Source organism: Mobula hypostoma, chromosome 6, assembly GCF_963921235.1.
Source record: "Mobula hypostoma chromosome 6, sMobHyp1.1, whole genome shotgun sequence".
Classification (NCBI taxonomy): domain Eukaryota; kingdom Metazoa; phylum Chordata; class Chondrichthyes; order Myliobatiformes; family Myliobatidae; genus Mobula; species Mobula hypostoma.
The window spans coordinates 86,450,233-86,557,074 of NC_086102.1; the positions used below are offsets into that span (position 1 = coordinate 86,450,233).

The window sequence follows — 106,842 nt, forward strand, 5'->3', positions numbered from 1 at the left end:
CACAACTTTAACACAATTCTAACAATCATCCTTAATTCATTAACCGGATAACTCCCAATAGAGCGCATCTCCAAGGCACATTAGTTTCACCCCATTAGAGGTCACAGCCATCCATTGCTTCCCAATCTAAAACTAACCAACGTAAATAAACAATTTGTTCACTGTTTCTGTTTCAAATTCCAGCGAAAGGTCTTCGAACTGAAACGTTAATTCCGTTGTTTTCTCTGCACGGCCTTTCTGAGCGTTTCTAGTATTTTCCGGTTTATTTGGTCGAGATGTGGCTGCCCTTCCCAATGAAGGAAGCTCAGATGGAGTTCAACTTCGGAAATGCAAACAAAGAAATAACTCCCCCCAGACCCACTCGATCCTCAAGAGTCACAGCGAAATTCAAGTGGCGGCGTCGGACGGCATAATACTGCCAGAATGCTATTTTGTTTTTAACAGCGCACCCGAAAATATTTTCTCACCCACACTTCCTACTCGGATCTGATAATAACCATCTACTGCGGACTCGCAACTCCCGCTGGAAATCTAATTGCCACCAGTGCGTCAGGGAGGCGCTGTTCCGCGCCTGCGCACACCGGAGGCGCGTCTCGGCGTAATGGCGGCCTCGGAGAGGAGTACGAGGGATAAGCTGTTGGGAGTGTTAGATGATCTGGAAGTGTTATGTAGGTAAGGTATGACTTGTCGTCCCGAAGAAGCGGATGTAGTTCGGGGTAAACTAGTTTTTGGGCCTGATGTTTGTATGTGTTAAAGGGATTTTCGAACACTTCCTGGAGTTGATGGCTAATGATGGAGGGGCGAAGGTCGGGGAGAAGGCACGGTGGGAAAGCTTAAGGTTTACTGGAAGTGTTTGAGGTAAAAGTACCGAAGAGGGCACAGCGATTTGGAAATTAATTGCTATTAATACTACACTTGGTTGTGAGGTTGACATCCCATAAACTCAAGGGGGTTGGGGGTGGGGATGGGGATAGCGCTTACCTAAAAAGCTAAAAGCAGAAACCTTCATTTTAAATTTTAAGTTTGATGTCCCATAATCTAGAAGTCTCTAGACTGACAGCTGGTAAGTAGAACTGAGCTGACGGCTTCTCTTTATCTTGTGTGGACAAAATGTCTGGCAGTTCAAATTGGGCATCTGTAGGGCCCCAAGACTGGAGAAGTACATAGCACAAGAGTGCAATTTGTAAACCATGTAGCCCAGCATGTCCCGAACTTTATTGTTTCTACGAAGCCAGGGGATGAACACTGCTTCAGTAGCACCAGAGCTAACCGGTTGAAATTGTGTTGTAAGACTATGTGTGCTAAGCAGCATGTAATAAACAGTTAAACATTGTCACAACTGACAGATTAGATTGAGGCTCTATGCCCTACAACTGGTGGTTTCTAGTTGAACAGTTAAAGAGAGGAAGCAGTTTCAAAGATGAATTGAAAGTGGTTGATCTTGACATTAAGGTAGCATTCAATCGTTTGTGGTATCCAGGCAGAGTCCTCCCACCCATTCAGTACATCTACATGAAACACTGTCGTAGGAAAACAGCATCCATCATCAAAGATCTTCACGGCCATGCTCTTTTCTTGCTGCTGCAATCAGGTAGAAGGTACAACTGCTTCAGAACTTGCATCACCTGGTTCAAGAATAGTTACTACCCCTCAACCATCAGGCTCTTGAACAAATTAGGATAGCTACACTCATCTATTGAGATGATCTCAATTTAAGGGTTCTTTATCTTGTTATTTCATGCTCTCATTATTTATTGCTATTATTTATATTTGTATTTGCAGAGTTTGTTGTGTTCTGTGCTCTACCTGCTCTTTCATTGATCCTGTTATAGTTACTATTATAGAGATGTGCTAAGTGTGCCCACTGGAAGAAGAATCTCAGTCTTGTCTGTGGTAATGTGTATGTACTCTGATAATAAATTTTACTTTCAACTTTCTTGAATTTTGAAATACTGGTAAAACATAAGACAGCAGGCATCAAAGAGAAAACACTCCAATGATCGGAGTCATAACTTACAGAAAGGTATGTGATTATGATGTTTGAAGGTCAGTTGATCAGTTAAAAGGATTATCACATAATTGCTCAGGGCCATGGCCTGAGGATCGGGCAACTTCAGCTGATTTATCTATAGCTTCTCTTCCATCATTGAGAAAACAAGAGACTACAGATTCAGAAATAGGGCAACAAAATTTGTTGGAGAAACCCAGTGAATTGAGCATGGAGGAGGGGGAGCAATTGTTGAGGTTTCAAGTCTCATCATTTCTGCCTTTCTCTTTCTACTGGCTATTTTCCCTTCTCCACTTCCAGTCCTGATGTAGGGTTTTGATTCAAAACATTGACAATTCCTAGAAATATAATTCCCATATTCAGGTCATTAATATAAATGAAAAGAAAGAACATTTGTTGGAAATATTACCCAACCAGAAGCCCTGGATGAACCAGAAGATGCTGTACTCTTTATAGACTTGTTGGATGAGTCTCATTGGAGTGAGATGAGTCAGCTTGTTGAATGGTGCTGCAAAAAGCAAACTTGTTCAATACCAACAAAACTAAAGAGTTGATTGTTGAATTAAGGAAGGGGAAGGAGGGTGGAATGTACACCTGTCTACTTTGGCTTGTTAGTATTCTGAGTGGTTTCATCATGGTCTGATACTGCAGTTCAAATGTGAAGGAACATAAGACACTGCAGAGAGTAGTGGACTCTGCCCAATACATCGCAGGCACATCCCTCCTCACCATTGGTAGTATCTACAGGAGGCGCTCTCTCAGTAAGGTGATATCTATCATCAAAGGTCCCCAGTACGTCTTTCTTTCTAAGGTCTTGGGTCTGGACCTGGAACATTAACTTGTTTCTCTTCCAACAGATACTGCCTGAGCTGTTTCAGCATTTTCTGTTTTGATTTGAGGGCAGAAGAATGAAGGCATACTCTCCGTTTGTTTGGATGAGTGCAGGTCCCAGCAACAGCAACTGCAGTATTTACTAGGTACAACGTACAGACTCTCCCCAGGTTATGGCACGGTTCTGTTCTTATGAACTGTATGCAACCTGAACAGTTCATATTTCAGAAATGCAGCCATGAATTCCCAGATAGCAGAAAATACCTGCTGCAGCCAACAAATCCATCCTGCTCATCTTCCAGATGCTTGTTTGTATGTATGGACTGTACATAAGTTGTGTAAGCTCAGAACATCTGTAGAATGAAGTTACACACATCAAAGTTGCTGGTGAACGCAGCAGGCCAAGCAGCATCTGTAGGAAGAGGTGCAGTCGACGTTTCAGGCCGAGACCTTTCGTCAGGACTAACTGAAGGAAGAGTGAGTAAGGGATTTGAAAGCTGGAGGGGGAGGGGGAGATCCAAAATGATAGGAGAAGACAGGAGGGGGAGGGATAGAGCCGAGAGCTGGACATCCCCTTTTGCCTATCACCTGTCCAGCTCTCGGCTCTATCCCTCCCCCTCCTGTCTTCTCCTATCATTTTGCATCTCCCCCTCCCCCTCCAGCTTTCAAATCCCTTACTCACTCTTCCTTCAGTTAGTCCTGACGAAGGGTCTCGGCCTGAAACGTCGACTGCACCTCTTCCTACAGATGCTGCTTGGCCTGCTGCGTTCACCAGCAACTTTGATGTGTGTTGCTTGAATTTCCAGCATCTGCAGAATTCCTGTTGTTTGTAGAATGAAGTTAACTGCTTTGGCAACTTTTCACAATGCCTCTCAAATCCACGATCCCACAACAGCAGCAAAATGTTTGGGAAACCCATCTGCTAAACTGCACAGCACCGTGACTTGGAAATGTGTTACTGTTCTTTCATTGGTGTGCCTAAATCCTGGAACTCAGTTCTGGTGGCCCTTCACAGGAAAGTACCACAGCAGCTCGAGCAAATATTGTTGTTCCTTTCTGTGTCTTGTGGTGCATCGGGCAGCAACCTTGTCGTGTCTTTAACATTTTTGTCTGTTTTTTATGAGGCAAAGTTGATATCTTGATGCTCAACCCTGCACAAAGCAAGTATGTTTGTGGATTAAATGATTCCTAGGTCTTGCTTTTAATTTAAAAAAAAGTCCAAAAGCCTGCTGAGCAGTATACAGTGGCATGCAAAAGTTTGGGCACCCCGGTCAAAATTTCTGTTACTGAATAGCTAAGCGAGTGAAAGATGACCTGATTTCCAAAAGGCATAAAGTTAAAGATGACACATTTCTTTAATATTTTAAGCAAGAAAACTTCTTTATTTCCATCTTTTACAGTTTCAAAATAACAAAAAAGGAAAAGGGCCCGAAGCTAAAGTTTGAGCACCCTGCATGGTCAGTACTTAGTGACACCCCTTTTGGCAAGTATCACAGCTTGTAAATGCTTTTTGTAGCTAGCTAAGAGTCTTTCAATTCTTGATTGGATGATTTTTGCCCATTCTTCCTTGTAAAAGGCTTCTCGTTCTGTGAGATTCTTGGGCTGTCTTGCATGCACTGCTCTTTTGAGGTCTATCCACAGATTCTCGATGATGTTTAGGCCAGGGGACTGTGAGGGCCATGGCAAAACCTTCAGCTTGCATCTCTTGAGGTAGTCCATTGTGGATTTTGAGGTGTGTTTAGGATCATTATCCTGTTGTAGAAGCCATCCTTTTTTCATCTTCGGCTTTTTTACAGACGGTGTGATGTTTGCTTCCAGAATTTGCTGGTATTTAATTGAATTCATTCTTCCCTCTACCAATAAATGTTCCCTGTGCCACTGGCTGCAACACAAGCCCAAAGCATGATCGATCCACCCGCGTGCTTAACAGTTGGAGAGGGGTTCTTTTCATGAAATTCTGCACCCTTTTTTCTCCAAACATACCTTTGCTCATTGCGGCCAAAAAGTTCTATTTTAACTTCATCAGTCCACAGGACTTGTTTCCAAAATGCTTAGATGTTTCTTTGAACCTTTTGAATGGAACTTTTTGGCTGCAATGAGGAAAGGTATGTTTGGAGAAAAAAGGGTACAGAATTTCATGAAAAGAACCCCTCTCCAACTGTTAAACACGGGGGTGAATCGATCATGCTTTGGGCTTGTGTTGCAGCCAGTGGCACGGGGAACATGCACTGGTAGAGGGAAGAATGAATTCAGTTAAATGCCAGCAAATTCTGAAAGCAAACATCACACCGTCTGTGGGAAAAAAAAGCCGAAGATGAAAAGTGGATGGCTTCTACAACAGGATAATGATCCTAAACACACCTCAAAATCCACAATGGACTACCTCAAGAGGCGCAAGCTGAAGGTTTTGCCATGGCCTTCACGGTCCCCTGACCCAAACAATTTCACAGAACTAGAAGCCTTTTGCAAGGAAGAATGGGCGAAAATCCCCCAAACAAGAATTGAAAGACTCTTAGCTAGCTACGAAAAGCGTTTACAAGCTGTGATACTTGCCAAAGGGGGGTGTCACTAAGTACTGACCATGCAGGGTGCCCAAACTTTTGCTTCGGGCCCTTTTCCTTTTTTGTTATTTTGAAACTGTAAAAGATGGAAATAAAATAGTTTTCTTGCTTAAAATATTAAAGGAATGTGTCATCTTTATCTTTATTCCTTTTGGAAATCAGTTCATCTTTTACTTGCTTAGCTATTCACAGTAACAAAAATTTTGACCGGGGGTGCCCAAACTTTTGCATGCCACTGTTTGTTCATTTTCTAAAGAGGACAATTAAGTAAGTTGGACACATGATATTGCTGTGTCTTTCCCAGTTCTTTGGTTTTGAATTTTTAAGGAGCATGATTCTTGGGTCTGCAAATGTATATTGTCCTCTGTCTTCTGATAGCCTGTCACCATGCATGTGGACTGTGTGGCCTGCTTATCATGGTGTCATTTGAATCTCAGTGCCGGGGTTGTTCTCAATAAGTTGTAAATGCTAATTTCCTTTTTACTCTGACAGTGCATACGAAAGGTTTTGCGGTGAAAGTATTCATGCTATCTCTAGTACTTCGAGGTGTGCTGGCAGCATTATAGGAGGCCAGGGATTGCTACTGTCCGCTGTGAATTTTGTGCTAGGTTTTAGGTCTTGACCTTCAAAGTAATTTTTTCCGTAAAATAGTTAAGAGGCATTGGGACACTCTGAGCAAGCATGAAGTAAGGGGCAGGTAGACAGAAGAACAAATGTGTAAGGGTTGGAGTGACAGGGCTGAGGGATGATGTGAAGTGGGTTTGGAAGGGTGGTTGTCTCTGAAGTAAAGATCATTCAAAGACTGGGAGGATGTGGGTTGAGCGGGAGGATATACAAACCAACAGAGCTCAAGTGAAGTTGGGTGAGTATGGTGATAGATACTGGTGTGTACATTAATGTTCATGCAGCAGAGCCTGGTCTTCAGTCATCTGGTTACCCCTTGCCATTGTGATCAAATGGTAGTTTGTATGAAATATCCACCCCATGTTAAATCTTCATGTAGCAGAAAATCTCTCATTTGGAAGCTTGTGTTTGATACTTTGCAATAATAATTTACAATGCTGCAGTGTCTCCAAAACAGAAACAGTAACAATTCTCTGTACTTTACAAAAGCATAGACTGCAAAAAAAGGACAGGAATATATCTCATTCTACGTATTGGCATTTTCACCCACCCTAACTCACTGTTCATTCTTTCAGTCCTGTATGTTGTTCAACTTTTGGGATTGCATGGGGAAATTGAATTTTAAAGTCCTGAGTGACCAGATCGCACTCTTACTTGTTTTTGTTGTTTTAATTTCTCCCCTTCAGTCCTTTATTTTTAAGGGGCTAATTTGATTTGATGTTTTTGGTGCGAATGTGAGCTGCTGCTTTTAGGCTGAAGTTGTCTGTGCTTGTTGCCAGATACCACAAAGTATCATTGTTGAGATAACACTGACAAAAGGATAATTTGTAATATTTTAGAATCATACAATTCAGAAACAAGTCCTCAAGTCTATGGAGTCCATGGCAACCATGAAGCAAGCATGCACCCGCCCACAGTGATCCTACACTACTCCCTTGTTATAATCTCTATATGTCCATGAGCTCCCTTCCACATCCCACTCTCAACTCTACCATTCATCTCTACACCTAAGGTGCAAGGTACTGTTGTGACGAGAATACGCATAGATAAGATGTTAGCTGTCCTGTGTGATCAGCAGTTGGTCTGCCACCTGTCTTCAAGAGAGAGATAAGGAACACAATGAAACAGCATCTGGAGATGTGTAATGAAGGGACGGGAGAGAGAGAGCTGTCTGGAGCGGCTCCCCCTTTGAACCCTGAACTGTTGAAGTGATGGACAGGCGATACCCCAGCAGGGGGATAAAAAGGGACAGGTTCGCTAAGACAGGACACACACGACACCCGAGGTAACGAGACCCTGGAAGCGGTGCGCCTCTCATGAGTGGGTGAGAAGTACCGGACAACACACAGGGTGGAAAGGTACGATCAGCGGGAACCCGGTGTGTGTCCGCCCTTGCTTGGGTGCCGGGTTCACTGCAGAGGATCGACTGCATCTGGAGGAGGGGTCACAGTCGGTGACCTCAGGTGACATCACCAAGGACCCGCCCAAAAGCTGCTTCTGAGCAATTATCGCCGGTCTGTGAGTGGAAGCCGTTTCTGAATGATCAGTCGTTCCTGTTCTCTCTCTCTCTCCCCCCACGTCCATCGCCATGGCAACGATTACTACGAACTGAACTAAATTGGACTGAACTTTTGTGTCACTTTGAAATTTGGTAATTTACCCCTAGACAACGATAGAGCTTGATTGATGCTGTTATCTTAATTCTGTGCACATGTGTGTTTATCATTGCTGAACTGTTGCATTTATTATCCTTTTGATTACTGTGTTGCTTGTTTCTTTAATAAAACTTTCTTAGTTCTAGTAATCCAGACTCCAACTGAGTGATCCATTTCTGCTGGTTTGGCAACCCAGTTACGGGGTACGTAACACTGTCAATACATACTCCTGAGGAAGTGGCGGTGGGTGAAGCTGAAGTACCCAAAGGAAAGCCACACGCTAACGGGGAGAACATGCAAACTCCTTAGAAATAATGCCAGGAGTCAGGATTGAATGCAAGTCACAAGAGCTGTGAAGCCTCAGCTGTATTAGTTGTGCCATTGTGCTCAGCGTTTGGTCGAATGGTATCCTCCTGTGCTGCACCAGTCTCCCCACAGAGTCAGACTGAGATTTGAAATGGGTGGCATACTGCTCAAGTCAATGTTTCCATCTTTGCACTAAGACCTTGGAAGAAACCGGTAAAATATGGTACCTTAATTTATGGATCATTCTCTATTCAAACATTATTTTCTAATCCAGTGAAAGAACAGTTGTATTCAGGAATCCTGAATGTTTGAAAAAGAGCGGGGGTGTGACTAATTGTAGAGTCCTATGGTATAATTAAGTTTTATCCATGAAAAGCATTATTTTAAACTAACACATCTAGTTATAATTTTTGGACATTACCGCTGTTTTCTAAGCAGTTTTGACCCCAAGTTCAGCACGTTAAATTGATTCTGAGATATATGTCCACTATTTGTCTTTGATGTATTGTGATAATAAATTGCCTTTATATTGTCTTTAATTAATAGGAAATGGCTGATTGCTTCACAGGACTATGGTTGGGCAAAAATGGACAGAGCCAAGAGAAATTTATTAGGATCTGTGATTAATGGATTTTGTCAATGAGATGAATTTCAGAGTCAGAATCAGATTATCACTGACTTTAATGATGTGAAATTTGTTTTGCTGCACAGTACAGTTAAAAAGACCCGAAGTTACCATAAATTATAAAAATAATTAAATAGTGGAAAAGAAGAAATAATGTGTGTGGCATTCTGCTATCTGATAAGTACACTTTCAGTACTAGTTATCATTCATTGAAAATGCATGCTTTTTATATATACTGAGAATCACTAATCAAGACAGATTTATCAAATAAAGCCAGTCGTTTACTTACTGCTTTCAATTTCAGTGGATAGAATGACAGAGATAATGAAAGTATAACAATAAAAGCCCTTATGATTTTCAATCTGTTCAAAATTGTGAAGAATAGTATATTTTGGAAATGGAGAAATAAAGAAATGACATAGGACCCATGAGCACTACCTTGCTACTTTTTTATTTGTATTTTTGCACTACTTATTTAATTTAACTATTTAGTACTGTAATTCGTGTTTTTTTTCTGCTTTGTACTGCTGCTGCAAAGACAACAAATTTCAGAACATATGCCGGTGATGTTAAACCCGATTCTGATTCTGAACAACATTCAGAAAGCATTTAGGTAAAACACATGACCAAAAATAGAACAAAGGAATGTATACCATTTGCAGGCAGATGGGCAGTTTAATTGACATCATGGTCAGCATTATGGCCAAAGGTCTTGTTTCTATGTTGTATTTCAGTTTACATCTATGATCTATCTTCTAAAATGTTAGTGTTCATGGACTATTCAGAAATCGGATGGTGGAGGGAACGAAGTGGCCTCTGAATCATTGAGTGTGGGTCTTTAAGCTCCTGTGCTCCTGTACCATTTCCAATGGTAGTGATGAGAAAAGGGCATGTTCCAGATGGTAAGAGTCTATACTGATGGATACTGCCTTACTGAGACACCACCTCTTGAACATACCCTCAGTGGTGGGGAGGGTTGTGTTAATGATAGCGTCTACCATCCTCTGCAACTTCTTGAGATCCTCTGCATTGGAATCTCCATACTAGGCTGTGGTGCAACCAGTCAGAATGCTCTCCATACATCTACAGAAATTTGTAAGAGCCTCCTCAAACTCCTAATAAAGTAGAGACACTGGTATGCCTTATTTGTGATTGCATCAATGTGTTGGGCCTAGGATAGATACTCTGAAACTTCAGACTGCTCACTCTTTCTGTTGCTGGTTTAAGGACTGGCTTGCGTTCTCCCGACTTCCCATTCCTGAAGTCCCAGATCACTTCCTTGATCTTGCTGGTGTTGAAAGCATGGTTGTTGTTTTAAGGAAATCTGAAGGGGTAGATTGAAAGGGATGTGGTATAGTAAGAGAAATCCAGAGCTTGTGGCCTGGACTGCTAATTTCACAAATAATGGGGTTAAAAAAAGTTATAATTGCACTGGAGGTAAGAGATGGAGGAAAATTGAATTCTTGCACTGTTGTGTAGCTAGAAAAGATGAGATGAGAAAGGGGCAAGACCATCAAAGAATGTAATCAAGGAAAAGCAAATTTTCATTTTAAGGTGCCTTTAAAAAGAAACATGTAATAGTCATAGCTGAGCAACACACACATAATGCTGGAGGAACTCAGCAGGCCAGGCAGTATCAATGTAAATAATATAGTCGACATTTCGGGCCGGGACCCTTCGGTAGGATGATGATGATGATGACATCGACTCTGACATGAGAGGCCAGCGTCAGGCATTTTCATGCCTTACAAGGTGCAGTTCGTAAGGCTGTGTGGGGCACCACTCCTCACACAGACATTTCGCAGTATTATTTTACGAGGCCGAGTTGCGAGCTCGACATCAACCCCGCGCAGATGGAGAACGCGCACAGGGGCGGTCCGTCACTGGATCGAACTCAGGAACCTCCGTTTCCGAGCCAGGCGCTGATCTCACTGCGCCACCAGCGAACCAAGTGCCGGTAGGACTGGAGGAAAAACCAGTCCCACCGAAGGGTCTTGGCCCGAAATGTCAACTGTATTTTTTCCATAGATGCTGCCTGGCCTGCTGAGTTCCTCCAGCATTTTTTGTGTGTGTGTGTTGTTTGGATTTCCAGCATCTGCAGATTTTCTCTTGTTTGTATTAGTCATACCTCATTTGTTAACTATATTATTCACTACTGAGATCAGAGATATTAAAGCATTTTACTGGAGGGCAAATAATGTGAATACCATCCGGTGAGTACACCTGTAAGCAAGGTAGTTTATAGGCCAATTCCATGAATATTGAATTGTTAAATACTTGTGATCATTATTTTTCGGGTGATCCTGATTTGAAGGGAGAACTTTTGTTAATTCAGTGACTAACTGCTCTTTAAGAGGTGTTGTGGTATTTTTGTCCACTTGCATAAGCTAGCTGTGTTGGTTTCAATAATTTAAGCAAAAACAATGTTCCAGCAACATAAACATTTAGAATATTTCAGTGAGTAGTTGTTCCTGGTTATTTAAATTTGCAAAGGAGTACACTCTCAAGACTCTTGAACAATATTTTCAAATTGTGAACATAGAATAGTACAGAACAAGAATAGGCAACTTGGCCCACAATGTTGTGCCAAACCAGATAAAAAGCAATCAAAAACACCCAAATACTAATCCCTTCCACCTACACAATGTCCATCTCCCACTGTCTTCCTTACAGCCATGTGCCTATCCAAACGTCTCTTAAAAGTCTCTAATGTACAGTGGTATGCAAAAGTTTGGGCACCCCGGTCAAAATTTCTGTTACTGTGAATAGCTAAGCTAGTAAAAGATGACCTGATTTCCAAAAGGCATAAAGTTAAAGATGACATATTTCTTTAATATTTTAAGCAAGATTACTTTTTCATTTCCATCTTTTACAGTTTCAAAATAACAAAAAAGGAAAAGAGCCCGAAGCAAAAGTTTGGGCACCCTGCATGATCAGTACTTAGTAACACCCCCTTGTAAACGCTTTCTGTAGCCAGCTAAGAGTCTTTCAATTCTTGTTTTGGGGATTTTCGCCCATTCTTTCTTGCAAAAGTCTTCTAGTTCTGTAAGATTCTTGGGCAGTCTTGCATGCACTGTTCTTTTGAAGTCTATGCACAGATTTTCGATGATGTTTAGGTTGGGGGACTGTGAGGGCCATGGCAAAACCTTCAGCTAGCGCCTTTTGTGGATTTTGAGGTGTGTTTAGGATCATTGCCCTGTTGTAGAAGCCATCCTCTTTTCATCTTCAACTTTTTTACAGATGGTGTGATGTTTGCTTTCCAGAATTTGTTGGTATTTAATTGAATTCATTCTTCCCTCTACCAGTGAAATGTTCCCCGTGCCACTGGCTGCAATACAAGCCCAAAGCATGATCGATCCACCCCCGTGTTTAACAGTCAGAGAGGGGTTCTTTTCATGAAATTCTGCACCTTTTTTTCTCCAAACATATCTTTGCTCATTGCGGCCAAGAAGTTATAGTTTTAACTTCATCAGTCCACAGGATTTGTTTACAAAATGCATCAAGCTTGTTTAGATGTTCCTTTGCAAATTTCTGATGCTGAATTTTGTAGTGAGGTCGCAGGAAAGGTTTTCTTCTGATGACTCTTCCATGAAGGTCATATTTGTGCAGGTGCCGCTGCACCATAGAACAGTGCACCACCACTCCAAGTCTGCTAAATCTTCCTGAAGGTCTTTTGCAGTCAAAGCGGGGTATTAATTTGCCTTTCTAGCAATTCTACGAGCAGTTCTCTCAGAAAGTTTTCTTTGTCTTCCAGACCTCAACTTGACCTCCCCCATTCCTGATAACTGCCATTTCTTAATTACATTACGAACTGAGGAAACGGGTACCTGAAAATGCTTTGCTATCTTCTTATAGCCTTCTCCTGCTTTGTGAGCATCATTTATTTTAATTTTCAGAGTGCTAGGCAGCTGCTGAGAGGAGCCCATGGCTGCTGATTGTTGGGACAAGATTTGAAGAGTCAGGATATTTATAAAGCTTTGAAATTTGCATCACCTGGCCTTTCCTAATGATGACTGTGAACAAGCCAAATAAGGTCTGAGACCTCGGTAAAGGTTATCTGAGAGCTCACATCTCTTGGTGTGCCCAAACTTTTGCATGGTGCTCCTTTCCTTTTTTTCACTCTAAGATTGTACAAAACAAAAATAATACACTAATCTTGCTTAAAATGTTGAAAAGAATGTTTCATCTTTAACTTTGATTTTTGGAGATCATTTCATCTTCTACTCACTTAACTATTCACAGTAACAGAAATTTTGACCAGGGCTGCCCAAACTTTTGCATGCCACTGTATTTGCCTCTGCCACCATTCTAGACAGTGCACTCTAGGCATCCATAACTCCGAGTAAAAAAAATTACCCCTCATATCCCTCTTGAACCTACCCCCCTCACCTTCAATACATGCCCCCTGGTATTAGACATTTCTTTCCTGCGAAACAGATATCCCTGTCTACTCTACCTATGCCCCTCTTAATCTTGTAAATCTCAATCAGATCTCCCCTCAGCTTCTGACGCTCCAGAGAAAACTAACTAAGTTTATCCAGTCTCTCGTGATAGCACATGCCCTCTAAATCAGGCAGCATCCTGATGAACCTCTTCTGCACCCTCTCCAAAGCCTCAACATTCTTCCTGTAGTGGGATGACCAGAAATGGACGCAATACTCCAGATGTGGCCCAACCAGAATTTTATAAAGTTGCAACATAACCTCTTGACTTTTGAACTCGGTGCCTCGACTAATAAAAGCAAGCTTGCCATTAGCCTTCTTAACCACCTTATTGCCACTTTTAAGGAGCTATGAACTTGGATCCCGAGATCTCTCTGCTCAGCAACACTGTTGAGGATCTTGCCCTTAACAGTGTACTGTCTCCTTGTATTTGCCCTACCAAGGTGCAACATTCACATTTATCTAGATTAAACTCCATCTGCCATTTCTCTGCCCATATCTGCACTATATCCTTTGCCAGTCTTCTACACTATCCACAACTTCATCAATCTTGGTATCATCCACAAATTTACTAGCCCACCAATCTATTTTCATCCAGGTAATTTATATGTATCACAAGCAACAGAGGTCCCAGGACAGATCGCTACAGAACACCACTAATTACAGACCTCTGGCTCAAATTTAAGTCCCTTCAACCACTACCCTCTCTCTTCTATGCACAAGCCCGTTCTGAATCCAAACAACCAATTTGCTACAGGCCCCATGTGTTTTAATATTCTGGATAGCCTCCCATGAGGGACTTTGCCAAATGCCTTACTAAAATCCATGTAGACAACATTCACTGCCCTATCTTCATCACATCTCTCATGTCACCTTTTTAAAATAACTCAATCAAGTTGGTGAGGCACGACCTGCCCCGCACAGAGCCATGTTGGTGCTCCCTAATTAGGCCATGTGCTCACATATCCTATCCCTAAGGATTTTCTTCAGCAATTTCCCTACAACTGATGTGAGTGTCTCCAGTCTATATTTCCCAGGATTATCCCATGTTCCTTTCTTAAGTAGAGGTGCAACATTAGCCATTCACCAGTCCTCTGGAACCTCGCCTGTGGCTAGAGAAGGCACAAAGATACTGGTCAAGGCCCCAGCAATCTCATCTCTGCCTCCTTCAAAAATCTGGGGGAAGTCTCATCAGACCCTGGAGACATCCACCTTAATACTCATTAGGAGGTCCAACACTTCCTCCTTGACCTCTAAGCACCCTAATGTATTTATACGTTACTCTGTTTACCATTTACAGAAACCAGCTGGTAAAGGTTGTACATTCGTGTGGCCTCCTGAATCTTTGTTGCCATTGTTTTAGTGAGTCATACAGACTAGAAAGGCTGTAGGGATACAACAGCCTGCTGATGCTGGAATGTGAAGCAATATGTAATCTGATGGAGGAATTCAACAAGTCAAAGGAAGTGTTAATGTTTGAGTTATAAATTATTCATCAGGATAGATTATATTGGAAGAGGTACAGTTGATGTTTCGGGTGGAGACCCTTCATCAGGACTAACTGAAAGAAGAGCTAGTAAGAGATTTGAGAAGGGGAGGGGGAGATCTGAAATGATAGGAAAAGACAGGAGGGCGAGGGATGGAGCCAAGAGCTGGACGGGTGATAGGCAAAAGGGATATGAGAGGATCATGGGACAGGAGGCCTAGGGAGAAAGAAAAGGGGGGGGGAACCCAGAGGATGGGCAAGGAGTATAGTCAGAGGGACAGAGGGAGAAAAAGGAGAGAGAGAGAAAGAATGTGTGTATATAAATAATGGATGGGGTACGAGAGGGAGGTGGAGCATTAGCGGAAGTTAGAGAAGTCGATGTTCATGCCATCAGGTTGGAGGCTACCCAGACGGAAAATAAGGTGTTGTTCCTCCAACCTGAGTGTGGCTTCATCTTTACAGTAGAGGAGGCCGTGGATAGACATGTCAGAATGGGAATGGGATGTGGAATTAAAATGTGTGGCCACTGGGAGATCCTGCTTTCTCTGGCGGACTGAGCGTAGGTGTTCAGCGAAATGATCTCCCAGTCTGCGTCGGGTCTCGCCAATATATAGAAGGCCATATCGGGAGCACTGGATATAGTATATCACCCCAGCCGACTCACAGGTGAAGTGTCGCCTCACCTGGAAGGACTGTCTGGGGCCTTGAATGGTGGTGAGGGAGGAAGTGTAAGGGCATGTGTAGCACTTATTCTGCTTACAAGGATAAGTGCCTGGAGGGAGATCGGTGGGGAGGGATGGGGGTTACGAATGGACAAGGGAGTCGCGTAGGGAGCGATCCCTGCGGAAAGGGGGGGGCAGGGAAAGATGTGCTTAGTGGTGGGATCCCGTTAGAGGTGGTGGAAGTTAGGGAGAATAATATGTTGGACCCGGAGGCTGGTGGGGTGGTAGGCGAGGACAAGGGGAACCCTATTCCTAGTGGGGTGGCGGGAGGATGGAGTGGGAGCAGATGTGCATGAAATGGGGGATATGCGTTTGAGAGCTGAGTTGATGGTGGAGGAAGGGAAGCCCCTTTCTTTAAAAAAGGAGGACATCTCCCTCGTCCTGGAATGAAAAGCCTCATCCTGAGAGCAGATGCGGCGGAGACGAAGGAATTGCGAGAAGGGGATGGCATTTTTGCAAGAGACAGGGTGAAAAGAGGAATAGTCCAGATAGCTGTGAGAGTCAGTAGGCTTATAATAGACATCAGTAGATAAGCTGTCTCCAGAGATAGAGACAAAAAGATCTAGAAAGGGGAGGGAGGTGTCAGAAATGGACCAGGTAAACTTGAGGGCAGGGTGAAAGTTGGAGACAAAGTTAATAAAGTCAACGAGCTCGGCATGTGTGCAGGAAGCAGTGCCAATGCAGTCGTCGATGTAGTGAAGGAAAATTGGGGGACAGATACTAGAATAGGTTTGGAACATAGATTGTTCCACAAAGCCAACAAAAAGGCAGGCATAGCTAGGACCCATACGGGTGCCCATAGCTACACCTTTAGTTTGGAGGAAGTGGGGGGAGCCAAAGGAGAAATTAGGAAGAGTAAGGACTAATTCCGCTAGACAGAGCAGAGTGGTGGTAGAGGGGAACTGGTTAGGTCTGGAATCCAAAAAGAAGCGTAGAGCTTTGAGACCTTCCTGATGAGGGATGGAAGTATATAGGGACTGGACATCCCCTTGCCCGTCCTCTGGGTTTCTCTCCCCCCCCACCCCCACCTTTTCTTTCTCGGCCTCCTGTCCCATGATCCTCTCATATCCCTTTTGCCAATCAACTGTCCAGCTCTTGGCTCCATCCCTTCCCCTCCTGTCTTCTCCTATCATTTTGGATCTCCCCCTCCCCCTCCCACTTTCAAATCTCTTACTAGCTCTTCTTTCAGTTAGTCCTGACAAAGGGTCTCAGCCCGAAATGTCGACGGTACCTCTTCCAATAGATGCTGCCTGGCCTGCTGCATTCACCAGCAACTTTTATGTGTGTTGCTTGAAATTCCAGCATCTGCAGATTTCCTCGTGTCAGGATAGATTATTTGTCTTTAGTGTTGACAGTTCCTTTCTCCCACCGATACTGCTTGACTTGATGAGTTTCTCCAGCAGATTGTTAGGTTTGATGCTTGGTTAGTTGTCCAAGTGTATAAAAACTAACTAGAGCAAAGGTATGATGTTTTTATTGCCTCATGTTCTCTGTGGAAAGGATATACTTGATTGCATTAGGGGATAATTCTTCCACTTCTTGCACATTGCTCTCTGGAAAGTGTATAACAGATGAGTACAAGATTAATACAGTTCCATGTGATTCAATGGTTATAGATGAAGCTTGAATGAAGATTGATGTCATACATTTAGAGAAATAGAAGTTATATTATTGATGCTATGAATTAAGCCTAACAGGTGAACTGGGCAATGCAGCTAATTAGCACAGACTGACATTTGGGTTCAATCCCAGTAGCATTGGATGTTGCAAGTTTCCTGTCTCTCAATACCTTTAAGTAAATATAAGAATCTCAATTCAGTTGTCCCTCGATGTCAGAATACAGCACCCCTGAGTGCTCATGATTTAGTTAAAAAAAAAAATTGAAGTAACCTTGTCTGGCCTTGGAAATGTTAAATTGCTGAGATGCTGACTGTGCTGTCCTTGATGTGGAAATGTTTTGTGTCAACATAATGATAAAGGGAGATATCTTTCACATTATGAATGGATAAATAACTTCACTTGAATGTTTCAGGTAACTGAAAACTTTGTTCTCAAAGATTAGGAGTCAAAATTAATTTCATTTTAAGTGTTTTGTCTTTTCATCTTCAGGGAATTAATTGAGCTACTTGCGTTATCCAGAAACCAAAAAATTGCACAGCCAGGTGAAGAAAATCAGGTAAGTAATGAAAATAACTTTGTATTTGGAATGACTTCTAGTAGGGTGTTTTTTAAATTGTGCTGTTGTATTTAATCTAACACAATAAAGGAAAACCTAACTCACATCAGCTTAAAATGTGGAAATAATCGGTATTAAGTGGAGAGCTTTGAAGGACTTGTTTATTTATAAAATTTTCATTGATTTTTCTTATTATGGTTGTGAATGTCTGTAGTCTTTTATATTGCTACATGTATTAAAATCTATATATCCAAATTATGTTTTAACAATCTTAGATACAAATATGGTTTCGATTATGAAGACACGTAGTCCCCTTTTATTGTCATTTAGTAATGCATGCAATGAGAAATGATACATTATTTCTTCCGGTGTGATATCACAAAAACACTGGACAAACCAAGACTGAAAAAACTGACAAAACCACATAATTATAACATATAGTTACAACAGTGCACAACACCATAACTTGATGAAGAAGTCCGTGAGCACAGTAAGGTTCAAAGTTTCTCAAATATCCCACATCTCACGCGGACGGGAGAGGGAAGAAAAACTCTCCCTGCCATGCCGACACAATCCAACTCTGAGTCATCCGAAAACTTCGAGCTCTGATCAGCTGTCCGACATCGAGTACTGAGCGCCATCTCTGTCCGAGCGATTCGACCTCTTTCTCGGTCGCCAAAAGTAGGCAAGGCCGGGGATTTTGAGTCCTACCCTCCGAAAGATTCCCGACCACACAGTAACGACAGCAGCGGATGGGCGTTTCAGAAATTTCTCCAGATGTTCCTCTGTGCTTTTACGTCTATCTCCATCAAATCAGAAATTGTCCACGGCCCCTATTTAACAGATACAACATCATTTTTCACCGGAGAGCTGCGCACACGCGGTGCGCTGCCAGCTTCTCCTCCCGCCGTTACCACATAAATAACATTCAAGTTAATGAAAAACACTTGTTTACCCATCAAAAAATTTGTTACCTTTCCAGATCTTGAATCTGTTGATTCAGAAGGATGGAGAATTCCAAGAAATAGTAAAAGTGGCATTGGAGCAAGGTAGAATCCAGGAGGAAATGCACCTTCTGGAGAAAGAGGTGGAAAAAAGAGATGGTGACATCCAGCTGTTACAGAAACAGCTCAAGGAGGCTGAACACATATTGGTGAGTTATAGCTGCACTTTTTTGAAAGCCGTAATTTAGAGATTTTTGTTTTATTAATTGACAGATGATTAAGAATCCTGTATCTTCAGACTAAAGTATTAGATTTTAAAACCTCTTATCATATTATTTAAATTACCTGATATACTTCCTAAAAGATGTAATAAAATTATTTATAAAATTATTAATCTTGATGCTCACACTTTGCCGATTCTATTAATGTTTATTGTAATTTCATATATTGTTCTGCTCTTGCTGTTTTGGGATTCTACCGATAATACTGAGAATTGCACTTTATCTGGGAAACATGCACCAGACTACCCAAATTCATATTTCTTACTCATTTTGTCACAATTATCAAATTAGGTACACTGGCTAATTGTACAATTATAAGACTAGTGTCTATTCTGCTTTGTAAGAAACACAGGCCAGAGACTTGTACAAAATTCTAAGCTGACAATTTGCTGAAGAAACATTGCATGTTCAGTTAAGATAGCAAAATGTTTGGTTTTGCATTTTCAGCTGTTTATAAAAGCTTCCTTAAGGTTCTCAAAGAGGAGCAAGGACATTATTCCAAAATACACTGAATGAACGTCATAAAATAGGTCATCTGTGCTGCCACATTTTCTGCAATGATTTTGTTGAATTTCTAACCATGTTGCATTTTGTATTTTATCTGCAAATGTGTTAAGTTTTAGAGGTCATTGATAAGAAGAACTATGTTAGTTTATCACTCATATTGCATTATCTATGCAGCACCACTGGGATAACTAACTCAGGAGTTACTAGCTTGAGTTGTAGAGCAACTGAGCATGGATACAGGTTCTTCTACCCAATCACTCTATGCTGACCACAGTGTCCAAACAGCTAGTCCCATATCTTGCATTCACCCCATATTTCTCCAAGCCCTCTATTCTTCTTAAATTATATTATTGTATCTGCCTCAACCACTTTCTTTGGCAGCTCATCCCATATACTCATCATGCTCTGTGTGGAAAAGTTGCCCCAAACATCCCTTTTAAATCTTTCCCCTCTCACCTTAAACCTATGCCCCCAGGTTTTGGACTTGCCAGTCCTTGAGTAGACCGTTACCATCCATATAAGTTTAAACATTTCTATAAAGTTGACTCTCATTCTTCCATGTTGCAAGAAATAAAATTTTTCTGCACTCTTTTCAATCACATCTGCAGTATAACAGCGTGGTGGAAACAGTACACAGTAATCTGAATGTGGACTCACCGATGATTGACACAACTGCAACATATTGCTGTAACTTTGAAACTAAATGCCGAGACTAATGAAGGCCCTTTTTCACCACCCTGTGTGATACCACTTTCAATGAACTGTGCACTTGTACTCATAGGTTCCTCTGTTCCACTATGCTTCATAATGTAAGTCCTGAGCTGGTTTGACCTTCCAAAATGCATCATCTCATATTTAGCTATTCTGAAATCCATCACACTTCAGCCTACTTCCCTAACTGATCGCTTCTCCTGTAATCTACGATAACCTTCTTCACTATCAACTACACCTCCTAATTTTGTGTCATAAATAAACTTACCGATCAATCCTGGTGCTTTTACATTGTTGTGTCATGTCATCTGTATGTCTTCTCTATGTAAATTGTAGTCTGTCAGCTATCGTATCAGATATTTTATATTTTCTTGTGAGGTGGTGTACATGGGTTCACTGTCCATTCAGAAATCTGAAGGTAGTGGGGAAGAACTGTGCCTAAAAGATTGAGAATATGTCCTCAGGTTCCTGTACCACCACCTTGGTGGTAGCAGTGAGAAGAGGACATGTCCTGGGTGTTGGGGGTCCTTAATTGCCAGATGCCACCTTTTCGAGGCAACACCTTTTGACGATATTGTCAATGCTGGGGAAGATGGTGCCCATGATGGAGCTGGCTGAGTTTGCAACTTTCTGCAGCTTTTTCTGATCCTGTGCAGTGGCCCAGATGGTGATGCAACCAGTTAGAATGCTCTCCACAGTATATCTGTAGAAACTTATGGGAGTCTTTGCTGACATACCAATCCTCCTCAAACTCCTAATGAAGTATAGCCGCTGCTGTACCTTCTTTGTAATTGCATCGATACGTTGGGCCCAGGACAGATCTTCAGATATGTTGACACTGAGGAACTTGAAACTGCTCACTCTTTCCACTGCTGATCACTCGATGAGGACTTCCTAAAGTCCACATTCACTATTTCTGTAAACTACTCTCACATATACCCATTTGCACCCCTGATTTCACCTGTCATTATTTGGCTGTTCTTATACTTCTCATTTGAAGAGATGTAGGTACAGTTGCAAGAAAAGGTTTGTGAACCGTTTGCATTTACCTAGTTTTCTGCATTAATTACTCATAAAGTGTCTGTTCTTCATCTATGTCACAATAGCAGACAGACATAATCTGCCTAGACTAATAACTCATAAACAATTGTACTTATATCTTTATTGAACACACTGATCATTTACAGTTCAGGCTGGAAAAAGTATGTGAACCCTTGTATTTAATAACTGGTAGAACCTCCTTTTGCAGCAATAACCTCCACCAAACATTTCCTGTAGCAGCTGATCAGACTTGCACAACAGCAAGGAGGAATTTTAGACCATTCCTCCATGCAAAACCGTTTCAGATCATCAATATTTCTGGGATACCTTGCATGAAAAGCCCTCCTCAGGTTATGCCACAGCATCTCAATTGAGTTAATGTTTGGACTCTGACTTGGCCATTCCAAAACACAAATTTTCTTTTTTTTTTAAACCATTCTGGTGTTGATTTACTCTTGTTTTGGATCATTGTCTTGTTGCATTATCCAACTTCTATTAAACTTTAAGTGACAGACTGCTACACTGACATTCTCCTGTAAAATGTCTTGAAACAATTTTGAATTAATTGTTCCCTCAATGACCGTAAGCTGTCGAGGCCCTGAGGTAGCAAAGCAGCCCCAAACCATGATGCTCCTTCCACCATGCTTCACAGTTGGGATGAGGTTTTGGTGTTGGTGTGCAGTACGCTTTTCCTCCAAACATAGCAGTGTGAATTTCTGCCAAACAATTCAACTTTAGTCTCGGTTGTTCACAGAACATTGTCCCAGAAGCATTGTTACCCTTGGGATCTTTATCACTTCCTTCAACATTGCATGCTGTGCTCTTGGTGTGATCTTTGCAAGACACTCACTCCTAGGGAAAGTAGCAACAGTACTGAATTTCCTCCATTTGTAGACAGTTTCTCTTACTATAGACTGATTTAGAAATGCTTTTGTAGCCTTTGGCAGCTTCGTGCACCTCTACAATTCTTCTTCTGAGGACCTCTGAAAGTTGTTTTGATTGAGACGTGGTGCACAGAAACAGATCTTTCTTGCGAAGAGCAGGCCATATCAGTAACGTGACTTTGTGTCTTTTTCATAGCAGGGCACCTCTACAACCCATACCTCTAATCTCATCCCATTGATTTGAACATCTGATTCCAAATAGCATTCACATACTTCTTTGAACTCAGACTGTGATTGTTTAAATGTTGTACTCAGTATTAATGAGAAGTGCAATTGTTTGTGTGTTGTTAGATTAGGCAGATTGTGTTTGTCTATTATTGTGACTTAGATAAAGATCAGACCACATTTTATGAGTAAAGTTAGTTTTTTTGTATGCTACAAGTTTTCCGGTTTTAAGGTGTCATCATCATCACTGTGTGGTGTCGTATGATGTCGGTGATTAGAGTAGATTAGATTAGATTCAACATTATTGTCATTGTGCTGAGTACAGATACAAAGCCAATGAAATGCATTTAGCATCTGACCAGAAATGCAAAGAATAGTGTTATTTACAAAATAACTGCGAATAAAAAAAAGTGCCACAGCACACAAATATGAAAGTACTGAGACAGTACAATATGGATGCAATACTGCTTAGCGCTGTGATGAGAGGTTCAGCAGTGTCACAGCCTCAGGGAAGAAGCTCTTCCTGTGCCTGCTGGTGCGGGAGCAGAGGCTCCTGTAGCGCCTACCGGATGGGAGTTTATGGTTGATGTTCTCAATGGTGGGCAATTGGGTGCCGATAATCCGCTGGGCAGTTTTCACCACACGCTGGAGTGCTTTGCGGTCCGATATGAGACAATTGCCATACCATACTGAGATGCAGTTGGTGAGCATGCTCTCAATGGTACAGCGGTAAAGGTCTGTCAGTATCCTGGGACAGGGGTGAGCTTTCTTCTTGCTCTGCAGGAAATAAAGGCCCCATGATCATTGTTCTTGGCAAATTTTTCTGCAGAAGTGGTTTGCCAATGCTCTCGCCTAGGCAGTGTCTTTACAAGATGGGTGACCCCAGCCATTATCATCAATACTCCCTTCGGAGATTGGCTGCCTCGTGTCAATGGTTGCATGATGAGGACTAGTGATGTCACCAGCTGTTTGTACGACCACCCACCACCTGTTTCCATGGCTTCATGTGATCCTGATTGGGAGGGCTAAGCAGGTGTTATACCTTGCCTAAGTGCAACCTACAGGCTAGTGAAGAGAAGGAGTGCCTTACACCTCCTTTAGGAGAGACGTATCTCCACCCTGCCACCCATTTTAGGTTTGGCCAGTTGAAATAATTTTGGTAACCTTAGGGACATTTAGTTGTTGAGCCTGCAATGGTTATTAGATTGCCAAATAGGTGTTTTCCAATTTGAATCATTGTCTTTTAAGCTGTAAGTATATAGTGTCATGGCTGGCTGATGGGGTAGTGTCATCAGCGCTAGACTTTGGAGTGAAGGCTCCCAAGTTTGAATCCAGCTGGCTCCCTTGCACGCTTTCCATCCATGCTGGGTTGAGTGTTGAGTGTCAAGCTAGCAACTCGGCTCGTGAAAATAAGAAAGTCTGCTTTAAAAAAAAAAGCCGTCATGATGGCATCCCAATGTCTCCACTCGGAGTTAAGGTCCTCCTCCCCTCCCCTCCCCTCCCCCCTCCTCTCCTCCTCTCCTCCCCCCCTCCTCTCCTCTCCCCTCCTCTTCTCCTCCTCACAGTGTAGTGTTTTAAAGGCCACGCAAGTGCACATGACTGACACTACTGTAGTTAGAAACTGTTCAACAACAGTCTTCTGTGCCATTTAAGTGGCATAGTATCCCAAAGAAATTATTCCAAAGAAATTATCCCAAAGAAATCCAAGAAATTATTAAAACTTAATTTCATCATGATTAGATGTCAATCTTTCCTAAGACTTCAAAACTAACTTCATCGTAACTTCTTGTAATTCTAGAAAAGATGCATTTAAATCTATATTTTTTGTCAGTACTTGGAAGACATTTGTGGCTTTTATATGAAATATAAAATTTATCCTTTCTTCCCTGTCTCCCCACCCAAGGCCGCTGCTGTGTATCAAGCCAAAGAGAAATTAAAATCTATAGAGAAAGCAAGAAAAGGTAGGAAAAATAACCAGAAAATTGTTTAAGTCTTGAATATTGCTACTACACTGCAGAGACAATGAAGCATAGTTCTACAATAGACTTGCTTTATAGAGGAAGATTGTGGATGATAATTAAACTATTGTATGCTTTTAACTATTGCATAACGATACTGATTTTTGACATCAATACAATGACATTACATTGGTCTTTTAATAGTTCTCACAGCAAATTCCAGACCTCTTGTGTAGGAGGAATTCTGATGCAAAGTGTTTTGCATGCTTACTGTTGTGCATAACAATTAAAATGCATGACAAAAAGTGTTAAGTAATTATGAAAATTGCTTGATAAAGTACTTGATATTGTATTAACGTAAATAGACATTCACTCCATTTTGTTCTGAAATTTTATGTGAGAAAGCACAAAAGGAAAAACCTAAATATCAGAATTTGTTTGTGCTGAGTATTTTCATATAATGGTTCTATTTTCTTTGCAGGTGCAATCTCATCCGAAGAGCTTATCAAATATGCTCATAGGATAAGTGCTAGCAATGCAGTAGCAGCACCATTAACATGGGTCCCAGGTAAGAATTAAAACATAATTGGCATAATTATGCCAATAAGATACTATGGTTTTAAAATATTAATACTAATTTCATATTAAATATTCTTAATCACATTGGACTATTGCATGCAATTCTTGTTGTAGGAAGGATGTAGAGGCTTTGGAGATGGTTCAGGATGTTGTCTGGATTTAGAGTGTATTAGCTATAAGGAAAAGTTGGAGATACATGAATTGTTCTCTGAGGAGAGATCTGATAGAAGTTTATAAAATTGAGAGACATAGATAGGATAGACTGGCAGAATGTTTTTCCCCCAGGATAGAAATACTGAATACTACAGAGCATTGCTTTAAGGTGAGAGGGGGAAAGTTTATAACAGGAATGTGTGAGGCAAGTTTTTTTTTAACTGTGCCTGGAACATACTGCTAGGGATGGTAGTGGAAACAGGTACAATAGTTCAAAGGTCCTTTGGAAAGGCATGTGAACAAGCAGGTAATGCAGGGGTATAGATCATGTGCACACAGAGAAGATGAATTTAATTTGACATCATGCTTATTTGGGGCTTCTGTGCTGTACTGTTTTATGTTTAATGCAATTATTGTATTTTCCCAAAAGCAGCTTTGAATATATGGGTTTCCTATAAAGTGCAAGACATGGGTATTATATATGTACCCCTTCCCTGAGGTGTTATCTGTTCAATCATATTCTGCTGCTCTTCTCCCCATCCCCACCCTGAAGCATACAGTTTTTTAATGTTCAATTATATATCTACTTATTTTTTAAGCTTTAGTGGATTGATTACCTGACTGGCAGGTCATAGCATAATTTACATATTACTATTTAACTATTTATGTTTCTATAACTATTTATTATTTATGGTGCAACTGTAATGAAAACCAATTTCCCCTGGGATCATAAAGTATGACTATGACTATTCTTTTCATCACTATAATAATATATTTCATTTCATAATCCACCAAGCATTTCCATTAATCCTTTTTGTGATGGCCTTAAATCTTCCTCCTCCTGCCGTGCATTTACTGATTAAATCATTGCTGGAAACAGATTTTGTTATAAAATCTATCATTCAAATGAGATATTTTACGACAAAAAAACTGTTATAAAACCATTTGGCTCTGTTTGGCACCGTTCATTCAAATCTAACATGTTGGGTCATCCTCTATATATTCAGTTAATGTGATCTAGATGCCTCTGAAAGACCAAAAATTAGAGAATTAATGTGTGACGTTGTGCAGCTTACACAATTCTGATATTAGTAAATGGGACTTTTAATCAGCTGTGTTCTGATTTTTTTAATGAACAAGTGTTGGTAATTTCTTTAGTTACATGTTGAATATTATTAAACAATTAAACAAAAGGCTTTGTATTGTGAATTGTGATTATGATATATGCTTTGGTTTAGGTGATCCACGGAGACCATATCCTACTGATCTGGAAATGAGGAGTGGTCTTCTAGGACAACAAAGTAACCTTTCAACCAATGGAATGAATGGGCATTTACCTGGCGACGCATTGGCTGCAGGCAGATTACCAGGTAAAATCTGACAATACATAGATTATGATTTAAGGGTAGCATAGTAACAGAACATAGTGCTGTTGCTTCACGGCTGCGGTGATCTAGGTTTGATCCTGGCCTTAGGTGCTATCTACAGCGCCTATAAAAAGTGTTCACCTTCCAGATACAGGTGATACAATCAATTGAAATACCTTGACTGCACACAGATCTCTCTTTAACTAATTATGTGATTTCCAGAATGAATTGGCCGCACCAGTGATGATTTGGTGTGTCGTTAAAGGTGGTGGTGGGGGGGAATACTTACGCAATTATTTTGTGTTTTATATTTGTAATTAATTCAGATCACTTTGTAGAGATCTGTTTTCACTTTGATATGGAAGAGTCTTTTTCTGTTGATCAGTGTCAAAAAAGTCAAATTAAATCCACTGTGATTCAATGTTGTTCTAAAATAACAAAATATGAAAACTTCCAAGGGGGTTGAATACTTTTTATAATTCTGTATGTGGAACTTGATATTGGTATTGTATTATTATTGTCACAAGTACCGCAATACATAGAATATGAAACAGTACACACTGTTGGTGCCACAATGTTGTGCAACATTTTCACCTACTCTACTATCAATCTAACCTTTCCCTCCCACATAGTCCTCTACTTTCTTTCATCCATGCTAAGCGCCTCTTAAATGTCATTGATGTAGACAGGAGCATATGCAGTACCCCCTTTCTGAAATCAGTGTTTTGTTGACATAGAGGGAAAGTGTATTGTCATGACATCACGTTACTAAGCTCTCCTTCCTGTACTGCGGCTCATCACTATTTGAGATGCGGCCCATTGTAGTGGTATCTGCAAACCTGTGGATGGGGTTAGAGCAGGATCTGGTCGTGGAGTTACGAGAGTACAGGGAGTAGAGAAAAAGGCTGAGGAAACAACTTTGTCGAGCACCAGTGTATGGACTAACTGTGGCAGAGGAATTGCTGCCTATCCTTACGGACTGCAGTCTGTTGACCAGAAAGTCCAGCATCCAGTTGCAGAGGAAGGCATTAACTCCCACAGTCTGGAGTCTGGTGATGAGGTCACTTGGAATTATAATATCGAAGCAGAGCTGTGGTCAATAAACAATAGGCTGACATAGGTGTCTTTACTGTCCAAGTGCTTCAGAGTTGAGTGCTAGGCCAGGGAATGTACCCGCTGTAGATGTGTTTCGGCAATAAGGAAAATGCAGTGTCGAGCTTGTTTGGAAAGCTGGAATTGATATGTACCATGACAGCTTCTCAAAGCACATTATAGTGGTAGATGTTAGAGGAACTGGGTGGTAGTCAATAAGGTGTGTCATTTTTTTCTTGGGAGCTGGGGTGATAATGGCCTTTTTAAGCAGGAATCTGAAGCAGGGAGAGATTAAAAATGTCTGTAAATACCCCTGCCAGCTGATCCATACAGGATCTAAGGTCACTGCCAGGAATACTATCTGAGCCTAATGCTTTCCAAGTTCAAGTTTAAGTTCAATTTACTGTTATTCAACTGTATACATGTATACAGCCAAATGAAACAATGCTCCTCCGGATCAAGGTGCACAACACAGTACGTATAACTCACACACATACACGAAGTACTATTGCTACAAATAAATTAACAAATAATAAGATGCATATACAATATGAGTTTAAGAAGTAAACAGTATAATGCTACTGGCGCTTTATAGAAGATGAGAACAGGGTGGTGGTAGGGAGTTCAGTAATCTTACAGCCTGGTGGAGGGGGGGAAGGTGTTTACCATCCTAACAGTTCTAGTCCTAATGCAATGGAACCTCCAACATGATGGTAGGGGAGTCAAAGAGATTGCTGGATGGGTCGGGGGGGGGGGGTGGATTACTGACAATGCTGAAAGACTTGTAGATGTAGTGTTCCTGGTAAATATCTCTAATGGGTGGAAGAGGGAATCCATCATGATACGATCAAGTTGTCAAATAAATCTGATCTGATCCACTATTATCCCGAGAGTGAAATCTATTGCCCTTACCCAGTTATACACAGTTCCAGGCCCACAGCAATCTGGTTCAGTCTTAACCATTCAATGCAACCATGCAAGCCACTCAGTTCTAGAACAATTAGTGACAGTTGATCCTGTCAATCCTATTTCTCAGTTAGTTCTCTGTAACCTCTCTCACAAGGTCAACCATTCTTCCAATTCTTCTACTGTCTACCTTGGAGTAATTTTCAGTAGTGAATTAATCTACTAATCATAATGTCTTTTCTACATGGATGGAAACCAAAGTATCCAGGTGAAAATAATGCAGACCCAGCTAAACATGCAAATGCAAATACAAATTTGAACAGAAGGGAACAAGTACGTTCAGTACCCACCCTGACAATCTCCAGTGCATCTGAACCTGATCACTGTCATGGGTAAACCTGTGGATCTGTTAAGCCAATCTTATCTGTTATACTAATGCCTGCATACTGGACGGATTAAACGTCTTAAACCAGTTCAAAGGCAGATAAAGATCTGGCCAGAACGAGTAACCTCCACATTACAGAATAGTTTTGAAAACACAGACTGGAACATGTTCAGGGAGGTGGCTACCTAGGACCATCACATTAACATTGATGAATATGTGAGATCTGTGACTGGCTACATAGAAAAATGCATGGAGAATGTCACTGTTATTAAACACATCACGCCTCACTGTACATACACGGCTCCTCTGTAGAGAGAGTTAGGATCACCAAGTTGTTGGGAGTGCACATAATGGATGATCTCACCTGGTCCCTCAACACCACTTCTTTGGTCAACAAAGCACAGCTGTGTCTCCACTTCCTGAGGAGATTGAGGTGTGCGAGGCCCTCTCTTCTCCCACCCCCCACATTTTGAGAAATTTTTACAAGAGTGTCCTGACCAGCTGCATCTCTATCTGGTGTGGGAATTGCAAGGCACCTGAACACGTCTGAACAAAGAATTGTGAGGACTGCTGAGAGGATCATCAGGGTCTCTCTTTCACCCAGCTGGGATATTTATCAGGAGCGCTAGGTATGCAGAGTCCTTTGCATTGTTGGTGATTCCTCCTATCCGTCCAACAATCTTTTTGACCCCCTACCATCAAGCAGGAGGGACCATAGCATTAGGACAAGAACTGTTGGGATGAGAAACAGCTTCCTCTCCCAGGCCCTAAGACAGCTCAACTCCTGCCACCACCCAGGTCTCATCTTATTTGAAGGGTCAATAGTGGTATACTGTTTACTTTTTAACTTGTATCATAAATGCACCTTATTATTTGTTACTTTATTTGTGGTAATATTACTTTGTGTTGTGTGTGTAAGTTATATGTATATATGTACTATGTTGTGCATCTTGGTCCAGAGGAATACTGTCTCGTTTACGTGTGTACTGTTGAATGACAATAAACTTGAACCTCAATCATTTTTAAATTCCAAATTTGTTTAATTCCATGTTTTTAAATCCCATCACCTGAATGCTGTGATGTGATTCAAATTCATGTTTCAATAGTCCAGTAACTAACAACCACTATACTAGCATGTTGCCTGTCTGCTGTATTGGTGGACAAATAAACCGTCCGTTAAGAATTTGTGTTTTGTATTATAACGGTAAGAGTATATCAGAAGCAAGATATATCAACCATCTGAGAGGTGTCGCATCAACAACTTGATCAGCAAGACCAAAGAACTGATTGTGGACTTCAGAAAGTCTGAGATGAGGGATCACACACCAGTCATCATAGAGGGATCAGAAGTGGAACGACTCAGCAATTTCAAGTTCCAGGGTGTCAATATCTCTGAGGATCTAACTTGGACCCAACATATTGATGCAGCTACAAAGACAATAACAGTGGCTGTCTTTCATTTAGAGTCTGAGGAGATTTGGTACGTCACCAAAGACACTCGCAAATTTCTACAGCTGTACAGTGCAGAACATTCTATCTGGTGCATCACCGTCTCGAATGGGGTGGGGGGATGGGGGTGTGATTGTACAGGATCAGTGAGAGTTGTAAACTTAGTCAGCTTCACCATGGACACTAGCCTCCATAGTATCCAGGACATCTTCAAGGAGTGTAGAACAGTACAGCACAGGAAAAAGCTCTTTGGTCCACTATATGTGCTGAACAAGCTAAAAAGCACATCAGAAACACCCAAACACTAACCTCTCCTACCTACACAATGTCCATATCCCTCCATCTTCCTTACATCCGTGTGACTGTCTAAACATCCCTTAATAGCTTCTGATGTATTTGCCTCTACCATCAAACCAGGCAGCACATTCCAGGCATCCACCACTTGGAGTACAAAAAACTTAACCCTCACATTCCCGTTGAACTTGCCCCCTATCGCCTTCAAAGCATGCACTCTGGTATTAGACATTTCAACCCTGAGAAACAGATGCTCCCTGTCTACTCTATCTATGCCTCTCATAATTTTAAACTATCAGATCTCCCCTCAGCTTCCGACGCTCCAGAGAAAACAACCCAAGTTTATCCAGTCTCACATAATAGCACATGCTCTCTACACCGGGCAGCATCCTAGTGAACCTCTTCTGACCTCTCCAAGCCTTAACATCCTTTCTATAGTGAGGCAACCAGAACTGTATGCAATACTCCAGATTTGGACTAACTAGTGTTCTATAAAGTTGCAACATAAACTCGTGACATTTGAACTCAGTGCCTCGACTAATAAAGGCAGGCATTCCGTAAGCCGCCTTAACCACTTTATTGACCTGTGTCGCCACTTTCAAGGAGCTGTGAACTTGGATCCCAAGATCTCTCTGCTCAGCAACACTGTTAAGGATCTTGCCCTTAACGGTGTACTCTGTTTTTGCATTTGCCCTACCAAGGTGTAACACCTCACATTTTTCTGGGTTAAACTCCATCTGCCATTTCTCTGCCCATATTTGCAACCAATCTATATTGTGAATTATTCTTTGGCAGTCTTCTACGCTATCCACAACTCCACTAATCTAGGTATTGTTTGCAAATTTACTAACCTACCCATCTACATTTGCATCCATTTATATATGTCTCAAACAGCAGAGGTCCCAGCATAGGTCCCCGTGGAACACTACTAATTACAGACCTCCAGTTCAAACAAATTCCTTCAACCACTACCCTCTGTCTTCTATGTGCAAGCTAGTTCTGAATCCAAACAGTTAATTTGTCACATACCTCATGCATCTTAATCTTCTTGATTAGCCTCCCATGAGGGACCTTGTCAAACACCATACTAAATTCCATGTAGATAACATCCACTGCCCCACCCTCATCAGTCTCGCTCGTCACCTTGTCAAAAAACTCAATCCAGTTGGTAGGACATAACCTGCCCCGTACAAAGCCATGCTGGCTCTCCCTTATTAGGCTATGGGTTTCCAAATGCTCTTGTATCCTTTCCCTCAGAATTTTCTCCACCAATTCTCCTACAACTGACGTGTGACTCTCCAGTCTAAAGTTCCTTGGATTTCCCCTTGTTTCCTTCTTAAATAGAGGTACAATATTAGCCACTCGCCAGTCCTCTGGGACCTCGCCTATGCCTGGAGAGGACACAAAGGTACTGATTAAAGCCCCAGCAATCTCATCTCTTGCCTCCTTGAATACCCTGGGGTAAATTCTGTCAGGCCCTGGGGACTTGTCCACCTTAATACTCATTAGGAGGCCCAACACTTCTGCCTCCTTCACCTCTAAATGTCCTAATGTATTTATACACTTAGCACTGATGTCCTGGTCCTCTATATCCTTTTCATTGGTAAATACTGAAGCGAAGTACTCATTAAGAACTTCATTTACATTTTCCGCATCGAAGCAAATGTTACCCCCCCCCCAACCAATCCTTGACTGGTCCTACTCCCTCCCTAGTTATCCTCTTACTCTTGATGTATATATTGAACGCCTTGGGATTCACCTTAATCCTACATTTCAAGCACTTTTCATGGCTCCTCTTGGCTTTCCTAATTCTCTTCTTCAGTTCTTTTCTGGCTTCTTTACACTCCTCATGTGCTTCGTTTGATCCTGACTTCCAAAGCTTTACATATTTTCCCTTTTTCTTCTTAACTAAATTCATCACCTTTCTGGACATCCAAGGTTCTCTTGTCTTTCCATCTCCAATCTTCCTTCTAAGAGAAATAAACTTTTCCTGTAATCTGTGCAATTGATCTTTAAGCACCCTGCACGTGTCTGATGTGGACCTGCCAGAAAAAGGGTGTTCCCAATTAACTCTTCTTAGTTCCTGCCTAATGCCCTTGTAATTTGCCCTACTCCAATTTGAAACTCTTCCCCTAAAGACCATACCTATACTCAACTATAGCTATTCTGAAAGTTAAGGAGTTGTGGTCACTGTTCCCCAACAGCTCACCCTCTGGAAGGTTAGTCACCTGCCCAGGCTCATTACCCAACACCAGGTCCACTACAGCCCTTCCTCTTGTTGGGCTGTCTACTGAGTGTCTCCTGAGAGTGCAGTTGTGATATTATCCCTGATTAGTAGTGTAAACATTCCCACACACACACTTTTACCACCACCTCTATCTTTTCTAAAACTTCAAAATCCTGGTACATTAATCATCCATTCCTGTCCTCCTCTCAACCAAGTTTCAGTAATGGCCATAACGTCATTGTTCCATGTACTGATCCATGCTCTAAGTTCATCACCCTTACCCATAATTCAGGCTTCGGCAAGGTAAGTGGGTAGGTGGACTTCATTTTTGGTTTTTCTTTGCATTTTTTTTGAGGAATAGAGAACATGTCGGTAGGGTTAGTGTTCTGCTCTGGGAATCCTGGGAATCTTCCAGTCTCCCAGGTGGCCACATCTGCGCCAGATGACCGAGGTGCAGCTTCTGAGAGACATTGTTAGGGATCTGGAGCTGCGGCTCGATGACCTACATCTTATTGGGGAGAGTGAACAACAGATAGGAGCTACAGGGAGTTAGTCACTCCAAGGCTGCAGGAGGTAGATAAGTGTGTGACGGTCAGGGAAGGGATTCCATGGTGAGGGGAACTCAGACAGGAGGTTCTGTCAGCCTGATAGAGATACCCACATGGTGTGTTGCCTCCCAGGTGCCAGGGTACGGGATGTCTCGGATTGGGTGCAGAGTATTTTGAAGGGACAGGGTGAACACGTTGGTACCAATGACATAGGTAGAAAAAGGGAGGAAGTCCTGAAGAGAGAATTCAGGAAGTTAGGTAGGAAGCTGAAAAGCAGGACCTCTAGGGTAGTAATCTCAGGATTGCTGCCTGTGCTACGTGCTAGCGAGTGCAAGAATAGCATGATCAGGCATATTAATGTGTGGCTGAGAGACTGGTGTAGGGGCAGGGCTTCAGGTTTCTGGATCATTGGGGCCTCTTCTGGGGGAGGTATGACCTGTATAAAAAGGATGGGTTATACCTGAACCCAAAGGGGTCCAATATGCTAGCGGGCATATTTAATAGAGCTGTTAGGGAGGGTTTAACCTAATTTGGCAGGGGGATGGAAACCGGAGTGATAGGGCTGAGGAAGGGGAAAACAGAAATAAATCAAAGATAGCATGCAACAGAGATTATAGAAAGAACAGGCAGAAGATGAGGCTTAATCACAGCCAGTGGCATGAGTTACAGGGCAATAGAGGCATGGTGCAGTTAAAACCGAAAGCAACAAATACTGGACTGAAAGTGTTATATTTGAATGCACGCTGCATGAGAAATAAAATGGACGATCTTGAAATTCAGCTACAGATTGGCAAATATGATGTTGTGGCCATCTCTGAAACTTGGCTAACGGATGGCTGCCATTGGGAGATGAACATCCAAGGATATATGGTGTATCAGAAAGATAGGTTAGGGTTCCGGTGACATCATCGTTCAGAACGGCAGCTTAAATGAACAGCTGCTCCGGAAAAACACATATTTTGCCCCGTTAATCGATCAAATATAAGATCTTTCGTTAAGGGGGGCAAGAATGGGGTGAAACAATGGAGATAAAAAAAAGCACCACCGTGGAGCCTATGGAAGAGAGAGGTACAGCGCGCGGCTCTCCTACACGTGCACATGGTGATGAAGCTGACGCTGGGCCTCGTTCAGGCGAAGCGGCAAATATGATCAGGATTCTGGAAGAGACAAGGGAAGTCCAAAAAGATATAAAGCAGCAACTCAATGATATAAAGTCAGAGCTCGCCAACGTCAATCAGAAAATGGTGGTGGCAGAGACTTGAATTGAGAAGATGGAAGATCACATACAAAATGTGGAACAGATACTAAGTAAGACGATAAAAATATTAAATCAACGGGAAAGTAAACTGCTTGACCAGGAGGGAAGATCGCGATGGAAAAACATCAGGATTTATAATGTTCCCGAAGGAGCTGAGGGATTGTCGATGATGGACTTTGCTGCGGGAAGCGCTGGAGATTCCTCAGACTACGGAGATTGAAATTGAAAGGCCGCACCGTTTGCTTGTCCAGTGGCCTCCCAGAGACAGAGAAGATAAACTGCGCTCCATTGTACTTAGATTCCTTCGATTCAAGAGCAAGGCGGAGATTCTGTGAAGGGCCTGGGTTAAGAAGAGGGTGTTTTGGAACGGGAAGTAAATATACTTCGATCATGATTACCCCCCAGCGGTCCTACAGAAACAGAAGGAATATTCTGAAGCCAAACGAATATTAAAGCAAGAAAAGATTAAATTCCAAACCCCGTACCCTGCTAAACTGAGGGTATTTTACCAAGAAGGGATACGACTATATCAGACAGTGGAAGAGGTGACTACAGACATGAAGAACAGAGGACTGCCCATTAGCGTGGTCAAACCAAGGGAAACTCTGGCTGAGCAGTTATCCCGAGCTGCTTGGGAAATAGTAAGAGAACCTGGAAAGCAGGGGACAGGAACAGGACGAGAGAAGGATTTTAAGAAAAGACTGTCAGTTCTCCAAGGGCAGCCCTCACCTCCTCCAGAAGAGCCATAAGGTTTGGCTAACTTTAAGTGCTGATAAACTAAACTGAAGCAAAAATAGATGGTGATATACCTATCTCGAGAAATACGTGTTATAATGTGGATTTTATATTACTCAATTTTTTAAAAAATCATTTATTCATTTCTTTTTCCCCACCTAAATGAGAATATATACATGGGAGGAATACACAGGGAAATCATTTCTGTGTAATGGACGTAGTTTTTTTAACTTACTTTTATAGGTACTGCAGCGGGGGCCCTCAACCTACAGGTAGGAGGGACTATCCCCCACGGCTTGACTTTTCTTCTAGCCCAACCCAGGGTCATCTAGAGACCCCAGCCTTGGAACCACACCTTCCTTACCTTTCTTTTTATTATTCACTTTTCTTGGTTCTTATTGTTCAGGGAGTAGATTGATTAAGTTATATTCTGCAAATTTCAATGATATACTAACAGATAAATACACCTCGAGAGTAAGAGCATATATTTTGGGTATATACTTCAAGAATGGTTGAAAAGAGATGAATATAAATATTTAATGAATGTATTGCTGGTGGCTGGTAAAAAGACCCTTACCAGGAAATGGTTATCACAGGAGAGCCCAACTTTAAATGTATGGATGGAAATTACAATGGACATTTACAAAATGGAGAAGATAACAACATCTGTTAATCATAAGTTGGAACAATTTTATTCATACTGGAAAAATTGGTTTAACTACATAACATCTCATAGGCCTGATTTTATTCTCACAATCAATGAGTATCTTGTTAAAAAAAATCACTCCCTACTCTGTACATAGTTTTCTTCTTTCGATTTTTCTTTCTTTCCTCTTCTTTCTACAAGAGTATACTTCAGATAAATATTATGTGGAGATTTGTGACAAATATGATTATATGATATGTATGTACAGTGTCTGAAATACATCTTATGGAAATGTTTGTTTGATGATGAAATTCAATAAAAAAATAAATTACCAAAAAAAAAGAAAGATCGGTTAGTAGGCAGAGGGGGTGATGTGGCTCTGTGTATAAGAAATAATATTAAATCATTAGAAAGAGATGACATAGGATTGGAAGGTGTAGAGTCTCTATGGGTTGAGTTAAGAAATGGCAAGGGTAAAAGGACCCTAATGGCAGTTGTACACAGGCCTCCAAACAGCAGCTGGGATGTGGATTATAAATTACAACAGAATATAGAAAAGGCATGTCAGAAAGGCAAGGTCATGATAGTCACTGGAGATTTTAACATGAAAGTGGATTGGGAAAACCAGGTCAGTACTGGACCTCAAGAGGGAATTTGTAGAATGCCTAAGGAATGGCTTTTTAGACAGCTTGTTGTTGAGCCCACTAGGGGATCGGCTGTGCTGGATTAAGTTTTGTGCGGAGGTGATAAGAGTGCTTAAGGTTAAGGAATCCTTAGGGAACAGTGATTATCACAATATGATCAAGTTCACATTGAAATTTGAGAGGGAAAAAATAAAATCCAATGAGTCGGTATTTCAGTGGAATTAAGGAAATTACAATGGAATGAGAGGGGAACTGGCCAAAGTTGACTGGAAAGGGATATTTGTAGGAAGGACAGCAGAGCAGCAATGGCTGAATTTCTGCAAGAAATGAGGGAAGTGCAAGACAGATATATTCCAAATAAGAAGAAATTTTCAAAGGGAAGAAGGACATCACCGTGGCTGACAGGTGAAGTCAGAGCCAAGGTAAAAGCAAAGGAAGCCAAAGCTAGTGGGAAGATAGAGGATTGAGAAGCTTTTAAAAACTTGCAGGAGGAAACTAAGAAGGTTATTAGGAAGGAAAAGATGAATTATGAAAGGAATCTGGCGACTAATATCAAAAAAGATACTCTAAAAGCTTTTTTAAGTATATAGAGGGTAAAAAAGAGTTGAGGGTAGATGTAGGACCAATACAAAATGATGCTGGAGATATTGTAATGAGAGATGCAGAGATGGCAGAAGAACTGAATACGTGTTTTGCATCAGTCTTCACAGTGGAAGACGTCTGCAGTATACCGGACATTGGGTTCTGAAGGAAGTAGTTGGAGAGATTGTGGAGGCATTAACGATTATCTTTCAAGAATTGATAGATTCTGGCATTGTCCCGGATGACTGGAAAATTGCAAATGTTACTCCGCTATTTAAGAAGGATGGGAGGCAGCAGAAAGGAAACTATAGACCTGTTAGCTTGGTACCAGTGGTTGAGAAGTTGTTGGAATCGATTGTTAGAGATGAGATTACGGAGTACCTGGAGGCACATGACAAGATAGGCAAAAACCAGCATGGTTTCCTGAAAGGAAAATCCTGCCTGACAATCCTACTGCAATTCTTTGAGGAAATTACAAGCAGGGTAGACAAAGGAGATGCAGTAGACGTGGTGTACCTGGATTTTCAGAAGGCCTTTGACAAGGTGCCGCACATGAGGCTGCTTAGCAAGATAAGAGTCTGTGGAATTACAGGGAAGTTACTAGCATGGGTGGAACGTTGGCTGGTCGGCAGAAAACAGAGAGTAGGAATAAAGGGATCCTATTCAGGCTGGCTGCTGGTTACCTGTGGAGTTCCATTGGGGTCGGTGTTGGGACCGCTGCTTTTTATGATGTTTGTCAATGATTTGGACTATGGGATTAATGGATTTGTGGCTAAATTTGCCGATGATACAAAGATAGGTGGAGGAGCGGGTAGTGTTGAGGAAACAGAGAGCCTGCAGAGAGACTTAGTTTAGGGGAATGGGCAAAGAAGTGGCAAATGAAATACAATATTGGAAATTGTATGGTCAATCACTTTGGTGAAAGAAATAAACGGGCAGACTATTATCTAGATGGGGAGAGAATTCAAAATGCAGAGATGCAAAGGGACTTGGGAGTCCTTGTGCAAGATACCCTAAAGGTTAACTTCCAAGTTGAGTCGGTTGTGAAGAAGGCGAATGCAATGTTGACATTCATTTCTAGAGGTATAGAATATAAGAGCAGGGATGTGATGTTGTGGCTCTATAATGCATTCGTGAGACCACACTTGGAGCATTGTGTGCAGTTTTGGGCTCCTTATTTTAGAAAGGATATACTGACATTCGAGAGGGTTCAGAGAAGATTCACAAGAATGATTCCAGGAATGAAAGGATTACCATATGAGGAATGTCTAGGAGCTCTTGGGCTGTATTCCCTGGAGTTCAGAAGAATGAGGGGGGATCTCATAGAAACATTCTGAATGTTAAAAGGCCTGAACAGATTAGATATGGCAAAGTTATTTCCCATGGTAGGGGATTCTAGGACAAGAGAGCAGGACTTCAAGATTGAAGGAAGTACATACTGAGATGTGGAGAAATTACTTTAGTCAGAGGATGGTAAATCTGTGGAATTTGTTGCCACAAGTGGCTGTGGAGGCCAAGTCATTGGGTGTATTTAAGGCAGAGGTAAGTTCTTGATTAGCCAGGGCATCAAGGGTATGGAGTGAAGGCAGGGGAGTGGGGATGACTGGAAGAATTGGATGGTCGAACAGACTCGATGGGCCGAATGGCCTACCTCTGCCTCTATATCTTTTGGTCTTGTAATACTCCTAGCATTAAAATATACACATTTCAAACTGTCCTATCCATCTTACCTGTTATTTTGATTTTTCCTTTCACTGTTTTCCCTGACATCTCCCTTCTGGTCTGATCCTTCCCTTACTGATCTGGTGCTCTGGTTCCTAGCCCCCTGCAAAACTAGTTTAAACCCTCGCGAGTAGCATCAGCAAACCTGCCAGTCAGGATATTGGTTTCACTCTAGTTCAGGTGCATCCCATCCCTCTTGAATAGGTCATCCCTTTTCCAGAAACGGTTCTAATGATCTAAGAACTTGAAAACCTGTCCCCTGCACCATCTCCTCAGCCACTCATTCTTCCGTGTTATCACCCACATTCCGACCTGTACTAACCTGTGGCACTGGAAGTAATCCGAAGATTACTATCTTGGAGGTCCTTCTCTTCAGCCTTTTTCCTATCTCTATATACTCACTGCATAGGACCTTTTCCACTTTTCTGCCCATGTTATTGGTGTCAATATGCACCATCACCTCTTGACAATTCACCCTGTCCCTTGAGAATATCCTGCAGCTGTTCCGATGCATCCTGGACCCTAGCAGCCAGGAGACAACGCGCCATTCTGGTGTCTCTTTTGTGGCTATAGTATCTCTTTTTTGTCCCCTTAACTACCACACTGCCTAACTTTATCCTTCCCTATTGAATTTCAGAGCTGGCCACAGTGCCACAGGCCTGCTGGCTGCTGCTGTTGTGTCCCGAAGGGTCATTCCCCCCTCCAGCAGTATCCAAAGAGTTATACTTGTTGCTGAGGGGAATGGCCACAGGAGAACCCTGAAATGGCTTGTCTGTCCTGGTGGTCATCCATTTACTATCTGAAACCTCTACTCTGGTTCTGACCATCTCTTCAAAAGTCCCATCTACAATATCTTCAGCCTCCCAAATGATCCTGAGTACATCCAACTCCAACTCCTTGACCTGGTCAGTCAGGTGCTGAAGTTGGGTGCACATCCCATGGGTTTAGTCTTCAGGGAAACCATCAGGTACCCTGAATTCCCATCTGACAGGAGGAGCATTCCATCCTGACTACTCTGTACTAAAACAAAGGCTTGCCTCTTTTTATCAGTGCCTCTGCCTGTTCACGTCAAAGCCTTCCCACTCTTTCACTGGCACACTCCAACAATGGCCGCTCTGCTTGTCCCCTTCTTCCTTTTATTTGCAGCTGAATTTAGGCTCTAACGGTGGCACTTACCATGCCTGCACAGCCGAAAGGCCTCAAAAGGGCAGTGTCCATCATTAAGGACTTCCGTCCCCCAGGTCATGCCTTGTTCTCACTGCTACCATCAGGAAGGAGGTACAGAAGCCTGAAGGCGCACACTCAACAATTCAGGAACAGCTTCCTCCCCTCAGCAATCTGGTTTCTGAATGGACATTGAATCCATGAACACTACCTCAATACTCTTTATTTCTATTTTTGCACTAATTAAAAAAAAATATATTATATTGTAGTGATAATACAATTTAATATATACTTACTATAATTCAGATTTTTCTATATGTACTATACTGCTATTGCAAACAACAAATTTCACAACATATGCAGGTGATGTTAAATCTGATTCTGAGAATGGGATAATTTATGCAGTAAAAAAACCAATGTAGTAAATGAACCTTTATGCAGCTTTTGTCTTTGTTCCAGATGGAGCAAATGTTTGGTAAACAAAGCTTTTGGTACTTTCATCTGTTCCAAAGTCTGTCTTTGGCACCAATTTTGGATAAAATGTGTTTAAAATATTATGTATTTCAGATGTACTTGCACCTCAATACCCATGGCAATCAAATGACATGCCCCTCAATCTATTGCCTCCAAATCACAGCAATGATTTTATGTTGGAACCTCCTGGTCATAACAAAGAGAACGAAGATGATGTGGAAGTTATGTCAACAGATTCTTCAAGTAGCAGTAGTGACTCTGACTGAAGGCATTATGCCCCGTCGTTCAAAACAACATTTTTGCTGTTCCTTCCTATTTGATATTGTTGATGCAGAATTGATATGAACATATTTATATTTTGATAACCTTTGTTGTGAGATGGATAAAATTCTGTACATGTGTGAAGTGATGCTTAAAGACACGTCTTCTGCAGAATTTAACTTGTTATCCAGTTATTTTTGATTGTAGAAGATAGTAAGAACACTATAAAGTAAAATGTCCTGGATCAATTTATTCTGTAGACTTTCAAACCCTGAAATAAAGAGCTAAATTGCTCTGCTATATGTTAGTTACAGCATTTTCTCTAGAAAAGGTGGAAATAAGTGGTTTATCCTACAATAAAATTCTAAAAATTCAAAACTTCATAAGTTTATAATGTAACATAATGCAGAAAAGAGAATTGAAAAAAGAAAGTGAAAATAGCAACTATTGCAGCTTTTACCTGCTATGTTAGTGAGAATTAAATACATTCTCATAAACCAGTTAAGCTGTGACAAAAAAGGAAGCCACAACCCTAAAGTCTAAAAATTACACTATTACAGGAGTAACTTAGCAACTATGTTAGAACTGGTTTCCCAAAATGTGACAATTTCATTTTCCTTTCTCCCTCTCAAACGTGACATCTCTTGTCTCTTAGTCCAGACTCTTTTTATAGGGACAATTAGACTGATTAGTTCACTGTGATATTACAATACATTTTCCACAATAAAAAAATTGTTTGTACAAAATACTGTTTGAAATGTATATTTTGTGATTAAGTATGTTTTCTATATTGTAAATAAATACTGTCTTTTACACACATAATATTCATGGTTTTACTTATGGGGATATTTTTTTAACTGATCTTCCATACTTAAGAGTCTTCCCAAACTTCTAAGAAGCCTGCAAAATCATAACGCCTCAATGGGAACCAAAGGTTCAAGGAACTAGACCATGGCATGAATAAGGTTGGGAACCCCTGATGGGAACCAAATGATACTCTCCACACTTGAATGATTACCACCACAATCAGATATGTGAGTGCGGTAGTCATATCCCTGCTCCACCGATGACAGTTCACAAACGCCATTGTTGGTTTCAGGAAGAGAGTGACATGTGCTTGAGTGGTATTTTAATGCTCGAACAGGAGAGAAAACTGCTTAAGTATGCCTCCCTATCCATGGGAAACAGCTGGCTGCTCACACAGAGAAGCCCTTCACTCAGAATTGTGAGCTGCTTTCAAATATGTGTGATCTGCTGACAAGTGGCTCCTTGTTACTCAAAGAGGCCGTAGATCTGCGCATGAGAGGAACTTCTCTGCTCAATGGAAACATCAAGCTTTTCCTTAGCATCTCTCTCTATTCTGGGAGCTTTGAGAGCTACATTAGCATAGGCTAGTGCAACACTATTACAGTTTGGGGTGCTGGAGTTCAATTCTGAGGTCATCTTCAAGGAGTCTGTACATCCTCCCCGTCGAATGTGTGTGTTTCCTCCTTGTGCTCTCGTTTCCTCCCATGGTCTACAGAGGTATCAAAAGGGTAACTGATCATTATAAACTGTCCAGTAGGCTAGGGTTAAATTGAGGGTTGCTGGGCTGTGTGGGCTATTCCACTCTTTATCTCTAAATAAAATAATAATATAAAATTACAGAGCATATTTCCAACAGGATCAGGCTGAGACCACATAGAAACAGGGATCGGCGGGAAGATGGCGATGTGACGCAGCTCGCAGCGGCCACTCCGGTGGTGATGTCTGTTATTTGTCAAGTCAGGTGCCATGCACAATTCTGATTTGATGGAGACGGACGTAAGAGCATGGAGGAACATCTAGTGAAACTTCTGAAATGCCTGCTTTGCTGCTACTGTGTGATCCAGAATCTCCGGAGGAGAAGGCCCCGAGTCCTCGGCTTTGCTTGTTGCTTGGCGGCCGAGGTGGGGTCGAAGCGCTCGGAGAGGCTGTGTCAGACGGGCTGGTCGGAGGCTTGAAGTTTTTGGACGGACTCAGAGTCCACTGCGTTTGGGTGCTTCCAATGGTGCTATCGGCAAGTTGGCAGCACATGGAGGTTCATGACAGGGAGAGTTCCTCCCTTCTGCCGCCTGCATGAGATGATGAGTCTATCGGGACTTTGAGACTTTTTTTTTAACCGTGCCCATAGTCTGCTCTTTATCAAATTATGGTATTGGTTTGCACTGTTGTAACTTTGTTATAATTATGTGGTTTTGTCAGTTTTAGTCTTGGTTTGTCCTGTGTTTTCTTGTGATATCATTCTGGAGGAACGTTGTATCATTTTTTAATGCATGCATTTTTAAATGACAATAAACGAAAACTGAACTGAACTTCATATGGTATCATTCTCTACACAGAACCATCACTTGAGAGGTGCTATATTACTGGATTTGTGCTAAGGAGTGGAGGAGTGTCATGGTTGCCTTGAAAATAAAAAATAACAGGGAACCTTATGCCTGCTCTGCCATTCAATCTTATTTTCCTGGAGTCATAAGCTATCTCTTGATCCCTGGTAAATCCTACGATAAAATACACTGCTCCAAGATATGTTGCTCATTCTTCACAATGCCTCTCTACAGTGGTGCTATAGGATGTCAAAACGCAAAGATGCATTTTGGTCATTGCCATCTTCAATCCCTTTCCGCCTCCTGACTCTCTGTAATCCTAGAATTCATAGAGGGAGAAAATTGGCTGCTTCCAAACTCTGCCAAAGATAAAGCAGAAAATAGTTACACTCAAGCTACATATATTATGGCAGTGCAGGCAGCACACCTTTCCTTCTGTAGATCAATTCAAAGGGATTGTCATAATCTTAATGAAATTCAATCAATATCTATCAGATTTCTGGCAGTTTCTGCCATTACAAAGGATGATTGTCTCCTCCAGCCTGTTAAGTGTGTTGGACTTCAGAGGCCACCCTTCAGTTCCCATTATTTTGGCGGATATTATGCTACTTTTGTAAGGTTGACCTATATGTGGGGATTACAGGGGATTGAAAATCCATTGGTGGGGTGAGGATGGGATGTTTGGAAAAGTTAAAAATGTATGTATATACTTTCAGTACTTTACGTTGTATATACAGTACTTTCAAGCCGTATACCTCACCTTGACAAAACATTATGTGAAGCAATCTTTTTCAAATTGTTCTACAGTGTGGGGAGCTCTCACTCTTGGAAAAGACAACTTGGGTCATCTTTCAAGGCTCATCTAAAGCTGGCTCAGGTGTATCTCTTGGCACGTACAGCTGCAAAAAAAATTGTGACCCCTTTGTAATTTTTCTGCTTTGTGGTCTGATCTCTATTTAGAGTCAGAATAATAGCTCCATCCCTTCCCCTCCTGTCTTCTCCTATCATTTTGGATCTCGCCCTCCCCCTCCCACTTTCAAATCTCTTACTAGCTCTTCTTTCAGTTAGTCCTGACGAAGGGTCTAGGCCCGAAACATCAACTGTACCTTTTCCTAGAGATGCTGCCTGGCCTGCTGCGTTCACCAGCAACTTTGACGTGTGTTGCTTGAATTTCCAGCATCTGCAGAGTTCCTCGTGTTTGTGTTTATAAGCACACAAACAATTGTACTTCTCGTCAATGCTGAGTACATAGTCTAGGTTCAAAAAAATGTGAACCTCTGGGGTAATGCCTTCTACAAAAACTATTTAGAGTCAGGTGTTCCAATCAATGAGATTGGAGATATGGGTTGTAGAGGTGCCCCGCTCTATAACAAAGACACACAAAGTCAGGTTTCTGACAGCCTGCTCAAGAAAGATCTGTTTATGTGCACCATGCCTCCATCAAAACAACTTTCAGAGGACCTTGAAGAATTGTAGAGGTGCATGGAGCTGGAAAAGGCTACGAAGGTATTTCTAAAGACCTGAGTGTTCATCAGTCCACAGTAAGAGAAATTGTCTACAAATGGAGTAAACCCAGTTCTGTTGCTACTCTCCCTAAGAGTGAGTGTCCTGCAAAGATCATGCTGAAGGAGGTGAAAAAGAACCCAAAGGTAACAGCAAAAGATCTGTAGAAATCTCTGAAACTTGCTAAAGTCTCTGTTCATGTGTCCTCCATGAGAAAAACACTGAACAAGAATGGTGTTCATGGAAGGACACCACAGAGGAAACCACTGCTCTCCAAAACAAAACATTGCTGCGCATCTCAAGTTTGCAAAAAAACTACCTGGATGTTCCACAACACTTCTGGGACAATATTCTGTGGACAGATGAGACAAAAGTTGAATTCTTTGACAGAAATGCACACCACTATGTTTGGAGGGAAACGGGCACTGCACACCAACACAAAAACCTCATCCCAACTGTAAAGAATGGTTGAAGGAGCATCATGGTTTGGGGTCGCTTTGCTGCCTCAGGGCATTGACAGCTTGCAATCATTGAGGGAACACTATGGCTAAAGAAATACCTCTTCATCTATGTTCTATGGTGGGGGTTCCCACCCTGGGGTCCAAAGACTCCTTAGTTAATGGTTGGGAACCCCTGTTCTAAAGGGCCATGTTTCTATTCTGAGGCTGTGCCTTCTGCTCCTAGACTCCCACACTACAAGAAACATCCTCTCCATGTCCATTCTAATAAGAGCTTTCAATATTCAGTAGGTTTCAATGAGATCTCACCTCACTATTCTAAACTTCAGCGATTACAGGCCCAGAGCCATCAAACACTCATCATATGTTAACCATTCCATTCCTAGGATCAATCTCGTAAACCACCTCTGGACCCTTTCCATTGCCAGTAAATCCTTTCCTGGGTACAGGGCCCAAATCTGCTCACGATACTCCAAAGTAACAGACACAAGATGCTGGAGGAACTCAGCAGGCCAGGCAGCATCAATGGAAAAGAGTAAACAGTCGATGTTTCGGGCCGAGACCCTTCATCAGGACTGGAAAGAAAGATGAGAAGTCAGAGTAAGAAGGTGGGAGGAGGGGAGAAAGAAGTACAAGGTAGCAGGTGATCGGTGAAACTGGGAGAGGGGGGCAGGTGAAGTAAAGAGCTGGGAAGATTGGTGAAAGAGATAAAGGGCTGGAGGAAGGGGAATCTGATAGGAAAGAAGAACATGGAAGAAATGGAAGGATCAGCACAAAAGAGAGATGATGGGCAGGTAAGGAGATAAGGCGAGAGAGGGAAACAGGAATGGGGAATGGCGCAGGAGAGGGCCTCCTCTTCTGCTGTGATGAGGCCACAACCATGTTGGAGGAGCAACACCATATGTTCCACCAGGGCAGCTGCCAACCTGATGGCACAAGTATCGATTTTTCGAACTTCTGGTAAATGCCCCCCGCCCCCCACCCCCCACCATTCCCCATTTCAAGCCAAGACCACCCTTCATTAGGACTGGAAAAGGAGGGGAGAGAAGCCAGAGTAAGAAGTGGGGGGGGGGAAGGAGTACAAACTAGAAGGAGATAGGTGAAGCCATCATTGAGGGGAAAGGAAGGTGGGTGGGGGAGGGGAATTACGTGAGAAGCTGGGAGGTGATAGGTAGAAAAGGTAAAGGACTGAAGAAGGAATCTGATAGGATTGGAGAGAGGACCATGGGAGAAAGGGAAGGAGGAAGGACGTCGGGGGAGGTAATAGACAGCTGAGGAGAAGAGAAGAAGCAAGAGGAGAGCCAGTGTGGAGAATGGAAGAAGAGAGAAGGTGAAGGGGGAAATTACTAGAAGTTAGAGAAATCTATTTTCATGTCATCGGGTTGGAGGCTACCCAGACGGAATATGAGGTGTTGCTCCTCCTTTCCTGAGAGTGGACTCATTGTGACAGCAGAGGAAGCCATGGGCCGACATGTTGGAATGGGAATGGCGACTGGAACTAAAATGGCCGGCCACTGTGAAATTCTGCTTGTTACTCAACAAAGCAGTCCCCCAATCCATGTTGGGTTTCACCAATGTAGAGGGGGCCACACTGGGAGCACTGGATACAGTAGATGACCCCAACAGACTTGCAGGTGTAGTGTTGCCTTACCTGGAAGGACTGTTTGGGGCAGTGGATGGAGTTGAGGGAGGAAGTGAATGGACATTTCTTTCATTTGCAGGGGATACATAAGTGCCAGAAGGAAGATTAGTGGGGAGGGACAAATGGACAAGGAAATCATGCAGAAAGCAGAGAGTTGGGGGTGGTAAAGATGTGCTTGGTGGTAGGATCTCATTGAAGACGGTGAAAGTTCCGGAGAATGATGTGTTGGACGTGGAGGCTCATGAGGTGGTAGGTAAGGACAAGAGATAGTATATCCCTGTTAAGACAGGGGGGCACTGATGTTTGGGAAATGGAGAACATGCAGATGAGGGCAGTATCATGGTGAATTAAGGAAAACTCCATTCTTTGAAGGAGGACTTCTCTGATTTTTATGGAAAAGGTATGATATTGCCCTCACTCAAACTGTGTTAGAGCTGAATGAGCCACTGAAATCGGAACTCCCTTCTTTAGTTTGCTCCCAGTAATTTAGTAATTTGCCTGTTCCATCGTGGAAGTTGTTTTCTTTAAGCCTCATTATCTTGTAAAATTCTCAGAAGGTCACAGAATATCAAAGCAGTACATTTTTAGCAAAAAATTATTTGCATGCCTGAGACTGAGCTTAAATATTCTGAACCAAAATACAACTGGTACAGCTTCACTGTAAAAAGGGATTTAAAAAGTAATTTGCTTTTCCCAAGGCATAAATTTGTTGTGAACCACATAAAAACTATCTTACCATTTTGAAACTTTACTTACTTCTTTAATGCATGTTTTAACATTTAAATGTTTCACAATATTTAATGTGACAGCACGCATCCAAAAATAGCTTCAGTGTTATTGATAACCTAATTTATTGCTTCCAATCTAATTTATCACTTCAGTCAGAATTTCACAGTCCTTGCCAACACTTTGTTCAACAATAAACAAAAAAGATGACTGATTACCATTGCCATATTGTGAACTTCTAGCAAAATATTAAAGTCTTTCTTGAAATGGATGATAAATGGGTCTTGCACAAGCCAAAGGACAGAATAGCCGGTCTTCTGGTGGGAAGTCTTCCCATCTGATCCATTCCCATCCTGCAATTATTACAAGAGATGTGTAACTTAATGTATGATATTTCCTCATGTGTTTAACTGAATGTGAAGTACTCTTATATGACTTCAGAAGTACCAAGCCAATCCAAGGTTCAACGGTTATTGGAATAACTTTTCAATCAAAAACTGAGCATACAAAGTTTAAATAAATCTTGTGTCAGAGTCAAGCTACTGTAAATCATGAATCCACTTGTAGAATCTCTATTTATCCAATGTCAACAGCACATCACAACATGTCCCATCTACCCAAATATATCAGTTTCAGCTCATTTAAACATTGCAGGTTATCAAGAGAACAACGGCTGCCTTCCCGATGGTTGTACAGTTTGGAATACCATGCCTAGTCAGGCTGCAGGCAGTAAGATTAACTGGAAATCCATTGGTTGGAATGTCCAACCAGCTAGTTGTGGCAGGCTGGAGAATGTATATTGTTTCACTTCTATACTATTTCTGAGTGGGGAAATATTGAACCTGGGGTTCATGTTCTTACCTACATTTTCACTGAGCACATGTTAACAGCAAATCTAATTGAGGTCATTTAAATAGTGAAGTGAGCAAAGTCAATTTGGGTAATCCCTCATTCATCCAGGCCATGCTCTTTTCTGGCCACTGCCATCAGGAAGGAGGTAAAGGAACTTTAGGTCCCACACCACCAGGTTCAGTAACAGCTATTATCCCTCAACTATCAGGTTCTTGAACCAGAGTGGATAACTTTCTTCAGCCCAACACTAAACTGATTCCACAACCTATGGACTCACTTTCAAGAACTCTGCAACTCATGTTCCCGATATTTATTACTCATTTATCTTTTTCCCTCTCTTTTTTGTATTCTCACAGTTTGCACATGGGTTGTTTGACCAGTCTTTGCTGTGTGCAGTTTTGATACTACTGTGTTTCCGTATTTGGACTGTGAATGCCCATAAGAAAATGAACCTCATCAGGGTAGTATATGGTGACATATATGTACTTTAATAATAAATTTACTTTGAACATTGAAGTCCTTTTATAAACATTAATGTGTAAAGTTAATGCTCATATTCCCAGATAAACAGGGAGCTGAGTAATCTCAATGTTAATAGAGCCCACTGAAAATGGTTTATAAATTTTAACATTACCCTTCCACTCTAAGCTCTCACATGCAGAAGATTATAGGTGTAAATTTAAAAGCAGCTGCAGAAGTACCATTAACCTTTTCTTCAGCACAGCAATCATTCTAGCAATACAATGATAAGCAGATACATCTACCACAGAGGTTTGTGAGGATCTCAAGGAGGTATATCTTTGCATCTACATGTACAAGAGCAGAAGCACGTCCAGGGCTTGGCCAGTGTTGGTACAACATAGTCAATCTGTGTGACTGACTCAAGATATATTTTTGTGCTTTTATTACTTTCAGTGTTTACAGCGCAAGTTGCTAGGATTGTTAAGATGGTGTATGGTGTGTTGGCCTTCATTAGTCGGGGGATTGAGTTCAAGAGCCGAAAGGTAATATTGCAGCTCTATAAAACTCTGGTTAGACATCTCTTGGAGTATGGTGTTCAGTTCTGGTCACATCATTATAGGAAGGATGAGGAATCTTTAGAGAGGGAGTGGCATAATCTAAACTGTGCCTGGGTCAGGGTGCAAGAGGAGGATACAAGGAACCATGAGTGGAAAGAAGTGCAGGCAGGTAGGAAAAGTGGAAGGTGATAGACGAGGAGTTTAAAGCAAGGTTTAAGCTTAAGCAAGCGAGTGAAGTACATGCATCAAGTCCAATAGCACTGATGAACAATCTAAAAAACGTAGTAAGTTTGGCGAAGATTCTGCATGATGGAGCACTGTTGGTTGTTTGTCAAAATTTGGAGCAGAGGGACAAAGCAATGAAGGTACTAAATATTGGCAAAAGAGATTATAGAAAAGAAGTTAGGGAAAATGGTGTTAATGGGGTGATAACTGGAATACCAATTAGAGAAAACTTAGGAAATAAAAATATTAAAGGAGGATTAGTGACTGAGATGAAAAGATTGAAAGCAGTGAGGTTGATAGCACATCTGTTAAGTTAATATCTTTGGGTCCAATCTTACCAGGAAAAGTAACAATTGGATTCAGGCCCATATTTCACCACCACCCAAGTGTGATAAATGTCAGAAATATGGGCATGTAGTGGTGTGTAAAGGAAGGCAGAGTTGTGCAGATGTGGTGGGGCACATACAATAACCTATGGGGGATGTGAAAATGCAAAATAAAGTCATGGAAATCCAACAAATGAGGGAACAGCATAATGTGTTGTATGTGGAAGTGGTTAGGATAGTAAAGAAAGACAGAAGAGTTAAGCAACACACACAAAATGCTGAAGGAACTCAGCAGGCCAGGCAGCATCTATGGAAATGAATAAAGAGTTGACATTTTGGGCCAAAACCCTTCAACACAACTGAAAAGGAAGGGGAGAAGCCTGCCTGTTCACTCTTTCCTGGCCTGCTGAGTTCCTCTAGCATTTTGTGCGTGTTGCTTGCATTTCCAGCATCTGCAGATTTTCTGGTGTTTGAGAGAAGAGTTAAAGAAGGAATTGACTCAGCTGCAAATGCAAGACAAGGTCAGTCAAATAATTCAACACTTGCGATCAGTACAGATAAACTACTGTAGTTTATTAGTGGCATATGTTAGTAATTGTTTTGAGCAGGCAAAAACCAAAATGGAAAAGATAAAAATGATAGTGAGGGCAGCAGAGAGGTTTTTCAATATGAGAGAAGCAAGTGTAGGTAGAACTGGGTCAAAATGATCCAAGACAAGGTTTATTTACAGGGTAACTTATACTAGTCCTGTTAATTCTTCAGTGGAATGCTAGAAGTTTAATAACTAATGGACAGCAGTTTTTAGATTTTGCTGAGAAACCAGATGTGATAAGAGTAAGAATCACAGCTTAACCCAATAATAGACTGTGTAATTAATGGCTATGATCGTGCAAGAAATGACAGGATTAATGGAAGAGAGGGTGGGTGTGTAACTTTTTATTAGGGGCTTACAATCTAGAGAACTAAAGGAAGGAGAAGAACACAGCAACCAAAGTATGGACAAAGGAGGTACAATTAAAACTATTAATACTGTATCTATAACCCTTGTAAAAAATTAGAAATAGGTTTACTGGAGCAAATTGGTATAGGGAAATACAGTATGGTGTGGGGATCTTAATGCACACAGCACAATGTGGGAGGAACACAATGAGATTAATGGAGCAGTGACAAAAGAGCTTATGGAAAAAGAAAATCTGGTCTGTATAAATGATGGAAGTGGGACAAGAGTAAATTTTGATGCAGGTTCTGAATCAGCAATTGATTTAACATGAGTTACGGCACATTTAGCAGGAAAGTGTTGATGGGAGGTTTGGAAAGAACAACAATTGGTGGAGATCATTACTCTGTATTAAGTAGAACAGGAATAGAAATAGTGATAGATCAGGAAAGTATGCTGGAGTACTGGCTATTTCAAAAAGTTGGTTGGGGAAAATTTCAAGAAATAAGAGATGAGGAATTATAGAATATTGAAATCATTCAGGAAGTGGATCCTTTATGTGGCAAGATTGTAGAAGGGAGAATGATTCCGGTAACATTAAGTATACCAAGGAAATGGTTAGTTGGTTGGGCAGTAAGGACAAAACCAGTGGTGGCAACGCAGGTGGAGTTTGGAGAGACACGTCTGGAACTGAGAAGATCACGGCTTGCATTAACTTATTGGGTAAGCCTACAAGGGCCTGGAGAAAATTATCCAAACTAAACAGCATTTAGATCCATGCTGAGAAAAGGAAAGGAAGAAAATCAGAAGTTTTGCACGGACGATTGAAGGAAAAGCAGGAATTAGCAATAAGGCAGCAAGTGATACAGTGCTTTTTCCTGGGTTGCCTCCATGGCTCTGTGAAGCACCAGAGGTGCAGCTTATTTTATTTGAAAGGAGACAGAAAAATAGAGCTGATTTTAAATCTAGATGTAGTTGAGTCTTATGTAAATAGTAATTACGGATATTTACGAATATACACAGATGCCTCAAACAATGGTAATAGTAGTTTAGGGGCAGGATTGGCAGTGCCTGATTTTAACATGAAAAAGCAGGTGAGGATGCATGATGATTTCTCAGTTTGAACGGGTGAAATGACAGCTGTATTCTTAGCTTTGTAGTGGGCAAGACCAATGAGAGATGTAATATTGTCTGATTCAAGCACAACGATCAGGCGTCTAAAAGATTTACATTCAGAGGCTGGACCAGACACTATGTGTGAGAGAATACGAACCTTATTTAGAATTAAAATGTTTCTTTAAATATTAAAAGAATCTTCAGAGAGGGTGCAGAAGAGATTTACCAGAATGATGTCTGGATTTGAAACTGTGTCTTATGAGGACAAGTTGAGAAGGAAAGGGCTTTTCTCTTTAGAAAGGAGGATGAGAGGTGACTTGATAGAGGTGTATAAGATGATGAGGCATAGATCGAGTGGATAGGTAGAGACTTCATTTCCAGGGCTGAAATGGCTAATAAAAGGAAGCATCATTTTAATGTGTTGGGAAGGAAGTACTGGGGGGCAGGGAGGGAATTTCAAAGGCAGGTTTTTTCACACAGAGAATAGTAGGTGTCAGGAACACACTGGGGTGGTGGTAGAGGCAGATACATTAGGAACTCTTTGATAGGCACATCGATGAAAGAAAGAAAAATGGAGGGAGGAGTTAGATTGATATTGAGGTACATTAAAAAGTCAGCGTAACGGAGGTCGCTTCCAGGTCATCAAGGGAATGGCGGCGTAAGGAAAAGGTCTCTCGACAAAAAAGAAGGTAAACTGCCTCAAAATCGAATTTAGACAAATACTTAATACTGCATAACTATATTAATAAAAGGGGCAAGGATGATGTCTACGAACAAGAATAAAAAGTCCGCTTCGAAGGCTGATAAACATAAAGAGATGCAGCAAGGCGAAGGGCCTAGCTCCCCCACGGCAAGCCAGGACGGAGATAATGAGGGGGAATCGGTGACTCTGTCTTTGATTCTCGGAGAGATTCGCGAGTTCTGACAAGATAACAGCAAACAGCTGGAAGATATTAAAGGAGAAATAGTAAAAACTAACTCGCGGATAGATGAAGCCGAAGCGAGGATTGTTGGAATTGAAGAGAAGCTACAAAACGCCGAGGAAGTGATAGCAGAAATGCTGAAGCTACAAGACCAGCTCCAGTGGAAACTAATAGATCAAGAAGGCCGCTCGAGAAGGGAAAATGTGAGGATCTACGGAGTTCTCGAAGGAACCAAAGGTAAACCCGGATTGATGATTCCCTTCGTGGAGAAGCTGCTTAGAGAGAACCTTGATATACCGGCCACAAAAGACCTACAGATAGAAAGGGCTCACCGCGCGTTGGCACCACAACCTCCGGCAGGCGCCCAGCCCAGATCGATTCTGATCAGATTTCTCAGTTACAGAACGAAGGAAGAGGTGCTTAAAAGAGCATGGCAAAAGAAAGGTTTCATGTGGAACAACTGCAAAATCAGTTTAGACCACGACTACGCACCGGGGATTCTTGCCAAACGGAAGGAATATACGGAAACACGGAGAGTCCTGAAGGAAAACAATATCAGATTCCAGACCCTGTATCCAGCTCAGCTGAGAGTCTTTTACGACGAAGGGACAAAAACTTACGCTATGGTGGAGGAGGCAACGTTGGACCTGGCGGACCGGGGACTACCTATTAAAGTTATCACCCAACTGGAGTCGCTACTGGAGAGGATTCGGCAGAAGTCGTGGCAGTTAGTGGGGCGAGGACGCTCCACTCGAACCAGAGTGTCAAACTACAAGGAAAAGCTGCAAATATTCAGACGCGAATGTACAGAGAATACAGATTAATTAAGAGAAATGACTGAAAAGAGTAAATCGGACTTAAAAGTAAAATGAAAACTGGTAACTGAAAATAAACTAGGCGGAATAACTTGAATGATAGCAATATGGTCGAGACATAAATAGGAGAAAATTCTCTATGATTATTCAAACTGCTGAGGGCCCTCTAACACAGGGTGAAGATAGAGGTTATCCCTCTGAACTGAGGCGGGTCGGTGCTCAGGCCTCACTGTGGGAAGTCGGGAAAAATTTTCAAATGTTATACGTTCAGAAATGTCTAGGGTGTGGTTATATGTCTTGGTTTACTGTTGAGAAGGGATTGCTTACTGTTTGGTTAGAAAAGGAGAGTGCTTTTTTTCTACTAGAGAAAAATGCAAACTGAATTGGTAAAAATAATTTCCTATAATGTTAATGGGGTTTTGAATCCAATTAAAAGAAATAAGATTATGTCTAAATTGAAAAAAGAGAGGGCACAAATAGCTTTCCTCCAGGAAACACATATGAGCCAATCTGAACATGGAAAATTAAAAAGAATGGGCTTTAAGCATGTATTTTATTCATCATATAAATTGAGTCACAAAAGAGGGGTAGCTACTTTAATATCAAGTACTCTTAATTATGAACATATTTCAGAGACTAGAGACAAAGAAGGACGGTTTGTAAAAATCACAGGAAGAATAGAAGGTACAGAAATAACATTGCTGAATGTTATGCTCCTCCAGGTAGTGAATGGTCATTTTATAGACACATTTTTGACCTAATGGTCAGTTCTCGAGGGGTAATAATTTGTGGAGGGGATTTTAATATTAGATTAAATCCTATATTAGATTCTTCAAGAATAGTTACTCAGAATAAACCTCTGACTCGGAAAGTGAATTCATTGATGGAGGAGTTGGGAATTATAGATGTCTGGAGGGAATTACACCCTACTAGTAAAGATTATACATATTACTCTTTCCCTCATTCAGCCTATTCAAGGATAGACTATTTCTTTATCTTTAATACAGATAGACTCAGGATAAAAAACTGTAATATTGCAACAATTGATCTGTCGGATCATAGCCCAGTCTCTATGTCTCTAATCCTGGAAAGGAAAATGAGGAAAACACTATGGAGGCTAAACTCACATATACTCAATAACCCGAAAGTAATGGAGAGATTAAGGGAAGAAATCAAAGAATATCTAGACCTTAATGACATGGGAGAAACATCACCAGTGATTTTATGGGATACATTGAAAGCTGTACTGAGAGGGAAAATTATTTCCATTACTACTCACATGAAAAAAATCAATGCACAAAAATTAGCAGACCTTCAAGGAAAATTAAAACAACTTCAAGTTGTAGATAGCAACAAAAGTAATTCAAATCGAAAACAGGAAATTAGGAAATTGCAAAGTGAAATTGATGATATTTATACGTTGGAAACTCAAAGAAATTTTCTTTACCTGAGACAAAAGAATTATGAAGTAGGAGGTAAATCAGCTAGATTATTAGCATATAAATTACGAAAACAACAAGCAGACAATACAATTCATAAAATAAAGAATCCAAAGACAAAGCTTGTGGAGAGTACAATAGGGAAAATTCAAGAGAGTTTTGAAACATATTATCGAGAGCTGTACTCCCAACCCCGGGCCCCCAATGAGCCCTATATAGACAGTGTATTGAATTTTTTAGATCTACCTAAACTTACAGATTTACAAAATGAAAGTTTATTAGAACCAGTAACTGTCAAAGAACTGAACGTGGCCATCTCTAGGTTAAAAGCTGGAAAGTCCCCGGGTTCTGATGGGTTTACCTCAGAGTGGTACAAGTCCCTGAAGACACAGTTAGCCCCATTACTACTTAACACCTTTAATTGGATCTTGCAGAGAGGAGAAACTCCACCTTCCTGGAGAGAAGCGATTATTTCAGTTATTCCTAAAGAGGGTAAAGATAAACTAGAATGTGGCAATTATCGGCCAATTAGTGTTCTTAATTTAGATTACAAACTATTTACATCTATATTAGCGCGCAGATTGGAAAAGCTTTTACCTGGCCTAATCCATTTAGACCAGACTGGATTTATTCAACAAAGACAAACACAGGACAACATAAGGAGAACTCTGCACATATTAGAACAGGTTAATAAGAACGAGACAGAGACAATGGTAGTAGGATTGGACGCTGAGAAAGCTTTTGATTCGGTTAGTTGGGCATTCCTATACAGAGTGTTAGGAAGATTCGGCTTTCAAGAAAGGTTTATTAAAGTAATTCAGACTCTATATGACAGCCCTACAGCCTGAATTAAGATAAATGGGGACCTCTCTGACTCCTTCATTTTAGAGAGAGGCACTAGACAGGGATGCCCAATTTCTCCTCTCCTTTTTGCGCTATATATTGAACCACTTGCCCAACTAATAAGACAGAGCGAAATCGTAAAAGGTATCAAGGTGGCAGGGATTGAACAGAAAGTGGCGTTATTCGCAGATGATGTTTTGGTCTATCTGAGTGAACCAGAAAAATCATTTATAGGATTGTTTACACTGTTGGATGACTTTGGGAAAATATCAGGTTATAAAATAAATGTAAAGAAAACGCAGGTTATGTCCCGAAATTATACACCATCCAAAAAATTGCAGGATACATACGATCTTAAGTGGAAAGCTAAATCATTAAAATATTTAGGAATAACCCTGCCGAAGGATCTTTCAACACTGTCACAGGTAAATTATGGGCCATTAATCTCAGAGATAAAAGCAGATATGCATAGATGGAATCTTATCCCCTTTTTAAGTTTAAATTCAAGGATAAATACTATAAAAATGAACATTCTTCCTCGGTTATTATATCTTTTCCGTACTTTACCAGTGGAGGTGGATGATAATCAATTCAGGGAATGGGACAAATGGATTTCCCGCTTCATTTGGCAAGGAAGGAAACCTAGAATTCGATATAACACCTTACAGTTAGGGAAGGAAGGAGGAGGTATGGTTCTTCCTTGCCTGAGAAATTATTTTTATGCCTCACAGATAACCCCTCTGTTATATTGGTGTAATAGGGAATATAAGGCTAGATGGAAGGAAATAGAATTTGGATTAGTTGACAGTTTTCCTCTTCAGGCCTCAATAGCTGACAAAGGATTGATGGCCCAGTTGGAAAAATTTAATAATGCTTGGATAAATCTTACATTAAAAGTATGGCAGAAGGTGGTTAATTCATGTGGAATTAATAACATGTTAAAACTCTTTAGATGGTGTGCATATGATACCGAATTCCTTCCCAACAGAGGAGATAAAAGATTTGAGCTATGGATAAAGAAAGGTCTTACAACCTACCTCTCATTTATAGATAAAAGAGTATTACAGAGTTTCCAAATCCTGCAGGACAAACATAGCCTAGAACATAATGACTTTTTTAGGTACCTTCAAATACGAAACTATGTTAACCAGAGTTGTAGATATACAGACCTATCAACAGTAGAATTAGAATTTTTCAAGATTCTGAATTCGGCTTGCAGTTCAATATCTAGTAAATCAGTTTCTCGCCTATATAATGCACTCTCCCATGCTAAAAATGTAAATACACTATATATTAAAGAGAAGTGGGAGAAAGAAGTGGGGTTGGTACTTTCAGAGGAGGCTTGGGGGAAAATCTGCAGCTTTCAATGGTCCTCGACTAATTCTTTGACTTGGAGAGAACATTGTTGGAAAAACATTATAAGATACTTCAAGACCCCATATCAGGAAAAATATAAAGATACAAATGTGATGTGTTGGAGAAGGTGCGGCTCCAAGGAGGCAAATCATTTTCATATTTTCTGGGATTGCCCTAAATTAAGTCTATTTTGGGAAGGTATTCATAGAACATTAGTTAAGGTACTTAGGTCCCAGATACCTCTGAACTTTGAGACGCTCTATTTGGGGCATGTATTGTTCCTTGAACAGAAGGAAGATATAAAGTTGCTGCAGGCCCTCTTAGCGGCAAGTAAGAAATCAATCACTAGAAAATGGCTAAATCCAATACCACCTACATTAGAAGATTGGTACGAAATTATCTTGGAAATATTTAAAATGGAAAAGTTGACTTACTCCCTGAGAACTCAAAAAGAAACATTTTATCAAATCTGGAATAAATGGATTGAATATATAACCCCAATGCGAGCAGACTTTAGATGACTCTCCTAATGATTTATATTGCTCTTCTCATCAACACAGTAATATTGCTAACGTAAGCACCCCTAGTCTAAATGTTTGTTTTTTTTTGGAAAATAGAGAATTAACACAAGTAAAGGGAAAGATTTGGGAAAGGGATAAAAAAAAAATGAAAAAATTAAGTAAATAAGTACATAGGGATTGGATAATTATGTCTGCGGGCAGGAACAAGCACGAACAAATTGGGATATAAACACCTACAATGGTTGGTATATAGGCTTGTATGCAACATTTTGGACCAGTGGAAATGGTCCAGAAGGGTTGTATGGAAACTATTATTACCATTTTTCTTAACAACTAATTTCATTACTTAGCCTAATAGGTTAGATTTACTACAGTACATAATTATCTATTTAAAAGTTTATTTTCCTTTCATATCATCTCAATGTGTACTTAAGAATGTATAAATAATTGTAGTTTTATACATATAAAAAAATGGAAAAGGTTATATGTGTGAAAAAAGTACATGATAATTGTGAATTCCTTATCCAAATAAAAATAAAATTAAAAAAAAAGTCAGTGTAACATCGTGGGCCAAGCAGCCTGTACTTGCCCATGTTCTTTCACACGTTGCTCAACATTATAAGATGGAGTGGTTTCCTTGCCCATGTTGGACCTGATCTATACAATTCTAAATGAAGATTAAACCTATCTCTTAGAATTGATTCTTATAATTCCCCACCACTAGAGTAAATCTGACTAGCTTGTAATTACTGGTCATCACTTTCCAACTGTATATTTAGCAGTCGAACGATGATTAATGGAGCTGGAGAAGACTGAAAGAATCTCTGAGCCTCCCTGCAAATAGTTTTCAAGTTTCTTGTAACAGCATTTCTGTACCTGGAAATTTTGCCACTTTCAATGATGGTACATTGCTTAATAACTCCTTGTTTATTATGCTCATTCTATCACAGAGGATATTCTATCTTTCTTTAACTACTACAATGGTATCACCCCTCCCCTGTTCATGATGACAACTGCAAAGGCTCATTAAGAATCTGAGGTATCACAGACAAACTACCATCTTGATTGCTGACAAAGCATTACTGAGGTGATAGCCAGCAAGTTATGAGGATAGCTAAATGCTCAGAATGTAGTGGATTTTAAACAGGGGAAGTTAGGGAAGTTTAGGAAACATTCCAAATGTGCAGCTTGGGTGACTAAATGTACTGCTACCAGAGGTAATATAAAGGGAAGGGAGAATAAAGGCAGATAACTCGAAAGGTTTTAAGGGCAGACCTGGGAAGACTACAGACTGGAGAGCAACTGAAGAGATCTCCTATCATGTTCTCTATGTTTTATGCAATAATTTACCTTCATTCTTCTGTGGTTCCAAATTCTTTGGTTCTGAGTCATAATCCATGTTTACTTCTCCCTGAATGAAAATTGTGATGTAGTGATAATCTTCTTCCAACTTGATACCATTTACAACCGTGGCAAAGAACACATTCTTTAAGTGAAGCCCAGTCTCTTCAAGAACTTCCCGTTTGGCACAATCTTCCCAACTTTCTCTATTAAAAACAACCAGTTTAAAAATTAGTCACATCAATGGAACTTTATAAGCTGACACTCTGCAAACCTACTTCCAAAAGATGTCTCACATATTTCCACTGATTAGATCTTTCCACTATGTCTTTGCCTCCTTAAAAAATCAGTTGCCGCATCTCATATATACGCCAGTGTCATCTTTGATATTGGACATTATGTAGTACTACAGATTCATACGGGCCATAAAATTCCTCTGGCCCTCTTGCATGTTTAACTGTTCACTTAGGGAAGTCTAACACTGTACTAAAGTTTCAGTGACTGAAAGCCAAGAGTGCCAATCAGAATTGTTCACTCTGACCAGCAAGCTGAAACCTAACATGTTCACTACCGGGCACAACATTTTTTATTAAGAACTCAGGGTCTAGAGATGTAAAATAGAGATTTAATTGAATGTTACCACGGCTAGAGATCTTGAGTTAATACATGGAGCAAATTCAGAAACCAAATTTCTTGGTAGTTGTGAAAGTTAACTGGAAATTGGATTGCTAAGTTGAAAATCGTTAAGGCTGTGATGAATAAGTAAAGAGAATGTATTTCCAAATGGCAGAAGGGTCAACAACTACAGGGCACAAAATTAAGATATAAAAGCAAAATACCATGACTATTGGAAACATAAAGACAGGAATCACTGGAGATACACCAGTGATCATTCAGTATCTCTGGAGGCAGAAACAGTTAGGTCTGTTTCAGGTTGATGAAACTTCAGACTACGAGTTTTGATGAAAAGACAGGGAACTCAGAAAAGAGATCAAAGAGACACACACAAAACGCTGGAGGAACTTAGCAGGTCAGGCAACATCTATGGAAAAGAATACAGCCAACTTTTCGGGCCGAGACCCTTCTTCTGGACTGAGGAGGAAGGGGGAAGATGCCTGGAAAAAAAGGTGGAGGGAGGGGAAAGAGGCTAACTGGAAGGTGATAGGTGAAGCCAGGTGGGTGGGAAAGGTCAAGGGCTGGAGAATATTGTTATTTTATCATTAGCCAAATAATATCATTTGAACCAATTGGCACGTTTTCCCATCTTTTCAGAGCACTTACTTGTGCGGAGTTAATGCACTAACATTTTTTGATCTGTTAGGTAGAGTTCCCAACAACTTTAATTTTACATCTGCTTTCCTATCATCCTTTACAAAGAGGTTATTCTAGAGGTTAACCCTACAGGAAGAAGCTACATCCAAATATTACTCAGTCTTTCCAGCATTTTATATTATTTTCAGGTTTGCAGCAAGAATTATTTTCCCTCTGGATAGCATATATTGCTTCAATCACAAGTTTGTTGCACCCTGGAACACCTCAACAATCGAGGGTTCAAGGAATAGATTGGTACATAATGTGCTTGAATTGATCATTTGTCTGTCATGTTAAAGATGACATAACATTATCCTCATGCTGAGTTTGAAGTAATGTATTGTCTACCGTTAAAATAACAAAGATTGCAACACCTCAACCACTTTCAAAAAGAGGTTGCTCCACAATCTGGAGCAACCCTATGCTATTCTATGGGTCATCTAGGAATTGGATAGTGGACAGTGGATTTGACGATCTCCATGTACACTCCCACAACGCCATGTCCTGAAGGTGGCTTTCCAATCTTTTTCCCTGTTGTTACACAAGTCAAAATGACAATGGATGGCTTCAATTTTGCTTACGTTTGACAAATAGCTGACTTTCCATAATTTTAGCCTTTGCACATTTAACTAATGTTACCTACTTTAGTTTGATAAGGCCATCTATTTTTCAAAGCAACCCTACTTACCTTGAAACCTGATTCTGCATTTGAACTCCAAGAGAAGCAATAAAGGAGGAATGTGAATCAAAAGAAAAGCTGCAGATGCTGAAAATCTGAAATTCCTAAATAAAAGAACTCAACAGCCCAGGAGCATCATTCATGCCCCAAAATGAGGACTGTTTCTTTTTATAAACACAAGAAATTCTGCCAATGCGGAAAATCTTGAGCAACACACACACACAAAGTACTGGAAAAACTCAGCAAGTCAGGCAGCGTCTATGGAGGGGAATGAACAGTCAACATTTTGAGCCGAGACCCTTCATAGGGTGCAATACCTGCCCCCGCACCTTATGCCTCACCACCACTCAGGATCCTAAACAGACCTTCTATGTGAGGTGACCCTTCACCTGCGAGTCGGCTGGGGTCATCTGTCGTATCCGGTGCTCCCGGTGCGGCCTCCTCTACATTAGTGAGACACGATGCGGACCGTTGCCCCTTTGCTTCGTCCACCCCAAAATACAGGACCACCCAGCAGGGATCCACTTGGATTCAACTCCCCACTCCAATCGTGACAGCATCTGTCCACGGCCTCCTCTACTGCCATGTTCAGGCTGAAGGAGCAACACCTCATGTTCTGTCTGGATAGCACATCAATGTCTCCGACTTCTGATAATTTCGGACCTCCCCCCCCATCTCCTTTCTTTCCACATTCTGGCCCCCCCTCACCCTGCTCTGGTTCCCCTCCTTCCCTTTCTTTCATGGTCCACTGTCCTCTCTTATCAGCCTCCTTCTTCTCCCTTCAGCCCCTTCCCTCTTCCATCTAACCCCTCCCAGCTTCTTTCTTCATCTCCCCTCCCCTACCTATGACTGGTACTCCTACCCCTCCCACACCCCCTTATTCTGGCTTCTGCCCACTTCGCTTCCAGTCCTGATGGTCTCTCAGCCTGAAATGTTGACTTTATAGACACTGCCTGATTCGCTATGTGTTGACCATTGCTTATTCCACAGATGCTATTTTTTTTTTACCCAGCATTTTCTAGTTTTGTTTCGGAGAAGGAATGGAGATGATCAGAAGGATAATTATGATTAATAGTTAAAAACTGAAATAAAACTTTTTCTGACGGTGATGTGAACAGCTACCAGCTCATCTGTAAGGGCCCTCAAGCAACCAGGAACCTGTAGCCCTGCTAATGAAATGTGCTTAGGCTACAAGGGGCTGTGACTGGAATTTAAAACTTTATGAACAAAGCTACTCATAAAAGTCTGCTCTATATCTCTAACAGTGATTTTCCCTTCCGGTCCAAAGAAAGTTTATTCCCCTACTTCGCCTCACACTTTTAGTCCGTGAGTAATTAATTACAATATATAAAGGAAGGCAGTTGAGGCGTGAACAATACGAAGCACCGCACTACATCTGCACTGCCCGCTGTGCGCTGAGGCTGACATATTGCGGAGAGACGGTACCCGAACTCCAGGTGGCCCCCGGGGAGTTGGTAAGTGCCTGCACCGAACGAGCTTTTCCTTTTACCGAGCAGTACGCAGCCAGGCCAGCCTGAGCTGGTCACAAAAGCTGCCACTCCTACCCCCGGCCTCCGCATCGGAGGACCATCTCCTTGGGCCATCACAGCGCGAAGGGAACAACCAGCAGTCACTCAAACAGATCCACTACGACGCAGCAGCGGCGGAAACAGCGCGGCCGTCGACCTCCCTCACGACGTCGGTACGCAGGCTCAAACCGGAGCGCCAACAGTTCGTATGCAGGAGGCTGTAATGGCGCCGAGCGAAGCTGAGACCTCCTAAAGCGGCCGCTGAGATTCTCTCATTTCATCACTCCGGAAAACACTAGACTTGGATTTCCTAGTGGTGACTTAAACTCTTCAGTTCCCATTCCGCGTCCATTCGGCTTCTGGCTACGATTCGCACATTTTGACTTTTCACCTGGTCTTTTGGGCCAGCTCTCTCTCACTTCTTTAAGATTTACCTGTTCACTTGACGTTCTCGCCCACACTTTGGCTAAATTAATGAGCAGTATCTTAAAAATGTTCTTCCTCTTTTAAGATATTGACCTTTTGGCCACATTTCTCTGTGCACAAATGTGAGCTGCATCTCATAACAATCTTCTGAATGCCAGGGCCAACCTGCTTTAGATTTCTCTTTTTTTATCCTTGTGCAACCCTCTAACTGGGGCTTGCAAATGAACTCGGCTCTTCAGCTAACAGCCAACTGACTCAGTGGTGAGAAGGTCACCTTTCGTAAACAATATACAGCTAAGGTTGGTATGATCTGGGGTTCAACCAAACAGGAATGTTAGGATGTTCCAATTAAAGACACCTCAGTTGGTGTGAATGCTGTGTAAATATTGCCCATACACTGTAACCCGTAGCCCAGAAATGACAGATCGTACACCAATGTAAAATTATAAAGAAAGTATATTTACCAAATTTTCAACTTGAACAGTTACAGAAAAAGGAAAGAAAAAATAAAAGGGCCCATTACAGTTAAAGTTTGGGCCAGCTGGTGGTGCAGTGGGATCGGCACTGGACGTCGAGGTGGATGGTCCTGAGTTCGAATCTGGCCGGGTACCAATCTGGGCAGCAGTGGTATCTGTGCGGAAGAAAGGCTGGCAATCTACTTCTGTATCTTGTCATGAAATCCCTATGAACAACTACACTATCCATAGGGCCATCATGAGCTGACGATGACTCAATGGCACGCAACAACAACAGTTAAACTAGTCCAATCTGTACATGGAGGGAGGAGAAGATGGCGGCGTGTGGTCGTTCCGAATTAATATCGATATGTGTAACTAGGGGTGCCGTGCACAATCCGGATTTGATGGGGACAGCCATGAGAAGCGCCGAGGAACATCTGGAGTAACTTCTGAAATGCCTGCTTCGCTGCCACTGCTACTGTGCGATCGAGAATCTCCGGAGACGAAGGCCACAAATCCTTGGCTTTGCGTATCACTTGTTGCCGGGGCTGGGGCTGAAATGCTCGGCAGAGATGGTGCTCGGTGCATCGGTGCCGGAGAGCTGGTCGGAGGCTTGGAGTTTTCAGATGGATTCGGAGTCGGACTGTGGTCGGATGCTTCCGGGATGCTGTATCGGCAAGTTGGCGGCGCTGGAGGTTTACCGTCTGCGTGAGATGATGGGACTTCGAGAGACTTTGAGATTTTTACTGTGCCCATGGTCTGTTCTTATCAAATTACGGTATTGCTTTGCACTGTTGTAACTATATGTTATAATTATGTGGTTTTTGTTAGTTTTTAAGTCGGTTTGTCGTGTTTTTGTGATATCATTCTGGAAAAACATTTTTATCATTTCTTAATGCATGCATTACTAAATGACAAAAGGGGACTGCGTGTCCTCATAATCATAATAAACATTGGAGCTCGTTCTGGAGTAGTTGTTGGGGGGAAGTGTATCTCTTTACTCACATACTGGACCCACGGTCTGTGTGAAAACACCCACCACATTCCGAACTTCCCTCAAAGACCATCTTGAATGAACTGGCTCTCTCTCAGGAGTATCGGTCCTTCCTCCTTGGAGCCATTCATCTGCAGAAAACACTTCTAGCAACAGGGACTCTCCTTCCAACGGATTTCTGTGGCATCTTCCCTTGTGACCCCAGCTCCTGCCAAAAGACCCCCAAACCAGACTACTGTCCATCAAAAATCTGATCCCGCCCAGCTCTCCCGCATCTTCCGCTGGGCAGAAAGTTACAACTGGCTTTCAAAACATTCCTAAGTTGGACAACATGGCTCCTTATCTTTAGCTGAAGCCAAAACATTCTTATCACAAGACACACTGCTTTTACAGAAAACTGCAAAAATAAAATACCTCATAGCATATCAGTAGAAATCTTAATCAGAGCATTACATTTGGTTCACATTTTCTCCAGCATCTACTACTTCTTTCTAAACTACATCACTGACCTCTACTTCCTTGTCACGCAATCATACATGAAGACGAAGTGTTGATGAGGAGGCTTGGGGGAGTGATGTAGGTCATCTGGCTGAGTGGAATTGCAACACCTTGTACTCAATGTGAGCAACACCAAAGAACTGATTGTAGAATTCAGGAAGGGAAATCCAGAGAACACACATCAGTCCTCATTGAGGGGTTATCAGTGGAAAGGGTGAGTATCTTCAAGTTCCTGGGCACCAGCATCTCAAAAGCCCAAAACATCAACTCAATCACAAAGAAGGCATGGCAGCATCTCAACTTTGTTAGCAGCTAGGGGGATTAGGTATGTTGCCAAACACTCTTGCAAATTTCTATAAATGTATGTTGAGAGCATTCTGACTTGTTCAATTGCAACCAGGTGTAGAGACTCCAATGCATGGCCTCTTAAGAGGCTACAGAATGTTGTAGACTCCCCCAGCTCTATCACACGCACAACCTTCAAACTCTCGATCACATCTTCAACAGGCAGGCCTGAAGAAAGTGGCATTAAGGACCCTCACCATTTGGCACATGCCTTCTTCTCATTACTGCTATCAGAGAATATGATGATGATGATAGATACGAAAAGTAGAGATCCCAGAACAGATCCTTGTGGGACACCAATAGTCACAATCCTCCAATCTGAATGTACTCCCTCCACCACGACCCTCTGCCTTCTGTAGGCAAGCCAATTCTGAATCCACCTGACCAATCTTCCCTGGGTCCCATGCCTTCTGACTTTCTGAATAAGCCTCAAGCACGAGGAATTCTGCAGATGCTGGAAATTCAAGCAACACACATCAAAGTTGCTGGTGAACGCAGCAGGCCAGGCAGCATCTCTAGGAAGAGGTACAGTCGACGTTTCAGGCCGAGACCCTTTGTCAGGACTAACTGAAGGAAGAGTGAGTAAGAGATTTGAAAGTGGGAGGGGGAGGGGGAGGGGGAGATCCGAAATGATAGGAGAAGACAGGAGGGGGAGAGATGGAGCCAAGAGCTGGGCAGGTGATTGGCAAAAAGGATATGAGAGGATCATGGGATGGGAGGCCTAGGGAGAAAGAAAGGGGGAGGGGTGAAGCCCAGAGGATGGGCAAGGAGTATAGTGAGAGGGACAGAGGGAGAAAAAAGAGAGAGAGAAAAAGAATATATATATAATAAATAAATAATGGATGGGGTACGAGGGGGAGGTGGGGCATTAACGGACCCTGGCTTCTCCTATCATTTTGGATCTCCCCCTCCCCCTCCCACTTTCAAATCTCTTACTAGCTCTTCTTTCAGTTCGCCCTGACGAAGGGTCTCGGCCCGAAACACCAGCTGTACCTCTTCCTAGAGATGCTGCCTGGCCTGCTGCGTTCACCAGCAACTTTGATGTGTGTTGCTTGAAATTCCAGCATCTGCAGATCTCCTTGTGTTTGCAATACTACCACTCTCTGGCTTTTCCAGCGAAACCGATTTACTACCTCATCTTGAATGCTGAGCGTCTGAACATTCTTGACCAGCCATGCAAGATTTGATTTCTGCTGCTGATGTTACATTTTCTTATCTTTGTTTTTGAAGAGAGGTCAAGATTCCACTGAAAATTCCTTAACATTGCTTAAAAATTCTCTGGTGAAGACTTTGTTTTTAATTCAGTCTGAAAGCTTAACACAGAGAGGAAAGCTGAGTTAATCTTAGAACAAAACTGACCAATTCTGAAACCGATTGGGAAAGCAAATTATATCAAATTTTTGAATTTGATATCGAGTTCCTGATTTCTACAAAATGCCCAGATGGAAGATGATGTTCTATTTCTCAAACTTGCATTGGGTTTTATTGGAATAGTACAGGAGACCATAGACAGATAAATCAGAAATGGAGTGAGAGGATTGAGGTAACAAGCAACTGGGAGCTTAGGTTTACTCCTGAACATAGAACAAAGATGTCACCCAGTCTGCAGTTTCTCCAGAAGAGACCAAGAGCAATGGAATAGATTGGAAGAAGTACAAGTGCAAGCTGCTTCATCTGAAAGGACTCTGTGAGTCCCACATTGGTGCAACAGTTAATGTATCCCTGTAATTGCAGTGGAAAATTCATCGAAAAGGAAGCATTTGGTGGATAGAAGACTAGACTAGAGAGCTTGAAAGGGAAGTCCCTTCTGATTGCAAAAAGGAGAGGGGAGTGTATGTCTGCTGGTGGAAGAAATTTGAAGAATGATTTTTGAATATGCAAGTTGGTGGGGTGGAAAGTGAGCTTATTTTTTCTCTAGCTGTGACACCTCCTCTCAATAGGAAGGCATGCTTATGGCAAAAGGAAGACATTTCAAGAGACACTTTTGTTGAAAGTCTATCATTAGACATGCAGGAAGTAGTGTGGTTACTTTATAGGAGACCGGTTGGGAGGAAGCGTCATGGAGATAGCAGTGGGGCTCTGTAGGCTTGTAATGTTGCTAACCTATCTCCTGAGAAGGAGCTGGGCAAACTCTGAAAAGGATGAGCAAAATATAGACTATGCGAAAGTGTGGGTAGGTAGAAAATGGCAGTAAAAGTAATTATATTTTTGAGGCATGTGTGAATGCATGAATCCATTGTAATTGTACTGGTAAAAGAGTGAGGAATGGGTCTGAGAATCACAGAGGTATAAGGATTGCTCTTCTTATCCCACAAAGAGTCAGAGTAGCTTGGGTCCATGTGAGTTTCCACTGCTATGTCTTTGGTCTTGAGAAGGTAAGTTGAGTTGAAGGAGAAAGGAGAAAGTAAATTGCATTGACAGAGAAATTAGGTGAATGAGTGTGTTGGGAAGAAGTGGAGGATTTAGAACATAGAACATAGAATAGTACAGCACAGTACAGGCCCTTCGGCCCACAATGTTGTACCGACCCTCAAACCCTGCCTCCCATATAAGCCCCCACCTTAGATTCCTCCATATAACTGTCTAGTAGTCTCTTAAACTTCACTAGTGTATCTGCCTCCACCACTGACTCAGGCAGTGCATTCCACGCACCAACCACTCTCTGAGTAAAAAACCTTCCTCTAATATCCCCCTTGAACTTCCCACCCCTTACCTTAAAGCCATGTCCTCTTGTATTGAGCAGTGGTGCCCTGGGGAAGAGGCGCTGGCTATTCACTCTATCTATTCCTCTTATTATCTTGTACACCTCTATCATGTCTCCTCTCATCCTCCTTCTCTCCAAAGAGTAAAGCCCTAGCTCCTTTCAGACCTTCCTCATGTGAGCTGCAAATGTACTATAGATACACTGTATATTCATAGTGAAAACCAACTGAATGAGGAACTGCTAAATTGGAGGAACTCCAGTTTGTTGCAAATGTAAGTGGAAGGTGACGAAACCAAAGGTGAAAGGATAGAATCAAGGCAAGAAGAAATAAGTTTGCTGCAGCAGGAGCAGGCTGAAACATAGACAGTCGTGCTCGTAGATCTTGAGGAGGCAAACTATAAGACTGGAAGGTGTGGAGTAAAGATCTCCCAAGAAAATATGCTCAATGACTCTTTGGTGAACAACAGCCTGATCTTCAGTGGTGGGTAGAGACTGGAGAGACATTTGAGGGGTTATCTGAGAGTTAACTCTTGGCCTCTGCAAGGTAGAGGCAGGTTCAGCAAACCATAAAACTCTATTCTTATCAGTAAATTTTATGACAATATTTGGGATGGTCCTTAAGGATTGGAGTGCTGGAAGATCAGAAGTGGAAGGAAAGTAGAAAAGTTGAGAACATTGGCAGTTAATGATGAACGGAGTAACAGGCCCGGGGGAGGAACTCTAATGGATGAGGAATTCTGGAAGTGGGAAATAGGATCCACTGTCTGGGATGAAGAATCTTCATCAAAGAAATGGACAAGGAGGTGGAAAATGAGCTCATCCGCATGCCAGTCAAATCCATTAAGATGGGGGATTGGGAGATGTCTACTGATCATTCAGAGAACATCAGAAGGGGTAGTGAAAACACACTAGGATGGAACTACTGTAGAAAGCGGGAGAGTTGGAAGTACAGGGGGAGAAGGTTCCAGAGGAGTGTTAAGCTTCTAGGGTCATTGAAGTTCGTGAACTTTGATGTCTGGAAAGGGAAAAAATATTCTTGAATCCCAGCACGAAATGTGTCAAAAGATGAGGTGGAACAGTGGACGAGGATAAGTCTGAGACAGAGTTTGTGTTGCAGAGGGAGATGGAAAGCATGCACATGCCAATGCAGAGTCTCAAGTGCAAATCTTGGGATGCAATAAGAATGGTGCCTCAGGAAACGCTGGGTAGTTTGAACATGAAACGTATGTTGGTACACTGGCAGATCTTTATCTAAAGTCTTAAGATTCCTTACTCTGTGTTTGGCAGTTTGTGTGGGTTTCCTCCGGGTGCTCCGGTTTCCTCCCACATTCCAAAGACGTATGGTTCGTGTTAGTGAGTTGTGGGTTTGACATGCTGGCACCGAAGTGCTGTGATACTTGCAGGCTGCCCAACACAGTCCTCACCGATTTTATTTGGCACAAACAATGTGCTTCAATGTACGCGTGACAAATAAAGCTAAACTTTAATCTTTAATTCTGAATGGAACCAGGTGGGGCAGGGGGGTAAGGGACAAGAAAGATGAAAGAACGGAGAAGACCTGAAGGACAGGTGAGTGTTTGGGGGAGGAGAGCACCAGGGGTGTGGGTTCCACCAGGGGAGGAGAAGATGGTGGCGCGATGCAGCGCGTGCGGCCGCTCCGGAATGATATCGTATTTGTTAAGTAGGTACCGTGCACAACCCTGATTTGATGGAGACAGACGTGAGAAGCACGGAGGAACATCTGGAGAAACTTCTGAAATGCCCGCTTCACTGCCACTGCGACTGTGTGATCGAGAATCTCCGGAGGGAAGGCCCCAAATCCTTGGCTTTGCCTATTGCCTGTTGCTGGGGCTGGGGTCAAAACACTCGGCAGAGATGGTGCTCGGTGTCGGAGGGCTGGTCGGAGGCTTGAAGTTTTCGGACGGACTCAGAGTCGGCTGCGGTCGGGTGCTTCCAGGGTGCTGCATCGGCAAGTTTGCGGCGCTGGAGGTTCATGGCAGAAAGAGAGTTTCTCCCTTCTACCGTCTGTGTGAGATGATGGGACTTTCGAGAGACTTTGAGACTTTTTTTTACCGTGCCCGTGGTCTGTTCTTCATCAAATTACGGTATTGCTTTGCACTGTTGTAACTATATGTTATAATTATATGGTTTTTGTCAGTTTTTCAGTCTTGGTCTGTCTTGTGTTTCTGTGATATCATACTGGAGGAACATTGTATCATTTCTCGATGCATACATTACTAAATACAATAAAAGAGGACTGCGTGTCCTCATAATCTAATCTAATCTACCTGAAACTGGAAAATTTGATCTTCATACCATTGGAATATGAGATGTTGTTCTCCAATTACATTTGGTTTGTGTGGTGATGGAGAAGGCTGAGGTCAGACATGTTGGAGTGGATGTGGGAAGGAGAATTAAAATGACAAGCATTCAGAAGCTTAAGATTTCCATTGCAGACAGAAAGTGACTCCTTCACAAAATGGTTTCACCAGTGAAGAGAAGATCAAATCATGAACACTGAATAGAGTAGACCAGATTGGAAGAATTGCAGGTGAACTTCTGCCTCGTCTGAAAGGAACGATGGGTTGCCCGATGATAGTGAGGGAGGGAGGAGGTGAAAGGACAGGTGTTGCATGACCTTCACTTCTGAGGAATTGCAACAAACAGGGCAGAATGGATGGGGTGGGATAAGCCGACTAGGGAGTCCCAAAGAGAGTGATCCCTGTAGTAAGCAGAAAAGGGGGGGGCGGTGGTGAGGAGAAGAAGTAATTGATGGTTGGATTGCATTGGAGCTATCAGAAAAGGTGACAGAGGATTTGTTGGATGCAGAGGCTAGTTGGATGAAAGATGATGACTGCATTTATTCCAGCTGGGGATCTGGAGAAATTGTGGGGATCAGAACAGATGTCCAGGAAATGAAGGAAATATATTTAAGGGCTCCACCAATGGTAGAAGCACCACTGCAGAAGAAGGAGGACATTGCAGAAACTAGAGCAGGTCTCATCTTGAAAACAAATGCAACAGAGATGGAAAAGTCGAGAGAAAGGATAACAACCTTACAGGAGGTAGTGATGGCTGCCCTCCCAACTGCTTCTGAGACCTGAATTACCAACTCCACTCAGAGCAATGGAAGAACACCACCAACACTGCATCCACAATATCCTCTAAATTCACTGGAAGGACAAGTGAACCAATGTCAGCATCCTCAATATTGAGGGACTGGGTATATTCAGTCAGTCACACTGGGCAGCATGCCCAACACCAGTCACTCTATTCCAAACTCTTTCAGTGACGGGAATACTCATCGGACTAAAGAAATGTCTCAGGGATACATTCAAAGTCTTCCTGAAAAAATACTGGGAATACACTGGGAAGTCCAAACCATGGCTGGTGAAAGTGGATGAGGACCAGTTGCAATGGTATTGGCCACGCACTAAGAAGATACATAAGTGTAGACCATCCCACAAACTACCTGCATGGCAATCCCATTACCTGCCCCATCTGTGCAAGAGGTGTTGTTTCCAGATTGGTTTCATCAGCTACCTCAGATCACAGAAAACTGGAATGGACATAAGGTCGTCATTCATAATGGCAGATTCAGTAGAGAAAAGGTTCTTTTTCTGTGAGATAAGAATTCTGTGATTCTACGGAAGTTCATGGATCTGATATATTAAATCTGTTGGGTCTCAACAAAATACGATCTCCAGCGTTTTGTGTTTTTGTTTCAGACTGTCAGCCTCCATATTGTATTCTTGTAAGGTTTTGAAGAACTATTCAGTCATTTTGGTTCTTACGGTCAGAACAGGGAAGTCTTTAGGGGACACCAGCACAGAACTGTTGAATGCACCACATTACCAGATAGGCGATTTTTAATGGTTTTGTAGTGTGCAAAGAGGAACAAAAGATAATCTACAAAATTTTGAAAGTAGACAGGTCCACAGCACTTCCTCATATCCCCTTTTCCTGTTACATAGTGTTGTATGCACTGAAGCTAAGAGAGAGAGAAAGAGAATCAAAGAGACAATGTGCAATTGAATAAATGGAACAGAGGTGAAAGAAAGTAAAATATGTGCGTTCTGGGCACGGGTGTAACCAGTTCTGTTGTTCAGAAATCCAAAGTTAATTGTGATGATGGAGAGGTGAAGACTATAAACCTATCTGGATTTTGTCTACTATCAAACAAAAATATAAGATTTATTCAGATGTCTCACGTGCTTCTCTGTTGAACCATTGGTTAACTGGTTCATCTCCTCTATCAACACGGTCCATTAATGGAGAAGGACTTTGTGGAAGGATGCGGAACTTGGGTGTCACTGTTTAAAAATAATGGGAGATCCATGCAACGCAGATGAGGTGAAATTTTTCTCTCAGAGGAACTCTTAGGCAAAGGGCAGGAGAAGCAGAGTTTTTGAGTATTTTTAAGGCAGAAAAAGGTTGAATCACAAAAAGTAAGAGAGTGAAATATTATCATCAGTAAATGGGAATATAGAACTTATGTCACGGTTTTGCAATGAATGAACCCAGATGTGGAGGAATAGCAGAATGTCACGGTGAGCACTGGCAATGACTCAGCCCTGGTGAGGAGGAACAGCAGACTCCCATGTAGAGATGGAAACAAGAGGTTAATCACAGGAGCACCAACAGCTCTTCGGCGGCATGACAGAGACAAATCATTCCAACACAACGACCCCACATTGAACGCTAACTGAGAGTCCACATTATGTAATCAGAGAAGGTGGAAAACCCGTGCCAGTCACAGTTACCTTGACAAGATTAAACAGTAAGCTCAGGGGCTTAACAGCTCTCATTAAGTCAACAGTTAGTAAACACTGGTGCTCAAGATACCTAGAAGCCCAACACTCCATGGCAAGCCGCAGGGGTCACGATAGCTTAATTTACAATCAGATCGGCCATGATCTCTTCAAATGATGGAGTAGGCTTGAGGGGTTCTCTTGCATTACCTTTGCTGCAAGTATATTTGTTTGTCAGTGCTCAGACAATCATGTTAGAGCTCATCTCATTGACCTAACATCAGGATTCAGTTATATGTAGACACTACCTAAGATGGCAGTTTGAATATGTCCTCCATTTTCAATCAGTAGGAATTATGTAGAAGTCAATGGATATCAGTATAAGTTGCCTTGTGAGTCTTTTTATACAATTCTCTGCAAATGCCCTCAGTTCTGGACAGTGGTAATGGCATGGATTGAGGATAAATGATCTAATGTTAACTCGATTGGTTGTCACACTGTTGTGTGCTATGGTCTCAGCTAAAGATAAGATATTAATGACCTGGATGAGGACACTGAGTGTAACGTAAACTGATTGGCCACTGACACAAAACTAGGTAGATTAGCAAGCTATGACAAGTTTTGGGCCCCATATCTAAGAAAGGATGTGCTGGAATTGGAGAAAGTCCAGAGGAAGTTTATGATCCTGGGAATGAAAAGTTTAATGTATGGAGAACATTTGATAGCACTGGGGCTGTACTCCCTGGAATTTGGAAAAATGAATGTCTGTCTCACTGAAATCTACCACATATTGAAAGGCCTAGATTGAATGGACATGGACAGAACGTTTCCAATAGTGGGGGAGTCTAGGACCAGAGGGCACAGTCTCAGAATAGTAGGATGTCCCTTTAGAACAGAGATGAGGAGGAAATTCTCTAGCCAGCGGGTGGTGAATCTGTGGAATTCATTGCCACAGACAGCTGTGTAGGGCAAGTCATTGGATATATTTAAAGTGAAAGTTAATAGCTCCTTGATTAGTAGGGGCATCAAAGGTGATGGGGAAAACACAGGAAAATGGGGTTGAGAGGGAAAATAAATCAGCATGGATGAATGGTGGAGTAAACTTAATGGGCTGAAAAGCCTAATTCTGCTCTTGTGTCTTATGGTATAATGCAGAGAAGGTTTACAAATGAAGAAAGGTTGATTTGCTTGAATCTATACCCATTGGAATTCAGAGAAATAGGAGATTATTCTTACTGAGCATATTAGATTTTGAAGAGATGTAGGCAGGGTCGATGTGGAGAGGATCAGTTTTTTGGCATGTGAGAGAGAATAACTTTCAGGACTACAGGGAAATGAGATGAGAGAGAATAAGACTGATGAGATTTCTTGCTTGGAGCCAGCATGGACCCAGTGAACCAAGTTAGTTTGTAATATGTTGTGATGAGTATGTTACATGTTTCCCCAGCTGGGGCTATCCAGAATTAGGGGGCATCATTTCAGAATAAGGTGTCACCCACTTAATATGGCAATGAGGAGGGATTTCTGCTCAGAGAGTTGTGACTCTTTGAATTCACTCTCTTGGAGAGAGCTGCGGCCGTAAAGCCATTGAATATATTAAAGACAGAGACTGACAAATATTTGAAAAACAAGGAAGTCAAGGAGCATAGGAAGAGAGAGTGGAATAGTGCTGAAGCCCAACATTGATCAGCCAAGATCTTAGCACATGCTGGAGTAGGGTTAAGGGTCTGATCCACTTACTCCTGATCCTATCTCTGTATGAGAAAAATCATAAGCTGCAATTTCAGACTAGTCATGATTGGGACAGCTTTCAGTTTTATATTGAGAAGTCCCCTAAATCACACCTGTTACAGCGCATGCTCACAGGACTGGACCCAGGTGCAGGGGAATGGTAAACTCTATCACGGTGGGCGCTGGCAATGACACAACCCAGGTATGGAGGAATGGTAAACTCTATCACGGTGAGTGCTGGCAATGACACAACCCAGGTATGGAGGAATGGTAAACTCTATCACGGTGGGCGCTGGCAATGACACAACCCAGGTATGGAGGAATGGTAAACTCTATCACGGTGAGTGCTGGCAATGACACAACCCAGGTACGGGAGAATGGTAAAGTCTATCACGGTGGGCGCTGGCAATGACACAACCCAGGTATGGAGGAATGGTAAAGTCTATCACGGTGGGCGCTGGCAATGACACAATCCAGGTACGGGAGAATGGCAGTCTCCCTGTGAAGAGACAGAAATAAGAGGTTAGGCAGAGGAATACCAGCAGAGCATTGGAGGCTCGACCAGGTGATACATCAAGACAAATCATCCTCTACAAACACAAAGACATCCGGCGCAGTGCTAAACAAGACTCCCCTTTAAATAATCATAGAAGGCAGGAAACCTGTGCAAATCACAATTAACTTAGCACCATTTTTTTCCCTGTATAACCATTTATACTCCTAACTCATGTTGAAAATTCTCACCCCCAACCCATCAGGCTGAGCTGTCTCCTGACTGTTGATCATGGAGCTGAGCTCCCCCAGTTCCACCTTGACACTGGCAAGATGATGACAGAGAACTCACTCGGCAGGCAGAATGGACAACGCTTGACTGCCAGATGTTTGAGGCCAGGGAACAGCACTGAGATGGAACTGCCACATCGGTCCACCATGATGAGTTAATCGTGAAGCCACCTCTGCCTTTACCTGACGCTGCTGTCCAGTCCATTCGGTGGAAGGTGAAGCCCTCAGTTAGAGTGCTGCAGGTACAGTATATACAGTATATATACTCGGTATACAGTGTAATCCAACCACTACAGAGACATCCACAGTATAATGAATGTAAATGGTCCCATTCAGGCCCAAAGATTTAATCATAAACATGAGGAAGTCTGCAGATGCTGGAAATCCATAACAACACACACAAAATGCTGGAGGAACTCAGCAGGTCAGGCAGCATGTATGGAAATGATTAAACAGTCAAAGTTTTATGTTGTGACCCTTCTTCAGGACTGGAAAGGAAGGAAGAAGATGGCAGAATAAGAAGATGAGGGGAGAGGAAGGAGGATAGCTCGGAGGTGAAGTCAGGTGGATGGGTGGATGGGGAAGGTCTAGGGCTAGAGATAAAGGAATCTAATAGGAGAGGAGAGTGGACCATGGGAGAAGGGGAAGGAGGAGGGGACCCAGTGGAAAGTGATAGGCGGGTGAGAAGAGGTAATAGAACTTGAGGGGACAGGAAAAGAAAAATAATTTTGACTAGAAGGAGAAATCGATATTCATGCCATCAGGTTTGAGGCTACCCAGACAGAATATAAGCTGTTTCTCCTCCACCCTGAGGGTGGCCTCATCTTGGGACATGTCAAAATGGGAATGAGAATGGGGACTAAACTGTTTGGCCAGTGGTAAGTTCCACTTTTGGTGGATGGAGCGGAGGTCTTGACGAAAAGGTGCTCCAATTTATGACGGGTCTCACCAATGTTGCATCAGGAGCACTGGATTCAATAGACAACCCCAGCAGATTCACAGGTGATGTGTTGCCTCACCGGGAAGGACAGTTTCCCTTTCTCCTGTGGTCCATTCTCCTCTCCTGTCAGATTTCCTCTTCTCCAGCTCTTTCCCTTTCCCACCCACCTGGCTTCACCTATCGCCTTCCAGCTAGCCTCCTTCCCATCACCCTACCTTTTTATTGTGGAGTCTTCCCCTTCCTTTTCAGTCCTGAAGAAGGGTCTCGGCCCAAAACATCGACTGTTCATTCGTTTCCATGCATGCTGCCTGACCTTCTGAGTTGCTCCAGCATTTTGTGTGTGTTGATAAAGATGTGACTGCTCTGGAGGATTTCTTACTCTTGTGAGATAACATCTTTCCTGACAAGGGGTGGGTGGAGGGGGGGTGGTCACTCTGCTGGGCAGGTTAGACTGGTGGCTGTGGAACAATCTCACGTTCTGTTTCTGGGACCTCCTCCATGATGGTGGTAGAAGTTGACTCTGGGACTGCAGGAAGTGATTCTGACAGCTCTGGACACCTTTCTTCTCCAACAATGGACTCTGATCGATATGTTGTTTCCAGACATCAGATGCAACCTCCACTGTGTGGGAGAGTGGTCCATTTCTGTCCTTAATCTTTCCAAATACCCACTTTTGATTACCTCTGTAGCCCCTCACCAGGACTGCTCATCCAAGAGGGAAATATTGACCCTTCTTGTTTATGGAGCCCTCGATTTGCTTTAGTTGTTTGTCCTGCATACTCCTTCTGGGTTTGGGTTTCAGGAGATCAAAGCACGAATGCAAGGGATGGTCAAGGAACAGCAGAACTGGTGAGCTGCTGGGTGTGGAGAGTGCTGCACTGCGATATGCACAGAGGGAACTGGCGAGCTTCTGATTCGGTGTTTGTACACTGGGTTCTGCTGACATTGCTTGCAGTGCATTCTTCAGATCCTGGACAAGCCTTTCCATGAAGACATTTGTAGCTGGGTGGTACGGTGCCGATGTAATATGTCTTATTCCATTCATTTTCAGGAATGACAGAAACTGTTCTGCAACAAAATGTGGTCCACTGTCACTGACTAAGTTTTCTGGAACACCAGTCCTTGAGAAGAGGCTTCTCAACACATCAATAATGTGTGAGACTGTAGTGGAGGCTATTGGGAACACTTCTGACCCCTTTGTAGCTGCATCCACTACCACCAAGAGCTTGTGCCCTGAAACGGTCCAGCAAAATCTACATGAATCCTCTGCCAGGGCAATGCAGGCTATTTCTAAGGATGGAGAGACACTGCTCTTGGTATCTTCTGGCATCCGGAACAGTGCATGACAGGCTGCTCAATCTGCTGATCTATCCCACGCTTTGAGACAACACTTCCATTTTGGCCACACCTAGGTGACCAGCACATAGCTCCTCCAACGCTTTAGCTCTCAGCTTGGATGGTACAACAAATCTCAATCCCCACACAAGGCAACCCCTGTCAAGGGCAAGTTCATCCCGGTGCTGGTAAGAAAGGGGAAACTGGAATTTCTGCTGCACAATCCAAGCATTTCGGGTTGACCTGAAACAGTGTGGGGTCTTTACTGGTTTCCCTTTGGATCATCTCTACCATTGGAAGGTGTAGAGTGTTGAGTTAAAAAATGGCAAAGGGTAAAAGGACCCCAATGGCAGTTGTATACAGGCCTCTAAACAGCACGTGGATTACAAATTACAGCAGGAGATAGAAAAGATGTGTCAGAAAGTCAATGTCATGACTTTGGGGATTTTAACATGAAAACGGATTGGGAAGACCAGGTCAATACTGGACCTCAAGAGAGAATTTGTAGAATATCTAAGGGATGGCTTTTTAGAACAGCTTGTTGTTGAGCCCACTAGGGGATTGGCTGTGCTGGATTGGGTGTTATGCAATGATCTGGAGGTGATAAGAGAGCTTAAGGTTAAGGAACCCTTAGGGAACAGTGATCACAATATGATCAAGTTTACTTTGAAATTTGAGAGGGAAAAAATAAAATCCAATGTGTCAGTATTTCAGTGGAGTAATGGAAATTACAATGGCATGAGAGGGGAACTGGCCGAGGTTGACTGGAAAGGACATTTGAAGGAAGGACAGCAGAGCAGCAATGGTTGGAGTTTCTGCAAAAAATGAGGGAAATACAAGACAGATCTACTCCAAATAAGAAGAAATTTTCAAAGGGAAGAAGGACACTGCCGTGGCTGACAAGTGAAGTCAGAGCCAAAGTAAAGGAAAATAGAGGGCATACAAGGAAGTCAGAGCTAGTGGGAAGATAGTGGATTGGGAAGCTTTTAAAAACTTGCAGAAGGAAACCAAGTAGGTCATTCTGAAGGAAAAGATGAATTATGAAAGGAATCTGGTGACTAATATCAAGGAAGATACTAAAAGTATTTTTAAGTATATAAAGGGAGTCAAGGGTAGATATAGGACCAATACAAAATGACGTTGGAAATATTGTAATGGGAGTTGCAGAGATGGCAGAGGAACTGATTACATATTTTGCGTCAGTCTTCATGGGGAAGACATCTGCAGTATACTGGACATTCAAGAGTCTCAGGGAAGTGAAGTTTGTGCAGTGAAAATTACGACTGAGAATGTGCTCAGGAAGCTTAATGGTCTGAGGGTGAATAAATCTCCTGGACCTGATGGAATGCACCCTCGGATTCTGAAAGAAATAGCTGGAGAGATTGCGGAGGCATTAACGATGATCTTTCAAGAATCTATAGATCCTGGCATTGTACCAGATGACTGTGTTACATACCTCATGGATATCTTGTGACTGTCTTGTGAGGATGTAATGGTCTTTTGGAGGTCACCTGATGAAATTTGCCCCCAGATGTGAGGTCACGTGATGACATATTCACCATGGGTATAAAAGGAGACCCTTGGGGTGATGCAGGGGGTTTTCCAGTTAGAATGTTAGCCAGAGACTCCGCTCCGCTGCGTATTTGCTTTATGACGCAGTTTCGATTTAAAATGGAGTTTTACGTTCTATTGTAAGGTGCAAAAGTGTTGGACCGGCAGTTTAATCAATCGCTGCCAGGTTTGTTGGTGTATCTTTTCAGTAGTATTGGAGAGTGAAGACGGGAACCTGAAGGAGTTGTTCGACGGTTGAAAGGATCGACCATTATTGAACTCGTTCAAGAAAGTGATCTGCGTGAGATAACCCCTGCTAAAAGCGGCAGAAAAGGCTGTGCAGGATAGTATACAGAGGGAAAGGTCAGTGTCTTTAAACCATTTTATTTCCGTCATCGTGAATCCTGCGGACAAGGCAGAATCTGGCTGGGATTGGCAGCGATGTTGAGTCTTCGAGAAATTCTTTACTTAAGGAGAGTCTCTCCTAATTGACTGTATAAATCTCTTGGACTTTCGAATTTACCATTCTAAGAACTGTGCTTGAATTTACCACTTTAAGAACTGTTTTCGCATTTATCGCTTTAAGAACTAGTACCGAGTGACGGTTTGTTAAATGGCCGCATAGCAGTTTACTTCAGGTTGAGATTTTCGTTCGTTTATTTTTTATATTGAGCAGAGTTTAATAAATGTTTGATTGTTTTTATAAAACCTGACTCAATTCGTTTCTATATTCATTGTTGCCGGTCACGTGACAACTGAAAAATTGCAAATGTTACTCTGCTATTTACGAATGGTGGGAGGCAGCGGAAAGGAAACTATAGACCTGTTAGCCTGACAGCAGCATTTAGGAAGTTGTTGGAATCGATTGTTAGAGATGAGATTACGGAGTACCTGGAGGCACATGACAAGATAGGCCAAAGCCAACATGATTTCCTGAAAGGAAAATCCTGCCTGACTAACCTACTGCAATTCTTTGAGGAAATTACAAGCGGGGTAGAAATAGACATGGTGTACTTGGATTTTCAGAAGGCCTTTGACAAGGTGCTGCACATGAGGCTGCTTAGCAAGATAAGAACCCATGGAATTACAGGGAAGTTACTAGCATGGGTGGAGCATTGGTTGGTTGGCAGAAAACAGAGAGTGGAAATAAAGGGATCCTATTCAGGCTGGCTGCCGGTTACCAGTGGAGTTCCATTGGGGTCAGTGTTGGGACCACTGCTTTTTATGATGTTTGTCAATGATTTGGACTATGGGATTAATGGATTTGTGGCTAAATTTGCCGATGGTACAAAGATAGGTGGAGGAGCGTGTGGTGTTGAGGAAACAGAGAGCCTGAAGAGAGACTTAGATAGTTTAGGGGAATGGGCAAAGAAGTGGCAAATGAAATACAATGTTGGAAAGTGTATGGTTATGCACTTTGATGGAAGAAATAAATGGGCAGACTATTATTTAGAAGGGGAGAGAATTCAAAATACAGAGATGCAAAGGGACTTGGGAGTCCTTGTGCAAGATACCCTAAAGATTAACCTCCAAGTTGAGTTGGTTGTGAAGAAGGTGAATGCAATGTTGGCATAGGGGTATAGAATATAAGAGCAGGGATGTGAGACCACACTTGGAGTATTGTGTGTAGTTTTGGGCTCCTTATTTTAGAAAGGATATACTGACATTGGAGAGGGTTCAGAGAAGATTCACAAGAATGATTCCAGGAATGAAAGGATTACCATATGAGGAATGTCTGGGAGCTCTTGGGCTGTATTTGCTGGAGTTCAGGAGAATGAGGGGGGATCTCATAGAAACATTCCAAATGTTAAAAGGCCTGAACAGATTAGATATGGCAAAGTTATTTCCTGTGGTAGGGGATTCTAGGACAAGAGGGCATGACTTGAAGAACGCCCATTCAGAGGGTGGTAAATCTGTGGAATTTGTTGCCAGAGTGGCTCTGGAGGCCAAGTTATTGGATGTACTTAAGGCAGAAAGAGATAGGTTCTTGATTGCCAAGGCATCAAATGGTATGGGGAGAAGGCAGGGGAGTGGGGATGACTGGAAGAATTGGATCAGCCCATGATTGAATGGCGGAGCAGACTCAATGGGCCAAATGGCCTACTTCTGCTCCTATATCTTATGGTCTTATGGTCTTATCATAGGGAGACTTTCCATTTGCATTTGGGAGAATACATCGAGGAGTGTCTTCTTTTGTAAATTGTTCAGGTATTTCCTCTTCCGGGACAATCCATCAGCATTTCCATGATCAGTCGTCTTGTTATTGTGTCCTCCAAGAAACAGAGCCCATCTCTGCGTTTGTGTTGCTGCTGTTAGTGGAACACCCTTCTGAGAGTTAAAAATAGACACAAGGAGTTGATGATCTGTAATGAGAGTAAACGCTCCCCAGTACAAGTATTGGCTAAAATGTTTTACATCCTAAACCAGACAACCTGTCAATCTGTGTGCAAGTTTTCTCTGCAGTGGTAAGGAAACATGATGCAGAGGCTATGGGGTGTTCACGTCTATCCCTCATGACATGTGACATGACTGCACCCGTATACCATAAGGTGAAGCATAACAGGCAAGCTTTACTGGACATGTGGATCAAAACGTGTGAGTACAGTGTCTGACATCACCATTTCCTTTACCTTTTGGAAAGCCACCTACACACTGCTTTGTCCATTGCCATTTATTCCTGATCTATAATATTCAAAATTTAAAGTAAAACTTATTATCAGGGTACACCCGTGTACTCAGTTATGAGTTTCAAAGAGTGGAGCACAGTTAGTCGGGTTTGACAGGAACCTGTTATAGTAACTGACAAATCCTGAAAAGGACCACAACGGTGACACATCCTTTGGCCTTGGGGCATCCACCAGTGCTTGCATTTTCTCAGCACACTTGTGTAATTCTTGTGTGTCAATTGTGTGACCACAGTAAGTGATGCTTGGTTTAAAGAATTCACACTGTCGCATCAGCTCTGAGCCCATAACCTTCGAATCTTTTTAACGCTGTCTTAAGATTTTGAAGGTATTCTTTGTCATTATCAACAGTAAAAATGATGTTATGCAGGTAACACTGGGTGCCGAGGCAGCTGCAACACCTGGCCATAGCTATCTACCAGAGTGCAGGTGCAGATTCTACTCCAAAAATCCCTATTATCCCAATGAAGTCCTTCCTGACTGTTCATGGTGAGAAACACTTTGGACTCTTCCTCCTTCTCCATCTGTAGGTAAGCCTTAGCTAAATCTACTTCGCTGAAATCTTTCCCTCCAGAAAGGTTTGCAAAGATATCTTCTATCCTGGGCAGAAGGTATTGACCTACTTTCAGTACTATGTCAGGCCACTCTTCTGAGTGCTACTGGTACCATGTAACCCAGTACTACCTGTCTCATAGTCGGGTGGTCGGTGACTAAACCGACTCCCCCACCAGGCTTACCTGATGAGGAGGGAGACTAGACACCCTGCAGGATGAAAAACAAGACCTGTCAAAGGGCGGATGAACCCTCTCGTAGGGTCAACGGCCATCTAGCAAACACATGCCGTGAAGCGCGGAAAGGGCACTGAAGCTTGGTCTGGCCATTCACTGCAACGGAACTTCCTCCAGCTGTCTTGGACTCCACCATGCTGCTGGATCCCGGAGGGGATGTCGAGAGAGTGGGTCTGGAACTGTGCAACCCCCTATTCACCTAAAATCCATTCACACACATGCTGTTCCTTTCTGAGGAGTGGGTTATCCTATATCAAACCCCACTAACTGACTGAAAGGAACCATTATCATCCTATGGGGAGGGGGTGATGGGGGGATGGGGGGAGAGAGAGAAAGTTGGTGGTGACCTTAAGATCACCACAGATCCTGACAAGTTAGTTCCCTCTTTGAAAATACAACTGACTTTTTATCTTTTCCTTTTCCTTGTGCAGTCCCTTTATTTTTGTCTGCCCAACATGCTCTTCGTATTTGTTCTTCTCTGTTGTACTTTCTGCAAGTTTTGACTTTAAATCTGCATTGGTCCGGTGTTTGTGATCCCCTGCCACAATAGTAACACAATTTACACACACAAAAAGTGCTGGTGAACGCAGCAGGCCAGGCAGCATCAATAGGAAGAGGTACAGTCAACGTTTCGGGCCGAGACCCTAAACGTTGACTGTACCTTTTCCTATAGATTCTGCCTGGCCTGCTGCGTTCACCAGCATTTTTTGTGTGTGTTGCTTGAATTTCCAGCATCTGCAGATTTCCTCGTGTTTGCGTTAGTAACACAATTTGTTCGGCCAGATAGGTTTCTATTTAAAAGCTGCAATTTTGTTAACACTCACTTTCGTTCCTGATTGCAACTCATTTGCGTCTCTGGCTACTGTTTTCTTTGATAGAGCAATTGCAACTGCTCTTTTAAATGTGAGCTGTGCTTCAGTTAGAAGCTGTTTTTGAATGCTTTCTTGTAAGATTCCACAAACTATGTGGTTTCTCAGTGCATTTGACATTGCTCAGACAGTTTCTTCAGTTCAGCCATGAAAGCTGAAATGGACACCCCGTCCTTTTGATTCCACTTACGAAACCTACAGCATTCTGCAATCAACAATAGTTTTGGTTCTAAATGTTCCTGCATTACATTCACAATATCAGCAAAGCTCATTTCAGCTGGTTTTGTTGGAGTAGTTAAACTTCGAAGCAAACTGTATGCTTTTCCTCTTATAGCATTCAATAAAACTGGCACTTGTTTCTCATTGGTTATTTTAATCACTTCAAATTACTGCTCAACTCATTCTGTATACATCACCTAGTTATCTGTTGTGCAAGCAAATACATTCGATGTAGCCACCCCGTTTGCTTTTTTTACATATATTATTATCACCTGATATCACTGTTTTGAACCTTTGAATTTTGTTCATTTTCTGCCCTGTTTTTAACCCAACTGTACCTTACGAAGTGACATGTGCTGTGTTTTATTAAAAACTCAATCATCTCTTTCCTCTTGCGAAGAAAAAACGTGCTGTGCTTCTATAGGTAGGTAATTGTTTTGGTTTGTTTTAAAACAGCTTTCTCACCACTGTTATGTTTTGTAATTCCATAAGCTAAGTGAAAGAGGAACACGGGAGCCTGGGGTAGTCATATACTTAGTTTTACTTTAGTGAGGTGTGCACATATGATTGGTGGCTTGATAATGTATTTCTTACATATAACCCATAATGAATTATTTAAACAAACAAAGAATATTGAATCAAACAATTATATTTACAATATTACTCAAGTATTACTGAAAAAGTAAATAAACTACAGTAACAGACTAGCTGCAGGAGATTTAATTATCATTGCCGGACTACAATACGGTGATCATGAGAATGCAATACATCTGTAGGAGGACAGCCGTGGGATCATGAATGTCAGGTGAACACAAGGGTTGGATTCGCAGTGTGATGACAAGTGATGAATGGACAAGCTGGATCCCTGAGGAGTAAAGATGGGCCACTATGGTCCACTTGAGGACTTAAGGTTCCCGGATGAGAAGGGGAGACAGAGAGGGGTTTTTTGCCTTCTAGCGGCCATCATTAAACAATAACATGAGACAATCTCTAGGGACGAGGAGGAAATGAGGAATCTTAAACACGAGGTGGAAGTATTGAATCAGCACTGCATGACCATGGCAGCCAGCCCTACGGGCCCCTTCCTACTGCTTTATCTTGGTGGTGTTAATACTTTTCCACCATCTCCTTGGCATAGATCTATGCTGGGATTTATGAGGCTGTGATGCCCTGTCGGAGGATTGGGAGATTGGGAGTACACCTTGACTATGGATGGGTACAGCAGCCCCCCCCCGCCCCTGCAAATCTGAAGGGAATAATACTTCCCCTTTTAGGGTCAGCTGAAGGGAGGACAGTAGGATTGGCTATCAGGCCCTTGGAGAGGTTGGAACATGTAGATGGGGATTGTAGCTCAGGGAGGAAAATAGAAAAGCAAAGTGGAGGGGCAGATCCCGCCTGACCCGTAAGGAAATGTTCCTGGCTCTGCTCATGAAACACCCTGGTTTCATCGGCTGCATAAGTCTTGGAAAGACAATCTCTGCGCGCCCCCCCCCCAAACGTGTGAGATTGAGGTGCAAGCTCACCCCAAACCCCCTTGTTTGTGTGGATGCTGAGTAATTCGTTACCCTGTCACAAATGAGTGACACAAAATATCAAACAGTACACCACATACAATTAAACGATTCAGCTTTATAACTTGTAATTTGACTAAAGGGTTAGTAAAGAAAAGGGCCCCATTTTAATGAAACAGGTTAATGGGCACAAGTTGGAGTTCACAGTTTCCGCAGGTCACGGACCCTCAATCAACCTCTCTGGGCTTCGTCGAATCACAGTCCAGTTCTGGGTCGAATCCTACGACTTCTTCTCTCCGGCGTCTTCTCTCTTCATCTCTCTCGAACCAAAAAACCCCCAAGCCTAACCTTAATGTCCCTCACCAGAGAAATCTCTGCTACAATTTGACCATCCTAATTGGATGGCACACATTCCTCATCATCTCTTATGTTCAACAGTAACCCAAACTTAAACTAAAAACAAGCAGCTCGCACAGAACATCACAAAGTGAAATACACACAGCACAACAGTAAAAAGACGAACCAGGACACTACACTCACAGCAGGCGTCTCAGAGGACTGGGTGGCTGGGATTCCCACTGCTGCCTTGTGTGTCAATGGAAAGACCGTTCACTGCTTCTTGAGAATTTGGACAAAACAGGTTTTAATTTTGAAAAGAAAAAAATTTAAATGTTAAGAAATCTAAACTTAAATGTTTACAGAACAAGGTCTCAGCAATCAAGCAATATTTCGGTGAAACCTCCTGAATTTATAATTTTTTTCATAAAATAGGTTTTTCCTGTCATTACTTAGTTTTTGTCAACACAGTCAGACACAATAAAAAGCTAATTATTTCTATTTATTTAGTCTTACTTAGAGCTTTTCAATCATTGTGTCTACACCATAGGTACACATATATGCTGTTAAATGTTGAATATTCACTTTTGTTCATTTTTTATACTAGTTGGCAACTGGACCCTGTGAAGGTCTGGGCTTGAGGTGAAGATCCAGATATCAGGTTTGGGGAGATTTGGTTTGATGTTGAGGATCGGTGAGGGAGGATGGAAAATTACCCTCACCCCTATGCCTCTAGCCCCTGAAAGCTAGCTAGGAAAGAGGACTGGGTCGAGACAACAGAGACTTATGGAGAAGAGGAGTTCGGTGGGTAATAAAGTGGACCAGTTCACGGTGCTAGTCAGGCATCAGAGAACATTTCGGGAGTGCAGTGTTATGTGTTTCACTGGAACGGGGCTGCACGAGGACATACCCAATCAAAACTTTTCCACGGACGGCTTCCAGACCGTTCGGGCTGACCGGAAGTGCACTGAGAGTGGTAAGCGTAAAGGAGTGGGTGCTTACTGTTCTGGTTAACAACGGATGGTGCAATCCAGGTCAATTACTGTCGAGGAACGTGTTTGTAGACCGGATATTGAAATTTTTGCTGTTGGACTCCGGCCATATTCCACCGAGATGCAACACTGGGCGTCACGGGAGGTCGTTCCTGCCTGTGGCCATCGAACTTTGCAGCTCCTCCCGTGGAGGGTCAGACACCCTGAGCCAATAGGCTGGTTCTGGACTTATTTCCATCTGGCATAGTTTGCATTTTGTTGTTTGATTTTTTGTGATTTTTGTATTGCTATATCTATGCTCTATTCTTGGTTGGTGCAGCTGTAACGAAACCCAATTTTCCTCGGGATCAATAAAGTATATCTATCTATCTATCTATTTCAAGTGTACTCTTACATCATACAACCTTTATCATTAGCATTAAATATACAAAATAACAAATTTGGACATAAAAACACATTTTTAATTTTAAAGAGACAATTACTTTAGCAAATCAACCATTTTGGAGGAACAGATTGTAAGCATATTAATTTAAAACAAAGTTCCATCTGACGGTGGTGACTGAGACCTGACGGTGGTGGCAGTGGCCTAATTACGGCAAACAATTCCAACCTTTTCACCACACAAGTCAATGCTTCCTTGCTTAACAACTTTATTTAATAAATTGATACAACAAATAACAATTTGTCATGTTCATTTTATCCTTCTGTAAATATTAACAACAATGGTAAATAGCAAAATAAAAACTACAGTACAACTGCAATGTTTAAGCATAAATATCAGAAAACACACCAGGAACTAAAAAAAATTCCATCCATTTCTGGGCTTGAAAATCTTTGAAAACGTTCAGTCAGCAATTAATATGCTCCTCCTCTATGAAGTCCATGACTTCAGCAGACAGGTGGTAGATCTCCCTTGTCCTGCTTGCACGACCCAGTGATGATGGCTCTATCAGTTTGACCAGAATATCTTCAGCTGGTACGAAGCAGATATCCTTTCCACCTGGTTTTGGATAGAAGTGCGTGTTGGGCCCATGAGGGTGGGAAAACTCCACTTGAACATCTTGATGATGAGCATCCACAGTGACAGTCTTTGCTAACCGCCAATTCTAGTCATAAATGACTGCAAGCCAATCTCCACAATTAATGACACTAGCAGATATATCTGTCGTAGTCCTGTCAGGACCACTCTGGGGTTCCTGCTCCATTTCCTCCATCAGTATTGCCAAAGGCCCTCTGTTCTTTCCCATTGTGGTAGGACCATCTCTGAGGACTGGTTCCATGTGAGTCCAAATGGCAGAAGCATCCTGTCACTTGGATTCTGATATTGTACAAAATCCTGCTTTCTCTTCTTTGGTGTAGAACATGCCAGTGTGCAGATTGAGCTGAGGGAAGTTCTGACCAAAATGGCATGACTGTACCTCAGAACTATATTTTCATTTCCATGCCTCAGAAAAGTCCACATGCACGATTACAGTGCTTTCATTGCAGTTCTGTATCATGCTCCTGTATTCCTTGGACTGGTTCTGAACCAAGCTCACATGTGTTGTTGTTTCACTGGTTAGTTTGTCTTCATACAGTTTGTTGAGCTCTGCCAATGTGCCATTGTGCCTCACAAGTCTTGTATTGTAGTGAATTTCATCAGCTGTTTGGTCCTGAACTCATTCCCATTGCTGCCACCCAACATCGGTCAACTCTTGCTGTTGGGTGGGAAGTGTGTGCTTGTGGAGACACCGGGTGCAGGAGCACAGAAGACATGCCTCACTTGTCTGAGAACAACACACAAGTTCAAAACTATCCTCCAATTTGTTAGACTTGACAATACCATATGCTCTTAGGACCTCAAACATCAGCTTTACATTTCGATCTGATGGTTTTGGTGCTGTGACATAGAATGGATGTAAAGCACAGAAGGATGAATAACTGAGTTTTACAGTTGGTTCCTTTTTGATGAACTCCCCGTGGAAGTTGAATATTGTGTCAGTCAGAATCATTCTCTGATGCTTTATTTTCTTCCATGTTATCGTGTCCTGTTTGTCAGACGTCATTCGTGCAGCATTATGGTAGAAATCCTGAACCATCTGGGTTATTGTTTGAATGTAAGTAGGTTTTTTGTCAGTAGTCCTTCTCTTTCGCAGTGTGTTGTATGTCAGCCTGACCTGCTTTGTCCGGTGTATTAGGCGATATTTCTTTAGAACCCTGCCTGACAGAGTCAAGTTCTTTGAGTTTTGAGCAGACTGTAAATTATTTTTGTATTAATTAAGTTCTTGAATGAGACAGTTGTGGAAGAGCAGGGTTTTCTTGATGGAGGGGTTTTTGAGTTTGCTTCCCTGTAGCATCTGCTCTGTTTTTCCTCTTGGTAATTCTTGTTTTTTTTTATTTCTAGTTTTCTCTTGGCGCCAATGCTTTTTCAATTTGTTCTTATCTTTTATTATGTCTTGAAGTTTATTTTTCAAAGCTTTCATCTCTCTCAAGTATCTTGCTCTTGTTTTCTTTCTTTTCCTTTCCCCTGCTATAGACTGCCTACTGCGAGCTAGCTCCTGTATAGTCTGATCCAATGGACTATCCAGGGGAGTTTCTGGGCGTTCTGGGCCCTTTCTCTTACGTTTTCTTAACTCTTCTGTCTACGTTTCCACGCCTTTCTCTTACTCCTCTTTTCCCTTTCATTCAAATCACTGGTAGTTTTTACCTTCCCATCCTCTACTCTCTTCTTCCACCTTTGCTTTTCCGTTCTCAGGTATTCCTCCTTTAACTCTGGCTCACTATGTATTTTCTTTCTCCGCTTTTTCTGGTATTCCCTGTTTCTTTTCCTTCGCTCCTCCACTGCTAGCTACTGCCTAGCCATAACTTCCTAAAATACATAAAAGGAGGGTCAGAATTTAATGGAATTACTATGAAATTGTGCAAAATTACTATGAATTTAATTACGCAAACACGAGGAAATCTGCAGATGCTGGAATTTCAAGCAACACACATCAAAGTTGCTGGTAAACGCAGCAGGCCAGGCAGCATCTCTAGGAAGAGGTACAGTCGACGTTTCAGGCCGAGACCCTTCGTTGGGACTAACTGAAGAAAGAGCTAGTAAGAGATTTGAAAGTGGGAGGGGGAGGGATGGAGCCAAGAGCTGGACAGGTGATTGGCAAAAGGGATATGAGAGGATCATGGGACGGGAGGCCTAGGGAGAAAGAAGGGGGGAGGGGGGAAGCCCAGAGGTTGGGCAAAGAGTATAGTGAGAGGGACAGAGGGAGAAAAAGGAGAGAGAGAGAAAGAATATATATATATAAAAATAAATAATGGATGGGCTATGAGGGGGAGGTGGGGCATTAACGGAAGTTAGAGAAGTCAATGGTCATGCCATCAGGTTGGAGGCTACCCAGACGGAATATAAGGTGTTGTTCCTCCAACCTGAGTGTGGCTTCATCTTGACAGTAGAGGAGGCCGTGGATAGACATGTCAGAATGGGAATGGGAATTTAATTATGTTTAATTTGGTGAAATTTTATAAAATGATTATGAAATGGTGCAACTAAATTCATTTATGGTTTTAGTCATTGGGGATACATATAGTAAGGAAACATTGTAGGCCTGTGTGTGGAAGAAGTAAAGGGGAAATTATGTATATTATAAATAAAGAGGTTAATGAAACATTACAAGCCATATTCCTATTTATTGTGATCATAAATTATATTCAAGCTTCCATTGAGGATGATTTGGACATTTTTGTCAACACCATCAAACTATGTGTCACCACCGTCAAACAGAAAACCTGACGGTGTTGACATCTGACGGTGGTGACAAAAACACACTTTTTTACATGACATGCATTAGATGTACAGGTGTCCCCCACTTTTCGAACGTTCACTTTACGAAACCTCACTGTTATGAAAGACCTACATTAGTTCCCTATTTTCGCTAACAGAAGGTGTTTTCACTGTTACGAAAAAAGGCAGCACGCGAGAAAAGCAGCGCGTGATAAAAGGCAGCGCACGATAAAAAAGCAGCGAGCGCCCCAAGCAGCCGCTCTCCCCCGGATTCGGAATGGCATTCTCGCCGGCATTGCTTAAACGCATGCCTGTGAGCAGCCGTTAGCAAGGTGAGTTCTAAAGTATCGGAAAAGCCTGAAAGAACTCGTAAGGATATTACACTTAGCGTAGAACTAGACATAATCATGCGTTTCGATCATGGTGAACAAAGTAAGGACAAAGTGAGTTTGGTTTGTGGAAGTTGACGAAGATGATGTTGAAGAGGTTTTGGCATCCCATGACCAAGAATTGATAGATGAAGAGCTGATGCAATTGGAAGAGGAATGGATAACAATCGAAACCAAATGAGTAATGATAAAGTACGACTTTAATTTTGAAAGGGTACGTCCGTTTAGGACATATTTGCAAGATGATTTGAGTCCTTACAAAGAACTATATGACAGAAAAATGCGTGAGGCTCAGCAGTCAGGCATACTGTCGTTTTTCAAGCCTTCCAGATCAGCCACAGCAGACAACGGACCTCGACCTTCAACATCGAGGCAGGCAGACATAGAGGAAGATGGCCTGCCTGCCCTAATGGAAACAGATGACAATGAGATGACACCCCAGTGTCCCACCACCCCAACCCTCCCAGGCCGCGGACAGATACCGATTCGCAGAGAATGCAGCAGTAGCCGGGAGACACCCAGCACATTTTTAAGAAAAAAGCCGAAATAAACATGCTAATTAATTAGGTACCGCCTGGCACGTAATTGTCGGCCCAGATCAGAGGTGATGCAATTGTCAATCGGCACTGATCTGGGCCGACAATTACGTGCCGGGCGGCACCTAATTAATTAGTATGTTTATTTCGGCTTTTTTCTTAAAGATGTGCTGGCTGCCTCCCGGCTACCGCTGTACCCCTGCATGCTTCGCAGATTGGTATCGGTTCACTGCCCGGAGGGTGGGGGCCACTGCACCACCCCAACCTCCAACAACTCAGCCTAATGATCACTGTGCTCGCTGTCCTCCCGATTCCCGTAAGTGATACTACACTGTACATACATTATTTCCACTTTATATCGGCTGTGTATTTTTCCGTGTTATTTGGTGTGATTTGGCAGCTTCATAGCTTAAAGTTTACTGGAGAGCGCTTGTGCCGTCTTTTGCCGAGAGTGCTTGCGTGAGATTTTCGCTACGGAGAACAGTTCAGGCAATGATTGTGGAAAAGTATTTCTACTTTATATCGGCTGTGTATTTATCATATCATTCCTGCTTTTACTATATGCTACTGTTATTTTAGGTTTTATGTGCTATTTGGCATGATTTGGTAGGTTATTTTTGGGTCTGCGAACGCTCACAAAATTTTCCCATATAAATAAATGGTAATTGCTTCTTCACTTTACGACATTCCGGCTTACGAACCGTTTCATAGGAATGCTCTACCTTCGGATGGCAGGGGAAACCTGTATACAGGAGCCATCTTGTTTTCCCTCTGTTGCTGGCTGTTTCTTGCCTCTACATAAAATACATAAATTTACGTCATAATTTAAAATAATTCTTTCCATACAAAAGAGACAGTGTTGACACATCATGGTTGTGAATTATTGAAAAAATAGCAAACTTACAGGCGCTTTTTTGACCTTGTTGCACTTAGCAGATGCGGAGGGGGGAAAGGGGGTCCTCAGGAATATAGTTGATCACGTGGTTGTCTGATTTTACTGCTTTTTTTTATAAATATCTGACTATTTATAAATAGTTGACAAAAACTTGGGACACATTTTGAGCAACCACAAAATAAAAGTAAATATTGTTGAAAATTCACTGTTTTTAGTTTTAAAGAAGTTTTTCACTTTACGCTTTCATCTGGCATATATATTATACATTTTAAATGACTCTTTCACACTTTTTTATCAAATTGAAATGATAATCTCTTGCTTGAGGAACGCTGATTTTGTGGGTACTGGGCTATCATATAATCATTTAGTTTATAAAATTAAAAACAAACATATGAAAAAATGTTGCATTTGTGCAAAAGTCCCTCAGATGATCAACCTTGATTATTTTAAATAAGAAAATGTTATTCATTTTCAATGGAATCAGCACTTTTCTTAGTGGGACATGTTTTCACCAAAGTCTCAAGAATCAGTGCATTGTCAAAATAGGAATGGAGAGGTCATGGGGTGGGGGGGGGGGGAGGATAGGGGCTACTAGTGATCCTTTACCCAGTGGAGGAGGCGCACCCTCCCTGTATTCCCCCCGCACCCCACCCTACCCCCAGCTCTCCGAGACCTGCAGTGGCCGGACCCCAGCAGCGGGTGGTGGCCAGGGCTCCTGGCACTGTTTCCCCAGCTGGGAGCTCTGATGCCTTACTATTGTGGTACACTGGGGAAAAGAGAATGTGTAACAAAGAATTGCACTCACTGGTACTGAGGCCGAGCACACTATTACCCCAGGCGACCCCTGACTGTGGAGGGGTGCTCAGGTGATGATAGGGGGACTAGGATGGTCACTCATCCGGGCTCAGGGAGTTACAGTAAGGGCGACTGTCGGCTCAGTACAACCGGGACCTGCGTCAGTGCTGGTCACAGCATCCCCCGAGTCCATTTTGTGTACGAATAGATAGGTCCCTGCAGGGGCCGCTTTACTTTTGGGGTAGTGTTATATTTTTTAGCTTCAAAACATTAAACTAATTCAAAGGAAGACACAGGAGTCTAACTTCGAGTTTACTTTAAGCAAGGTGTAAATATATCACATATTTATACGTACAACCTGTAGTGAATTACTTAAGTGAACAAGAATGCTTAATCGACCACTATCTATACAAGATTACTCAAATATTACTGAAATGTTAAATACACAACAGGGGCTTGGTGACGATACTGGGTTGCATCACTGTCTGGTGTGCAGGGGCTACTGCACAGGATCGGAAAAACATTGCAGGAAGTTGTAAACTCACTCAGCTCCATCATGGGCACTAGACTCCCCAGCATCAAGGACACCTTTAGAAGATGGTGCATAGCCCGACATTTGCCATGGCATTGTACCTCAAGACCTGCGAGGGACCTTACTCGATCCAAACATCTTGGTATTCCACTACTTACTGTAGATGATATCCTATTGCAGGGGCACTTGGAGGAGGCAGTGGGGAAGACACTAAACAAAGTGGTTACCTCCCTGAGGGAGAGAAAATGGTCTATTATTCCCAATGAGATCCAAGGCCCTAGCCAGAATGTGCTGTTCCTGGAAATACAATAAGTTTCTGGACAACAGGAAATACTGGAAAAGTCCAAATGAAAAAATATTGGGAAAAGCATCCCCCACCTCTAAGGAGGAGACCCAGTGTTTTGCGGGGCCACTCGGGTATTGGCAACAACATAGTCCCACCTACCAGCGATACTGAGACCACTGTTTCAGGTACTTCAGAAAAAGACCCTTTTCCAGTTGGGGGCTGACCAGCAAGTCGCCTTTGAGACTGCCAAACAGGCCCACCTTCTCCCCCTGAGACAACATGGCGTACCTTTTGAATGACGGCTCTCTGCCAACTTGAGAGGTTGAATGGAGTCTGTGGCAGCAAATGAAAGGATGTTGTGTTCCCTCGGGGGGTTTTGGACCTGAGGTTACAACCAGATACCCCTTTTGGGAGAGGGCCCTCAGCCTGTTACTGGGCCCTCTGAGCCACCAGGAATCAGACGGACTCAGGGACTGTGATCTTGCGACCCCATTATGCAATGGGTGAAATCTGATCACGTGACCCACAAGGCAGGCGAGCTCGGCGTTCTTCTACAGTCAAATGGAAATGGTGTGCAGAAGCGCCCCAATGGGAGAGTTGTCTGTGTGACCAGGTTATAGCCCCACCTGTCGATGACCACAGCACCTCTGATGAGTTTGCGGGCCATTGACTCCTCACCTATACAATGGGGCAGACCATATGATGACCTAGCCCTGGAGGAGAAACAGCATGCGTGGTTCAGCGACGGCTCCAGCCGTTGGTGGAGTGGCAAAGGCTGCTGCCCTCCATCCTGCAATGGGGGAAGTGGTAACAGCTGAGGGCGGGGGGAGAGCCCAGCCAGACGGCAGAACTGGTGGCTGTAATTCAGCTCCTATACGAGGTCAGTGGAAAATACAATAACCTTTGGGCCATATGGATGTCCCAATGGCATGGGCAAAAGTGGGGCATTCATGGATGGCCCCTTTGGGTTGAACCAATGGGGAAAATGTATAGGACGATGTCCAATGGCGGCAGATCACCGTCTGCCGCGCAGAAGCCCATACTTCTCTCTGCTGTTGATAGAGCTGCTCAGATAATGACAGTCGAGGCCCGTTTGACTAACTCCAATGAGTTTTTTGAAGAGGTAACAAACTATATTGAAAAGGGCAGTGTTGTTGACATCTTCTGTAAGGACTTCAGTAAAGCCCTTGACAAGGTCCCACATGGAAGAAGAGTGGTTCAAAAGGTGAGAGCTCCTGTGATCCAAGGAAAGCTGGCAAATTGGATCCAAAGTTGACTTGGTAATTGAAGCCGGGATGATGGTGGTGAGTTGTTATAGTGATTGGAAACCCATCACTAGTGGTGTATACACAGGAATCCATTGCTGTTACTGTTTGTTACTGTTTATCATATGCATTTACAGATTGGATATGAATGCGGGGGCATGAATACTAATTTTGCAGATTACATGAAAATTGATGATGTCATTGACAGAAGGATTGTCTTAGATTGCAGAATGATATTGATTCAAAGTTCAAAATATAAAGTACATACACCGTATCCTTCCTTGAGGTTCAACTTCTTGCAGGCAGCCAATGGTTGTAGGCCGCAGCCGTGGGCCGGGTTCGGAGCTGGGGTGAGCACAAATGGCTGCAGAGTCAGTGCAGTGCTGAGGCGAATAACGCCTCCCAGAGTAGAGAGCTGAACACGGTTCATCCACTGCCCTCAGCCTCGACACTTTAATCTTTCAAACCTGGCTTGGCACTTCAATCAGCTAAACAACGACTTGTTATCCAGTCTTGGGCCTGGGCCCCGCCGCTTCAGTCCAGCCCCAAGTCCGCTCCAGCAATGGCTGCTATGGCCATATCTGCATTCTCGAGAGTCCAGTTCGCTGAATATTTCAGGATACTGCAAAAAATTCCAGGTAGGACAGATGGTTCAAAAGCACCCATGTTGTATTCCATGTCTCCCAATTGAAACTTGTGTCTGTCAGCCCTTTGTGCCCTCCTGCTGGACCTCCTTCACCTGTCTGGATCATTGACGACCACCCAGCTTACACTGTCCGGTGAATACTGGATGTGCGCCGCCAAGGCAGGGGTCTCCAGTACCTGGTTGATTGGGAGGGATATGGCTCGGAGGAACCCTCCTGGATTCCCCGCTTCTTCACCCTGGACCCTTCCTTCATCTGTGATTTCCATCGAGACAATCCGGACAAGCCTGATGGTTTGCCTGGAGGCCCCTGTTGGGGGGAGGGGTGCATACTGTCACAGTCCCGATCGTTAATTCTCTATCTTTCTTCTAATTTCCTTTGACTGTGCCTCGGTTCTGACCGTTGATTTCCCATTTGCTTCTAATTCTGTTTGATGATGGCACACCTGGTTTCCAGCAGGACCTGCAGCATAAGAACCCTGGTGTTACAACCACTAGTCGCCAGATCGTTGGTTTTGCCTGTGTGGTAATTAACGTTTTCCAGCCACTTAGGACCGTGTGTTCTAAGTTTTGCTCCAGTTTCAAGGTTACCTATGAAACTCCGTCTCTCCGTGTCAAGATCCCTCCTGTTTGCTGTTCAACATTCACGTCAGTGTAAGCATCCTAACTCAATCTCCATGCCTGTGTCCTGCACTTGGGTTCTCTTCATTCACTCACTGGAACATTAGATGGCACTGGGGAGATTGCAGAGTAGATTTACTGGGACGTTACTGGGACGTTACTGGGATGGTAACGGAGAGATTGCAGAGATTTACTGGGATGTTACTGGGATGTTACTGGGATGGCACTGGAGAGATTGCAGAGGAGATTTACCAGGATGTTACTGGGATGGTAACGGAGAGATTGCAGAGGAAATTTACCAGGATGTTACTGGGATGGTAACAGAGAGATTGCAGAGGAGATTTACCAGAATGTTACTGGGATGGCACTAGGGAAATTGCAGAGATTTACTGGGATGTTACTGGGATGGCACTGGGGAGATTGCAGAGGAGATTCACTGGGATGTTACTGGGATGGCACTGGGGAGATTGCAGAGGAGATTTACCAGGATGTTACTGGGATGGTAACGGAGAGATTGCAGAGGAGATTTACCAGGATGTTACTGGGATGGCACTAGGGAAATTGCAGAGATTTACTGGGATGTTACTGGGATGGCACTGGGGAGATTGCAGAGGAGATTCACTGGGATGTTACTGGGATGGCACTGGGGAGATTGCAGAGGAGATTCACTGGGATGTTACCAGGATGGCACTGGAGAGATTGCAGAGGAGATTTACCAGGATGTTACTGGGATGGTAACGGAGAGATTGCAGAGGAGATTTACCAGGATGTTACTGGGATGGTAATGAAGAGATTGCAGAGGAGATTTACCAGGATGTTACTGTGATGGCACTGGGGAAATTGCAGAGATTTACTGGGATGTTACTGGGATGGCACTGGGGAGATTGCAGAGGCGATTCACTGGGATGTTACTGGGATGGCACTGGGGAGATTGCAGAGGAGATTCACTGGGATGTTACTGGGATGGCACTGGGGAGATTGCAGAGATTTACTGGGATGTTACTGGGATGGCACTGGGGAGATTGCAGAGGAGATTCACTGGGATGTTACTGGGATGGCACTGGGGAGATTGCAGAGGAGATTCACTGGGATGGATTGTTTCAGTTACTGCATGAGGAGAGACTGAATAGGCTAGATCTGATTTCCCTGGACTGAAGGAAACTGACTTGTCGGTAGGGTGGATAGTGAGAGACTTTCCGCCAGTATGGTGATGCCCATAACTAGAGGGCACAGGTTTAAGATAAGGTCAATAAGCATTAGAACGGAGCTGAGGGTGCAGTCTGGAGCACTCTGCCTGAGAAGGCAGCAGAGGCAGAAAGTCTCACAACATATAAAGAGTATCTGGAAGATCACTTGAATCCCCATAGGAGGTTTTGGACCAAGAATGTAGTGGTTATCACAAAGCTCTCCAGTACAGGCATCCCAGGTTCAATTCCCGCTACTGCCAGTAAGGAGTTTGTATATTCTCCCCGTGACTGCGTGGGTTTCCTCCAGGTGCTCTGGTTTCCTCCCACAGTCCAAAGGTGTGTCGGTTGACAGGGTAATTAGTCATTGTAAATTAGGCAAAGATTAAATCAGGGGTAGCTGGCTGGCGCGGCTTGTAGGGACAGAAGTGCATATTTCATGCTGTATCTGTCATAAGGAGGTGGCTGGGAACAGACCCAAGTGCAAGACACTGACACTGAAGTACTAGGGACAGGACTAGGATACAGGGCGAGGGCAAGGACATAGACAGGAAAACCGGGAACCAGGAACAGGACTGGACAAGAGAGCTAGGAGCCCGGCCTTGGCCTCCGAGCCAGAGACTGGACAAGGACCCAGTACCTGGGTCTTGCCTCTGGCTCAGACCCCAGAACTAGGCAAGGATGAGGCTTGGCAGGAGGCTGGAGACTTGAGACTTGAGGCGAGGTGAGACTGGGGGCTGGAGGCAGGAGACGAGGCGAGGCTTGGCAGGAGGCTGGCGGCAGGAGACGAGGCGAGGCTTGGCAGGAGGCTGGAGGCAGGAGACGAGGCGAGGCTTGGCAGGAGGCTGGAGGCAGAAGACGAGGCGAGGCTTGGCAGGAGGCTGGAGGCAGGAGACGAGGCGAGGCTTGCAGGAGGCTGGAGATGAGACTTGAGGCAAGGCTTGGCAGGAGGCTGGAGGCAGGAGGTTTGGGGCGAGGCTTGGCAGGAGGCTGGAGGCAGGAGACGAGGCGAGGCTTAGCAGGAGGCTGGAGACTTGAGACTTGAGGCAAGGCTGGAGGCTGGAGGCTGGAGGCTGGAGTCAGGAGACTGGAAGCTCCTCCTGGGCAGGGCGCGGATCACTACCCGACAGAGGCAAGGGACAGGATGGGACAGAACCAACCGCAGGTAACGGCAAGTTGGTCTGGCTTACCCAACGGAGGCAAGGGTTAGGAAGGGACAGAACCAACCGTAGGTAACGGCAATCCTGCCTGGCTTACCCGATGGAGGCAAGGGACAGGAAGGGACAGAACCAACCGTAGGTAACAGCAATATGGCCTGGCTTACCCGACGGAGGCAAGGGACGGGAAGGGACAGAACCAACCGTAGGTAACAACAATACGGCCTGGCTTACCCGACGGAGGCAAGGGACAGGAAGGGAGCTAGGTAGAGGGTGGCTCCAGGACAAGACTGCAGGTGAGATGAGGTGAGAGTTACCAGCAAGACAAGGCAAGGCTTCAGGCAATGCAAGGCGAGACGAGAACTTCAGGTGAGGTGAGAGTTACTGGCAAGACAAGGCAGGGCTTCAGGCGAGGAAACAGAAGGCAGAGGAAGGGATACAAGGAGTAAGGACAAGAACAATCCAGCAGCCACGCCCTGGTCTCTGAAGATATTTATGCAGCCAGCCCCAACGAGCATCAGCTGCCTCAATTAGAGCTCAACAAGAACAGAAACAGGGTAGACAGGAAAACCTGGAGCAAGGGTCGACGGACCGGACTGTGAACCGGAATATGGATTTCACGGACTGGACCATGACAGTATCTCACTGTAGATATTGGAATTAGTATAGGTGGGTACTTGAAGGTTGGAGAAAGAATTCCCGTCCTTTCAGTTCTCTGATAGTTACAGCATCCTGATTGTGGCATTGCCATTACAAGGCTTTTTATTTAATTAATGTTGCCACGTGGTTCTGGAATAGGGAGACCATAACTGTTCACATTATTGCAAACTATCTCCACAGTGGAATTTCTCATGCTGAAAACAGAGTTCAAAACATGTAAATACATAGTTCACAATAATTTGCATGAGAAGTTCCTCGGGGGAGAAGTTAGCCTTTGGTTGCTTCCACTGAACGTTCAGTAAATGGGTGGCCTGGCTGTCACTCGTACACCTCCTGACACTTGGGCCCCTGATCCCAGTCGAACTGAATGTGTAGTGTCGGGTTCAATCCACTGCAGTTTTCTCATTCCTACTTAGAATAATGACTAACAATCATTATTTTTATATATCAACACTGCAAACCCCATGGCTGAAAGTGATTAGAATGATCCCAGCATTCCTCAAATAGATGACTGAGCAATTGCATGGATTCCCATGAAGAACCTGGCTTTCTCTCAGTAATTATACTGTATATGTGCCTCTTATCAATGGATTAAAATCCAGTTGTTGATCAGGAACCTGTTCTGAAGTACAGTGGGGTCTTGTTAATTGGGACACATTGGGACCAATACATTTTGGGCCAATTAGCCGAAGTTTCGTGGAAATAGTTAAAAAGGTATAAAATAAAAGACAAGCCACTGTTTAGCTGAGGAACAAATTATGTATTTAAATGAAATACAGAACAAACTAGAACACTATCAATACTACTACAGTACTATAAAACTGTGTATTAGTTCCTAATAGTTATCAATGGAGGAATTTGTGTTTTTTTGATTGACTGTAACTGAAAATCAGTGCAGACACCTAGTGCAAATAATGGACTGGCTTCAAAAATGCTGTCAATGATTGCATCCTCCAAATCTTCACTTTAATTGTAACATTCAGGATGATTGTGGATACCTTCAAATTCTTCATAGTTCCTAACTTGCAGAAGTAGTGAAATCTTTTCATTTTCATTCCTGGCTATCCCTGTCATCTCCAAGACTGAATGTTTGAAACTACAGTGAGCAAAACAGATCTTAATTGTCTTCCTGCCTATTTCTCACAAACTATCCGGAACAAAAATCACAGCTTTTGAACACAAACACATGCACCTGACGCTTTTTAAAACTTTGCTGTATGCACGGTGTAGTGTCTAATGGCGACTGGTGCTAGTCACAATCTGTTCAGCAACAGCTTCCTTTACCAATTAAGCAGCATAGTGTTCCAAATAAATGAAAGGAATCCCAGCTATTTTCTTGATTAGTTTTTTTTTCTTTAAGAGTTTGTCCGAAATAAGCAGCTGCTTCAATTAACTGATGGTCCCATTCACTGGAATCCACTGTAATTGTTTGTGCATTTATTTTTAACTCCAAGGAGAGGAGCCAGCTCAGAATGAGAATAAAAGAGACGTAGGCTGATTCTGTCTTGTCTACTAAATCTTGCAAATTAACAAGTATTTAAGTTAACATTTCTTTATTCAAAACACATCTTTGCAAAGGGCATAACAAGTATCAAGAGTGTTTTTATTTTCAAGTTTCAAGTACATTTATTATCAAGGAATGTACGAATTATGCAACCTTGAGATTTGCCTGCCCGGTAGCCATAAAGCAAGAAACCTGAAAGAACCCAATTTAAAGAAAAAGGAGAATCAAATTATGAAAATAAAAGACCAACCCTCGATGCACAAGAAAAGAAAAAAAATGCAAGTCATGCAAACAACTGAAGTGAACAACAACAGCATTCTGAATCAAAATTGAGTCCTCAGATCGAAACCCTGGTGCAACCTGGACTAGGCCCAAAGCCCTGCTTATCAGTTCATCATATTAGCAGGCTTGGAGCACAGCAGCCAGGGCAGTCTTCATAGCCTCAGCACCATGAAGATGACCATCACAGAGAACGAGTGAAATCAGGTCTCGTTCCCACCAACACCCTGCTTTTTAGTCTATCTGGGCCGGTGTTCAAATAGACCCAACGACGGAAAGGCTCCGCATCCTGGAGAGAGGAGTGAACATCACAGAGAGTGAGTGAAATCGGCTCTCACCTCTGATCTGAGACAGCGTTTAAAAACAGTACATTTTCTCTTACACTAGGACTCAGGCATCACTGCTGCGAAAGGCCCCGGGCCTAGACTAGGCTGCCCGGCGATTCACTCTGGGCCCAGATTTCGTTGCCCAGCCCGAAGCCGCTTTCAAATCAGCTCAGTGCTCAGAGCAATTCAACCTCGCTTCCTGGCCAGCTGTATGGACATTGGAACTCCACCTGCATAGATTCAGAACCCCGAACTTGCCTTGCCATCGCTCACCTTTTCACTGTTTGTGGCGATAATTTAACACAATTTACCTCAGAAAAGATATTTTTAGTGAAGTTTTTGGTAGGGTTTCTTAGTTTTTTTGACTACCAGGAAGTTGTCGCATATGTTTGGTAGTGCCATTTTACCCAAAAGCTCTCAAAATCGATTTTGTCTCAATCGTGGCGCACCAATCGTGAAGTGGAGAACAGGAAAGGTTCGGGCATAAAAGGGAGACACTGCCTAGCAGAGCGGTCATCAAAGGAGTAGTCTGAGGTAGGGTGCTAGGGCTATGGCTCATTTGGGCTTCGGTGAGGTAAGTGGGTAAGTGGATTTCGTTCTTTTTTCCTTGCATTTTTTTTTGAGGAATAGAGAGCATGTCCGCAGGGTTAGTACTTTGCTCTGGGTGTCAGATGTGGGAATCTTGGGAATCTTCCAGTCTCCCAGATGGCCACATCTGCACCAGGTGCACCGAGATGCAGCTCCTGAGAGACTGTGTTGGGGATCTGGAGCTGTGGCTTGATAACCTACAGCTTATTAGGGAGAGTGAGCAGGAGATAGAGAGGAGCTACAGGGAGTTAGTCACCCCGAGGCTGCAGGAGTTAGACAAGTGGGTGACTGTCAGGGAAGGAATGGGAAGAGCTCAGATAGTAGAGAGCACCCCTGTGGCCATCCCCCTTAGTAATCATTACCTCATTTTGGATGCTGTTGAGAGGGATGACCTGACAGAGGACGACCACGGTGATCGGGTCTCTGGCACTGAGCCTGGTTCCGTGGTGCAGAAGGGAGAGAAAAAGATGAGGAATGCGGTAGTCATAGGGGATTCCATAGTGAGGGGAACAGACAGGAGGTTCTGTACAACTGATAGAGAAACCCACATGGTGTGTTGCCTCCCAGGTGCCAGGGTACAGGATGTCTCGGATCGGGTGCAGAGTATTCTGAAGGGAGAGGGTGAACAGCCAGAAGTCTTGGTACACCTTGGTACCAATGACATAGGTAGAAAAAGGGAGGAGGTCCTGAAGAGAGAATTCAGGAAGTTAGGTAGGAAGCTGAAAAGCAGGATCTCCGGGGTGGTCATCTCAGGATTGCTGCCTGTGCCACGTGCTAACAAGCGTAAGAATAGCATGATGAGCCATATTAATGTGTGGCTGAGAGACTGGTGTAGGGGGCAGGGCTTCGGGTTCCTGGATCACTGGGGCCTCTTCTGGGGGAGGTACGACCTGTACAAAAAGGACGGGTTATATCTGAACCCAAAGGGGTCCAATATCCTAGCAGGCAGGTTTAATGGAGCTTTTAGGGAGGATTTAAACTAATTTGGTAGGGGTATGGGAACTGAAGTGATAGGGCTGAGGAAGGGGAAAAGAGAAATAAATCAGAGATAGCGTTCAACACAGATGATAGAAAGGACGGGCAGGAGATGAGGCATAATCACAGCCAGTGGCATGAGTTACAAGGCAATAGAGGCATGGTGCAGTTAAAACCGAAAGCAACAAATACTGGACTGAAAATGTTATATTTGAGTGCATGCAGCATAAGAAATAAAATGGATGATCTTGAAATTTAGCTACAGATTGGCATGTATGACGTTGTGGCCATCTCTGAAACTTGGCTAAAGGACAGCTGCCATGGGGAGCTGAACGTCCAAAGATATACGGTGTATTGGAAAGATAGGTTAGTAGGCAGAAAGGGTGGTGTGGACCTGTGTGTAAGAAACAATATTAAATCATTAGAAAGGGATGACATAGGATCAGAAGGTGTAGAGTCTCTATGGGTTGAGTTAAGAAATGGCAAGGGTAAAAGGACCCTAATGGCAGTTGTATACAGGCCTCCAAACAACACTCGCGATGTGGATTATAAATTACAGTAGGAGATAGAAAAGGCGTGTCAGACGGATAATGTCACGATAATCCTTGTGATTTAAACATGAAAGTGGATTGGGAAAACCAGGCCAGTAATGGACCTCAAGAGAGAGAATTTGTAGACTGTCTAAGGGATGGCTTTTTAGAACAGCCTTCTGTTGAGCCCACTGGGTGGTCGGCTGTGCTGGATTGGGTGTTGTGCAATGATCCGCAGGTGATAAGAGAGTTTATGGTTAAGGACCTTAAGGGAACAGTGATCACAATATGTTCGAGTTCACTTTGAAATTTGAGAAGGAAAGACTAAATTCCAATGTGTCGGTATTTCAGTGGAATAAAGGAAATTGCAACAGCATGAGAGGGGAACTGGCCAAAGTTGACTGGAAAGGGACACTAGCAGGAAAGACAGCAGAGCAGCAATGGGTGGAGTTTCTGTGAAAAATGAGGGAAGTGCAAGACGATATATCACAAATAAGAAATTTTCAAAGGGAAGAAGGACACTACCGTGGCTGAGAAGTGAAATCCGAGTCAAAGTAAAAGCAAAAGAGGGCATACAAGGAAGCCAAAGCTGGTGGCAAGATAGAGGATTGGGAAGCTTTTAAAAACTTTCAGAAGGAAGGAAGGAAGGAAGAAGGAAGAGAGAAGGAAGTAAAAGATGAATTATGAAAGGAAGCAGGTGATCAATATCAAAGAAGATACTAAAAGCTTTTTTAAGTACATAAAAGGGTAAAGAGAGTTGAGGGTAGATACAGGACCAATAGAAAATGACGCTGGAGATATCGTAATGACACAGAGATGGCAGAGGAACTGAATGCGCATTTTACATCAGTCTTCACAGTGGAAGACATCTACAGTATACCAGACATTCAAGAGTCTCAGGGAAGTGATGTTTGTGAAGTGAAAGTTACGACTGAGAAGGTGCTCAGGAAGCTTAATGGTCTGAGGGTGAATAAATCTCCTGGACTTGATGGAATGCACCCTCGGGTTCTGAATGAAGTAGCTGGAGAGACTGTGGAGGCATTAACAATGATCTTTCAAGAATTGATAGATTCTGGCATTGTACTGGATGACAAGAAAATTGCAAATGTTACTCTGTTATTTAAGAAGAGTGGGAGGCAGCGGAAAGGAAACTATAGATCTGTTAGCCTGACATCAATGGTTGGGAAGCTGTTGGAATCGATTGTTAGGCATGAGATTATGGAGCACCTTGAGGTACATGACAAGATAAACCAAAGCCAGCATGGTTTCCTGAAAGGAAAATCCTGCCTGACAAACCTACTGCAATCTTTTGAGGGAATTACAAGCAGGGCAGACAAAGGCGATGTAGTAGATGTGGTGGACTTGGATTTTCAGAAGGCCTTTGACAAGGTGCCGCACATGAGGCTGCTTAGCAAGATAAGAGCCCATGGAATTACAGGGAAGTTACTAGCATGGGTGGAGCATTGGCTGGTTGGCAGAAAACAGAAAGTGGGAATAAAAGGATTCTATTCTGGCCGGCTGCCGGTTAGCAGTGGAGTTCCACAGGGGTCGGTGTTGGGACTGCTGCTCTTTACAATATATGTCAATGATTTGGACTATGGGATTAACGGATTTGTGGCTAAATTTGCCGATGATACAAAGATAGGTGGAGGAGCGGGTAGTGTTGAGGAAACAGAGCTGTGGAGGCCAAGTCATTGGGTGTATTTAAGGCAGAGATAAATAAGTTCTTGATTAGCCAGAGCATCAATGGATAGGGAGAAGGCAGGGGAGTGAGGATAACTGGAAGAATAGGATCAGCCCATGATTGAATGGTGGAACAGACTCGATGGGCTGAATGGCCTACTTCTGCTTCTCTATCTTATGGTCTTATGGTCTCGATTTATCTTTGATTACTAACTCTCCTAACAGTGGAACCATTTTTCATGATTTATCAAAACCTTTCAGAATTTGTTTCTGATTTTCCGTAAAGGATCACATTAAGTTCGCATTGATAGAAATTGGGAAAAAATGACACAAGAACAGCCCAACTTTAAAAAAAATAGCCCAGAATTTACAGTTGTAATGACAGCAGAGTTATCAGCATCTTAGTTTCAACATGGGCTACCAAATCATAATACCAACATGAAGGATAAATATTGTCTGGGACACCAAGGATATCATTCTTCCCTCCCCCTCCATCTGCCTCCCCTACATTCTTTGAGGGAGTACCATGGGATACACTGGAAAAAACAGAAAGAGGTCAGGTTTAATCCCTGAGAAGAATGTGGACTATTGCCCAGTAGCACTTAGATCCACTGTGAAGAAGTGTTTTGAGAGGTTGGTGATGAAACATATCAACTCCTGCCTGAGAAGTGACTTAGATTCATTCCAATTTGCCTATTGGAGCAACAGGTCCACAGCAGATGCCATCTCATTAGCTCTTCACTCAACCCTGGAACATCTGGACAGCAAAGATTACAGTACTACTTTACTGACTGCAATTCAGCACTCAATACCATCATCCCCTCAAAACTAATGAATAAACTCCAAGACCTTGGCATCAGTACCTCCTTGTGCAACTGGATCCTTAATTTCCTCACTTGCAGTCTCCAGTCAGGTCGGATTGACATTATCTCCTCCACGATCTCCATCAGCACAGGTGCACCACAAGGCCGTGTGTTTTAGCCCCCTGCTCTACTCACCTTATACTTATGACTGTGCGGCTAAGCACAGCTCCAATGCCGTATTTAAGTTTGCTGATGACACCACAGTCATGGGCTGAATCGAAGGTGGCGATGAATCAGAATATAGGAGGGAGATTGAAAATCTGGCTGAGTGGTGCCACAACAACAAACCTCTCACTCAATGTCAGCAAGACCAAGGAGCTGATTATTGACTTCAGGAAGAGGAAACCGGAGGTCCATGAGCCAATCCTCATCAGGGGTCAGAGGTGGAGAGGGTCAGCAGCTCTAAATTCCTCAGTGTTATTACTTCGGAGGACCTGTCTTAGGCCCAGCATGTAAGTGCAATTATGAAGAAAGCACGGCAGTACCTCCACTTCCTTAGGAGTTTGTGGAGATTCAGCATGACAGCCAAAACTTTGACAAACTTCTATAGATGTGTAATGCAGAGTATACTGACTGGCTGTGTCACAGCCTGGTATGGAAACACCGAAGCCCTTGAATGGAAAGTCCTACAAATGTAATGTATACGGCCCAGTCCGTCATGGGCAAAGCCCTCCCCACAATTGAGCCAATCAACATGAAGTGTTATTGCAGGAAAGCAGCATCCATCATCAGGGAACACACATCAAAGTTGCTGGTGAACGCAGCAGGCCAGGCAGCATCTGTAGGAAGAGGTGCAGTTGATGTTTCAGGCCGAGACCCTTCGTCAGGACTAACTGAAGGAAGAGTGAGTAAGGGATTTGAAAGTTGGAGGGGGAGGGGGAGATCCAAAATGATAGGAGAAGACAGGAGGGGGAGGGATAGAGCCGAGAGCTGGACAGGTGATAGGCAAAAGGGATATGAGAGGATCATGGGACAGGAGGTCCGGGAAGAAAGACAAGGGGGGGTACCCAGAGGATGGGCAAGAGGTATATTCAGAGGGACAGAGGGAGAAAAAGGAGAGTGAGAGAAAAATGTGTG

At 42.8% G+C, this 106,842-nt stretch overlaps 2 protein-coding genes across 4 annotated transcripts; one reads left to right on the plus strand and one right to left on the minus strand.

Annotated features, from left to right (window-relative positions):
* The first annotated feature begins 518 nt into the window (after positions 1-518).
* On the plus strand, positions 519-43,102 carry med4 (mediator complex subunit 4). Of its 2 annotated transcripts, none has more exons than XM_063051137.1 (7): positions 519-672; positions 17,370-17,436; positions 18,419-18,589; positions 23,933-23,990; positions 24,469-24,555; positions 25,958-26,089; positions 40,306-43,101. In XM_063051137.1, the coding sequence occupies exons 1-7, from the start codon at positions 602-604 to the stop codon at positions 40,476-40,478; spliced, it is 759 nt and encodes a 252-aa protein (XP_062907207.1). In that variant the 5' UTR covers positions 519-601; the 3' UTR covers positions 40,479-43,101. The 2 variants fall into 2 exon arrangements, with proteins under 2 accessions (XP_062907207.1, XP_062907208.1); XM_063051138.1 differs by having other exon boundaries at positions 605-668; positions 40,306-43,102.
* Positions 17,707-62,736, minus strand: nudt15 (nudix (nucleoside diphosphate linked moiety X)-type motif 15). Of its 2 annotated transcripts, XR_010018368.1 has the most exons (5): positions 62,300-62,736; positions 58,873-59,069; positions 47,369-47,503; positions 18,411-18,511; positions 17,707-18,269 (listed from the first exon to the last, which is right to left on the minus strand). XR_010018368.1 is itself a non-coding variant. In XM_063051139.1 (3 exons), the coding sequence occupies exons 1-3, from the start codon at positions 62,455-62,457 to the stop codon at positions 47,400-47,402; spliced, it is 459 nt and encodes a 152-aa protein (XP_062907209.1). In that variant the 5' UTR covers positions 62,458-62,730; the 3' UTR covers positions 47,162-47,399. The 2 variants fall into 2 exon arrangements, 1 of the variants encoding a protein (XP_062907209.1); XM_063051139.1 differs by lacking the exons at positions 17,707-18,269; positions 18,411-18,511 and having other exon boundaries at positions 47,162-47,503; positions 62,300-62,730.
* Between the last annotated feature and the right edge of the window lie 44,106 nt (positions 62,737-106,842).

What these genes read in the sequence shown, in the direction of transcription:
- nudt15 (XM_063051139.1), bottom strand. Translation starts at nt 62,457, where the DNA reads ATGGCCCAAGGAGATGGTCCTCCGATGCGGAGGCCGGGGGTAGGAGTG. An exon ending in GGGGGCCACCTGGAGTTCGG is followed by an intron (nt 59,070 to 62,299) that starts GTACCGTCTCTC and finishes TGTTTTTAATAG; the next exon opens with AGAAAGTTGGGAAGATTGTG. An exon ending in GGAACCACAGAAGAATGAAG is followed by an intron (nt 47,504 to 58,872) that starts GTAAATTATTGC and finishes TAATAATTGCAG; the next exon opens with GATGGGAATGGATCAGATGG.
- med4 (XM_063051137.1), top strand. Translation starts at nt 602, where the DNA reads ATGGCGGCCTCGGAGAGGAGTACGAGGGATAAGCTGTTGGGAGTGTTA. An exon ending in GATCTGGAAGTGTTATGTAG is followed by an intron (nt 673 to 17,369) that starts GTAAGGTATGAC and finishes TTTCATCTTCAG; the next exon opens with GGAATTAATTGAGCTACTTG. An exon ending in AGGAGGCTGAACACATATTG is followed by an intron (nt 18,590 to 23,932) that starts GTGAGTTATAGC and finishes TCCCCACCCAAG; the next exon opens with GCCGCTGCTGTGTATCAAGC.